Source organism: Bubalus bubalis, chromosome 24 (assembly GCF_019923935.1).
Source record: "Bubalus bubalis isolate 160015118507 breed Murrah chromosome 24, NDDB_SH_1, whole genome shotgun sequence".
Lineage (NCBI taxonomy): Eukaryota > Metazoa > Chordata > Mammalia > Artiodactyla > Bovidae > Bubalus > Bubalus bubalis.
Genome location: NC_059180.1, coordinates 5,621,968 through 5,735,311, shown reverse-complemented (window position 1 = coordinate 5,735,311; position 113,344 = coordinate 5,621,968). Strand labels below are relative to the sequence as shown.

The 113,344-nt window shown below is 41.6% G+C and overlaps 2 protein-coding genes and 1 pseudogene across 3 annotated transcripts; 1 reads left to right on the top strand and 2 right to left on the bottom strand.

The window, feature by feature from the left end:
- Nucleotides 1-14,130: 14,130 nt before the first annotated feature.
- LOC102406240 (cytochrome P450 3A28) lies at nucleotides 14,131-52,687 on the bottom strand. Of its 2 annotated transcripts, none has more exons than XM_006053610.4 (13): nucleotides 52,437-52,687; nucleotides 49,431-49,524; nucleotides 47,541-47,593; nucleotides 45,181-45,280; nucleotides 33,391-33,504; nucleotides 33,040-33,128; nucleotides 31,602-31,750; nucleotides 28,178-28,305; nucleotides 27,073-27,139; nucleotides 21,420-21,580; nucleotides 18,770-18,996; nucleotides 16,417-16,579; nucleotides 14,131-14,656 (listed from the first exon to the last, which is right to left on the bottom strand). In XM_006053610.4, exons 1-13 carry the CDS (start codon nucleotides 52,505-52,507, stop codon nucleotides 14,549-14,551), a joined length of 1,524 nt encoding a protein of 507 aa, XP_006053672.3. In that variant the 5' UTR covers nucleotides 52,508-52,687; the 3' UTR covers nucleotides 14,131-14,548. The 2 variants fall into 2 exon arrangements, with proteins under 2 accessions (XP_006053672.3, XP_044792001.2); XM_044936066.2 differs by lacking the exon at nucleotides 52,437-52,687 and adding an exon at nucleotides 50,932-50,957.
- On the top strand, nucleotides 50,039-50,133 carry LOC112581919 (annotated as a pseudogene).
- Nucleotides 52,688-62,883: 10,196 nt separating the features above from the next.
- On the bottom strand, nucleotides 62,884-112,041 carry LOC102405926 (cytochrome P450 3A24). The gene is made up of 13 exons (XM_006053609.4): nucleotides 111,863-112,041; nucleotides 105,605-105,698; nucleotides 103,341-103,393; nucleotides 95,619-95,718; nucleotides 92,252-92,365; nucleotides 91,916-92,004; nucleotides 88,526-88,674; nucleotides 81,887-82,014; nucleotides 80,728-80,794; nucleotides 73,979-74,139; nucleotides 70,183-70,409; nucleotides 67,509-67,671; nucleotides 62,884-63,827 (listed from the first exon to the last, which is right to left on the bottom strand). Exons 1-13 carry the CDS (start codon nucleotides 111,931-111,933, stop codon nucleotides 63,732-63,734), a joined length of 1,512 nt encoding a protein of 503 aa, XP_006053671.3. The 5' UTR covers nucleotides 111,934-112,041; the 3' UTR covers nucleotides 62,884-63,731.
- Nucleotides 112,042-113,344: the final 1,303 nt, after the last annotated feature.

Sequence of the window (113,344 nt, the reverse complement as noted above, 5' to 3'; positions counted from 1 at the left end):
CCATCAGGATTCTGTTGATGAGAGGGCTCCTGAAGGAGACACAGGACGCGGAGGAGATGGTGATGCCGGCACCAATGGTATCAATTCAGGCCTATTTCTGTCCTGCCCTCAGAGGGGCCTGCAGTGGACAGCAGGTTACACAGATTCTAGACCAAATAACGGTTGCCTTTCTCTCTGAAAAGGCTGCAAGTCCAAAATCAATGGGTGTAAAGAGGAGAAAGCAGCCTGATCATCACGTGGACCCCAGCTCTTTATCCACAAGTGATGTGGCGCATACAGCACACATACAGGACTCCAGAAAGGTGGCATGAAGCTTCTCTGTGGGGCAAAACAGGGTCAGCGCAGATGGCTTCCTGCTTTGTGACAAATAGGGACTTTATAATGGGGCCTGAGGACATGGCGAGGAGGATTATATAGAAGTCGGTCATCTGTCAGCCTTCACTCCATTCCTGATGAGAGAAGCCCAAGGATTGGGGGTCTGAAAACTACATGGCCTTATTGTCATTACTCTTGCCCCATATGTCCTGGGACTTCTTGGACTGGGAAATCATGAATTATGTGAAAAACTAAATCTAAAAGATTCTTAAACTTAACGGAAACACAAGACATTTAAGCTGTGTTTGTGCACTTCTTTCTCTGTTTACCTTTTCTCACTTTCAGTTCATCTGCAGAAGGTAGCACTCACCTTTCACCTACTCTTTCCCTCATTCTGGCCTGAGAGTTTGCAGGGCTGTTGGATGACAGCCTGAGTGTGTGGATATTTCACTGGTAAATTGCAGTACGTCCCAACTATGTCTCCTGCCCTCTTTCATTTACTTGGGAACTTATCACGCAGCATGAAATTTCTACCATCATAGCCCGTCAACTTTTGGTTCAGACTTTCTCCCAGATCAGACCAGATCAGTCGCTCAGTCGTGTCCGACTCTTTGCGACCCCATGAATCGCAGCACGCCAGGCCTCCCTGTCCCTCACCAACTCCGCACCTGTTATAATCCACAGCTGCCACTGTAAATACAATGCCTGAATATATCTATTCTTTTGTCCATTGACTCAAGCACAAGTAGGTGAATATTAGGTACGGATACTGTATTGGGCTGTGGGCTAGAAATCCACATAGTCCCCTCCCTTGGGAGCGGCCTCCCGGTGGAGGGAGTGAGACACATAGCCAAGGTCTGTGTGGGGCATACCTCTGAAATTTCTGGGAAAATGGAGCCCTACAGAGAGGTAGCAAAGGACAGAAATGGAAGCAAGCCTGAGTATCAACAAAGGACAGACCTGGGAAGCTGGAAGATGATCCTCAGGAAAAGTAGGATAGAAAGTCCCAAGAATTCTGATGTGCTTTTGCCGCCTCTTGGTGCCTTCTATGGGCACTGTTACATAGCTTAATGCTAATATTCCCAGTTATAGATGTAGAAACTGAGGCTCAGTGACTGCAAATGCCTTCCCAACAACTAATGATCAAAACAACAGGTTATAAATAAGCTAATATGAGAAATGGCTTCCCTGGTGGCTCAGTGGTAAAGAATCTGCCTGCAATGCAGAAGACCTGGGTTTGATGGCTGGGTTGGGAAGATCCCCTGGAGAGGGGAAGGGCTACTCACTGAATGACTAACACACACAACACTCACTTCAATATTCTTGAGAAAGTGGCAGGTCGTTTGCTCTGCAATGCCAGTATTTAATGTTTGCCATTTTGTGATAAAGGTCAGTTTGGGAAATAGTGAGACCCAAGGCTACAACTGCAAATTGCATGAAATTCTGGCCTCTATCTCCACGGCTACCCCTGCCCAGGGGCTCCCCCATGGGTCTCCAGAACCAAGGACTCCATCTCACCTCAGCAGGAACAAGGACAAGTGCAAGTCATGAGGACCCACCTCTCTATGTTCCTGACTGAGAGGTACACAAACTACATCCCACAGGGACAACTGGGGTGATATCTGATAACTACTGACAACTTAATTCACTCAGCTAACCCACAGCCTTTCTTCTTCTTGAGAATAAAACTCTTGTAGGAAGTATATGCTTTTATCTTCCTACAAAGCATATACTCAGCTATGATGACTTTCTCACTAAGCCTTATACAACCATCACCTGCCCTATTCACCTCAGGGCCAGTCTAGCTGGTTGGAGTCTAACCCAACAGAGGTAGACTAGTCATTTATTTCCTGGGAATAAAATGTAGCCAGAGCCACATCCTAGCAAAGGCAAATGGCCTTGCTCTGCAAGGGGAAATAATAGAAGGCATGATCTTTGTGCTCCTTCATTCCACCGCTGGTAAGACCTAACAGGAAGAGACTCACGTTCTGACTGTGAAGAAAGACATGTGTGCATGAAGAGCACCCTCTCGTGTAATCATTTGTGTACCAATGGCCTTGGCATGTACTTTCAAAGCTCTGTTCTCAATGCTTAGGGAGCAGATGTGACTAAGATCCAGACATTATTCAGAAACAAATAAACAGGCAGTTATAGTACAGCCAAGGTAAACTTACTACACAGGCATGAGAACACAGTATCCTCACCAACTCTAAGTAGATTATCTTCTTTCTCACAAGTCAGCAATCAGTCAAAGTTGAAAATCAAATAACACTCAGGAAAAAAACACACACACTCAGGGAAGACTCGGCGATACAAGAGGCCCCATCAGTCTGCTATTCCCATCCTTCTATTTCGTTAGCCCGGTTGGTTCCTCTTCTGGGAAGTCAGTCCTGACTTCCACTGGCTGAGAGAATCGCCCACAATATGACAGGCAGTGTTGGTCTGGAGTGATTTATGTGTTAGACTCAAATTTCACAGGTTACACTCTGAAGTGTGCAAATAATGAAAGCAAGATCATATACTTGTGTTATATCTCTGCTCCCATATCCTCATTTCTCTCAGGACAGCAAAACTTGATCTTGCCATTGGAGGTAATAGGTGATAGCTAAGTTTTGGTGGCTGGGAGATGGAAATAGACAAACTTTCTGGGTCTCCTTGTTACTGAAAGTGGAGTCCAGCCGCTAGCTGCTCAAAATTCAATAAAGCTGCTGCGGCTGCTTCAGTCATGTCTGACTCTGTGCGACCCCATAGACGGCAGCCCACCAGGCGCCCCCGTCCCTGGGATTCTCCAGGCAAGAACACTGGAGTGGGTTGCCATTTCCTTCTCCAACACATGAAAGTGAAAAGTGAAAAGTGAAAGTGAAATTGGTCAGTCCTGTCGGACTCTTCGAGACCCCGTGGACTGTAGTCTACCAGGCTCCTCCGTCCATGGGATTTTCCAGGCATGAGTACTGGAGTGGGTTGCCACTTCCTTCTCCAGCCCAATAAAGAGGCCAGGCTGATGGAAAGTATGCCTCGCTTTATTTTGGATGCCAGTAACTGGGGGTAGGGGGAAGGCAGATGCCTGTCCAAAGGCTGACTCCTTCCCCTCGCCCCCAACCTCTGGACAATCAGGGCGCAAAAGCTTTACCTGCAGAAACAGCACAGTTGGCTCTGACAGTCATCCTGAATTAGTCATTGGTGGTCTGGTCTGATCAACGTCATCTTGATTTTGTGTGTGTGTGGGGGGGTCTTAGTTGCAGCATGTAGGATTTTGTTGCATCATGTGTGATCTTTCATTGCAGTGCATGACTCTCTAGCTGTGGCTCTCAGGCTCAGTAGTTGTGGTGTTCGGGCTTAGTTGCTCCACAGCATGTAGGTTCTTAGTTCCCTACCAGAGACTGGATCCACATCCCTAACATTGCAAGGCAGATTCTTAACCATTGGACCACCAGGGAAGTCCCATCTTGATTGTTTTAAATATAGTTAATCTTCAGATCCAGGGTCTGTTTGTTTCCATTTCTTTGAGGCCAACTCTCAGAATTGTGGCAGCTTATGTTGTGGCTACATCATAGTCATCTTGTACTTAAATTCTTCCACCTGGTGGGGTTTCAGTATCTACCAGACAGCTCACAAGATATGGCTCAGAATTTTATCTATAGTCCTTGAAAAGGAACTAAAGGTCCTTGACAATGCATAATCAGTTCAGTTCAGTCACTCAGTCATGTCCTACTCTTTGCGACTCCATGGACCGCAGCACGCCAGGCTTTTCTGTCCATCACCAACTCCTGAAGCTTACTCAAACTCATGTCCGTCGTGTCAGTGATTTCATCCAACCATCTCATCCTCTGTCGTCCCCTTCTCCTTCCGCCTTCAATCTTTCCCAGCATCAGGTCTTTTCCAATGACTTGGTTCTTCGCATCAGGTGGCCAAATAATTGGAGCTTCAGCCTCAGCATCAGTCCTTCCAGTGAGTATTCAGGGTTGATTTCCTTTAGGATTGACTGGTTGGATCTCTTTGCTGTCCAAGGGACTCTCAAGAGTCTTCTCCAACACCACAGTTCAAAAGCATCAATTCTTCGGCGCTCAGTTTTCTTTAGTGTCCAACTCTCACATCCATACATGACCACAGGAAAAACCATAGCTTTGACTAGATGCACCTTTGTTGGTAAAGTAATGTCTCTGCTTTTTAATATGCTGTCTTGGTTGGTCATAGCTTTTCTTCCAAGGAGCAAGCATCTTTTAATTTCATGGCTGCAGTCACCATCTGCAGTGATTTTGGAGCTCAAGAAAATAAAGTCTGACACTGTTTCCATTGTTTCCCCTTCTATTTGCCATGAAGTGATGGGACCAGATGCCATGATCTTAGTTTTCTGAATGTTGAGTTTAAAGCCAGCTTTTTTTCACTCTCCTCTTTCACTTTCATCAAGAGGCTCTTTAGTTCTTCTTTTCTTTCTGCCATAAGGGTGGTGTCATCTGCGTATATAGGGTTATTGATATTTCTCCAGGCAATCTTGATTCCAGCTTGTGCTTCATCCAGCCCAGCATTTCTCATGATGTACTCTGCATATAAGTTAAATAAGCAAGGTGACAATATACAGACTTGATGTACTCCTTTTCCAATTTGGAACCAGTCTGTTGTTCTGTGTACCGTTCTAACTGTTGCTTCTTGACCTGCATACAGATTTCTCAGGAGGCAGGTCAGGTTGTCTGGTATTCCCATCTCTTTCAGAATTTTCCACACTTTGTTGTGATCCACACAGTCTAAGGCTTTGGTGTAGTCAATAAAGCAAAAGTAGACATTTTTCTGGAACTCTCTTGCTTTTTCAATGATCCAGTGGATGTTGGCAATTTGATCTCTGGTTCCTCTGCCTTTCCTAAATCCAGCTTGAACATTTGGAATTTCACGGTTCACCTACTGTTGAAGCCTGGCTTGGGGAATTTTGAACGTTGCTTTGCTAGTGTGTGATACGAGGGCTAGTGTGTGCAGCAGTTTGACCATTTTTTGACATTGCCTTTCTTTGGGATTGGAATGAAAAGTGATCTTTTCCAGTCCTGTGGCCACTGCTGAGTTTTCCAAATTTGCTGGCATATTGAGTGCAGCACTTTCACAGCATCATCTTTCAGGATTTGAAATAGCTCAACTGGAATTCCATCACCTCCACTAGCTTTGTTCATAGTGATGCTTCCTAAGGCCCACTTGACTTCACATTCCAGGATGTCTGGCTCTAGGTGAGTGATCACAGCATCAGCCTTGTGTAGTTCAATGAAACTATGAGCCATGCCATGTAGGGCCACCCAAGCTGGACAGGTCATGGAGGAGAGTTCTGACAAAGCATGGTCCACTGGAGAAGGGAATGGCAAACCACTTCAGTATCCTTGCCTTGAGAACCCCATGAACAGTATGAAAAGATAATGCATAATTACCACACTATTATTATTTGGTTTCCTTTCACTGATTTCCTTTGTTTCTGCATTTTCTCAGTTCTCTGATTAAGCTTATTCTTTAGCTAAAGTTTTTCCCCAGAGAAAAGGCAGGCTGAGGACATGGAGGGGCGGCAAGGACTATATGGACCTGCTTTGCTTCAGGTTCTCAACTGAGATTGCAGAGACAGGGGCACACCACCTACCGCTGCCCCCCACCCCTACTCCCCGAGAGACCTATCCTCAGGCAAGGAAAGCTAATAATTCCTGTTCTGAGCACTTGGCCTGCATTAGGATATTCAGTCTACCCCATAACCCTATGAGCTAAGTGTTGTTATGTCCCCTCTTCTACAAATTAGCAAGAAGGGACACATAAAGGTGAAGTGACCACTCAAGTATGCATCCCTAACTACTCAAGCAGTTTGGGATTCAAATTTAGATCATCTAGCTTTAGAGCCCAAGGTGTTAACTTCAACCAGGCTCAGCCTCGCCCAGGAATATAGTGCGTGTGTGTGTGTGTTGCGGGGCAGGGGGAGGAGGTGGGGGGCGGGTAGAGGGTGTGGGACTATCGCTAAAGCCTGGATCTTTTGAGAGGGTAGGCATCCAAACCAGAGACAAGATGGCTGGGTTGAAGTAGGAGAATGCTTTTTCAGACCCACACACATTGCCCCATAGAGAAATCCCCTCCCCCTCCCCAAAGCAGAGGCACTTTTATAGACTTTACAGCAAAGAGGAGGAGGAGGACTTCCTTAGCGTTTGCTCACTCTCTACTCTATCCCAGAATCTCTTTTCTGATAAACTAACCGCTAACATCTCTACCAAGGGCTTCCCTGGTGGCTCAGTGGTAAAGAATCTGCCTGCCAATGCAGGAGATCTTCCCCTGGGGTCAGGAAGATCCTCTGCAGAAGGAAATAGCAACCCACTCCAGTATTCTTGGGTTTCCCTGGTGGCTCAGAGGGTAAAGCGTCTATCTGCAATGCTGGAGACCCAGGTTTGATCCCTGGGTCGGGAAGATCCCCTGGAGAAGGAAATGGCAACCCACTCCAGTATTCTTGCCTGGAAAATCCCATGGACTTAGGAGCCTGGTAGGCTACAGACCATTGGGTCGCAAGGAGTTGGACATGACTGAGTGACTTCACTTTCTTTCTTTCACTTTTCCAGTATTCTTACTTGGGAAATTCTATGGACAGAGGAGCCTGGCAGCATATAGTCCATGGGGTTGCAAAGAATTGGACACATTTTAGCAACTGAACATCATCTCAACCACACCATATAAAGTTCCTTCATGTCTCTCTTAACTGATCCTTGTGAAAACTCTGTGAGATAAACAGTATTGCTGCTGCTGCTGCTGCTAAGTCGCTTCAGTCGTGTCTGACTCTGTGCGACCCCAGAGACGGCAGCCCACCAGGCTTCCCTGTCCCTGGGATTCTCCAGGCAAGAACACTGAAGTAGGTTGCCATTTCCTTCTCCAGTGCATGAAAGTGAAAAGTGAAAGTGAAGCTGCTCTGTCGTGTCCGACTCCTAGCGACCCCATGGACTGCAGCCCACCAGGCTCCTCCATCCATGGGATTTGTCAGGCAAGAGTACTGGAATGGGGTGCCATTGCCTTCTCCTATAAACAGTATTGGGGTTATTTAATTCCCACTTGACAGGCTGGAGAAGAGTCCTGCCCAAGCAGTTAAACTATGAATCCAGAACACAGAGCCAGAACTTGGGATTCCAAATTCTGCCTGTTTGCTTAGATTCAAGGGGCATTCTGAAATAACTCTGCAGGTTGTGTCATCTTCCTGTGGGATAAATATTTCCTTCCACACTTCCCATCACGCTCCCACTCTTGTTCCAAATGCTGCAAAGCCAGTTGTGACCACAAAGATGATATGTACTTCCTTCTACCCATGACTATGTTGGGTATTCATTGAACTTTTGGTGTCAGATATTAGAGGATGTTGCAGATGGTTCAAACATGTCACTATCAGAATCATTTGGGTTTCCAGAAGAGCGGAAAGTGATGAAAAGGAGTGAAAGAGGAATCAGAGAAGAGAGGGAAATATCAGACAATCATATAGAAGGGAATTAATGAAACAGGAAGTGTGAGATGAAGGGAAAAAACAAGTGTCCTGGGGTACATTGCAGAAGAAAGGCAAAGCACTGGCCTCTCCTCATTGCTTCAGTGACTACCTAACAAGTTTTGCTTGACTCTATGCTGGCCTCACCCAGGTGATTCTCTTTTTCTAAAAAATTAATTTATTTATTATAATTGGAGGCTAATTACTTTACAATATTGTGCTTTTTTTTTTTTTTTTTTGCCATACATTGATGTGAACCAGCCACAAGTGTACATGTGTCCCCCTGTCCCGACCCCCCCTCCCACCTCCCTCCTGGTGATTCTCTTCTTAAACCACTGACAGAGCCTGCTAATACATGGATCTTGTAACATTCCTCTGTGGTTCAAATCCTTACAACCACCTTCATCATCCCCAAGATAAAATCTTAGTGCCTCAGGGTAGAATCTCAAGACTCTTCTTCATCTGGCTAAGAGTGCTTCTTCAACTTGTCTTGACCCATCTCGTCATGCATTTGGCCAGAGGGAGAACAGGAGAGAGGGCATTTCAGGCTGTGAGAACGGCTGATCTTATCCATCGTTATCATTGTTGAGTGTGCTTCTCATTTCTTAGTTGCAAAACACAGGGTCTGAATCAAGCCAACTTTTTACTGCTATTAATGATAAAGAAATGATTAAATCCCAGACCCAACTAGGGTCCCTCTTCTTGTAAGGTCAAGGTTTCACCCTGGTCTGGTCAACAGGGGGCTGGCCAGTGTGCAGGGCCTCTGGAAAAAGCCTCTGGGCTTTGCAGGCACCATCGTGACCTATCTGATACTTGTTAGGGTACATCACTGGGATTTGAAAATTTTAGTTGAGGTAAAATTCATATGACACAAAATCAACCATTTTAAAGTGAATAATTCAGCGTCACTTACCACATTCACAAAGTTCTGCTACCAACAGCTCTATCTTGTTCCAAAATATTTCCATTAAACCAAAATAAAATTTGTGCCCATTAAACACTTTCTCCCCACTCTCTCCTCGCCCCAGGCCCTGATAACCACCAATGTAAGTTCTCTCTTCATAGATTTGTCTATTTCTGATGTTTCATATAAATGGATTCAGGTAATATGTGGCCTTTTGTGTCTGGATTCTTTCATTTAGGTTTTCAAGGTTCATTCCTCTTCCGCCATGCATTCAGTACTTCACTCTTTCAATGGCTGAATACTATTCTATTTGTGGATGAAAAAATTAACAGTCCGTCTAAGAAAGAAACAGAACACTTTCTTTGAGCCAATCTGAGGATTATAACCCAAGAGACAATCTTTCAGAAAGCTCTGAGGACTGTTCCGAACATTTGAGGTCAAAGCAAAGTTAGGTAAGTTTTTGAGTGAAAAGGTTGTATATCAAATGACATATTGACAGTTTATGCAACTCAGATCTGCACCCTTAGAAGATTAAAGGGATTGTTGTCTCTAAGGAGTCATCTTGCTGGCACCAGGGAAAAGTGCTCTTGACATGAAGCAGGCATTCTGATGTCTTCTAAGGGGGCTGGTCAATGCATGTGCCCAAGGTACCCTAAAGGGAGAGAGAGGGTGGCCCAAATGTTCAAAAGGAATTTTATGTATCACAATTTTTTCTTTCTTTTTTTTGTTGTCAACCTTTTTTGTTCAACCCTTTTATTCTTTAAAATCGGGATATAGCTGCTTTGTAACATTATGTTTAGCATAGGGAGCTCAGCTTGGTGCTCTGTGGTGACCTAGATGGGTGGGATAGCGGGGGTGGGAGGGAGGCCCAAGAGGAAGGGGATATATGTATACATGTAGCTAGTTCACTTCACTCTACAGCAGAAACTAACACACCATTGTAAAGCAACTACACCCCAATTTTAAAAAAAAGAAAACCTTTTTCTATTTTGCCTTAAAAATAAGTTTGTATCATCCTGTATGGACACACAACAATTTGTTTATCCATTCATCCATTGATTTTGTTCCCACCCTTTTGCTTTGGGGAATAGCACTGCAATGGATATGAAGATACATGTATTTGAGAAACTGTTTTCAGTTCTCTTAGACATCTATCCAAGAGTGCAATTCTTGCGTCATGTGGTAATTCTATGCCAACCTTGCAGAGGAGCTGCAAACCATTTTCCATGATGGTTGTACTACATTACAATCCCACCAGCATTAATGAGCAATCCAATTTGTACACATTCTCACCAACACTTGCTTTTTACCTTTTTTATTTATAACCATCGTAGTGCTTGTGGTACAATAAGATTTCTGAAACTTTGATTTTCTGTAACTAAAATAAAAAATTAAATGGTTAAGAATTTATAAGAATTTGCCAGAGATTGTTGTTGTTCCATTGCTCAGTCATGTCCAACTCTTTGCAACCCCATGGATTGCAGCACGCCAGGCTCCCCTGTCCTTCACCGTTTCCTAGAGTTTGCTCAAAATCATGTCCATTGAGTCGGTGATGCCATCCAACCATCTCATCCTCTGTCATCCCATTTTCCTCCTGCCTTTAATCTTTCCCAACATCAGGGTCTTTTCCAAGGTGTGGCTCTTTGCATAAGGTGGCCAAAGTATTGGAACTTCAGCTTTAGCATCAGTCCTTCCAATGAACATTCAGGGTTGATTTCCTTTAGGATCGAATGGTTTGATTGCCAGAGATAGAGGGAGAGAAAGGAGAGAAAAGAGTGTGGAGGGAACCTGCTTCAGGAGGCCCCTGAGCCTTCTATGTGCTCCAGGGACACCTATGCTCTCTGCTATATAGACAGTTGGCCAGTAGGGATCCACAGAACATGACTGATATGAAGGCCCTGGGTGAGTTATTTAAACCTTCTCAGCCTCAGTTGCCTAAACTATATAATGAGAGTTAACCGCTTTCCTCCTAAAGGAGTGCATACCAGACCAAACAAGTCCCTGATCCATGACCTGAAGTGCTTGGGTCCTGGATCTCCAAGTTGGCCTCCTGGTAGCTTTGACTAAAGAGAACATGTGACTTTACCCATCGGATACCTGACCCTTAGCAGACCCTCTAGAAATGTGCACTCATATGAGTTCATAAACAGTTAACTAGTATCAAGACTTCTAGAGTAAATACAAACTATCGAATGTATCTTTTGTCAGCAAATTACAGTGAAAAATAATTAAAATTATTAGGAGTTTGCTGAGTGTGAACTCATTTTTTCACTCCTTATTGGTTGTGTTTAAATGGCTCATTTTACCACCTGCTGTGCATGGAGATACTGAATCAAAAATGTTTAGGACATTATTTCCTGGATTCTAATTGGGGTTAGGGGTGTCTGTCCTGCTGTGTGAGTTCAGGGCCCTGAGTGGGACCTCCAGCCCCACGTTCCCCAACCCTATAGGTGCCAAAGCCCCCCTGGGTTGAAATCCCTTCTACTCTCCTCCTCCTGGCTTGGGGGAGCAATTGTTTCTAGAAGGGTCCCAAACTTGAGTCCACTGTTGGTAAGGAAAAGATAAAATCCCAAAGGAACAAACAGGAGTAAGAAGAGCACATTCACGATACTGGATGCTTGGGGCTGGTTCACTGGGACGACCCAGAGGGATGGAATGGGGAGGGAGGAGGGAGGAGGGTTCAGGATGGGGAACACATGTATACTTGTGGCGGATTCATTTTGATATTTGGCAAAACTAATACAATTATGTAAAGTTTAAAAATAAAATAAAAAAAAAAACTTAAAAAAAAAAAAAAAAAAAAAAGAAGAGCACATTCCCTTCTTACAGACACAGTGTATTTATAAGATTCAGTCAGGACTTCCAGGCAGTTACCAGATTCCTTTTCCTGGGCTGAGTCACTCATTCCCACCCTGAGTCACTGGGAGTACTGGATGCTGCTCATTACAGGCCACCCAGACTCTGGATGATCTCCCTGGGTCAAACTCAAGCTTATTCACCTGGGAGTTTGTACATCCTGGGAGGTAGGAGGGCCAGTCTATGATGGGGTGCAGAAGGCTGGTTCTGCTCCCAACTGGGATCCACTCGGATTACAAATCTGTCTCAGGTTCCCTGTGGGATTGGGCTCCACAGAAACCACATCTTCAACTCAGCTTTCCCTTCTGCCCCACTCAGGTCCCTGCATCCCTTTACTTGAGATCACTCTCCGTATTTGTGCCAGAACCCTCATATCAGGTTCTGCTTTTAAGGAAGCCAACCTAAGACAGTGACCGAGTCCAGGCTAATGTGCGCACAGTGCCATTCAGCTGAGGGGCACAGAGGTGTTGACGTTCAGCCCAAACTCTGTGGTCTAAGTGATGTGAAGACCACATTTACCCAAAGCCACTTGTCCTCATCTGCCCAAAGCCGCTGATGAGTCTAGACTCAGCCCTGGACAGTGCTGGGATTTTAAACTTAGGAGCTCCAGCTTCAGAGGCACCCATCTCTCAGTTAAGAGTGTGGTGCTGCCTCCTTATAATAAAGTAAGACAAAGAAGACCAAGGTGAGGGATGGGGAGAGCTATATAAGCCAAAAGGTGCCCTTGGGACCACCAGCCTCAACAAATAATCACAAACTTATGGAAGAGTCTATTGAAAGATCTATTTTTATTATTCATCTCAGAGTAAATTGCCAACCTGATAATTCACACCCCCGTATCACCCACAAACAACATCTCCTATGTGACCACAATATGACCTCCAAGTCAGGAGGTTAATGCACATCACTACCAGCTAACCTCAGAGCCCCCAGGCCCCCAACTGCCCAACCATGTCCTTATAGCAGAAGGACCCAGATCCTGAGCTACATTAGGATGTCACCTCTTTGAAGTCTCCTTCATCTGCTACATGTTCAGTCCATTTCTGGTTTTCATGATGTTGCCTCCTTCAAAGATTCCAAACCAGTTACAAACCAGGAGGAGAATGCTCCCCCGCTTGGGTTTGTCTGACTCTTCAGATTTCCTGCCTCCTTGGCAGGATTATCACACAGGTGAAGTGAGTTCTTCTCACTGTGTCCCATCAGGTGAAGCGCCAGCAATTTATCCCGTTCCTGATGCTGCTATCTGATCCCTTGATGAAAGGGGTGTCTGCCAGGTTTCTCCGCTCTGATGCTCCCCTTTCCCTCTATAATTAGTGGGCATTTGGAGCAGCAGTACTTTGAAGCTATGCATTTGCTCATGAAGTTGCAATATATACATATGTACATACATACATACATATACACATGTACATACACAGCCCCCTCAGCTTGGCCCAGTGTCCTTTCAACACGTCCCCCTCAATGTTTACATTTCCCTGCTTTCCAGCCCAAGATGGTCCATCGTCATCACATACGTTTCCAACCCTGGAATCAGCCTTTTCTCTAAGGATCCCTGGTCCATTTCAGTGGAAAATATTTATAATCCAAGGTCTGGGCACAAGGTGTGCTTGTGGCTAAGAAGGTGTCTCTGTTTCTAACACACAGTAGTGAAAAGCAGTAGGTATTATGTGTTTCGTAGCTACACAAACATAAACACATACCTACTTGTCTCTATCTGTATCTATCTGTCATCTATCTGTATGGAAAAGCATGTATTTACCTGATAATTCAGTTTCAATCCCTGACCAACAGGGTTTCTTCTAGTTTCTCCATCTCTGAACCAGTGACTCCTTCTCCAACAGTGAGAATGTTGTCCTCCAACATCTTTTATATTTATTACTTGATCAGTCCTCCTTTATGACCCCAATCCATGATACATTCCTTTCCACTGACAATGCCCCCTCATCCTATGGGCCACCCCCACAAGTGAGCATTTTGGGTTCCTTCACCCGTGCCCAGCTGCCATCCCTGTGGACACCCTCCCCTCCCTACTCGGTCTCTGACTTAGAGCCACTGTCCTCCTTCTCTGGCCCCACCCTGACGTGTGAGGCTGCCCACCTTCTGTGGCCCACCTTTGGGTTTAGGACTGGATTGTCCAGGAAGAGACGGCAGGCAGGGGAAGGAGAGGGGAGGGAAGGGGCAGGACAGGGAAAGGAAGGGCCGTGTGCAGCTTCTGACCCCACTGAAACTGACCAGTGCGTCTAGCCTTTCTCCCCAGTCAACCATCTTTTATTCCATGTTTACTGTGTTAAGATGGTTGTGAGTTGAGGGTGGAATACAAAGAGGTATGGAAAATATGTGCTCCAAAAAAAGGTAGATTTAAACTAAAAGGGTAGATTTAAAAGGTAGATTTCTAAACACTGGGCAAAGTCATAGTCAATTAACTCTTACCTATTTAATATGTTAAGGTGGAGTTTTGAAGATGGCCCCACCCACCAGCAATTGTGATAGTCAAAAAGTATCTGGTCACTGCATTCCCCAGACTGAGTTGTGCACCTCCACCCTAACGTGCACATAGGCATCAGGTGATACTCTTGTAGACAGACGCTTATTGTCTTGCTCAATATGTTTTATTCAGCATATTCAAAATAAAATTTGTGATATAAATATCACTCCAGTCCCCATTTTAATTCTTATTTTCATTAAAGTCTGTTGATAAGATTGTTGAGAGATCTTCATTCTGATCAGTGCTCAGGAGGAGTAGATAGTACTAACTGGGGTGGATGGAGAGTGTCCTATGAGAACCTGTGAAGTTGAGTATCTGGCGTTTACTAATCACCTCCTTTGTATGGCATGTAGTATATAATAATCCAGGTAGGCAGCGAGAAAGCTAAATGATTATGCAGAATCCCTACTCGCCATCAAGTATGTAGGTGAAGCCCATCTTCGTTTATTGGTTTTATCAAAGTAGATCACGTCTCTGGTGTTCTGAGATGCAGCTTCCTTCAAAATCAAAGTGAAAATCCTTAGAGAAAGTCAGGCTCCACTTGTGGTCCCAGGTCTCTGGGCACAACCTTTAGAATAACAGGTTGTTCTGGCTGCGTAAGTCCTTGAGTGTATAATTTCAGGGGGATCTGCAACAGTTAAACAAGCACATGAGACCCGATGAATGAAGCCCTGCTAACAAACAAACAAAGAAAGCAAAGCAGACAAGACACTGCTTTCCAAACGTCGGGCACGACTTAGCGACAACAACAGCAACAAAGCTTTTAGCATGATATATACTGGATTTTTTTAAACTACCAGTTCAATATGTTTAGTAGATACAAGGGCAGATAAGGGGACAGCTAAGCTGTCTGTATTTCCTTAAATGAATTTTAATAGTTTACGTCTTAGAGAGGGTTGGTTTATTTAACATATTTATAAAACATGTGGGAAGAAAGTTGCTCACAGTATTCCCTTATCATGTCCTATCAGAATTTAACTTCCACTTTTATGGAGATATAATTGATTTATAGCAGTGCCTATATTTAAGGTATACAGCATAACGATTTATTTATAGAGGTCATAAAATTATTACCATGGTAAGTTTTATTAACACTCATCATCTCATATAGGAAGAAAAGAAAAAGAAATAAATACTGTTTCCCCTGTGAGAGAAGTCTTAGGGTGCACTCACTTACATCACACAGAAATGGTAACAACAGTCACTGTGCTTTGCATGACAGCCCTGCTGCTGCTGCTGCTGCTGCTGCTAAGTCGCTTCAGTTGTGTCCGACTCTGAGCGACCCCATAGACGGCAGCCCACCAGGCTCCTCCGTCCATGGGATTTTCCAGGCAAGAGCACTGGAGTGGGGTGCCATTTCCTTCTCCAGTGCATGAAAGTGAAAAGTGAAAGTGAAGTCGCTCAGTCGTGTCCGACTCTTCACGACCCCATGGACTGCAGCCCACCAGGCTCCTCCGTCCATGGGATTTTCCAGGCAAGAGCACTGGAGTGGGGTGCCCTTGCCTTCGCCGATGACAGCCCTAGTGCTCATTTATAACTGAAAGTTTGCACCTTTTGACCACCTTCGTTCCATTTTGCCTGCCTATCTTTGATTCTTTATATTTATTCTGAGCTGTGTCAAGAGGGATAGTGATAACATTCATCCCTTATTCATTCCACAAAATACCTATTTGAGCACCTATTCTGTACCAGGCTTGATACAAAGTCAGGTTGGCCTGTGTTCTTTATTGATTTAAATTTTAAGTAAAAATACCGAGTATTTAAAATGTACCAGATTCTTAGGCGTTATGGCAAAATTTTTCCATCAATTTTACTATGCAAGCAGTGGCTGAGACCTGCTGTCAGAAGAGCCTCTCTAAGTTCTGGTGGGGAAGAGCATCACTGAAAAGTCATGATGAAAAGTCACTGCTCTCATGATTGTGCACACACTTCCTTCCAGTGAATTTGAAACCAAATTTAAAATCTTTCTTCCATTCAGTGCATGGTGTGCAGTCCTGCCACACTAACTGCATTGGCTCCAGACAAGCTTTTATAGTGGGGTCTTTATGAAGCTGCTGACTTAGCCCTCCAGGGATGATTGACAAGTAAAGGTTTCAGGTGACTCCAAAGAGATTCTCTGGCTGATAGAATAAGTTAGCCTTTGAATTGATCACATACCTAGATATATAGAGATCCATCAGTTAAAAATGGAGAAGGAAATGGCAACCCACTCCAATGTTCTTGCCTGGAGAATCCCCCATCCCAGGGATGGGGGAGCCTGGTGGGCTGCCGTCTATGGGGTTGCAAAGAGTCGGACACGACTGAAGCGACTTAGCAGCAGCAGCAGCAGCATCAGTTAAAAAACAACTCCCAATAAAACGTTATTAATGCAGAAAGTGAATTGCTGACCTGTGTTTCTTTACAAGGTTTGAAGGAGAAGTTCTGAAGGATTCTGATGAGAGCAAGTTTTATGTTCATGATAGCAAACCTCATGCCAAGGCAGTTTCGGGGTCCAGTTCCAAAAGGCAGGTAGACGTAAGGATTTATGCTGTCCTTGTTCTTCTTACTGAACCTGGATCCACAACAGTACATGAAACAAGTGAATGAAAGAGAAAAACCAGAAGAGCTGCAGGTCTGAGGTTTTAACTTAACTCTTGGACCTGTAGCATAAGGAGATTTCTGTGGGCTGGTGACTGAATACTGCTGTGGTGAGAAAGATAAGTTCCACTCCCTGCACCCTAAGGAAGCTTTCACTCCTGTTGAGTTGAGGTATTGGTTATTTAAAGAAAACGTATCCTTAAACTCTAAATTTACATTCAGGGTGGTGACATGTTCACTCTCTGAAAGGCAGTTAGGAAATGAATCTGATTGAAGGAAACATGGGTTCCCATCTCCAAGCACACTTACGTCACTTGTGTGCTCATGGGGGAAGGAAGCAGGAGAAACACCTCTGAGTATTTAAATTGTTATATTTCAACTGCTTTCCCTCATTTCCCTTCCAATCTCCATGTGTCATTATCTCTCTACCTCTCTCTGCCACACACAAAATGCTTAGGTCAGTAGAATTCTGTTAGCATGGGATGCCAGGCTACTCCAGATAATCACTGATTTCTTTGTCTATCTGTTCCACTAGCCTATAAATTCCTTGATGGTTAGACCTCTGTTTTATAAAATTTGACTCCTCAGTATTTTAATATGTCAAGGAAAAATGCATATTTGGGGAAAGTGATAATAGCATTGTGGTTACATATATTTAAAAGAGTCCTTATTTTGTAAAACATTATGTAAATTTACAGACAATGTGACAAAATAATATGGAGATAGAAGGGCAGCAGTGTCCTGTGAATGGTGCAAACATGGGTTGATGCTTCTTAAGCAGGGAATAGACACATACAGATATACATTGTGCAGCAGAAACGAGCACAACTAGCAATATACCGCAATAAAAATGTATTTCATAGGCTTGTGCCTATAGGATATACTTGTATATGCTTCAAATACACCCACACTTGTGTATATTTGTAAAATTCTCCATAATAGGCCTTTGTAAATATTTGGTTTCCCGCTCCGTGGCCCAGTCCCTGACATACACAGGTAAGCACTAAATCTCTGCTTGACGGCTGAATGAATGAAAGGGAAGTACGGTGAGTGGTCTCCGTTTTTAGTTTCTGGATGCTGCAGGAGGGGGAGCTGCTGAGCTTGAGGGAGAAACAGAGTGTCCCTGGTCCAGAACAGGGGACTTGGTGGACTCTGACTCTTCTATCAACAAGTATTGTGTGTCACTACTATGGGAGAACTTGGACATCGGGGCAAACAAGACAACCCTTGGCCATCAGGGTGAAATGAAATGACAACCCATAGTCAGGGTGAAACGAAAGTCCAGATCCCAGCCAGTGCCCGAAAAGTTCATTCCAAACCTTGATCCCTGCACACTAAATGGGAGAGAATCAACTCTATCCAGAGTTCAAGCTGTGCCCAAACCAGACCTTCGCTCCTAATTCCTGAAAAGGATACTCAACAGCTCTCCAAGGAGGAAGTTTAGACATCTAGAGAGCAGAGGACTTCTCTTTGGAAAGTCACCAAATACTGAGACAGAAGGGAGCTGGCCCAGGTCTGCACCCAAGACAGAACCAGGGCCCCTGGGTGCTCCTCCATCCTCAGTGAGGCTGCTTGAACCACAGGGATGAGACCTCTGGTCTCCAGCCTGTGCTCCCACAATAGTAAGAGGAAACAGCAGCCAGTGTCTAAAAATAAGGAATGTGGGACATGTGTGAATTCAGAGAGCTAGGAGAGAATAGAGAGAAAGGCTTAAAGGAAATAAAAAGCCTATACACCTGAAATAAGACAGTAGTAAGGTAACTTATGGAATATGCATACAAACATATGCACATAGAATATTGTTTATAGTTTATTGTTAAATAAATCAAGCCGTTTAGAACTAAATAATATATAAGAATACCACCCAAAGTTTCAAAAATCTATTTATGCATAGAAAACTGTCCACAAGGACATACATTATTAATGAGGCCTTATCTTACTGTATTAGTAATAAAGACAGCTAATAATTTTCTTTTTTCTAATCTAGTTTGGATAATTCAACTCAAACAATGAACACAGTTACAGAGAAAAGTCTTTTAAACAATAAAAAGATATACAGGTAAACGGTCGCATGGCCACCCATTTGACACCTATAATAAGAGTTGTCAGAACTTGCAAGCACCAAAAAGGATGAGGTAGGTGTCTCTTCTCCAGGGTCTTGTACCTTTCGGGATGGAACTCCTCAGGCTCTGGCCAGAGCTCTGGGTTGTTGTGAAGAACGAAGAGCGGCACCAGCACCATTGTCCCTTTGGGAATGGTCACCCCGTGGATTTCCACATCCTTCTTACAGACCCTCTCGAGTCTCCCAGCAATTGGAAACATTCTCAGAGTTTCATTCACCACCATGTCAAGATACTCCATCTGCACCAGGGCATCATAGGTGGGAGGGGCCTTGGAAGAGAAAAACAGATTTTGATAAATTAAGATTTTGGATCAACCTTCAACTCCATCGATGCAGTCCTATTGAAATGTTAGGTGCTCCAGGGAATAATTTAAATCGATCAAGGACATTTATGGACATTTTAGTATCTATCATGTCCTTTGACCTCTCAGGGGCCCATTGAGATGTAGAATAGTGAGGACTTGGAAGATGTTGGGACAGTGCCCTAACCAGGGCTTGAAATCCTGCACATTATCATGCAGTGTATTTCTTTCTCAGGAGAACAAATGTGAGCAATAGACTAAAACCCTTACTCTTAAGTGAAATAGGCCAAAATCACTGTTTCTTTTTGAAAGTGAGGCATGTAAGGTACATGTAAGTACCAAGGAAAGAGAATGTGTAAAAGAGCAAATCCCCTATTCAACATGAAGGTTCTCAGTTGAAGGCTCCTGACTGCTCATTCTTTTCGTTATACGTATACAGTTTGCAAATACTACATTAAATGAAAACTCTGTAAATAATTTGGAGAGAAACGAATTCCTTTCTAAACCAAATCTGCAAATAAAGAATAAGACTGAGTGCTACCAGCAACACAGTTTCAGTTCTAGAGGAAATTACAAGAGAATCAGAATCCTCAACTCCACCCTCTGTTGCTGGAAGAGTCCTCTATTGTCCCTGCAGGTGTGACCAGAAGGTTTGAAGGTCTAAATAAGCCACTCCAGCCCCAGGGGCCAGCTCTCCTCATACCACAAAGACCTCCAGTTTTTGCAGATATCTGAGACTAGTGAGGGTGGTATGTGGCTGTCACGTGGGGTTATATTTAAGGGGCAACATTGTGGAGGATAGGAGTGGCTCAAGAGCCAACACCCTGGATCACAGCTTGACTTGATCACCACCAGGTACACGACTAGTGTCTGGAAGTATTTCATCTCCCTGTCACTCAGGTATCTCATATGTTACATGGAGACGGATGGAGCTGACCCTCCATAGGGTTGTGTGGCAGAGACACTCACTGCTCACCCAGCATCCCATGTATTCCCCATATTTCCCAGGCCATCTGAAGTTATGGGAAACCAACTTTGCCAATGGGCTGTGAACTGAGGTGGTTATGTCAGTTCAGAGACAAAATATTTGAAAAGTCAGTGAGCAACTCTCAGGTCCCTATTCCCCAGATAACAAGAATGTTTCAGATAAAGCAGTTACAAGAAGGTGGAGCCTCAGCCTGTATCCCCAAGTGACTCTGTGGAGCAGAACTGTGTACTCATTCCTCCACTAACAATCCATGTTGGATGTGTAGATGTGGGTTAAAAGTAAACCTTTGCTATGAAAGCCCCTGAGATTTTTAGGCTAATCTGTTGCTGAGGCGTAACCTAGACTCTCCTGACTAAGACTGAATTTTATGAAGGTTAGATTCATTCATAAATGCAAAGTGTTTAGATAGACATAGATAGTAAGAAGTAAATATTAGCCAATAGTGGTGTTGTTATCATAAGTATTATTATAAAAAGAGGAGACCACAATGCTTTAACTACTCTCTGTCTCTTACTGACTTTTTCATCTTATTGCACCAAAAATAATCCCCAAATAAGATTTACCATAGAAGACACATCATCTGTAATTTAGGTAGGCACTACTATCTATCCTTATCTTGTATCTAACTCTGTGATTCCCTCCCATTCTCATTCAGGTTGCTCAGGTGGCACCTTGAATTAGTGGAAAGGTGGCTAGTGTGATGTGAGCAGCCGGTTTGAAAGTCACCCACAAGATTGGGCTTCTTGATCTTGACACCTACCATCGCCCTGAGCTGCAGACATGTGGAATATGAGACACGTGTAGAACATGTAAGGAGCTGTGTCAGCCCAGCTAGTTAGCCATGGCTAGCCTAGATCAGCCAACACCCAGACCACAGCAAGTCCGGCTATAGTGGTAAAGAATCTGCATGCCATCAGGAGCAGCAGGAGTCACAGGGTCAATTCCTGGGTTGGGAAGATCCCCTGGAGGAGGTCTTGGCAACCCACTCCAGTGTTCTTGCCTGGAGAATCCCATGGAGAGAGGAGCCTGGCAGGCTACAGTCCACAGGATTGCAAAGAGTCAGACATGACTGAAGCAACTTAGCATGCAGCATGCATGCATGCAGACACCAGAGCAATAGATGTTTACTGTTAGACGCCACCAAGATTTTGTGATTTGTTAACATGGCATACGGTAATATGTGATATGCCAACACCAGCATTTTTTTCACAGTACCTACATTCCTGTGTGTGCAAGGCATTATCTATGTTTCCCCTTTGTTTTGTACACTTAGATCCTTCTTAAACAGCACAGGTAAAAGATTTGAGGCTTATGCTTTCGGCAAATATGTTCAAGGAGCAGCAAGAAGGCATTTTTGCTAAGGCTTCACCTTCTTCCTCTCTCTCCAGGTATCATCACTCACCTTATTGGGGAAAGTTGCATCAATTTCCTCCTGCAGCTTCTGCTGGACATCAGGGTGAGTGGTCAATTCATATATAATGAAGGAAAGAGTACTGCTAGTGGTCTCATAGCCACCAAAAATAAAGATAGTACTTTGGGCCACGAGTTCTATGTCAGACAGAGCTAAAAGGAGACAAGAGACATTTTATATTATATGAAACACATCGATATAAAACATCATAGTTTAGATGATGAGAAATCAAATGAAACTGCCAAATCCCTATGGGGAAAATGTAAAAGCAATTAGAGTTAAACTGGGAATGTTTTGTATTCTCAGACTTCCGAGGGAGGGGAAATACGTATACCTATGGCTGGTTCATGTTGTTGTATGGCAGAACCCAACAATATTGTAAAAAAATTATTCTCTAATTAAAAAATAAATAAATACATAAAAAACAAGAAAAAAGCAGAAATTGTTTTAATCCAGTTTTCTCACTGTCCATAATCCCTGCAGATGGTAACTGCAGCCATGAAATTAAAAGACACTTGCTCCTTGGAAGAAAAGCTATGACAAACTTAGACAGCATATTAAAAACAGAGATATCACTTTGTCGACAAAGGTCCAAATAGTCAAAGCTTGGTTTTTTCAGTAGTCATGTGTGGATGTGAGAGTTGGACCATAAAGAAAGTTGAGAGCCAAAGAATTGATGCTTTTGAACTGTGGTGTTGGAGAAGACTCTTGAGAGTCCCTTGGACTGCAAGGAGATCAAATCAGTCAATCCCAAATGAAATCAGTCCTGATTATTCATTGGAAGGACTGATGCTGAAGCCGAAGCTCCAATACTCCGGCCACCTGATGCAAAGAACTGATTCTTTAGAAAAGACCCTGATGCTGGGAAAGATTGAAGGCAGGAGGAGAAGGGGATGACAGAGGATGAGATGGTTGGATGGCATCACTGACTCAATGGACATGAGTTTGAGCAAGCTTAAGGAGTTGGTGATGGACAGGGAAGCCTGGTGTGCTGCAGTCCATGGGGTCACAAAGAGTCAGACATGACTGAGTTACTGCACTGGACTGATACTATTCTTGGCTCCCTGCTCCTGACTATGCTGCCTCCCCAGTAACAGAGTTTGGTAATTTCAAGAGACAGCATTTTTGTCTAACAAACGCAGTGTAATCAGTGTGTCCCTTGGAGAAACCTTAAAGCACTTTAGTTATAAGTAATATGGGGCCATATTCTCTTCCAGAATAATTTAAATTACTCTAGTTAAAGTATAACTTGATTCTTTGATAGATTGTACAAGGGTAAGGCCACATTACGGGAGAAATTAAACTATCTTTTATCTAAATATGTTTGTAGGAACTCCAAAATCACTGCAGATGGTGATTGCAGCCATGAAATTAAAAGATGCTTACTCCTTGGAAGGAAAGTTACGACCAACATAGATAGCATATTCAAAAGCAGAGACATTACTTTGCCAACAAAGGTCCATCTAGTCAAGGCTATGGTTTTACCAGTGGTCATGTATGGATGTGAGAGTTGGACTGTGAAGAAAGCTGAGCGCCGAAGAATTGATGCTTTTGAACTGTGGTGTCAGAGAAGACTCTTGAGAGTTCCTCGGACTGCAAGGAGATCCAACCACTCCATCCTAAAGGACATCAGTCCTAGGTGCTCATTGGAAGGACTAATGTTGAAGCTGAAACTCCAAGGTCACCTCATGCGAAGAGTTGACTCATTGGAAAAGACCCTGATGCTGGGAGGGGTTGGGGGCAGGAGGAGAAGGGGACGACAGAGGATGAGATGGCTGGATGTCATCACCGACTCGATGGACATGAGTCTGAGTGAACTCCGGGAGTTGGTGATGGACAGGGAGGCCTGGCGTGCTGTGTTTCATAGGGTTGCAAAGAGTCGGACACGACTGAGCGACTGAACTGAACTGAACTGAAGAGAACAATAGATGGCTCTTTCTAGTCAAAGTGTGTTCATGGACCAGCAGCATCACCAACATCTGGGAACTTATTAGAATATCAGAGACTCAATTCCAAACTAGAACAATGGAGTCAGAGTCTGGCTTTTCATAAGATGTGGTGATTAGTGTGTAATATTGGCTAAGAAGCATGGATTATACAATTGACAGGCATCAGGCAACAGAAGACCTGAGGCACAAGTCTTCTCAGGGTGATCTCAGATAGGCACAGAAACTACAGAGACAGACTAAAAGCCAGAAGAGCTGTGAGTGAGCCTAGTCTAATCAATGGCATTAAAATACCAGAAGGAAGGATGGGTCTGTGGAAGGACACTGGTCAGTGTGCACCATAGAAAAATGGGGTCCAGGGAGGGGAATTAGCAATGCTGATTCAATCCTGGCCTGAAGGTCATCTTCCTCAGTACATGCCCACTGTTTACTCTCCTTTATGCTCAGCAAAAAAACCCTTGTAATTATAAATAGGTCTCTCTTTTCAATTTCTCCTGAGAGACCAAGCATGGTCAGTCTCTCAGCTCTTTGATGGGACTGAAGTAGGACCTTTGTTACTTAGAGCACTCAAATCAATGTAGTACCTGCCCCAGCCAAGCGAGTCACAACAAAAACAATAGAGAATGAGTGGAAGAGAGATCTACAAGGTTCTGATTGCCCCATGATGATTTCTGTGATTCTATTGTGGGTAAATTCAACTATCAAATTCTTTCCCCCAGTGAGCATAAACCCCATGATACTCCAGAAAGTTTAAAGCTGTACTAATACGTGGCTATTTAAATTCTAATCAAAATTAAATGCTATACTTCAATGGCAATAACCACAGGTTAAGTGCTCAATAGCCACATATGTCAAGTGGTTACTATATTGAACAATGTGGACACAGAATACTCCTTCTTCACAGAAAGATGTATTGGACCATGTACTTACATATCTAGATAGATATTATAGATTGAAGTAGATTTAAACATAGTTTTAGATATATTTATAGTGGCGTGCTGGCATCAGCTCATTCTTGTTTGATCGAGCCTCAGGAGTCCCCCTGGAAATCCTCGAGCATCTACCCCCATAACCAGAGCCTGCCTACTTTACTACTTTGTGCTCTCACCTACACCTCTGACTTTACAGGGGGCTGTCCCCCACCACCTCTTTCAGAGAAGGAGTTAATTTAGAGCTCCAGTTAATAAAAACTCCTGGGCGTGACAGGAGTGTTTCAACCTACAAACTCCTCTGAAGGTTCTCTAGCCTGCCTGACAGGCTTGTCTGGCCACATGTGATTGCTCACAGCCTCCCAACCGTGAGAGGCACGAGATGCTTTAAACCTTCTAAAAACAGTTCTTTAGAGAAGTTAGAAAACTATTAGTATAAGTATAGTGGGCTGATTAGAAATTGTATTGGTGAAGGGTTTTTCATTTGTTGAGCCAATGTTTACTGCTAAGTCTCCACATCCCCTGCCCTTATACACGTTAATGAATATATAGAATAAATAAGTATTAACCTTTGATATTAATCACGTTGGACCTTAGGCTAAGTAAATTCTTTCCTTAATTAAAACCCACTACATCCCCACCCTATAGGAATGTAACTTTATCTGGTACCTTCGGAAGGTGGTGTCTGTTTTAAGAATAATCACCCCTGGAGAAATAAGTGTCCTGGTTGACTGACCGCTGTCACAAGGAGAGGGTCATAAATTGTCAGCAGGCCTCCTGGCCAGAAGATGATGTAACACCCCTAAGACCTCTGTATACATTTGTATGAAGCACCTGACTTTGATAAAAGTCAGGACTGCTGACCCCGTGTGACTTTTGCATAACATCTCAGTGTATAAAAGTAGACCATGGAAAATAAAGAATTGGGATCAGTTTCTCAAAATACTGGTCTCCCCATGTCGCACTCTCTCTCACTCTGGCTGAGTCTCCATCTGGAGCGCGGAACCCGCCAAGCTTACTAATTATGCCTGGGCTTCTAAGATCTGACCGGGGAGGCCTCAGTGTCTCCTATCCTTCGGGAGAACGGAAGGACGCCTGCGGCCTACGTAAGTGGTGCAAGCTTCTTGTCTTGAAGTTTTATTGGTTTCCCGCGTAAACCAAGCTACTCAGCCTCTTTTCTCCACTGAATTTTCCTACTGAGCTATCCTCATTCTATTACTCTTTACATCTTTAATTAATATCTAATTGAAGCTATTGTGTCCTGATCCTCGCCGACACCATCCCCGCTTCAAACTCCCTGGATCAGCCGGGGCTGGACCCCAGCATTGCTCCAGAATAAAATTTTTAAAATTCAAGAATTTTGTGACATGGTCGTCAAATGACTGATAGCTTAAAATTTAACATGTGGGAGTGATCATGGTAAGGGTAGATATGGAACTACTTATGCTCACTCTCTTGTGTAAAAATATTTTATGTTCTTAGCTTTGTCCAGTGGAAAGATCTAGAAGCAAAGAATCCCTAGAGGCAATGAATCCCTACAGGCAATAAGCATTCCTAAGATCCTAGATTGTGACTTATAAATACCACTTTTCAATAAAGGGAACTAGAGCTCCTTTGAAAAAACAGCTGATTCCAGGGCTACTCAGGGGTAGGAGAAGCCTGGATTATCTTACATCAGAAAGTGAGGAAGTTCTTAGAAAAAGATACTTTAAAGGACAGTGGAAACTTGTATGCACTGATGGTACATCCTTACGCATTTGCCAAAACCCATGGAATGTATAATACTAAGAATGAACCCTAAGGTCAGCTATACACTTTGGATGATAATGATGCATTAATGTAGGTTCATTGATTCTAACAAATGCACAACTCTGGTGTGGTCTTTTGATAGTGGGGGGAAGACTGTGTGTAGTTGGGGCAGGATGTATATTGGAAATCTCTATACTTTGCACTCAATTTTCTTATAAAACTAACTATTCTAAAAATAGCCCATTAAAAAAAGATTTAAAGTGAAGAAAGGAGAAAAGAAAAAAGAATGTACGGTCCTACTTGAAAAAGCTCCAGTGGACAAACCAGAAAGAATTTGAGAATCAAAATGAAAAGTGATGTAAGAGAGTACATGAGATCATGCTATATAAATATAGATGAACAAGTAAGCCAACAAGAGAGAATGGAGAGCTTCCCTACAAAAGAACATCAACTCATAAATACAGAAGAATGATGGGATCAGAAAGTCATCGTGTTATAACCATCATGGTAACGATGGTTTCAGTCAGAAACCACCCATGAATGATAAAATAAGTAGGTGACAATTTGAAGAGAAACAGTGTATTTCCAGTCTCACAGGCGTCTCTCACAAGTCATTTATTAATTACAAAAGGGAAAAAATAATCTCTAGAGTAAGCTTGTAAATACAACCTTAGCCAAGAGTTCCAAGTTACGGGCACCAACAGTGGGGCAATGTGGATCTGGAGGAACCTGAGAATTGATATTAGAACAAAGCTCCCCAGAGGTTCAGCTGTAGGTGATCCACTGACAGTGACTCACTTCTGGGCCTGACATCCTTGCCATACTTGCCCTTTCGAGCTCTGAACAAAGTTGTGCCTGGAAACTTCCAGGAAGTACCACAGTCTACTCTTTCTGCACAAGTGTCTTTCTTCCATTTGGCAGAAATTCTCACATGCCTGGAAAACTTCTTGCACATTTTGAGAGCCGCACCCTACCTATACGCCTTCCCATAGTGGCCCCCATGAAGCTCTCCATGGTTACCTTTATGGGTGTCAATTTCTTTGGAATTCTGAGAGTTAATCATTAGCTGAAGTAAATCCACTCGATTCTGGAAACAGAAAGAGAAATCAATTTTAGAAATTACTTGTGAAGATAGAAATAAATCAGGAGTGTATATTTAACTTCTTTCCTGAAAACATGGCCCCTTAAAGAGCAAGAGTCTAACTAATATTGCCTGAGTCCTCAGTGAACAAAACCACCCACCTACAAATCTTAGAGACCATGATGCTTCCCTGAGAGAAACCCAGGCATCACGTCCCACTGGTTTTTTGCCCTCACTCTCTCTGATCTTTGGTTTCTTTGACTTTTGAAACAGCTTCTTAACCAGATAGTTATCTGCTGTCTCTCCTGTCACACCTGTTTGCTCAGGAACAGGTCCATGGCTTCAATCCTTTTTTCCCCTTCAACTTTAACTCTTATTGAATGGACACACAAATCAACTCCCTCACATTGCATAGGTCACCAGCAGATTTTGCAGAAGCATCTACAAACTCTTGACCCTCCCAGGACTCTACACATTCTTTAGTGACATCCTGTAACCAGCCCATCTCTCCTAACCTGGAGACAACCTTGTGCTGGCCTCATGGCATCATGAAGGCCAAACTGGGTTAACCCACTTGTGGCTTCATTGGCCAGAGAAGACGCCTGCTCACTTCAGACCATGACAGGGCTCAACTTTTTAAAAGACTGCAATCTATCAGGCATCTGATGGAGTCTTTCATCTGACAACTTATAAAATATGAGGCTTGGCATTGAAGTAATTCTTTACCAAGCTAATATTTGGTAAAATATCAGTAAAATTATTTTTAATCAGTAACTCTTATCCCTCATATACTAATTAGCATGCTTCTCTGGTTCAGTAAAAGAACCACTGAAGAACTCTCTGGTTCATAATCTTATTTTCTTCCCCATCCTTTTCCTCTTCCATTGCCCCCCCCCCCCCTCAAATTTTAGAACCATCCTATTCTATACTCTATAGTTTTCTACCTATCTTTCAAAAATGCAAAGATGCATAGAAGTCATATGTATACAGCTCAATAAATTATTAAAAAGTGAACACCCACTTGTAACCACCACCAGACTTTACCGTTTGTTTATCTGTGAGGCGACTTTCTTTAATCTTCTTTACAGATTTTGTGAAAAAGTCCACAGTACTTTTTGGAAACAGAGTAATGTTTAATATTTCAAAAACTGGGTTGAGAAATGGAAATAATACTGCAGGGAAAAAGATAAAAGGAAGTTTGGTGAAAATGCAAATTTTACTTTGCATTTAGCAAATATAGTTTACCTTTAGCAGATATAATTTGCTCTACCAATCAAAAGAGTAAAACCACCAGGATACTCAATCATGACCCATTGCCTCTAGACCTTTGCTCAGACTTCCAAGTCAATGACTGATCAAGGCCAAATCCACATCTGGGGCCCATCACTATAGTAGTGAGATCAGTGGTTCCCTCTGCATCTTTGGACTGACCAAAGAATAGGATTACATTCTGGAACCTCATAGCCTTTAATTCTTGGACTAGCATCTCTTTGGATAAAGCAGACCAAAATCTGTTACTTCAATTAATTGTGCAGTTTAAAAAAAAACAGTCATGATCAAAATAATACAGTATGTGTCTTTCTACCACAATGGAATAGAATTAGAAATAATAGCAGAAAGACAATTAAGAGATACACAAATATGTGGAAATTAAATAACACACTCCTAAATAACCAATGGGTTGTAGAAGACATAAAAAGGGCAATCAAAAATTGCTTTTAAATGATTAAAAATGAAGATACACTATATCAAATCTGATGGGATGTAGCAAAAAGCAGTGTTCAGGGAGATATTTGTGGCTGTATGTTTAGATATTAAAAGAACAAAGATCCTAAAACAAGAACCTAAATTTCCACCTTCACACTCTGAAAGGAGGAGCACAAACAAAACTTAAAGTAAGTAGAAGGTGGAAGAAACTGTAATGAGTAGGAGATTAAAAAACAGTGGAGAAAGTCAGTGAAACTAAAAGTTGATGCTTCGAAAGATTTTTTTAGCTAGACTGGCCAAAAAAAAAAAAAAAAAAAAAAAAAGAAAAAGAAAAGAAAATACTCAAATTGCTAGCATCAAAAGTAAAAGAAGGGAGATTACAAATGACATTTTAAAAAGTACAGGGACTATAAAGAAATCTTTGTATACTCAATATCTTATAATAACCTATACTGGAGAAGAACTTGGAAAAGAATATGTGTTTGTGTGTACATAGCTGAATTACTTTGCTGTACACTTGAAACTAATGCAATACTGTAAATCAACTTTACTTCAATAAAAAAGTAATCTATGAACAACAGTATGACAATAAATTAGATCATTTAGATAAAACGGACAGATTCTCAGAAAGACACAAACTGCAGAAAGTGATCCAAAAAGCAACAGACAATCTGATATACCTATTAAAATGGACGAAGTTTGAGTTAGTTATCAAGAAACAGCCCACAGCTTGGCGAAGAAAGGCTCAGGTAGAGGTGGTTTCAATGGTGAATACTACCAAATATTTAAAGGATTAGCCCCATTTTTAAACAAACTCTTTCAAAAAAATAGAAGACATTGGAGCACTTCCAAAGTGTATGGGTTTGATACTAGAACCAGACAAAAACAGCACAAGAAGGTACAGACCAACATACCTTATCCCACGGATGCACAGATCCTCAACAGAATACTGGCAAACTGAATCTAGCAACACATCAAAAGTGATACACACCATGACCAAGTGGGGTTTATCCCAGGAATGCCAAGTTGTACAATAAACCATACCAAAGGAATTAAAAAACAATGCGGTCATCTAACACATGCATAATAAGCATGTGGCAAAACCTAACATTCCCTTGTGATAAAAACACTCAACAAACCGGAACAGAAGGGAATTTCCTCAACTTGATGAAAGTCGTCTATGAAAAACTAAGCTAACACCATACTTAATAGTGAATGGCCCAAATGTTCATCAGCTGATGAATGGGTAAACAAAATGCGGAATGTCCATATAATGAAATACCATTTGGCGTACAAAGGAATGAAGTACTGATATGTGCTACAATTTTAGATTACTCATGATAAATGAAAGAAGTCAGCCACAAAAGACCACATATTATATGATTCCATCATATCTAGCGTCTAAAATAAGCAAATTTGAAGTGACAGAACATAGATTGAGAAAGTGAAAGTCGCTCAGTTGTGTCCGACTCTTTGCAACCCCATGGACTGTCCATGGAATTCTCCAGGCCAGATTACTGGAGTAGGTAGCCGCTCCCTTCTCCAGAGGATCTTCCCAACCCAGGGATTGAACCCAGGTCTCCTGGATTGCAGGCAGATTCTTTACCAGCTGAGCCACCAGGGAAGCCCAAGGGATAGCTTAAAGCTAAGGGGGAGTGGAAGGTGATAGGTACAGGGCTTGAGAGTTGACAAAAATTGGCAGCCGTGATGGTTGTGCATATGTCTCTGAGAGTGCTAAAAACCTTTCTTTTTCAATTGTGCTGTTATAGTTGAGATCCAGCACTGTGTTAATTTGGGCACAGCGTAATGACTAATGAATGACTTAACATACATGTATTTTAAAATTAGCCCCATTAGTTTAGTTAACATTCCTCACCTGATATAGTTACAGTTTTTTTTTTCCCCTTGTGATGAGAACCTTTAGGATCTACTTTCTTAGTAAATCACAAATATAGTAAATCACAGTAGTGTTAAGTGTACTCATATTGTACATTATTCTGCCAGTACTTTTATGTTGTTGCTGAAAAATCACATCTTTTGAATACCTTTATTCAATTTCCCACCAATCCAAGCCACTCCTCTCCTAACAAAAGAAATCTGATCTTGCTTTTATATGAGTTTGGTGTTCTTCTTCTTGTTTTTTAGTTTTGGGTTTTTAAAATTAATTTATTTTTAAAAATTTTGGTTGACTGGGTTTTTGCTGCAGCCTGTGGGCTCAGTTTTCTCTGTGGTATGTGGGATCTTAGTTCCCTGACCAGTGATTGAACTCGTTACCTGAATTGGAAGCAGATTCTTCACCACTGGACTACCAGGGAAGACCCAGGGTGTTTTTTTTTATTTTAATTCTATATAAGTATTCACCTTTCTCTGTTTGATTTATTTCACATAACATAATACCCTCAAGGTCCTTCCACCTTGTTGCAAATGGCAGGATTTTCTTCCTCTCCTGGTTGAATAATATTCAATTCTGTGAATACACACACACACACACACACACACACAGATATAATATTCAATGTGTATACTGAATGTTGTATATAACTTCCATGTCCATTTCATTTGTTGATGGATAGGTAGGATGTAAAAATGAATGAATTATACATTTCACACTGGTGTATTATGTGGTATGTGAATTGCATCTTATTACACCTATTATTTAAAAAAAGATAGATGAAGGAAGGATTGAAAGAAGGAAGGGAGGGAGGGAGGAAAGGAGGGATGAAAGAGGAATAAAGAATAAGAAATAAAGTAGTTCACATACTTATTGAAAGAATGAATGGATCGAAGGGTCTAAATCTTAAGAGGTTCTTGCTATGTTCCACAAAGGGATCGTGTGGGTTGTTGAGGGAATCAATATTCACTCCAAATGCTGTGCCAGTAATCACATCCATGCTGTAGGCTCCAAACATGCTTAGTAGAGAGAGAAAAACATGTTCAGTTAAAATCAACACCTCTTTATCCTTGTCCAACATGTGCAACAAGAAATACACGTAAAATCCGATGCCCAGGCAGACAGGAAAAGAGCCACACTCTCTCAGAACCACCTGCTGGATCATAGAAGAGTCTCTGCTACTATCTCTCACTCCTGAGGTGTATATGACATGTGAGTGATGCAACTGGCCCTACGTTAGGGAGGTGGGGACATTAAGGCAACCTAGACCCCCACCCCCTGAATTCAGGGATCTTGTCATAGAGAAAGACACACACAATCAGACAGGAAGTACAGTAATGTGTTTTGACTATGGACAATAATGAGTGTGTAAGGACTGTGTTTGAGTAAGACAGAGTGTGGAATAATTAACTTTTCCTGGGGAGTCAAGAGAAGGGACATTGACCTGGGTCTTGCTTCACCATAAAACCTGTACTCAGAGCTGATTTCCCTTTAGCACATTACCTAACAGCAGTGCCCTGTTCTGAGTTGCCAGGAACATCATCCCTCCTTGTCTCACACTACTGCTAAGGCTCCTGGAAGACCTGTCTTCCTCAACCCCAGTGTTCTGTGGTTGCCCTGAGGGAAGACTCATTTCTGTGAACTATAAGAACTAAAACTGTTCTGAGTTTAACAAAAATCCTTTCAAATTGACTTAGGGAATCCCATGGCTAAGTGAGCGTATGTCCTCAGCTTCCCTGGGACTGTCTTCCTTTATATCTGTTATTATAGTATAGTTGTTTTTTAAAAGAAATCTCAGTTTAGACAACAAAAACTATGGTTACCCCACCCGTAGTCTGTACAGGGCCTTCTCTCTTTTGAGGATGAAAGAAGAACAAATAGTGATGAATAATTAATATTTAGTATTTTCTGTAGGAAAAGTGTGAAGAGATTTAAGTTGTTTCAAGTTCAATACTGTAAATTTACTGCCCAATGCACTACCTGCCAATATATACCAAGAGCCTTCCTCTGCCACTGTTTCACACCCTCTATACTCAGTACTTTGGCATGATAATGTTCTCCTTTCAAAACTGTTTATTTTAGTCTTCTGGAATATCCATAAAGTCATAGTTAAGATAAGCTCTTTATGGCTCATGTACACAAAAGACACCTTCTCTCCTGGCTGCCCGGGAGCGGCCCGTCAGGTTTGTAACACGACCTACTTCTGTCTATTCACTAGATAGACACAGCAGTTGGAACTTGACCCCATGGTAGGCAGTGAGAAGCTCTCAGTGGAGCTCAGAGGACCAGCAGCTTCATCCCTACTTACTCTTTCATGTTGACAGGACTGCCTTTCTCTGCTTCCTTCCTCAGGTTCCTCACCAACATATCTCCATACTGGCCAATGATGGGGAACATCTGGACATTAAATATATCATCACATGAAGTTAAATGTGGAGACTCAAGTCCTAGAAGGACCTGGCTTTCCTAAGCATGGAGTAGTAACTGACATTTTATAAAAATCTTAAAAATGTCTCTCTAGGATGTAAAGACAAAAGACCAACGTTAAAAAACTCAAACTCAGCAGACTCCTCTTTGAAAAGAGACTATGATCTCGGTTTCTACCTGTCCCTAGCGTCATTCCATAAGTTTCTAATTGAAAGTCCTCTTCTTTTCTTACCTCCTTGAGCTTTCCGCTGGTGAAGGCTGGAGACAGCAACGTCCGTATTCTCTTCCATTGTTCATCCCAAGCCAGAGAGATGGCATATTTCATAATTCCCATTGGACCAAAAATCTAGTCAAAAGCAAAACATATTTATCCTCTATAAGTTTTAGAAGTCTCAACAGTTGTGGAAGATTTCTTAAATAAGGATCAATTATTCAGCTAATATTTAGTGACTGTCTACTTAGTAGCAGACCCTATGCTAAATGCTTAATGAATATTTATCCAAAATATCTAGGTTTCTGTGGGTGTGGAGGAGAGACACCCAGCCACTTGATGTGGTTTCCAAATTTCATATTTCAGTATCCTATTAAGTGAAAATGACCCATGTAGTATAGAAAGGGTTTTCCCAAAGGAATAGGCAGGAATAAGACCTAGTTCATCCTCCCGGTCTGTGAAGAGTACAAGGGAACTAACTAGTGACAGAAAGCTGATAGCTTTGACAAACATATGTTGTCTCAGACCAGTTCTTTCTTTACATGTCTACAGCATGTGGATTCAAAACATTTCTTGATATGAGACTTTTTAAAAATAAAAATAGAGGAGGAGCTAAGATGGTGGAGGAACAGGACGGGCAGACCACTTTCTCCCCCACAAATTCATCAAAAGAACATTTAAACGCTGAGTAAATTCCACAACACAACTTCTGAATGCCGGCAGAGGACATCAGGCACCCAGAAAAGCAACCCGTTGTCTTCGAAAGGAGGTAGGAAAAAATATAAAAGACAAAAAAAGAGACAAAAGAGGGAGGGATGGAGCTCCATTCCGGGAAGGGAGTCTTAAAAAGAGAGAAGTTTCCAAACTCCAGGAAACACTCTCACTGCCGAGTCTGTGCCGAGCCTTGGAAGCACAGAGGGCAACATAACAGGGAGGAAAAATAAACAAACAATTAAAACCCACAGATTACGAGCCCAAACGGGCTCCCCCAGCGGAGGAGCAGCGCAGATACCCGTCACTAGCAAGCGGGGGCTGGGCAGGGAGGCGCAGGCTGCATCGCTTAGATTAAGGATCTGGCCTGAATGCCCCGAGCGCTATCTGAGCGAACTAATTTGGGCTAGCAAACCAGACTGTGGGATAGCTACCACGCGGAAAGCCAGCCCTAACCTAAGACATCGCCAGGCCCGCGCACAGAACAAAGGACTGGACAGAGATAGCCGGCTGCAGACCACCCCCTCCAGTGACAGGCAGCCAGAGCTGGAAGTGGGCAATCGCAGCCCCAGAGAGACTACAAAACTGTAAGCAGGCTTATTTTCTAACTAAGACTTCTTGGTGCTCTGGACGGTCAACATCCGCCTGAGAAGGTGCACCGGTTGTACACCCAGAAAACTGAGCGACGGGGAGGCGATAAGTCGCAGCAGCCCTGCTCGCCAAACACCTCATCACCTGAGCTGCTCGGACCTGGGAAGGGCACAAAACACAGGCTCAACGGAGTCTGCGCCTCTGAGGACTTCCCGAGTGCCTGAACCTGAGCGGCTTAGACCTGGGAGGTGCAAGCAGCCCAGGGCTGGCTGCGGATGGATCCCAGCGGAACAACCTAGAGCCTGAGCAGTGTGGCCAGGAAGGCTACATGCGCGGTGAGCGGGGGCAGGCCCAGTGTGGCTGAGGCACTGCGAGCAAACGCCAGTGTTATTTGTTTGTAGCGTCCCTCCCTACCCACAGCGCGACTGAACAAGTGAGACTAAAAAAAAAAAAAGTGTCCACCACCGCCCCCTTTGTGTCAGGGCGGAAATCAGACACTGAAGAGACCAGCAAACAGAAGAAGCTATAACAGAGAGAACCGCTTTGGAAGCGACAGGCAATAGATTAAAACCCTGTCCTTAGTACCGACTACATACGAAGGGGGCTATAGATCTTGAGAAATAGAAGCCGGACCAAGGAACTAGCAGAAAATGAACTGACCCCACAATACCCACAATAACACCAGAGAAAGTCCTAGCTATATTTTTACTATTTTTACGATCATTCTTTCTTTTTTTTTTTAATTTAAAAAAAATTTTAAGACCTCTATTACTCCTTTAATTTTCACTTTTATAACCTACTATTACTTTGCAAAAAAAAAAAGACCCTATTTTTTTTAAAGCAAACTTCATATATATATATTTTATAATTCTTGTGACCTTTTTTTTTCTTTTTCTCTTTCTTTTTTTTTCTTTTCTTTAACATTGTATTTTTTAAATTCCAAACTCTACTCTAGATTTTTAATTTATGCTTTTTGGTATTTATTATCAATTTTGTACCTATATTTTCTTTATAATTTTTGTGACTTTGTTTTTTTTTCTCTTTCTTTTTCTTCTTCTTTTCTTTAACATTGTATTTTTGAAATTACAAACTATACTCTAGATTTTTAGCTTTTGCTTTTTGGTATTTGTTATCAATTTTGTACCTATATTTTCTTTATAATTTTTGTGACTTTGTTTTTTTTTTTTTCTCTCTCTCTCTCTTTCTTTTCCTTCTTCTTTTCTTTAACAATGTATTTTTGAAATTCCAAACTCTACCCTAGATTTTTAATTTTTGCTTTTAGGTATTTGTTACCAATTTTGTACCTTTAAGAACCCAATCTTCAGTACCCATTTTTTACTTGGGAGCGAGATTACTGGCTTGCCTGCTGTCTCCCCCTTTGGACTCTGCTTTTTCTCCACCAGGTTGCCTGTGTCTCCTCCCTAACCCCTCTCTACTCTACCCAACTCTGTGAATTTCTGTGTGTTCCAGATGGTGGAGAACACTTAGGGAACTGATTACTGGCTGGATCTGTCTCTCTTCTTTTCATTCCCCCCTTTTATCCTCCTGGCCACCTCTGTCTCCTTCCTCCCTCTTCTCTTCTCAGTATAGCTCCATGAACATCTCTGAGCGGTCCAGTTGTGGAGTGCACATAAGGAAGTGATTACTGGCTAGCCCGCTCTCTCCTCTATTGATTCCACCTCATCTCATTCGGGTCACCTCTAACTCCCTCCTCCCTCTTCTCTTCTCCATGTAACGCTGTGAACCTCTCTGGGTGACCCTCATGGTGGAGAAACTTTTCATCTTTAACCTAGATGTTTTATCGATGGTGCTGTATAGAAGGAGAAGTTTTGAGACTACTGTAAAAATAAGACTGGTAACTGGGAGCAGGAGGCTTAAGTCCAAACCCTGACTCCAGGGAACTCCTGACTCCATGGAACATTAATTGACAGGAGCTCATCAAACGCCTCCATACCTACACTGAAACCAAGCACCACACAAGGGCCAACAAGTTCCAGGTCAAGACATACCAAGCAAATTCTCCAGCAACACAGGAACACAGTCTTGAGCTCCAATATACAGGCTGTCCAAAGTTACTACAAAACCATAGACATCTCATAACTCATTACTGGACACTTCATTGCACTCCAGAGAGAAGAAATCCAGCTCCACCCACCAGAACACCGACACAAGTTTCCCTAGCCAAGACAAGCCACCTGTACAAACCCATACACAGCGAGGAAGCTCCACAATAAAAATAACTCCACAAACTGCCAGAATACAGAAAGGACACCCCAAACTCAGCAATATAAACAAGATGAAGAGACAGAGGAATACCCAGCAGGTAAAGGAACAGGATAAATGCCCACCAAACCAAACCAAAGGGGAAGAGATAGAGAATCTACCTGATAAAGAATTCTGAATAATGATAGTGAAATTGATCCAAAATCTTGAAATCAAAATGGAATCACAGATAAATAGCCTGGAGACAAGGATTGAGAAGATGCAAGAAAGGTTTAACAAGGACCTGCTACTGCTAAGTCACTTCAGTCGTGTCTGACTCTGTGCGACCCCATAGACAGCAGCCCACCACGCTCCCCAGTCCCTGGGATTCTCCAGGCAAGAACACTGGAGTGGGTTGCCATTTCCTTCTCCAATGCATGAAAGTGAAAAGTGAAAGTGAAGTCGCTCAGTCCTGTCCGACTCTTAGCGACCCCATGGACTGCAGCCTACCAGGCTCCTCCATCCATGGGATTTTCCAGGCAAGAGTACTGTAGTGGGGTGCCCTAGCCCTAACAAGGACATAGAAGAAATAAAAAAGAGTCAATATATAATGAATAATGCAATAAATGAGATAAAAAATACTCTGGAGGCAACAAATAGTAGAATAACAGAGGCAGAAGATAGGATTAGTGAATTAGAAGACAGAATGGTAGAAATAAATGAATCAGAGAGGAAAAAAGAAAAACGAATTAAAAGAAATGAGGACAATCTCAGAGACCTCCAGGACAATATTAAACACCCCAACATTCGAATCATAGGAGTCCCAGAAGAAGAAGACAAAAAGAAAGACCATGAGAAAATACTGGAGGAGATGATAGTTGAAAACTTCCCTAAAATGGGGAAGGAAATAATCACTCAAGTCCAAGAAACCCAGAGAGTCCCAAACAGGATAAACCCAAGGCAAAACACCCCAAGACACATATTAATCAAATTAACAAAGATCAAACACAAAGAACAAATATTAAAAGCAGCAAGGGAAAAACAACAAATAACACACAAGGGAATTCCCATAAGGATAACAGCTGATCTTTCAATAGAAACTCTTCAAGCCAGGAGGGAATGGCAAGACATACTTAAAATGATGAAAGAAAATAACCTACAGCCCAGATTATTGTACCCAGCAAGGATCTCATTCAAGTATGAAGGAGAAATCAAAAGCTTTACAGACAAGCAAAAGCTGAGAGAATTCAGCACCACCAAACCATCTCTCCAACAAATACTAAAGGATATTCTCTAGACAGGAAACACAAAAAGGGTGTATAAATTCGAACCCAAAACAATAAAGTAAATGACAACGGGATCATACTTATCAATAATTACCTTAAATGTAAATGGGTTGAATGCCCCAACCAAAGACAAAGACTGGCTGAGTGGATACAAAAAGAAGACCCCTATATATGTTGTCTACAAGAGACCCACCTTGAAACAAGGGACACATACAGACTGAGAGTGAAGGGCTGGAAAAAGATATTCCATGCAAATAGAGACCAAAAGAAAGCAGGAGTAACAATACTCATATCAGATAAAATAGACTTTAAAACAAAGGCTGTGAAACGAGACAAAGAAGGTCACTACATAATGATCAAAGGATCAATCCAAGAAGAAGATATAACAATTATAAATATATATGCACCCAACATAGGAGCACTGCAATATGTAAGACAAATGCTAACAAGTATGAAAGGAGAAATTAACAATAACACAATAATAGTGGGAGACTTTAATACCCCACTCACACCTATGGATAGATCAACTAAACAGAAAATTAACAAGGAAACACAAACCTTAAACAATACAATAGACCAGCTAGACCTAACTGATATCTATAGGACATTTCATCCCAAAACAATGAATTTCACCTTTTCCTCAAGTGCACACGGAACCTTCTCCAGGATAGATCACATCCTGGGCCATAAATCTTGCCTTGGTAAATTCAAAAAAATTGAAATCATTCCAAGCATCTTTTCTGACCACAATGCAGTAAGATTAGATGTCAATTACAGGAGAAAAACTATTAAAAATTCCAACATATGGAGGCTGAACAACATGCTGCTGAATAACCAACAAATCACAGAAGAAATCAAGAAAGAAATCAAAATGTGCATAGAAACGAATGAAAATGAAAACACAACAACCCAAAACCTATGGGACACTGTAAAAGCAGTCCTAAGGGGAAAGTTCATAGCAATACAGGCATACCTCAAGAAACAAGAAAAAAGTCAAATAAAGAACCTAACTCTACACCTAAAGCAACTAGAAAAGGAAGAAATTAAGAACCCCAGGGTTAGTAGAAGGAAAGAAATCTTAAAAATTAGGGCAGAAATAAATGCAAAAGAAACAAAAGAGACCATAGCAAAAATCAACAAAGCCAAAAGCTGGTTCTTTGAAAGGATAAATAAAATCGACAAACCATTAGCCAGACTTATCAAGAAACAAAGGGAGAAAAATCAAATCCATAAAATTAGAAATGAAAATGGAGAGATCACAATAGACAACACAGAAATACAAAGGATCATAAGAGACTACTATCAGCAACTATATGCCAATAAAATGGACAACGTGGAAGAAATGGACAAATTCTTAGAAAAGTACAACTTTCCAAAACTCGACCAGGAAGAAATAGAAAATCTTAACAGATCTATCACAAGCATGGAAATTGAAACTGTAATCAGAAATCTTCCAGCAAACAAAAGCCCAGGACCAGATGGCTTCACAGCTGAATTCTACCGAAAATTTAGAGAAGAGCTACCACCTATCCTACTCAAACTCTTCCAGAAAATTACAGAGGAAGGTAAACTTCCAAACTCATTCTATGAGGCCACCATCACCCTAATACCAAAACCTGACAAAGATGCCACAAGAAAAGAAAACTACAGGCCAATATCACTGATGAACATAGATGCAAAAATCCTTAACAAAATTCTAGCAATCAGAATCCAACAACATATTAAAAAGATCATACACCATGACCAAGTGGGCTTTATCCCAGGGATGCAAGGATTCTTCAATATCCGCAAATCAATCAATGTAATACACCACATTAACAAATTGAAAAATAAAAACCATATGATTATCTCAATGGATGCAGAGAAAGCCTTTGACAAAATTCAACATCCATTTATGATCAAAACTCTCCAGAAAGCAGGAATAGAAGGAACATACCTCAACATAATCAAAGCTATATATGACAAACCCACAGCAAACATTATCCTCAATGGTGAAAAATTGAAAGCATTTCCTCTAAAGTCAGGAACAAGACAAGGGTGCCCACTTTCACCATTACTATTCAACATAGTTTTGGAAGTTTTGGCCACAGCAATCAGAGCAGAAAAAGAAATAAAAGGAATCCAAATTGGAAAAGAAGAAGTAAAACTCTCACTGTTTGCAGATGACATGATCCTCTACATAGAAAACCCTAAAGACTCCACCAGAAAATTACTAGAACTAATCAATGAATATAGTAAAGTTGTAGGATATAAAATCAACACACAGAAATCCCTTGCATTCCTATACACTAATAATGAGAAAATAGAAAGAGAACTTAAGGAAACAATTCCATTCACCATTGCAACGAAGAGAATAAAATAATTAGGAATATATCTACCTAAAGAAACTAAAGACCTATATATAGAAAACTATAAAACACTGGTGAAAGAAATCAAAGAGGATACTAATAGATGGAGAAATATACCATGTTCATGGATTGGAAGAATCAATATAGTGAAAATGAGTATACTACCCAAAGCAATTTATAGATTCAATGCAATCCCTATTAAGCTACCAATGGTATTCTTCACAGAGCTAGAACAAATAATTTCACAGTTTGTATGGAAATACAAAAAACCTCGAATAGCCAGAGCTATCTTGAGAAAGAAAAATGGAACTGGAGGAATCAACCTGCCTGACTTCAGGCTCTACTACAAAGCCACAGTCATCAAGACAGTATGGTACTGGCACAAAGACAGAAATATAGATCAATGGAACAAAATAGAAAGCCCAGAGATAAATCCACGCACATATAGACACCTTATCTTTGACAAAGAAGGCAGGAATATACAATGGATTAAAGACAATCTCTTTAACAAGTGGTGCTGGGAAAACTGGTCAACCACTTGCAAAAGAATGAAACTAGAACACTTTCCAACACCATACACAAAAATAAACTCAAAATGGATTAAAGATCTAAACGTAAGACCAGAAACTGTAAAACTCCTAGAGGAGAACATAGGCAAAACACTCTCCGACATACATCACAGCAGGATCCTCTATGACCCACCTCCCAGAATATTGGAAATAAAAGCAAAAATAGACAAATGGGACCTAATTAAACTTAAAAGCTTCTGCACAACAAAGGAAACTATAAGCGAGGTGGAAAGACAGACTTCAGAATGGGAGAAGATAATAGCAAATGAAGCAACTGACAAACAACTAATCTCAAAAATATACAAGCAACTCCTACAGCTCAATTCCAGAAAAATAAATGACCCAATCAAAAAATGGGCCAAAGAACTAAGTAGACATTTCTCCAAAGAAGACATACAGATGGCTAACAAACACATGAAAAGATGCTCAACATCACTCATTATCAGAGAAATGCAAATCAAAACCACAATGAGGTACCATTTCACGCCAGTCAGAATGGCTGAGATCCAAAAGTCTACAAGCAATAAATGCTGGAGAGGGTGTGGAGAAAAGGGAACCCTCTTACACTGTTGGTGGGAATGCAAACTAGTACAGCCACTATAGAGAACAGTGTGGAGATTCCTTTAAAAACTGGGAATAGAACTGCCTTATGATCCAGCAATCCCACTGCTGGGCATACACACCGAGGAAACCAGAATTGAAAGAGACACATGTACCCCAATGTTCATCGCAACACTGTTTATAATAGCCAGGACATGGAAGCAACCTAGATGTCCATCATCAGATGAATGGATAAGAAAGCTGTGGTACATATACACAATGGAGTATTACTCAGCCATTAAAAAGAATGCATTTGAGTCAGTTCTAATGAGGTGGATGAAACTGGAGCCTATTATACAGAGTGAAGTAAGCCAGAAAGAAAAACACCAATACAGTATACTAATGCACATATATGGAATTTAGAAAGATAGTAACAATAACCCTGTATATGAGACAGCAAAAGAGACACAGATGTATAGAACAGTCTTTTGGACTCTGTGGGAGAGGGAGAGGGTGGGATGATTTGGGAGAATGGCATTGAAACATGTATAATATCATATATGAAACGAGTCGCCAGTCCAGGTTCGATGCACGATACTGGATGGTTGGGGCTGGTGCACTGGGATGACCCAGAGGGATGGTAGGGGGAGGGAGGTGGGAGGAGGGTTCAGGATGGGGAACACATGTATACCTGTGGCGGATTCATTTTTATATATGGCAAAACCAATACAATATTGTAAAGTTAAAAAATAAAAAAAAATAGAATACATCAAAAATAAGGAGTCTATTTGCTATTCTGAAGAAATGTTACAATTGTACGAAAATACTTTTTTCTTCTGTTTTCCCCCCAGGAATAGAAGGAAAAGGAAAGATATAATTCTGTTTCTCAGCTTGGGACAAGCTTATCAAGCCAAATTGCTTGAGACATTTTTCTGTATTCCAAATATTCTGTTTTAAAATTGACACTTCCAACACCCATTCATGATAGAAATTCATAAACTAGGTAGAGAAGAAAACTTACACAACATGATAAAGAGCATTCTACACACAAAAAAAATCCTATAGCTAAAAGCACATTAATGATGAAATCTGGAGTGATGTCACCAAGACGGCAGAGGAGACTCCAGTTTCTCTCACCCCACAAATAACAATTAGTGCTAAATAAATGAAAACAGGTCTAAGAGACCTCAGGAGTCCAGAAGCTTCAGCAACATAGCAGTGAAAAAAACTTGAGAATAACCCACAAACTGGTAAAGAAAATTGCTTCATTTTGCCTGCATCATCCTGTCCCCCAGGCCAGACTGCTCAGTGCCAAAAGGAACCTCCCCGGCCTGAAACAGTTCTCCTTACTGGAAAAAGGACAGCAGGGTGAGTTATTAGTTTCCTCAGCCTTTCAGAACACTGCACAAATGACCTGCTTTGGATTCACCCCACCCAGAGACTAGCAAAGCTGAGATATCCAGAGACAACTAGGAGCAAAGAAAGAAGGGTAGGGGTTGTCAATGTCAACCACACAGCAGGAGTGACTGGGCTTCTCTGTATCCTGCTCTGCAAAAAACCCCCAGAACCTTTACTATGAGGAAACCAACTGCCAGCACAGTCACTGAAGACCCCTGACAATTTTGCTGCTGATCGCTCCCCAAGGTTCTACATCAGCAGACTCCAATGGCCTGAGTCCTGTCTCATCCCTCCGCCCCCAACAGAGCTGCTCCAGCCAGTGACGTCCTGAGATCCAGGACCCACACCAACAAGCGAGTAGCTGCTCAGGTGCCTGGAGCCAGTCCTGACTCCTGTCACTGGCCGACAATGCCACACGTGCGTGTAGCTCGTCCCTGCGGCTACATGAGTGCACACTGACTGCCCAGCACTCAAAGCTGCTTCTGTACCCACACTTGACCCAGTCCCAGCCACTGACCCCAGTCCTCGTGCTGGGCATGTGCCTGTAGTCAGCTAACACAGATGAGCATGCCCCCCAGTTCTGGCTACCACTCTGCTTGCCCTGGTCCCTTAACATTGGACTTGGGTGTGCTGCTGAAGAACTCAACCATCCCAGAGCCACCTCAGACTCTCCAGTTATTGGTGTCAAATATCATGTAGTTGGTGGTGTTCTGGACCCAGCTGCCAGAGCCAATCATTTTCCCTTGGAATTGGACCCACCCCCCCACCCCCACACTTGGCACCCAATGCCACTAGACTGATGGCTTCAGCACACTTCAGTGTGTCCCACCAAGAGTAAAGGTCTTCCTTATCAAACTTAGTTGATTAAGCCTAGAAAGAGTAACTGCTTCTCCAAAGACATAGACACCATTGAAAGATAAGGGATCACCAAGAATCAAGGAAACACGATACAACCAAAGGAAGATAACAACTGTCCAGTAAGTCATCCCAAAGAAATGAACATCTACGAATTGCCTGAAAAGGAATTCAAAATAACTGTTCTAAAGAAATTCAGAGCTACAGGAAACACAACATGTGTGCTACGTGTGCTGAGTCGCTTCGGTCATGTCTGACTCTTTGAGACCCTATAGGCTTTAGCCCGCCAGGCTCCTCTGTCCATGGGATTCTCTAGGCAAGAATACTGGAGTGGGTTTCCAGGCTCTCTTCCAGAGAATCTTCCCGAACCAGGGATCGAACCCCTGCCTCTTATGTCTTCTGTATTGGCAGGTAGGTTCTTTATCACTAGCGCCACCTGGGAAGCCCAAAGGATAACAATATACCCAAATTTTCCAAGTACAAAAATGAAATGAGATGTTCACCAAAGAGATATTAAATTTAAAATGTACAAAATTTGAAACTTTAGAATATAATGATAAATGAACTAAAAAATGCAACAGTTACAAGAGCAGACTCAAACAAAGAGAAAAACAGAATAAATAAATAAAGGAATACATTGACCTTACGAAAATAAAATTTTTTGCTCTTCTAAGACCCTGATAAGAGGAAAAGACAAGCCACTCACTGTGGCTATAAATGAATAGTTAAAGAGGGAACCTTGGGATTCTCACATGGCACAGTAGTACAGAATCTGCCTGAGAATGCAGGAGACATAAGAGACGAGGGTTCAATCACTGGGTCAGGAAGAACCCCTGCAGGAGGAAATGACAACTCACTCCAGTACTTTTGCCGGGAAGATTCTATTCCGCGGCCTACAGCCCCTGGGGTCACAAAGAGTCGGACAGAACCGAGCACACACATACACGCGGAGGGAGCTTACGGGGATGGAAGGTTTCTGTACATTTATTGTGGTGGTGGTTACACAAAGCTGCCTCTATGATAAATTTCCATAGAGCAACACACACACAGACACCCTCCCTCACATCAAATGAATTCACATAAAACTGATGAAATCTGCATAAGCACCGCGGATAGTATCAGTGTCAACCTCCTGCTCTGATGTACTCTAACTATGCAAGTACTAACCATCGAGGGAAACAGGATGAAGCGTATAGAGGACAGCACCTTCCTGTATTTTTTCTCTTGACAGCATCTTGTATACTTAAAATTATTACAGAATAAGCATTTAATAAGCAAATAAAATTTAAACTTAAAGAAATGGATGCTTACCCTCCGGTTTGTGAAGACAGAATAACATTCTTTCACTAGTACTGTTTTGATTATATCAGGATCTGTGATAGCCAACATAGGTTGTCGACCTTCATAAAACCTGTGTAAGGAAAGGAGATCTAATTAAATTTACTGATACAGATTCCCCAGCTGGAGCCACACTGTAAGTCCAGACTATCATTCTGATATTATTATAGATAATCCTTACTCCTAGAAATTGTGATTAGAAATAACATTAGAACATTTGTTTGGTCTAAGTGTTATGTACGTGGGTATTTCCTATACTATTCTCATAACTTTTCTAGGTTTAAAATATTTCAGTATCAATGAGGAAGTTAGCTTAGTAAATAAGCCAAGAAAATTGTCTAAGAATGAAAAAACAATTAATTAGGGAGAGCACCCACTAATTTTTGAAGATATATCAAAAGCATGAAAAAGGCACATGAAACTTGTAGACACACTGACCATAAATATGTGACAATTGTCTGCAAACAGAAAGATTTGGAATGCTCCACAAGTGATAATAGAATTGTAAAAGATTTTTCTATTCTCTAAAATTTGCTTACTTTATAGTTTACTTTAAAGGAAATTATTAATTTTTAATTAATTTAAAAAAATAAAAAATTTTCTTCTCATTACTTATATTTATTCTTCTGCATGGGTCCCGTGGGCCTCAGGCTCCATGTAGGTGATATCTATCAGCAGCTCGGCAGGCCCACATTTGACCCACCTACCACACAAAGCTGACTCCTCAGATATGACACGTCTCAATTTGGCCTGATCTCCTGACTGTCAGGATGCCTGTTCATGGGAATGGGCCACTGGCATGAGGTTTACTCTGAGTTATTTACACTATCTTCTGGCATTCCCCTCCCCCCCCCCACTATAATCATTTGCAATGGCTAGAACAAATTGGAAGATTTTCTACAAGTCTCCTATTCCTCCCTTGACTTCACAGATGAATTTCAAATGGTTTTGTGATCACATGTAAAAATCGCTGAGAACCACTGCACTTTTTTCTGCCCATTTCCAAAAACCATTCTAAAACCCAGAGGGTCTAAGTGGGTGTCAAGAGCATTTAGTGCTGAAGCAGTGACAGGAGGGATTGAGGAGGCACTTAATCAGCTCTTCCACTTGACTGACCATATTACTTGGATGATTCCCTTCTTCCCATCATGCTTTTTAAACAACACCTGGGTGGAGAAGGGCTAGTGTTTTGGGTGACCCTTCATGTTCATGATGTCACTCCAGCCTTAGTATTTCTTTGACTACCAGTTACAGTTCAGATTCCTTGGCCCCACCCCAGATCATATTGATTTGGTGTACTGATGAGGGGGGTCAAAGTCTGTATTTATAACAAGCTCTCCCAGGTGGTCCTCATTTAAATCCAAGCATGAGAACAATTTTTCTAAAGAGAGAACTGGGATCTACCATGAAAAAGTGACTCCACCCGGAGCTCACAGGCAGTAAAGGTTGAAGGGGCAGTTGCAGCTGGGCCAGTGGTGATCCAGTGCTATGTATTCTTCTCATTCAATCACATTTCCCTTTGGCGTCATGGCAACTCAGTAGGGCCCTATGGTTTCTGAGGACCCGATCAGAGAAGATGAAGAGGTCCAGAGAGGGAGGGCCTTCTTCAACTTGCTTTTGGCAAAGAAGCACCAACGACACCTCTCCTGCTGCTCTCACCAAGCCTCCAACAGATCCTAAAGTACGTCAGCCCATGTGACACACTCTGGCTTAGATATACCCCACATCTCTTCAAAGTCAGAGAAAAATACTAGATAAAACAATAACTGCAATCCTATTGGAACATCTTGGCTGAAAATTAAAAACAAAACAAAAAATACCCTCCATACTTGTACAGAAAGGAAAAAGATGAGCAGAAATGGTTTCCCATTCTTATTACCTGTAACCTCCAGCTCTTTTCCCAAGAGAACATATTAAATCCAAAATTTAAAAAAAAGATTCTGTCTTTCAATTTAAAGTGAATCCTAAAGAAAAGGGTTATAAAATGCATCTATGGGCATATATTAGAATGTTCTGAATAATGCATATTATGCAATTAAAGGTAACATTAGAAAGGAAAATATAAAAGGGGAGAAGAGTGAGATGCTGGACAGAAAGTGATGCTAGGAGTCTCTGGGCCTCAAAATCTGGAGAAAAGTGATGACCTGTGATTCTCCAGACCTGATTCAGCCTATGGACCTGGTGACATCTGGGATCCCTGGTAGAACAAACCTCCAAAAGCTTTAAAATAAATGAATTTATCCTAAGAGGCTCGGGACTGAGCCTCTCCTCCACACCACAGGGGGTGCCTCATTATAACAAGTTTATTCAATGGAAGCTTCCAGAAAACTCACCCCCACATTTTCCCATACTTTTTAAAACACTGATTGTCAAACTCTGGAATACCCTGCAAAAAGAAACAAAATTTGATTATTAATCTAAATGTACCGAAACCTACCTCTTTGGGGATAAAAATGTTTGAAACATTTAATAAGGCTTACTGCTTTCATGGGTAGTTGGAGGGAAGTTCTTATTCAGAGATGTCTCAGAGGAAATAGAGTGCATATTGGAAACAGAAATCAAAATAACTCTTGCATCTTCTCTAACTACTATAGACACTAATTGCTTAACTTGCGGGTGAATACTAAGTACTTCCTTGTCTTTGGTGAGAAAACTGAAGCTGAGGGGAAGTTAGAGTGGCCTGTATACACTTGCATCTCCTAGTTAAGCATACTTTTCATTTATCTCATGAGCCCTCTCTAGAGTTTTAGCAGAATTACACGTTAAAGACACCAGTAACCTTTTTCATCCAGCACATTTAAATAACTCTAAGGCATGTGTGTTGAGTGAGAAAATAAGTGAGGGAATGAACAAATGACAAGTGGACTTGCCTTCTAGTTTCCGGCTAACACAGAAAAGATGGGGAGAGGTCGCAATTACAAAAATGACACCACCAACTAAACAACGTGCCCTGAATTTTCCCTTCTGCAACTAAAAAAAAAAAGCCACCTTTCTGTCATTAAGTTTCTGCTGTGATGTTTGATGGTTTAACTATGGAAATGAAGGTTTCAGAAACATTGGGCATGGAGGACATCTACTAAGGAGTCATTGGGAAAGATAGAAAATAAATTATTGCTTTTTTAGAAGGAGAAAAGTTCAAGAGTTCTTAGGCAGTAATGAGACAATGAAGGCCTCTGTTTGGAGAATCAGTATCTGAGAAACAAGCCTCTTGTCTGCAGGAAAGTAAATCTGAGGCAGAGAATAGCCTGCAACAGAGCTCTGCCCCTGGACATCTGTACATAGCTCATGGTCTTCAGTTAATATCAAGGCTCAGTTAGAATTCACAATCCATGTACTACCTAGTATATTCCATTGAGCTAAACTAAATTTCAATAATTTTGTCAAGTCATATACTTTCTAGTGATTTTGTATATGTGATTCTGTCTTTTTCTTTAAAAAAAAAAAACTCCATAATATATTTCGTGGTTAAATATCTGAAGTAACTAGAAAACCACCATCTTGTCTCTGTTAAACCTACTCATGGCTCAGATATACCCCAAAAGTGGTTCCTTTGGATACACAGAAGTAAAGCAAAAAGCTCTTGTTACATTCCTCTAACTGCAGAAGACATCAGGGCTAGCAAAATTGGAGGAGAGCCAGGGAGATAACTGCAGGAATTACCAGATAATTCAAGTATGTGCAAATTACCTGCTAATGAATTTTTTTTTTTTTTAAACCATCAGAGCCACCAGAGAAGCCCCACTGAATACACAGGCTGCCTGAAAAACTGAAGTTACCAAATAATTGAGGAGGAAGAAAAAAATGCAACCCAGAGCTTCTGCGACCATTAGGAAAGTTCTGACTCGAGTGCATAAAGCCTAATGAGTCATGCCTGGGCACCTTGTTCAAGCCCTCCTCCTAATACGATGAAGCCTGCATCTTAATGGGAAACCTCACCTGGCAGGATGCAAACTCTTCACGGTCTGCACAAGATGGAACATTGGGTCCTCTGCTGAATCAGCCGAAGAACCTGTCTATCTGACTGAGACAAAATATGAGGATCCTGACAGCTAAACAGAGGGGTGTGTGGTACACTTGGCCGTGTGCTAGGTGGGGCGTGTGATATCACTCCTGGAAAGTATAAAGCCTCAGAGCTTCCTTCTGAGGAGGGACAGTGTTACTATGGAACTCAGCTGAGGTTTGCAGCCATGAGAGTCAAAAGAGGGAATTTAAACAACACATACCTTGTGGTAAGCCATGGTACTTCCAAAATAGGGCACAGGTCTTGGCCCAGGAATCCCCAGCTTCTTAAAAAGTCCATATGAATAAGTCCCATATCTATAAAGGGAAAAAGAAAACCAGATCACAGGAATTGTGGAATAAGTCCTGGAGCTGGTCAGTCACTGAGAACTGGAATCGTCGAAATAGGGAGGTAGCATGTAGGTGATAATAATACCAGCAACTCCAAAAGTGATGTTACTTTCACTCCTCTTATCCTCGCCCACCGCTACTTACAACCCGTAAACGGTAATGGTGATTAGCTAAAAGCAGCTGAAGTCTTCGTGGTTCTAATCCTAGAGTGGATACTTGATAAATTTAGTAACTTGACTTTTAGATGATTTGGAGAGTTTCATTCTAGGTAGGAAGTGGAAATTTATGCATTTCAATAATGAGATTTTGCTTAAATTCATCCACATCACACTTACTGTGAGCCCATTGTGACATCGTTCTTAAAATTTGCATGGAGATTTTTATGCTTCTCTTTCCCCCTATGTCCTGACCACATTTTAGGGTTTAATTCTTCTTAATCTATCTTCACAATCGAGTCTTAGGAATAACAGTGTTCTTATTTCTGTAAAATACAAACTGCCTTGTGCAATGGTTGTCAACAGCGGCTTCCCCGGCAGTGTACCGGCCTGGTTGCCCTAAGGGACCTTGGAGCCAGACTTTTCCAGTGGACATTTCATGACTGACATGCTGGCCCCAGTCTAAGCTCCAGACAGGTATGCATCGTGTCTTTGGATAGCCCCAGGGCACAGTGGCAAGGGTTCACATTGGCCGAGTCATAGTGTCCATACACACCAAGCTGCAGAACAAGAAGCATGTGATTGAGGCCCTCCGCAGGGCCAAATTCAAGTTCACTGGTCACCAGAAGATCCATATCTCCAAGAAGTGGTTTTTTTCCCTAAGTTAACTACAGATGAATCTGAAAATATGGTGGCAGAAAAGCAGTTCATCCGGGGTGGCTGTGAGGTCAAACACATCCCTAATCGTGGCCCTCTGGATAAACGACAGGCCCTGCACTCATCAGAGCCTTTGTGCTGTCCCCTCCTTATTCATACCCATCAATAAATCCTACTGTCTTATTTTTTAAAAAAGGACAAACTTGTCAAGACTTCCATTGGCATCATGGAAATATAAGCAACTTTCAGCTGTACTCAAGTCTCTATTGTCAGGCAATTTGGTGGACATGCCCTACAGACAAGGCTGATTGACTTTACTGTCACTGAATAGGACTGTATAAGTGAAACAATGAATAAAGGATCCATTTCCAGACCATTCTTACTCAAATGATATCTGGCCCTCCAACCTGTGACACTCACCTATAAACTTCAGTGCAAGGCACACTCTTTTTGGGGGGGGGGTTTGTTTTGAGATGCTCAATCACAGATTGGTTTGTTTACCTTCTCTGTGCATCAACTCTCAAAAAGCCATAAAGCCTGGCGCTTTCTATGGCTGGTATACCTGAAACTCATCTTCTCGTGTCCTGTGTGGAATCTCACAACACGGGGTGTGAAATCTTGCAGGTCTTCTCAATCTGGTGTTTCTGAGAACTGGCAGAGTGGAGGACAAGAGGGGTTGAGGGGAAAAGTTGCTGAAAATGGTTTTAATGTTCAAGTTTGCTAGGCCTCCCAGGCTAACTCTGTAGAGGCAAATTAGAAAGGTATGACTGAAAATCGTGCTGTGTATAAATGGCCCAACATTCCCCTCCAAGCACTTTTAGCTAAAAGTGGGCCTTCCAAACTTCAGGTACTTTCCTGCAGTGAAGAAAAGAGGTATTGTGCAACACAGAATAAATAAACAGAAGATATTCCAGAATGTTTAATTTCTTCTATGAAGTTTACCATTTAAGGGCTTACCAGTTCCAAATATTCTGTTCAAATCCACCAGATCTTATATGATAATGTGGTAATAAATGTGATAAAGTAAACCCAAAATTGCCTGAAGGAAACTGCGCTTGAAGATGCAGCAGACGCACCTCGGCCAAGCCCACCTGGATGTTTGGATCTGTCCTCCAGGGCAGGTGGTGGAGGTACGGACACTTACTCTCAAAATGGGGATGACGAGCTATTTCCACCCCAGTTCCTTCCTTTGCCATCACAACAAGAGCGAATCAATTTTCCTTCTGCACTTCCAATGTGTTACATAAACTCTCAAATTTATGCTGATGTTAAAGCTCTCAGAGAGGGGAGGAATAGCTGAAAGAAATGAATATAATTTCAAGGTTTCTGCCAAGTCTCCTCTCCACTAAAGATTTCTCACTTGGGGGTAGGTAGTTCTGCATACTACAGGTTGAGGGAATTGAGTCTTGGCAGGGAGTGCCACAGGAAGGGCATATAAAAAGGGGAAGAGCTGATCTGAAGGGTGATCAATCTCCAGCTCTGGGTGACCAGGTGCCTTGTGTAAATGACATCTGGGGAGGGAAGGAAGGGAGCAGGAACCCCTTGAGTGACACAGGGGCCATTCCTTCAACACTCTTTATGGCAGATACTGAACCAAGAAGGTGAAAATAAGGAGACAAACCCCAAATTACTTTATGTCTCCAGGATCCCCAGAACTAGAGAAGGGGAGAGTACCCCAGTGCACAGGGACTAGTTTCTTTAAATCTTGCCCTGGTGGATTCTGGTTGATTAGTCTGGGTCTATGAAAATTAGTAGTCTATCATCCCTGGGAACAAATAAAATCACTAAACTCTCTGCGAGAATGCTTAGTTGCTCCATTGTGGCTGAGTCTTTGTAGTCATAGAAAAGACTGTAACGGTAACTGCCAGGGCTGGGGCCGAGGGTTGGTTGCTTGCTCCTTCACAGACTGAGTTAAGATCCATAATAACCCCATTGGTGTCTGTAGCACCCATAGCTTAAGCTACTTTTGCTCCATAAACTAATCCTCAAAACACTAAAGGGAAAGTGGGACCTCATTACCATGCAAGTCCAAGGTTGCAGAGGAGATCAGACTTTACAGTTACTCACACATAGAGGAGCACCAGGCTGGTAGCTAGGAGAACCCAGGTTTCCATGGAAAAGCTTGGGATCAGCTCCATGGCCCCTTTCTGCTGTGATTCCCTCCTCTGAGTTTCTTGTCAGCTCTGTGTGCTACTCTTCACTTGCTTCCTTTCACACTCTGTGATGATTCAATGCAGCAATGAAATGTTTATGTGCTGGGAAGTGGGTAGAGCTGGAGCTTCAGCCAGTGAAGGAATACCTGGGCTCCACCTGCAGGCCCCTTTCTGCCTTGATAGTTGAGAAAGCATTATGGACATTACACTTTGACCTCCCTTGTGTTCATATTCTCTGGGAATTCAATAACAACTCAATCTGTGTTATCAGTAATTTCAAAGGTTAGGAAAACTCAAATAAAACCACTGGCAATAAATATCCTCTAAACTCTCCTTATCTCTGTAACTGCCTGAACTTTAATACTTGAAATCATTCAAACAAGCTATGTTTACAAATCTTTACCCAAACACCTTCCTCAAACTTGATACCCTTGTTTCCCTATAAGGCATCGACTCATCCTTCAAATTCCAGCTCAGAAAGAACGTGGTTTTGAGACTCTGCTAACTAACCTCCTTAAACAGGAATAACCACTTCCTCTTCTGGGCAACTGTATCCCCTGCACACAATTCTATTATGGTTCTAATATTCTCCAGAACCACTGTTGATTTCCACATCTATTCCCCTTAACGTATTGAGACCTTGGTTATAGCCTGAGTAAATGTCACCATGTGTTCCTGGTTGGTAGCAGAGTGTTTCCTGCAGAGTGAGAGTCAGAAAAGTTGGTGGACTTGAGTTGGTGTAGGCTGCAGTCCATAGGGTTGCTAAGAGTCGGACATGACTGAGTGACTTCACTTTGACTTTTCACTTTCATGCACTGGAGAAGGAAATGGCAACCCACTCCAGTGTTCTTGCCTGGAGAATCCCAGGGACGGGGGAGCCTGGTGGGCTGCCGTCTATGGGGTCGCACAGAGTCGGACACGACTGAAGCGACTTAGCAGCAGCAGCAGCAGCAGTAAGAACCCTGGGCCTCTGTGTATCTGTTTCCTGTGGCTGTTTGGTGACCACATCATCTCCCAGGATCAGTAACCCAACAAGAGGAGCTGGCTGGCCTTGGCCAGCATCCCTGCACATGCAGGTGGATCCATCAGGATGCTGTTGACAAGAGGGCCCAGGAGGAGAGGCAGGACACGGACCATGTGGTGATGGCTGCACCGATGGCATCGATTCAGGTCTTCAGTGCACAGCAGTTACACAGATTCCTGACCAAAGAATGACCCCTCTCCCTGGAAGGGCCACAAGTCCAAGATCAATGGGTATATGAGGAGAGTGAAGTGGAGAAAGCAGCCAATGACCAAGTGGACCTCCAACCTCCCTATCCACTAGGGATGTGGCATATAGACACATAGGAGTCCATAAAGATGACATGATGGTTTTCTACAGGGCAAAGGGGGTGGTCAGAGTAGTTGCTTACCTTTCATTGATTAGATTGAAAATTATTAATGGGAAGCAAAGAGTTAGATGTCAGTGGCATCTGTGACCCCACCCATTCTAATGGGAGAAACAATTGGACTGGGGATCTGAAATATACACTGGTCCATTGTCTTCACTCTGATGAAATCCTGTATCCCTTTGGCCCGAGAAGCTCTGAATTATATGAAAAATAAAACTTCAAAAGTTCTTAAAATTCAATAGAAACAAAGAACATTTCACCTGTGTTTGTACACTTCCTTCTCCCTTCATCTTTTCTCATTTTCAGTCCTTTTAGAGAAAGTGATATTCAACTCTCACCAATACTTTACATCCTTCTGGCCTGAAAGTCCCCAGGCTGCCCAACGCTGGCCTGAGTGGGTGGATGTCTCACTGGTAAATTGCAGTAAGTCCCAACTATGGCACCTCCCCTTTGGATTTCCATGGGACCTTGTCATGCAGCATGATGTTTCTACCATCAGAGCTTATCAACTTTTGGTTCAGACTTTTTCCCAGAGGCCCATGTTAAAATCCGTAGCTACCACTGGAAATACAATACCTGAATATACCTATTCACCCATTCACTGATGCAAGGCCAAGTGTGTGAATGTCAGATGCAGATGTTGTGCTGGACTCTGGGCCAGAAACCGTTATAGTCCCCTCCCCTGGGGGAAGCCTCCAGGAGGAGGAAGTGAGACACACAAGCAACCTCAGTATGGGGCATACCTTTGGAATCTCTGGGATAATGGAGCCCTACATACAGGTAGCAAAGGAGAGAAATGGATGCAAGCTTAGTGCCAACAAAGGATAGACATGGGAAGCTGGAAGATGATCCCCAGGAAAGGTAGGGTCAAAAGTCCCAGGAATTCTGATACATTACTTCCTTCTTCTGGTGCCTTTTTTGGGTCTGTTAAGTAGGGTCAAGACTTAATCTCTAGTTTACACATGTAGAAACTGAGGCCTGGTGACTGCAAGTGGTTTCCACAAAACTTCCAATCAAAATATGTTGTAAAGAAACTAATGTAGAGAAAGATTAGCAAGTCTACTGCTGCTCTAAAATGCCAATATTCAAGGTTTGCTGTTTCATGATGAGGGTCACTATGTGTAAGAGTGAGACCCCAGGCTGCAACAGAAACTGCTTAAAATTCTGGCTCCTACCTCCATGACTACCCCTGCCCAGGTGCTCCCCAATGGGTCTTGAGAACCAGGGACTCCATCTCATTGCAGCAGAGACAGGACAGGTGCAGGTCATGAGGATCCACCTCTCCATGTCCTCGACTGAGAGGCACACAAAATACACTCAACATGGCACGTTGGGGTGTCATCTGATAAGTACTGACAACTTAATTGACTCAATTAAACTAAAAGCCTTTCCTATTCTTCTGGAAACAAAATCATTGTGGAACCTATATGCCTTCATCTTCCCCAAAACACATTCTCAGTTACGATGACTTTTCTCACTAACCCAAATAGGACCATATGCTGCTCTGTTTACCTCAGGGCCTGGTCTAGCTGGTTGGAGTCTATCCCAGTGGTGACAGGCTAGTTATTGTTGAGGACTGAAGTTTAGGCAGTGTCATGTTCTAATTCCTTGGGCAGCAAGGAGATCAAACCAGCTAATCCTAAAGGAAATCAACCCTGAATATTCATTGGAAGGTCTGATGCTGAAGCTGAAGCTCCAGTACTTTGGCAACCTGATACAAAGAGCCAACTCACTGGAAAAGATCCTGATGCCGGGAAATATTGAAGGCAAAAGGAGAAGGGGGCGGCAGAGGATGAGACGGTTGGATGGCATCATTGACTCAATGGACATGAGTTTGAGCAGACTTTGGAAGACAGGGAGGGATAGGGAAGCCTGGTGTGCTGCGGTCCATGGAGTCACACAGAGTCAGGCCTGACTGAGCGACTGAGCAGCAACAACAATGTTCTAATCAATGCAAATGACGTTGATCTGCAAGGGGGAATAACACAGGGCATATTTGTGCCCCTTCATTCCACAGCAGGGAACACCTAACTTTAAAATTCTCATATACTAAGATTGTTAAGGAAGAGACATGTGCCTGAAGAACATGCCACACTCCATGGTAATCTATTCATAACTATTAATTTAATTGTTGCTAAGAACTGTGGGCTTCCCTGGTAGCTAAGCTGGTAAAGAATCCACCTGAAATGCAGGAGACCCTGGTTCAATCCTGGGTTGGGAAGATCCCCTGAAGAAGGGAATGGCTACCTACTCCAGTTTTCTGGCCTGGATAATTCCAAGGACTATAGAGTCCATGGGATCGCAAAGAGTTGGACACAACTTAGTGACTTTCCCTTTCTTTCACTTTCAAGAACTGTGAAAAACATTAGTTCAAATATCACAAGAAATAGGCTAGTTCCTAGGAAAACATAACTGATCAAAATCAATCCGAGAACAATAGAAAGTTAAATAGTGAAAAAAAATCATAAAATAAAATTACGTGGAAGATCTTCCCACAAGGAAACTTCACATCCAGAGAGTTTTACAGTAACTGTCAAGGAACACATGTGCTTTAACTTGCTTTCCCATAAAAGGGGAGCCTGAGATACAGACTATCTTATGAGAACTTTGATCCAGGGGTGGAGGGTGGAGGAAAATAGGAACAAAGCATGGAAGGAGAGTCTATACAATTCATTAACCAACCTGGCCAACACTTGGTATCAAAGGCAATCAACTTTTTGATCAACAGACCATTTTCTGACAGGCCATATGACTACTACCTAAACAGCAGCCCATCCAAGGGAAGGAAGGGAGAAGAGGGCATCCACTGGTTTCCCTTTCCCTTTGGGTAAATGTTCCTCCCACAGGGAAGTAATTCTCTAAAACTTCTGTAATACAGATGAATTGCTAGGTTGAGAGGCACAGTCAGGCTTCACTGCACAAACTCAGTTGGATTCATGCAAAGATGGGCCTTGTGGTTGTTGCAAGAACAGAGACCAGAGAAGGTACACTACCTGTCTACGCTGTCTAGCAGATTATCCCCAAACATAACCCCTTGAGACAATGAGCATTTACTATGTCACAGCTCCTTGGGTTGGGAGGCCAGGTGTGGCTACCCTGGGAACCTCTGGCTCAAGCTCTCTCATGAGGTTACCGTCCTGCTGTCAGGCTGGGATGTGTCTCATCCAAAGTCTCAACCAGGGAAGGCCCCACTTTCAGGTCCTCCAGGTGGTCTGGCAGGGGTCAGATCCTCAGTTCAAGGACTCAGTTCCTCGCTGACTGTGGCCCAGCAACCCCCTCAGATCTTGGCCACTGGGGTCTCTCCATAGGACAGCTCAAAACACGGCAGCCACTTTCCCCAGAGTGAGGAGTGAGAGGGGGTGCCCAAGATGGAAGTCGAAGTCTTTTTGTAACCTAATCCCAGGAGTGGCATCCCATCCCTTTGGCCATATTCTATTTGTTGGAACCAAGTCACCTGTCCCAGCCTCACCAGTGAGAGGGGGTTAAACAGGTGCATAGCTACTACAAAGGACACTTACCTAGGTGGGGTGCGCCATGCATGCAGACACCTCCAAAGGCATCAGGAGGATGGGAAAGGCGGAGATAAGTGGGATCTGGAGCCTCTGTAGGGATGGGTGGGCTTCCCAGAGGTGACACCGCTTGCAGTACCAGGGACGGAGCAGAATTTGCCTAAGAGGAGAGGAGAGAGGGCACGCAGGCCGTGAGGGTGGCCCATCTTATCATCATTACCATTGCTGAGTGTGTTTGTCATTTCTTGGTTGCAAAGCACAATGTCTAAATCAACCAATTTTTATTACTGCTAATCAGATCACAGGCCAAGTTAGAGATCCTGTAATTCTAGGGCCAAGGTTCCACCCTGGACAGCTCAGTAGGGAGCTGAAGGCTGTGCGGGACATCTGGGATAAGCCACAGGGCTTTCTGGTATTACAGTGACCTGTCTTGAATTTGTTAGGGTACAGTCCTGAGATTAAAAACGTTTACCAAGGTGACCCTGACTCGGCGTAAATCCACCATTCGGTGCCATTTAGCACATTCACGGGGCCGTGCCACCACCTCCTCTGGTTCCAGCACACTCCCGTTCCACCAGAGTGCACTCCTGAGTCCATAAGCCGCTCCTCCCACTCTGTCCTCTCCCAGCCCCAGGCCACCACTCATGTACATTCTGTCTTCATGGATTTGCCTCTTCAAATGCTTCGTATGAATGGAATCATGTAATGCGTGGTCTCTTGTCTCTGAATTCTTTCATGTATGCATTTTTACAGTTACTCTCTCTTGCACCACGTATTAGTATTTCACATCTTTGATGACTGAAGAAACAACTATTGTATGGATACATCACGATCGGTTTATCCATTCATCCACTGGTTTACCTTTTTCTGCCCTTTGGCTATTGTGGAGAGTGGTGTTATGAACATGCAGGTGTATGTATTTGTTTGGGAAATTGTGTTCAGCCTCTTAGGCATCTAGCCAGGACTGCAGTTGTGCAGTTATACAACTAACGAATAGCACAGTCCATAATTCTATGCTTAAATACCTGAGCAGCTGCCAAACTGTTCCACAGAGTTGCTGCACCTTTACATCCCCACTGGCAATAGATGAGGGTTCCACATTTCCTCTACATTGTCACCAACACTTTTGTTTTACCCTTTTTTTTAAACATAAGCATCTTAGTGCTTGTGACATAGTAAAATTTCTGGGATTTTGACTTTTTGTAACAATCTTAGTTAATAATCTGAGAATTTGCCAGAGGCAGAGATGGCAAGTGAAGAGTGTGGTTGGGAACCTGGTCCACCAGGTCCCAGAGGCTTCTCTGAGCTCCGGGACACCTATTCTCTGTACTGTGTACACAGGCATCCACAGCACGTGACTGATGTGCAGGCCGTGGGTGGATTATTTAAACCTGCTCAGTTGCCTGACCTGTAGAATGAGGGTTAATAATTATGTCTTTCGCTTCCTATAGGAGCCCAGATCAGACCAGACCCTGATCTGTGACCTGAGGGGCTTGGGGCCTGAACCTGCAGGTCAGAGTCCTGGTGTCACTTGGGGAAGAGAACATGTGACCTTGCCCATCACACTCCTGATCCTTAGCAAACCCTCTAGAAATGTTCACTCACAAGAGCTCATATGAGTTCAAGTAGTAGCCAAAAAGGACAAGCATTATAAAGTAAGCACAAGTTAGGAACTGTGTTGTTTGTTAGCAAAAGGAGACATGAGTTCAAGTTGTAGTTGAAAAATAAATTTAAAAAAAAGGCTGGGAGTTTGCTGACTTTACCTTTTTTTTCTTTACCTTTTTTCTTTACCTTTTTCATTCTTATTATGTTTAAATGTTTCCTTTCCCCTCTGCTGTGTGAGGAGCCACTGAGTCATAAATGTTCGGGATATTATTTCCTGGATTCTAATTGAGGCTGGGCAGGTCTGTCCAGCTGTACAAGCTCAGGTCCCTGAGCAGGACTCCAGCTGCAGATTCTCCACCCACCACACAGACACCTGTTATCTATCTATATCTATCTGTCATCTCTCTATCAATATCACCTATCTATCTGTACTGCATCATCCAACTAACCAACTATCATCTGTCTACGAAGAAAAGCAAGGATGTACACTGATACATGCAGTTCCAATCTCTGACTCCACAGGGTTTCTGCTGTTTTCCCCTTTCCTGGACCAGGGACTCCCTTCTTTAACAGGAGAAACCTGTTTTCCATTGTCCGTTGCTGCTGTTCAGTAGCTCAGTTGTGTCTGACTCTTTTTGACCACATGGACTGCAGCATACCAGATTTCCATGTCATTTACCATCTTTGGGAGTTTGCTCAAACTCATGTCCATTGAGATGGTGATACCATCCAACCATCTCATCCTCTGTCGTCCCCTTCTCCTCATGCCTTCAATCTTTCCCAGCATCAGGGTCTTTTCCACTGAATGGGCTCTGGGCATCAGGTGGCCAAAGTATTGGGGCTTCAGCTTCAGCATCAGTCCTTTCACTAAATATTCAGGATTGATTTCCTTTAGGATTGACTGGTTTGATCTTCTTGCTGTGCAAGGGACTCTCAAGAGTCTTCTCCGGCACCACAGTGCAAAGCCCTCAATTCTTCGGCACTCAGCCTTTTTTATTCTCCAGCTCTCACATCCATACATGACTACTGGGAAAACCATAGCTTTGACTAGATGAACCTTTGTTGGCAAAGCAATGCCTCTGCTTTTAAAAATGTTGTCTAGGTTTGTTGTAGCTTTTCTTCCAAGGAGAAAATATCTTTTAATTTCATGGCTGCAGTCATCATCTGCAGTGATTCTGGAGCGAAAAAAAATAAATTATTCACTATTCCCATTGTTTCCCTATCTATTTGCCATGAGGTGATGGGACAGATGCCATAATCTTGGCTTTTTGAATGTTGAGTTTTAAGCCAGCTTTTTCACTCTCCTCTTTCACCTTCATCAAGAGGCTTTTTAGTTCCTCTTTGCTTTCTGCCATAAGGGTGGTGTTATTTGCATATCTGAGGTTATTGATATTTCTCCCCACAATCTTAATTTCAGCTTGTGTTTCTTCTAGCCTGGCATTGCACATGATGGAGTCTGCATATAAGTTAAATAAGCAGGGTGACAGTATACAGCCCTGACATACTCCTTTCCCAATTTTGAACCAGCCCATTGTTCCATGTATGGTTCTAACTGTTGCTTCTTGACCTGCATACAGATTTCTCAGGGAGCAGGTAATGTGGTCTGGTATTTCCATCTCTTGAAGAATTTTCCACAGTTCCTTATGATCTACACAGTCAAAGGCTTTAGTGTAGTAAATGAAGCCAAAATAGATGTTTTTCTGGGATTCTTATGCTTTTTCTGTGATCCAACAGATGTTGGCAATTTGATCTCTGGTTCCTCTGCCTTTTCTAAGCCCAGATTTTATATCTGGAAGTACTTGGTTCACATACTGTTGAAGTCTAGCTTGAAGAATTTTGAGCATTATTTGCTAGCGTGTGAAATGAGTGCAATTGTGCATTTGAACATTTTTTGGCATTGCTCTTCTTTGGGGTTGGAATGAAACTGACTTTTTCCAGTCTTGTGGCAACTGCTGAGTTTTCCAAATTTGCTGGCATATTGAGTGCAGCACTTTCACAGAATCATCTTTTAAGATTTGAAATAACTCAGGTGGAATTTCACCACCTCCACTAGCTTTGTTTGTAGTGATGCTTCCTAAGGCCTACTTGCAACTTCACACCTCCGGATGTCTGGTTTAGGTGAGTGATAAAACCATCGTGCTTATTTGGGTCATGAAGATCTTTTTCGTATAGTTCTTCTGTGTATTTTGCCACTTAAAAAGCGTTTCTTTTCTCTCCTTGCTATTTTCTGGAAATCTGCATTAAGATGGTATTGGGTGTATCTTTCTTTTTCTCCCTTGCCTTTTGCTTCTCTTTTTTTCTCAGCTATTTGTAAAGCCTCCTCAGACAACCATTTTGCCTTTTTGCATTTCTATTTCTTGGGGATGGTTTTGATCACTGCCTCCTGTACAGTGTTACAAACCTTGGTCCATAGTTCTTCAGGCACCATATCAGATCTAATCCCTTGAATCTACTTGTCACTTCCATTGTATAATCAAAAGGGATTTGATTTAGGTCATACCTGAATGGCCTAGTGGTTTTCCCTACATTCTTCAATTTAAGTCTGAATTTGGCAATAAGGAACTCATGATCTGAGCCACAATCAGCTTCCAGTCTTGTTTTTGCTGACTGTATAGAGCTTCTCCATCTTTGGCTACAAAGAATATGGTCGATATGATTTTAATATTGACCATCTGGTGATGTCCATGTGTAGAGTCTCCTGTTGTCAGAAGAGGGTGTTTGCTATGAACAGCAGGTTCTCTTGGTAAAACTTTGTTAAACTTTGTCCTGCTTCATTTTGTACTCCAAGGCCAAACTTGCCTGTTACTCCAGATATCTCCTGACCTTCTAATTTTGCATTCCAGTCTGCTATGATGAAAAGGACTGGTGTTTTGGAGTTAGTTCTAGAAGGTCTTATAGGTCTTCATAGAAACATTCAACTTCAGATTCTTTGGCATTAGTAGTTGGGTCAGAGACTTGGATTACTGTGGTACTGAACGGTTTGCCTTGGAAATGAACTGAAATCATTCCACCATTTTTGAGATTTTACCAAAGTACTGCATTTTGGACTCTTCTGTTGACTATGATGGCTATTCCATTTCTTCTAAGGGATTCTTGCCCACAGTATTAGATACAATGATCATCTGAATTAAACTTGCCCATTCCTGTCCATTTTAGTTCACTGATTCCTAAAATGTCGACGTTCACTTTTGCCATCTCCTGTTTGACCACTTTCAATTTACCTTGATTCATGGATCTAACATTCCAGGTTCCTATGCAATATTGTTCTTTACAGCATCGGACTTTACTTCCATCACCAAACACATACACAACTGGGTGTTATTTCCGCTTTGGCTCAGCCTCTTCATTCCTTCTGGAGCTATTTCTCTGCTCTTCTACAGTAGCATTATCCATAGTATATTTATTTACTCGATCAATCCTCCATTATGTAGCTGCTGCCACTCAAACCCCTGTTTACTCACGGTACCCTCCTCATCCTCCTCGGATCTCCACACCCTAGTTAGGCTCTGGCTGCCCTGGCCAGGCCACTCTTCAGGGTGGACACTCCTTTCTCCTAGCCTATGTTCCCACACCCATGCCAGGCTGCTGTTTCTGTGGATACTTCCCCTCTCTATGCAGTCTCCAACTTGGAGCCACTGAGCCCCCCTTCTCTGCCCACACCCTGAATGTAAGGCTGCCCATCTTCTGTGCTCTCCCAATGGCTTTAGGACTGGACTATCTAGGAAAACCCTAGCAAGGAAGGGGTTGTGGATGGGAGGGGCAGAAAAGGGAAAGGAAGGGCTGTGTGCAGCTTCTAATATCAACTGAAACTGACCAGTGACTGTAGCCTTTCTCCCCAATCAACTTACCAATCAACCATCTTTTATTCCACGTTTATTGTATTAAGACAGTTGGGGGTTGAGGGTGGAAAACAAAGACACTTCAAGAAAACCTGTTTCCTGCCTTCCAGAAATATCATGGGAGATGAGATGAAAATTTTTAATCAAAGCTAATAGTATATGTGTCTGTTGTTATATAAAATATGTGCTTAAAAAACATAGATTTAAGCTATGAACATACTCTCTAAGAAATGGACAAAATCACTGTGGATTAATTCTTAGCTATGTAATATATCAAATAGCAGTTTTGAAAAGGCCCCACCCACCAGGGATTGTGATGGCCAAGAGTATTTAGTCACTGGCTCTCCCTGATTCCGTTGTACACGTCCCCCCTAGAGTGCAGGATGTATTAAAAGTATCAAATAATACTTTTGTAAAGACTTGTTTATAGAGCTGCTCAATAGAATATTTGATTTAGAATATATAAAATAAAACCTGTGATATATAAACAAATGTCAGAACTTCAGTCACCACAATAATTCTTGTTTTCATTAATTTGCTAATAAAACTGTTGAGACATTTGCTTTCTTGATCAGTGCTCTGGAGTAGATGTTACTAATTGCAGGTGGGTGGAGATGGTCCTTTGAGAATCAGATAAGCTGAGTGTACGTATCTGGCCCTCATTAGTCACCTCTTCCAGGTTACACAATATATAAAAACACAGGAACTGAGAAAGCTAAACAAATGTGCAGATACCCTAGTCATCCAGCAAGTGCAATAGATGAAGGCCATCTTTATTTCTGAGTTTTACCACAAAGTAAATCAAGCCCCCTGAAATTCTGGGATACAGCTCCTTGAAGAACAAAGCCCAGGTCTTTAGAGAAAGTCAGGCTCCACTTATGGTTCCATCTCTGAGCACAACCTTTAGGACAACAGGTTTTTCCGGTCTTAAAAGTCCTTTACTGCTTATTTTCAAGGGGATCTGCAACAGTTAAGAGAACCAATGAATGAAGCACCGCCAACAAGAGAAGCAAAATAGACAAGATACATTTCAAACAATAATGCCTTACAACAATATACAAGCTATTTTAGCATCGTGTATTTTTGATTTTTTTTTTAAACTACCAATTCAATGTGTTCAACAGCTATAGGGAGGGGCAGGCTGCCAATATTTCCTTGATTCAATTTTAATAGATTATGACTTTCAGAAAATTGGTCTGTTTAACGTGTTATAAGATATATGGGCACAAAATCATTTCTAGTACTCCCTTATTATTCACTTAAATTTTTTTAAATTCCAATTTATTGAGATATAAATGATTTATGGTATAAATATTTAACTTATATATATCATGAAATTACAGCCACAATAAGTTTAGTTAACATCCATCAACTCAAAGAGATAGAAAAATAAAAAATTCTGTTTTTCTCTCATGAGCACTTTTAGGATCTATTCTCTTCTACTACATAAAAATGTCTATAATTTTATGTTAAAATTTATGTCTAAAATTTTATACTTTTAATTATATTAAAAATGTCCACAAACTATAATCATCACGTTTTATGTGATATCCCTGTACTTATTTATCTATAACCAGAAGTTTGTACGTTTGATCACTTGCATCCAGTTTCCCTTCTTTATCTTTGATTCTCTGTACTTACTCTGTAAGTTATGTCAAGACTGGATAGTGAAAGCATTCATTCATCATTCATTGCACAAAAATATCTACTGAGCATTATGCCTATGAAGCATTATGCCTATTTTTAAAAAAACATGCCCTGGTTCCAAGTGCAGGGCAAATGGTGAACTTCTGAAGACCTACAGTGTTTTGTCTGAGATTTTTAGCCCCATTCTCACCCAGTCACTCCTTCTGGGTTGGGGGAACCAACAGAGTGACCTAACCTCAGTTGACTGAAGGACAAGCAAGGAGCTGTGGAGGGAGAAGCCCCAGCCCATGGGGTACTGGGTGGAGCTTGCAGCGGCATCTGCCATTCCCAGGCATGCCTGAGGCCCCCTTTCTCTCAGGGTTGAGTCCCCTGTGTGTGAACACTTACAGGACGCCCACACAGATGCCTGGAAGTAAAACAGAAACATCTTTATCCTCCTCTTCCCTGAGAAAGCTACTCAAAGGGAGCAGCTGCTTATTAAATGTATGACTCCTAGAAATAAGCCTTATTTTAGGGCCATGCTTGAGATGAATCAATGCCAACTGTTCCATGTGTGCCTCAGAGAGTGATTCCAGGTCTTGCTATAACTGCAACAAATTGTTATTTTAAACTTTCAAACGGTAAGCATTTTCCCTGCAGATAGACACACAGACACACATAAAACAAGCAAGAACACAAATGACATTTGATAAATTTTAAAAATTCAAACTGTCCCATATTTGTGTTCAAGAGCTCTAATCAACTGCAAGTCACTCCTTAAACATTTGCCACATGACGCCAAGGCATCACTGAGCATTTATGGAAGGAATAAAATAAGGGGACAGAGTTAATGACCTTCTTAGGTATAAAGGAAACAAAGGAACCAAACTAGCTGGTTCAGGGTCAAAGTATTGTCAGGTGGTGGGACCCACGACGCCAGCCTGTGGTACCTGTAAACACAGCAGAGGGGAGAGTGGGCTCTGGCCTGGATGGGGAGGCTGCATGGAGGGGCTCGGGACTGAACTGGAACTCGAAGGGGGAGAATGGACTGTAGACAGGAAGGACACACAGTCATTCTGAGAATGTAAAGGGAGCCCAGCTGGATGGCAGCAGGATCCCTGGCAGGTGAGGGGCTGTGGGAGCCCTTACCATCCAGCAGAAATGCTTTCACTCAGGGATCACTGTGGCTGCACAGGAGGATCAGTCGGGGTGCTCTGTTGGGGGCCAGCGTGAGGCACTCCGCCCATGGCAAAGGTCATGAGGAAGGAGGCTCGACATACGCAAAGGCGGGATCGAGCCTCCGGAGTCCCCCTGGAAATCCTCGAGCATCTACCCCCATAACCAGAGCCTGCCTACTTTACTACTTTGTGCTCTTACCTACACCTCTGACTTTACGGGGGGCTGTCCCCCACCACCTCTTTCGGAGAAGGAGTTAACTTAGAGCTCCAGTTAATAATAATTCCTGGGCGTGACAGGAGTGTTTCAACTTACAAACTCCTCTGAAGCTTCTCTAGCCTGCCTGACAGGCTTGCCCGGCCACATGTGATTGCTCACAGCCTCCCAACCGTGAGAGGCACGAGATGCTTTAAACCTTCTAAAAACAGGTTCCTTAGAAAAGTTAGAAAAGTATTAGTATAAGTATAATGGGCTGATTAGAAATCATATTGGTGAAGGGTTTTTCATTTGTTGAGCCAATGTTTACTGCTAAGTCTCCACATCCCCTGCCCTTATACACATTAATGAGTATATAGAAGAAATAAGTATTAACCTTTGATATAAATCATGTTAGACCTTAGGCCAAGTAAATTCTTTCCTTAACTAAAACCCACTACACCCTCACCCTATAGGAATGTAACTTTATTTGAGTGATGTCTGTTTTAAGAATAATCACTCCTGGAGAAATAAGTGTTGACTGACCGCTGTCACAAGGAGAGGGTCATAAATTGTCAGCAGGCCCCCCTGGCCAGAAGATGATGTAACACACCTAAGACCTCTGTATACATTTGTGTGAAGCACCTGACTTTAATAAAAGTCAGGACTGCTGTCCCCGCATGACTTTCGTATAACATCTCAGTGTATAAAAACAGACTCTGGAAAATAAAGAATTGGGATCAGTTCCTCGAAATACTGGTCTCCCCATGTCTTTCTCCCTCTCAAACTCTGGTTGAGTCTCCATCTGGAGCGTGGAACCCACCAAGCTTACTAATTTTGCTTGGGCTTCTAAGATCCGGCCGGGGAGGCCTCAGTGTCTCCTCTCCTTCGGGAGAACGGAAGGACGCCTGCGGCCTACGTAAGTGGTGCAAGCTTCTTGTCTTGAAGTTTTATTGGTCTCCCGTGTAAACCAAGCTACTCAGCCTCTTTTCTCCACTGAATTTTCCTACTGAGCTATCCTCATTCTATTACTCTTTACATCTTTAATTAATATCTAATTGAAGCTATTGTATCCTGATCCTCGCCGACACCGTCCCCGCTTCAAACTCCCTGGATCAGCCGGGGCTGGACCCCGGCAGTGCTCTCAATGCCACACTCTGGGGAAATTATTTTGGAGAGTCTGAGATGACCTCAAAATCGGGATATTTCTCCCCAGTAATTTCTTTATACAAATAGTGGCTGAGAATCACTGTCAGAAGAGCTTCTGTAAGTTCCGGTGGAGAAGGGCATCACTGAAAAGTCATCACACGGTCATCACTGCTCTCACAACTTTGTACGACGTTTTCCTTCCTTCTAGTGGATGTGACACCAAATTTTAAAAGTTGCTCAAATTCACTGGACTTTGTGTAGTCATGTCGTGCTAACTGCCTTGACTCTAGATGACTTTACAGTTGGGTCTTTATGAAGCCACAGACTTAGCCCTCCAGGGATGGTTGACAATTAAAGGTCACAGATGGCTTCAAACAGATTCTCTGTCTAGTAAACTAAATTGTTATTTGAATAGATCACAGTCTTATAGACACAGAGAGATACATCTCACTTAAAAAAATTCTCAGTAAAACACTATGTGGAGTGAACTGCTGACCTGTGTTTCTTTACAAGGTTTGAAGGAGAAGTTCTGCAGGACTCTGACGATCGCAAGTTTCATGTTCATGATAGCAAACCTCATGCCAATGCAATTTCGGGGTCCAGCTCCAAAAGGCAGGTAGACGTAAGGATTTATGCTGTCCTTGTTCTTCTTACTGAACCTGGATCCACAACCATAGAGGAAAAAGTGAATGAAACAGAAAAGTCACAGGAATTCCAGGTCTGAGGTTTTAACTTAAACCCTCAACCAGTAGCATAAGGGAGACTCCTGTGGGCAGGTGACTGAATCCTGCTGTGCTGATTTGCTGTGAGAAAGGTAAGCCCCAGGGCCTTCTCATTCCCCAGACCCCACAGGAGCTTTCAGTCCTGGTGAGCAGATGAGATGAAGGCTGTTTAAAGAAAATGCATCTTTAAATATGAAATTTACATTCAGATTGGTGAGATGCTCAGGCTCTGAAAGGCAGTTAGGAAATGAGACTGATTGCAGGAAGAGTGGGTTCCTGCCTCTGTAAACACTGACATTGGTCCTGTGCTCAGAGACGAAGGAAGCAGGAGAAACGTCTCTGAATATTTTAATTGTTAGTTTTCAGTTGTTTTCCCTTCCCCTCCTCTTGTGCATGTGTGTCTCTTCCTCTCACATACAGAGAATATTGAGGTCAGTAGATTTATGTGGGCATATGACTCAACTCTACTCTGGTTCAACCACTGATTTCTGTGTCTATCGTTTCCACAGATCTATAAAGTCCTTGATGGTTAGATCTCTGTTCAATTCAAATTTGACTCCTCAGTATTTGAATATATTAAGAAAGTATGTGGATTTGGGGTAATAATGGCATTGTGATTCTGTGCATTTTAAAGAGTCCCTATTTTGGAGACTATTCTGGAATATTTACAGACAATGTGATTTCAGATGCATGGAGAATTAGTCGAAGGGCAGCATGTGAGTGGTGCAGACCTGGTTGATAGCTGTTGAGCAGGGAATGGACACAAACAGATACATTAAACATGATTCATAGACATTTGCCTATAGAATATACAGTGTATATGTCCAAAACTCTTAATAATGGGCTTTAACGTTTGGATTTCTCACTCCCTGGCCCAGTCCCTGCCACCCACAGGTGAGCACTACCTCTCTGCTTGATGGCTGAGTGAATCAAAGGGAACTACAGTGAGTGGTCTCTGGTTTCAGGTTCCTGAGGTTGCAGGAGGGGGGGCTGCTGAACTTGAGAGAAACACTGAGGTTTCCTGGTCCAGGACGGAGGACTTGGTGGACTCTGACTCTTCTTTCAGCAATGTTACATGTACAAGTTATGCTAGCACTAGGGACGCCAGGGTGAACCAGCACGGTCCCTGCCGTCAGGGAGCTTATAGTCAGGGGCTCATGGAGAAGAAATGGCAACCCACTCCAGTGTTCTTGCCTGGAGAATCCCAGGGACGGGGAAGCCTGGTGGGCTGCCGTCTGTGGGGTCGCACAGAGTCGGACACGACTGAAGCGACTTAGCAGCAGCAGCAGCATAAAGGGCTAGATCCCAGCTAGGGTGCTAAAATCTTCAATCCAAATTTTGCTCACCATAAAATAAATGGGAGAGCATCAGCTCTTTCCAGAGTCCAATCAGTGCCCAAACCAGACCCTGACTCTGAATTCCCAGAAGACAATATTAACCCCTCCAAGGAGAAAGTCTAGACGTCTAGAGACCAGAGGACTTCTCTCCGAAAGGTCACCAAACACTGAGGCAGAAGGGAGCTGCTCAGGTGTGCAGCCACAGACTGAACGAGGGCACCTGTGTCTCCATCCTCACTGAGGCTGCTGGAACCACCTGGGACGAGACCGCTAGCCTCAGCCTACAGTCCCAAAATAATAATGGAGGAAACAGTAGCCAGTGTTTAAAGCAATGGAAATATGGGAATGTTAGTGATGAATTCAAAGAACTAACGAGAACAGACAGACAGACTTTAAGGAATAAAAACCAATACACCTAAAATAATATAGCTGTTAAGTAAATTATAGCAGATGCAAGATATATAAATATATTTAAAAAACACAGAATGTTGTTTATAGTTTACTGTTAAATAAAGAAAGCAATTGAAAATCAGACTATATATAATGCCATTCCAAGTTTTAACAATGGGTATATGCATAGAAAAATGTCCATAGGATTTACATTTCAGTATTAATGAGACCTATCTTAAGTTATTGGGCTTCCATGGTGGCTCAGTGGTAAAAAATCCACTTGCTAATGCACAAGATATGGGTTCAATCCCTGGGTCAGGAATACCTCCTAGAGAAGAAAATGGCAACCCACTCCAGTATTCTTGCCTGGAAAATCCCACGGACAGAGGAGACTGGTGGGACACAGCCCATGAGGTTGCAAAGAGTCGGACACAACTTAGTGTCTAAACGACAGCAAAGCTTAAGGTATTGAGAATGTACAGAGATAAATTTTTTTCTCTAGTTCATGGTTGGTAAAATTTTAAATTTTAATTATTATTTATTTTAATTTTAATTGTTATTTAATCAAATAATATTCTTGGAATAAGAAAAGACATTTAACAATAAAAAGGTGTAAAATAAAGCAATTACGTAGTCACACATTTGTTATCCATAATGAGAGTCGTCAGAATACGCTCTGAGCAACTGGATCAGGAGGGTCCCCTTCCCTGGGCTCTTTTACCTTTCAGGACGGAACTCCTCAGGCTCTGGCCAGAGCTGTGGGTCTCTGTGAAGCACGGAGATTGGCACCGTCACCGTTATCCCTTTGGGAATGGACACCCCATGGATTTCCACATCCTTCTTACAGAACCTCTCAAGTCTAATAGCAATTGGAAACATTCTGAGAGTCTCATTCACCACCATGTCAAGATACTCCATCTGTGCCAGGACATCATAGGTCGGAGGTGCCTGGGAAGAAAGAAATAGATTTTGATAAATTAAGATATCAGATCAACCTTCAACTCCATCTATGTAGACCTATTGAAATGTTAGGAACTCCAGGGAATAATTTAAACTGGTAAAGAACGTTAGCATTTATAGACATTTTACGTGTCATTTGACCTCTCAATGCCCATTGAGATGGGCAGTAGTCATGACAATGGAAGAACACTGGAACAATTCTCTAAATAGTTTGTGAAACACCACAGGTTATCATGGAGTGTATCTTTTCTCTCATGAGAACAAATGTGACCAAGACTAGGACCCTTACTCTTAAGTGAAATAGGCCACAGTCAGTTTCTTTTTGAAAGTGAGACCACACATCTGTACCAAGGAAAGAACATATAAAAGAGCAAATCCCCTATTCAACATGAAGGTTCTTAATTGAAGACTCTTGACTGCTCATTCTCTTCATTATACACATGCAGTCTGGAAACAATATATGAAAACTCTATAAATAATTGGGGAGAAACAAGTTCCTTTCTAAACCAAATCTGCAAATGAGGAGTATGAATGAGAACACAATTTCAGATGCAGGGAGGTTACAAGAGGATCAGAATCCCACTGTCTGCTGCTAGAAGGGTCTCATTATCCCTGCAGGTGTGACCCTAAGGTCTGAAGGTCTAAACAAGCAACTCTAGCCCCACGGTCCAGCTATCCGCACGCCACAAAGAACCCCAGTTTTGGCTGAGATCTGAGACTACTGTGGGTGATACATGGCTGTCACATGGGGTTATAGTTAAGGGGAAACATTGTAGAGGGTAAGAGTGCCTTGGGAGCCAATACCCTGGATCACAGCTTGACTAGATGACCACCACATACACGACTAGTGTCTGGAAGTATTTCATGTCCTGGTAGCTCAGGTATCTCATATGTTACATGGAGACAGATGGAGCTGACCCTCCACAGGGTAGTATGGCAGAGACACTCACTGCTCACCCAGCATCCATGTAGTCCCCATGTTTCCCAGCCCACTTGAAGTTATGGGAAACCAGCTTTGCCAACAGGCTGTGAACTGAGGTGATTATATCAGTTCAGAGACAAATCAGTTGAAAACCCAGTAAGCAACTCTCAAGTTCCTTATTCCACAGATGACAAGAAGGCCTCATGTTTCAGTTAAGGCAGTTATAAGATGGTGGAGGCTCTGAGTCGGTTTTCCTGAGTGACTCTGTGAAGCAGAGCTGCCCACTCCATCCTCCGCTAACAATCCACGTTCAGCATGTACACATGGGTGATGGAAAACTTTGCTATGAAAGCCCCTGAGATTCCAGGCTTGTCTGTTACTGAGGCATAAGCTAGCCTCTCCTGACTAATAAAGAATTTCTTGAAAATTAAACACATTTTTAAATAGAAAGTATTCTCCCAAATCATCCCACCCTCTCCCTCTCCCCCAGAGGGATGGTACGTGGAGGGAGGTGGGAGGAGGGTTCAGGATGGGGAACACGTGTACACCTGTGGCGGATTCATGTTGATGTATGGCAAAACCAATACAATATTGTAAACTAATTAGCCTCCAATTAAAATAAATAAATTTAAATTAAAAAAAGAAAGTATTTAGAATAGACATATAAAGTAAGCACATATCAGCCAATAGTATTAGTATTATTAGTATTTTTATAAAAAGGAGAGAATGCAATGTCTCAGCTAGCCTTGGTCTGTTAGCAGCCTTTCGATCTTCTTGTAATCAAAAGAATCCCAATATGGGGTTTACCAGAGAAGAAAATCATCTCTAATTTATGCAGGCCCTACAAAGTATCTGAAGGACCTAGGATTCTGAAAGGTCATAAGACTTCCAAAACCAGTCAGGTCTCATGCTTGTGTCCTCTGTTTCCTACCGTATATCCTTTCTTGTACAGCAGGCTTCACCTAGTCTAAAGTTTACACAGGGCAGTAGAATGAATTAATGGTCCCAATTCTCTACCATTATTTGTGTCCATTCCCTTCGCCATTAACTCTGCGATGCCCTCCCATTCTGACTCAGGTTGGTCAGGTGGCTCACTTTGAGCCAGTGGAATATTGGCTATGTGTGATGCTAGCAGAGTTTTGAAAGTCACCCATGGGATTAGGCCTCTTGCTCATGACATCTACTGCTGCCCTGAGAAGCAACATGTGGAGATTGAGACACGTGAGGAGCATGTGTGGAGCTGAGTCAGTCTAACTGTTAGGGAAAGCACATTGACTGAAACTGCCCAGCCTGGCCAGGTGCCATAGTAACCATTTGCATGAGTCGTTTTATGACAGAAGGTCCTGGTTAGGAACACAGAACTAATAAGCCACCACCAACCGGAAGAGTTCAGGAAAGGTCAAAAGGAGACACCACATGTCCAACCACCTCCCAGAATCCTTCTCTCTGGCATCCATCTTGGCTGAATAAGGCATGTACCACCAGGAAGGACTCTGAGTCAGAATGATTGGCTAAAGACAACCTGGGGAACTAATCCCATCACCATAAAAGACTGCAAGACTGGCAGAGCTGTTCTCCTGGTTTCCCTCACCCTACTGCTCTCCACCTGGGTGCCCTTTCCCAATAAAATCTCTTGCTTTGTTAGCACATGTGTCTCCTCGGACAATTCATTTCTGAGTGTTAGACAAGAGCCCAGTTTCGGGCCCTGGAAGGGGTCCCCCTTCCTGCAACACAACCACTTAGCCAAGGCCAGCCTTGATCCACCACAGACCACAGCCCAGACCACAGCAAGTCCAGCCAATATCAACAGATAACTATGCAGACCCCATGAACTTGGGCAAACTCTGGGAGATAGTGAGGGACAGGGAAGCCTGGCGTGCTGCAGTCCATGGGGTCACAGAGTCTGACACAATGTAGTGCCTGAACAACAAATGCAGACACCAGAGAAATAAATGGTGGCTCAGAGGTTAAAGCGTCTGCCTGGAAATCAGGAGACCCGGGTTCGATCCCTAGGTCGGGAAGATCCCCTGGAGAAGGAAATGGCACCCCACTCCAGTACTCTTGCCTGGAGAATCCCATGGAGGGAGGAGCCTGGTAGGCTACAGTCCATGGGGTCGCAAAGAGTCGGACATGACTGAGCGACTTCACTTTCACTTTCAGATGCCACTGAAGTTCTGTGAATGTTACTTGGCATTATTCTGATAACTGATACCAGCACTTTTTTCAAAGTACTTATATTGCTGTGAGTAGCACGAAGTACTTATGTTTTCTCCCTTTGCTTTGTATCCTTTAGATCTTTCCTAAATGTGCAGTGCTCAATCACTTAGTCTTCTCTGACTCTTTGCAATCCCATGAACTGTAGCCCACCAGGCTCCTCTGTCCATGGGATTTCCAAGGCAAGAATACTGGAGTGGGTTGCCATTTCTGACTCCAGGGGATCTTCTCAACCCACGTATCAAACCCACACCTCCTGCATTGGAAGAAGGATTGGATTTTTTTTCTCACTGCACCACCTGGGAAAGGAGGTAAATGATTTGATGCTTATGCTTTGGGCAGAAATCTCCTAAGAAGTGGTGAGAAGACAATCATGCTAAGGCTTCACCTTCCCCCTCTATCTCTGGGTATCATCGCTCACCTTATTGGGGAAAGTTGCATCAATCTCCTCCTGCAGCTTCTGCTGGACATCAGGGTGAGTGGCCAAAATATGCAGAAGGAAGGAAAGAGTACTGCTAGTGGTCTCATAGCCAGCAAAAATAAAGATAATACTCTGGGCCATGAGTTCTTGGTCAGAGAGAGCTTAAAAAAAAAAAAAAGTAAAGACATTTTAGGTAAAGCATGGCATTATAAAACCCATAGCTTAAATGATGAGACATTCCAGTGAAACTCCCAAACCCCTAGGGGAAATCATGTAAAAGTAATTCAGAATCAAACTGAGAGTGATTTCCACCCTGTGTCTGCCTCACAGAGCCAAGAAAAAGCCAAGAACTGTCTTGATCCGGTTTTTCCCAAGTCTATACTATTCTTGGCTCTCTGTTCCTGGCAATGCCACCCCCTACCAACACAGCTGGGTAATTTCAAGAGACAGCACTTCTGTCTAACATCTACAGTGTTATCATTGTGTCCTTTAGAGAACTGTAAAAGAACTTTAGCTCCAAGTAAAATGGAGCAGCATTTCCTTCTAGAATATTTTAAATTATTTTAGTTAAGGCACAGCTTGATTTTTTTTTTTGAAGGATACAATAATAAAGCTACACGGTCAGTTTAGTTCAATCACTCAATCATGTCCGACTCTTTGCAACTCCATGGACTGCAACACGCCAGGCCTCCCTGTCCATCACCAACTCCTGGAGCTTGCTCAAACTCATGCCAATTGAGTCGGTGATCCATCCAACCACTCATCCTCTGTTGTCCCCTTTTCCTGCCTTCAATCTTTCCCAGCATCAGGGTCTTTTCTAAAGAGTCAGTTCTTTGCATCAGGTGGCCAATATATTGGAGCTTCAGCTTCAGCATCAGTCCTTCCAATGAATATTCAGGACTGATTTCCTTTAGGAGGGACGGGTTTGATCTCACTGCAGTCCAAGGGACAGTCAAGAGTCTTCTCCAACACCACAGTTCAAAAGCATCAATTCTCTGGTGCTCAGCTTTCTTTACAGTCCAACTCTCACATCCATACATGACTACTGGAAAAACCATAGCATTGACTAGATGGACCTTTGTTGGCAAAGTAATGTCTCTGCTTTTGAATATGCTGTCTAGGTTGGTCATAGCTTTTCTTCCAAGGTGCAAGCGTCTTTTAATTTCATGGCTGCAGTCACCATCTGCAGTGATTCTGCAGCCAAAGAAAATAAAGTCTCTCACTGTTTCCATTGTTTCCCCATCTATTTGCCATGAAGTAATGGGACTGAATGTCGTGATCTTCATTTCTTGAATGTTGAGTTTTAAGCCAGCTTTTTCACTCCTCTTTTACTTTTTTCAAGAGGTTCTTTAGTTTCTCTTCACTTTCTGCCATAAGGGTGGTGTCATCTGCATATCTGAGGTTACTGAGATTCCTACCAGCAATCCTGATTTCAGCTTATGCTTTATCCAGCCCAGCATTTCACATGATGTACTCTGCATAAAAGTTAAATAAGCAGGGTGACAATATACAGCCGTGACATATTCCTTTCCCAATTTGGAACCAGTCCATTGTTCCATGTCCGGTTCTAACTGTTGCTTCTTGACCTGCATACAGATTTCTCAGGAGACAGGTCAGGTGCTCTGGTATTCCCATATTTTTAAGAATTTTCCACAGTTTGTTGTGATCCACACAGTCAAAGGCTTTGGTGCAGTCAATAAAGCAGATGTTTTTCTGGAACTCTCTAGCTTTTTCTATGATCCACCAGATGATGGCAATTTGATTTCTGGTTCCTCTGCCCTTTCTAAATCCAGCTTGAATATCTGGAAGTTCACAGTTCACATACTGTTGAAGCCTCACTTGGAGAATTTTGAGCATTACTTTACTAGTGTGTGAGATGAGTGCAATTGTGCAGTAGTTTGAGCATTCTTTGGCATTTCCTTTCTTCGGGATTGGAATGAAAACTGACCTTTTCCAGTCCTATGGCCACTGCTGAGTTTTCCAAATTTGCTGGCATATTGAGTGCAGCATTTTTATAGTGTAATCTTTGAGGATTTGAAATAGCTCAACTGGAATTCCATCACTTCCACTAGCTTTGTTCATAGTGATGCTTCCTAAGGCCCACTTGATATCACACTCCAGGATGTCTGGTTCCTGGTGAGTGATCTCACCATCATGGTTATCTGGGTCTAGAAAATCTTTTTTGTATAGTTCTTCGGTGTATTCTTGCCACCTCTTCTTAATATCTTTTTTTTTTTCTGTTAGGTCCATGCCATTTCTGCCCTTTATTGTGCCCATCTTTGCATGAAATATTCCCTGGTATCCCTAATTTTCTTGAAGAGATCTCTAGCCTTTCCCATTCTATTGCTTTCCTCTATTTCAGTGTCATATCTTTTTGCTTTTTCATACTGTTAATGGAGTTCTCAAGGCAAGAATACTCAAGTGGTTTGCCATTCCCTTTTCCAGTCAGACTATATGGTCAGTTCAGTTCAGTTCAGTTGTTCAGCTGTGTCTGACTCTGCGATCCCATGAATTGCAGCACGCCAGGCCTCCTTGTCCATCACCAACTCTCGGAGTTCACTCAAACTCATGTCCATCAAGTCAGTGATGCCATCCAGCCATCTCATCCTCTGTCGTCCCCTTTCCCTCTTGCCCCCAATCCCTCCCAGCATCAGAGTCTCTCCCAATGAGTCAACTCTTCGCATGAGGTGGCCAAAGTATTGGAGTTTCAGCTTCCGCATCAGTCCTTCCAAAGAACACCCAGGATTGATTTCCTTTAGGATGGACTGGTTGGATCTCCTTGCAGTCCAAGGGATTCTCAAGAGTCTTCTCCAACACCACAGTTCAAAAGCATCAATTCTTCAGTGCTAAGCTTTCTTCACAGTCCAACTCTTACATCCATACATGACCACTGGAAAAACCATAGCCTTGACTAGATGGACCTTTGTTGGCAAAGTAATGTCTCTGCTTTTGAATATGCTATCTAGGTTGGTCATAACTTTCCTTCCAAGGAGTAAGCATCTTTTAATTTCATGGCTGCAGTCACCATCTGCAGTGATTTTTGAGCCCCCCAAAATAAAGTCTGACACTGTTTCCACTGTTTCCCCATCTATTTCCCATGAAGTGATGGGACCAGATGCCATGATCTTTGTTTTCTGAATGTTGAGCTTTAAGCCAACTTTCTCACTCTCCTCTTTCACTTTCATCAAGAGGCTTTTTAGTTCCTCTTCACTTTCTGCCATAAAGGTGGTGTCATCTGCATATCTGAGGTTATTGATATTTCTCCCGGCAACCTTGATTCCAGCTTGTGCTTCTTCCAGCCCAGCGTTTCTCATGATGTACTCTGCATAGAAGTTAAACAAGCAGGGTGACAATATACAGCCTTGACATACTCCTTTTCCTATTTGGAACCAGTCTGTTGTTCCATGTCCAATTCTAACTGTTGCTTCCTGACCTGCATATAGGTTTCTCAAGAGGCAGGTCAGGTGGTCTGGTATTCCCATCTCTTTCAGGATTTTCCACAGTTTATTGTGATCCACACAGTCAAAGGTTTTGGCATAGTCAATAAAGCAGAAATGGATGTTTTTCTGGAACTCTTTTGCTTTTTCCATGATCCAGCGGATGTTGGCAATTTGATCTCTGGGTTCCTCTGCCTTTTTTGAAACCAGCTTGAATATCTGGAAGATCACGGTTCATGTATTGCTGAAGCCTGGCTTGGAGAATTTTGAGCATTACTTTACTAGCGTGTGAGATGAGTGCAATTGTGCAGTAGTTTGAACATTCTTTGGCATTGCCTTTCTTTGGGATACCATATGGTAGGGGAAATTAAATTCTATTTTATCAAAACTTGTTTACAGGAACACAAGAGTACAATATGGGCCACAGATAAACTCTTGCAACTCAAAGTGTGGTCCATGGACCAGCAGCATGAGCAGGATTTGGAAGCCTAATACAAATTCAGATTCTCAAATCCCATCCTAGAACTATGAATACAACATCTGAACTTTCATGAGATGTGGAGATGTATGTGCACAACGTAGCCTGAGAAGCATGGATTATGCCCTTGAGAGGCATCAGGTAATACAAGACCTGGAGCACAAGCATTCAAGGGGAGGATCGAGATATGTATAGAAGCTACAGAAATCAACAAAAATCTTGAAGAGTTGTGATGATCCTAGGCTAATCATTCGCATTAAAATAGCAAAAGAAAGAATGCATCCATGGAAGGATATAGCCCGATGTGAAAATTAGAAAAATAAGATCCAGAGAGTAGAGTTAGCAATGCTGATTCATCCTAGCCTGAAGGTCATCCTCTGAGTACACATCCCCTCTCTCTGCTCTTCTTTTTATGCTTATCAAACAGCCCTGTGATTATACACTAGTCTCCAATTTTATTTTCTCTGAAGAGACAAAGCATATTCAGGCTCTCAGCTATTTGATGGGTGTAGTAGGACATTTGTTACTTAGAGCACTCAACTCTATGTGGTACGTGCTCCAACCAAGAAATCAATAATAAAAGTAATATAAAATGAGCGTAATAAAGCTCTACAAGATTGTAGGTGATGATATCCCCAAAGCTGATGTCTGTGATGCCATCAAATTCTTTCCCCAGTTAACATAAACTCCATAATACTCAAAGTCTAGAGCTGTGCTAATATGTGACTATTCAAATTTTAATTGATTAAAATTAAATACAATTTAGCATTCAGGTTCCAGGGGCACTGGCCACATGTCATGTCCTCAGGAGATACTTATGTCTAGTGATTACTATATTGAACTGAACAGATACAGATTATTTCCTTCATCACAGAAAGTTGTATTGAATCATGTACTTAAAGAAATGATAGATGATATTAGATAGATAGAATGATAAAAGTAGGTGTCCACACAGTTATAGATATATTTAGAGTGTGCTGAACTGATGCTGGGAGGGATTGGGGGCAGGAGGAGAAGGGGACGACAGCGGATGAGATGGCTGGATGGCATCACTGACTCGATGGACGTGAGTCTGAGTGAACTCCGGGAATTGGTGATGGACAGGGAGGCCTGGTGTGCTGCGATTCATGGGGTTGCAGAGACTCGGACACGACTGAGTGACTGAACCAAACTGAACTGAACTGAAGTAGGTTTATACCTGCTTTCAAGAACCAATTTTATAAAATTCCAGACTTTTGTGAGATGGTTATCAATCCATTGGTGGCTTCAAATTAACTATTTAGGAGTATTCATATAATGGAATTAAAACACACCAGGGTCTTTTTGTGTGTGAGAGAGAGCTGGTTTGCATCAGTTTTTTGGAGTAGATACAGACATCTTTTTTTTTTTTTTTTTTAATTTTTACATTCCTGTGTAAAAATAGTTGATGTTCTGAAAATTGTCCACTGAGAGGATCTGGAAGCAAAAAAAAAAAAAAAAAAAAAAAAAAACCAAACCCTGGTAGCAATGAGCATTCCTAGAACCCAGATTTTGGATTCTAAACACCATTTCTCACTAAACGGAACCTGAATTTCTTAGAGAAATGGCTTATTCTAGGGGAAATAGAAGAGAAAGCTGGAATGCCTTGCATTAGGAAGTGAGGAAGTTCTTGGAAAATGATAAATGAAAAGGATACAGGATACTCTGTATACAACAGTGGTGGACACATATCATTATGCATTTATCAAAAGCCATTGAATGTACAATGCCAAGATTGGACCCAGGTGTGAACTATTGTCTTTGGGTGATAATAATGTATCAGTGTAGGTTCATTGATTATAACAAGTGTATCACTCCAGTATGGACTTCTGATTTGAGGAAGGCTATATGTAGGTGGGGGTGGGGGCAGAATGTATATTGGGAAACTCTTTATTCTTCACTCAGTTTTGCTTTTTAATTTCTGCTAAAAAATAGCCTATTGAAAAAATTTTTCAGGAGAAAAAAGTAATATATATATAGGAGCCCACTTGAAAGGGCTCCAGTGGACAAACCTGAGAGAACTTGAAAATCAAAATGAAGAGTGATATGAGAGAGTAAGTTAGCTGTACATGAGATATACTGATATAAATAAATGAATGACTGGGGGAGAATGGAGAGCTCTCCCTGTGAAAGAACATCAGCTCATAAATACAGAAGAATGATGGGTTTAGAAAGACATCATGTTGTAATCATAACATTGTTAATCATAAATTGTTATTAAACAATGGTTTCAGTCAAAAACCATCCATGAATGGTAAAACCAATGGGTGAAAATTTGAAGAGGAACAGAATGTTTACAGTCTCAAAGGCTTCTCCTTTGAGAAGGTTTCTCAGAAGTTATGTGTTAATAACAAAGGGGGGGAGGAATTACACTTTACGGTAGAATAAGCTGGTGAACACAAGTTTAAAAGTGTTCCAAGTTAAGGTCACCAACACTGGGGCAATGTGCCCCCTGATGAATAAAGGGATGAAGCCTTGATGCAAATATTCAGACAGAGGTTCTGACTTGGTGGTTCTGGAGGAGCCTGAGAACTGATATCGGAACCAAGCTCCCCAAAGGTTCAGCTGTAGCGATCCATTTCATAACTGACTTCTGGGCATGACTTCCTTGTTATACTTGCTCTTCGAGCTCTGAACAAAGTTGTGCCTGCAAACTTCTAGGAAGTACCACAGTCTACTCTTTCTTTCTGCACAAGTGTCTTTCTTTAACTTGGCCTAAATTCCCATCTGCCTGGAAAACTTGCTGCACATTTTCAGAACTGCCCCCTACCTTTGCATCTCCCCACTGTGGCCCCTCTGAAGCTCTCCTTGGTTACCTTTATGATTGTCTGTTTCTTTGGAATTCTGGGAGTTAATCATCAGCTGAAGAAAGTCCACACGTGGCTGTAAGCAGAAAGAAATTTCTATGATAGAAAGTTACTTGTGAAGTCATAGAAAAATCAGGAGTGCGGTATTTAACCTCTTTCCTGAGAAAATGGCCCCTTAAAAATTAGAAGTCTGACTACTCTTGCCGGAGATAGTGAACTAACATTCACCTACAGACCTTGGAGAACATGATGTTTCCCAGAGAGAAACCCAGCCAGCAATCCAACTGCTTTATGGTCCTCACTTTCTCTGACCTTTGGTTTCTCTGTCTTTTGAAACAGCTTTATTTTGCCAAAGAGTTGCCTGTTGTCTCTCCTGTCACACTTGTTTGCTCAGGAAAAGTCCATGATTTTATTCCTTTTTCTCCTTCCAATTTTAAATCTTAATGAATGATCACACAAATTAATCCCCTCACATTTGCAAAGTTCATTGGTAGTGTTTTTGGAAGCATCTTCAATGCCTTGACCCTCTCAAAACCTTCTACAATCTTCAGTGACATTCTGGGTACAAAACCCTTGTCCCCCTGACCTGCAGACATGCTTGTGCTGGCCTCCAGGCCTGATGGAGGCAAACCTGGGTTAGTGAGCTTGCAGCCTCATGGCCCAGAGAAGACCCCTGGCCATGCCAGACTAGGAGAGGGCTCCAATTTAACACAGAATTCACTCCACCAGCTGCCTGATGGGGCTTTCCATTCATTGCACAATCTATAAAATAGGAGTCTTACAATCAAAGTGATTTTTTACCAGTATAACATATGGGGAAATTATGATATTGGTAAAATCATTCTCAAATAGTAATTGTTATCCTTTAACCGTTTATTGAATGGAAGTGGTAAAACTTTTATCTCAACAATATTTATGTTATGACATACTAATATGCATGCCTACTATTAAATTTAAACATCACTCTCTGGCTCATTTTCTTATTTCTTCCCCAACCTCCACCTTCCTCATCCCTCCAAAATGATATATTAATAACTTCCCAGTTCTAAAATCTATATTTCTCTACCTAATTTTTTAAAAAATGCAGAGAAGTACACAAATCATATGCGTACAGGTTAACAAATTTTCAAAACGTGAACAGCCTCATGTAACCACCACTAGATCTTACCTTTTGATTATCTTTGAGGCGACTTTCTTTTATCCTTTTTACAGATTTTGTCAAAAAATTCACAGCACTTTTTGGAAATACGGTGATATTTAATACATCAAGGATTGGGACAAGGAATGGAAAGAGTACTGTAGAGAGAAGATAAAAGAACAGCACAGTGAAAATTCAAAAACTACACAGCAAGTATAATTTGCTCTATCAATCAGGAAAGATACCAGGGTCAGATACCAGAATCACTCCCTCTATGACCTTTGCTCAGACTTCCTAGCCAATGACTGAGAAGGCCAAGTCCACTTACAAGGGTCCATCACTATGGTAGTGAGATCAGTGGTCCCTTCTGACTTTTGGAATGATCAAGGAAACAGAATTACATTCCTGAACTTCATTGTCTTTTATCATTGGATTAGAGTCTCTTTGGATAAACCACACTAAAGTCTGCTACTCTAATTAACCATTTTCTGCAAAAAAAACACATGTATACCTGTGGCGGATGCATTTTGATATTTGGCAAAACTAATACAATTATGTAAAGTTTAAAAATAAAATAAAATTTAAAAAAACAATTCAAGATATAAATAAAACAGTGTATGTCTTTCAACCACAATGGAATTATATTAAGAATCAATAACAAAAATTGGGAAACTCACAAATACACAGAAATTAAACAATACACTCCTAAATAACCAATGAATTGTATACTATATCAAAACTACACCCAGAAATTACTTTGAGATAAATAAAAATGAAGCCATTACTTACCAAAATGAATGGGATGTAGGAAAAACAGTGCTCATGGAAAAGTTTAAGGCTATAAATGTCTACTTTTAAAAAGAACAAAATCTCAAGTCATGAACCTAACTTTCCACCCTAACTCACTGAAAGAAGAGCAAACTAAACCTAAAGCTACAACAAAGAAGAAAATAATAAAGACAAGAGCAGAAACTAATGAAATAGGGAATCAAAACAACACAGAAATTAAATGAAACCAAAAGCTGATTCTTTGAAAAGAACTTTTAAGCTGGATTGACCAAAAAGAGAGGAATAAAGCTCAAATATCTAGCATCACAACAACAGAGGAGAGATTACTATTGACATTAAAATGAGAAAGAGCATAATGGAATACAAGGAACAATGTTCACCAATAAATTAGATAAGTTAGAGGAAGTACACAAATTCCTTAAAAGACATGAAGTACAGAAACTAACTCAAGAAGAAACAGACAATCTGCATTTCTCTATTAAAAATGGTTGAACAGGAAGGTTGATTCCTCTGATTCCATACTTCTTTCTCAACATTGCTTTGGCTATTCGGGGTCTTTTGTGTTTCCATACAAATTGTGAAATTATTTTTTCTAGTTCTGTGAAAAATACTGTTGGTACTTTGATAGGGATTGTGTTGAATCTACAGATTGCTTTGGGTAGTATACTCATTTTCATTATATTGATTCTTCCAATCCAAGAACGTGGTATATTTCTCCCTCTATTTGTGTCATCTCTGATTTCTTTCATCAGTGTTTTATAGTTTACTGTATATCTCTTGTTTCTTTTGATAAATTTATTCCCAAGTATTTTATTATTTTCATTGCAATGGTGAATGGAATTGTTTCCTTAATTTATCTTTCTGATCTTTCATTGTTAGTGTATAGGAATGCAAGGGATTTTTTTTTTCCCAACATGAACATATATGCATTTATTTGTTGATTATAAAAATGAAAACCTGGAATTAAAATCTACACTTACAAATGTTATAACAGAGAACAATTAGCTGTATACAGGAATATTATAAAGCATGACTAATAATATTACTTCAGTAATAACGGTGTGGTCTTCTTGTAGTTTATGGAATAATGGTAGAGCCTAAGGTCCGGTCCTTTTGAAGTTTATTTTTCTTTTTTCTATAATTGTGCTTCTATTTCTTAATCTACTACTGATGCTGAGAGCTTTACCTGACAGCCATTAAAAATTATATGATTTAGTCTTCCACATTACTCTGAAGCCTAAATTGGAAACAAATATTTCCTAAAAATCAATTACATATTTCAGTGCTTATTATACTCGCTCTACATATATGATAAAAGTTGAGGGCTTTATGTTAGAGAGATTAATCTGAAATCATTCTTAGTTAAATTCATCATTCTCTGTACTTGTTAGAACAAGTAAAATGAAATGGTAGGAACATTAAAGGTGGAGCATTGTTGTTATATGTTTGGCAAACTATGAAAATTAACATTTGAAAAGTACTTCACTGTGTTGAGTTTTATTATTGTTTAGCTATAATAAAGGTGGAAATGTGAAAATATTCCAGGTGGCTATATCTTTTTTTTTCTTTTCTAAAAAAAATGTATTTATTTATTTTAATTAGAGGTTAATTACTTTACAATATTGTAGTGGTTTTTGCCATACATTGACATGAATCAGCCACGGGTGTACATGTGTTCCCCATCCTGAACTCCCCTCCCACCTCCCTCCGCATCCCACCCCTCAGGGTCATCCCAGTGGACCAGCTCTGAGCACCGTCTCATGCATTGAACCTGGACTGGCAATCTATTTCACATATGATAATATACATGTTTCAATGCTATTCTCTCAAATCATCCCACCCTCACCTTCTCCCACAAAGTCCAAAAGTCTGTTCTATACATCTGTGTCTCTTTTGCTGTCTCGCATATAGGGTCATCGTCACCATCTTTCTAAATTACATATATATGCATTAATATACTGTATTGGTGTTTTTCTTTCTGACTTACTTCACTCTGTATAATAGGCTCCAGTTTCATCTACCTCATTAGAACTGATTCAAATACATTCTTTTTAATAGCTGAGTAATAGGAATGCAATGTATTAATTTTATATCCTGCAACTTTACTATATTCACTGATTAGCCCTAGTACTTTTCTGATGGTATCTTTAGGGTTTTCTATGTAGAGGATCATGTCATCTGCCAACAGTGAGAGTTGTACTTTTTATTTTCCAGTCTGGATTCCTTTTATCTCTTTTTCTCTGATTGCTGTTGCTAGGACTTCCAAAACTATGTTGAATAGTAGTGGTAAGAGGGGGAACCCTTGTCTTGTTCCTGATTTTAGAGGAAATACTTTCAAAGCAATCTTGAGAAAGAAGAATGGAACTGGAGGAATCAACATTCCTGACTTCAGACTATACTACAAAGCTACAGTCATCAAGACAGTATGGTACTGGCACAAAGACAGAAATATAGATGAACTGAACAAAATAGAAAGTCCAGAGACAAATCTATGCACCTATAAACATATTATTTTGACAAAGGAGACAAAGATATACAATGGAGAAAAGTCAGTCTCTTCAACAAGTGGTGCTGGGAAAACTGGTCAACTACATGTAAAAGAATGAAACTAGAACACTTTCTAACACCATACATAAAAATAAGATGGATTAAGCCTAGATCAGAAACTATAAAACTCTTAGAAGAAAACTCAGGCAGAACACATTGACATAAGTCACATCAAGATCCTCTATGATCCACCTCCCAGAGTAATGGAAATAAAAACTAAAATAAATGAATGAGATCTAATTAAACTTAAAAGCTTTTGCACAATGAAGGAAACTACAAGCAAGGTGAAAAGACAGCCCTTAGAATGGGAGAAAATAATAGCAAACAAAACAACTGACAAAGAATTAATTTCCAAAATATATAAGCAGCTCATGCAGTTCAATACCAGAAAGATAAACACCCAATCAAAAAGTGCACAATAGACCTGAACAGACTTTTATCCAAAGAAGATACACAGATGCTAATAAACACATGAAAAGATGTTCAATTTCACACATTATTAGAGAAATGCAAATCAAAACCACACTCACACTAGTGTATCATCTCATACTAGTCAGAATGGCCATCATCAAAATGTTTACAAACAATAAATGCTGGAGAGGGTGTGGAGAAAAGGGAAACCTCTTGCATGGTTGGTGAGAATGCAAACTGGTACAGCCACTATGGAGAAAAGTGTGGAGATTCCTTAAAAACCTGGGAATAAAAGCCAGAAAACCCACTGCTGGGCATACACTCCAAGGAATCCAGAATTGAAAGAGACACATGTACCCAATGTACCGCTGCACTATTTACAATAGCTAAGACATGGAAGCAACCTAGATGTCCATTGGCAGATGAACACATAAGCAAGTCACGGTACATATATACAATGGAATATTACTCAGTTATAAAAAAGGAATACATTTGAGTCAGTTCTAGTGAGATGGATGAACCTGGAGCCTATTATACAACATGAAATAAGTCAGAAAGAAAAGACAAATACTGTATATTAACGCATATATATTGAATTTAGAAAGATGGTACCAATGATCCTACTGCAGCATAGCAAAGAGACACAGATCTAAAGTGAAGACTTTTGGACTCAGTGGGAAAAGGCGAGGGTGGGATGATTTGAGAGAATAGTATTGAAACATGTACATTACCATATGTAAAATAGATGACCAGTGCGAGTTCAACGCATGAAGCAGGGAACCCAAAGCCAGTACTCGGGGATAATCCAGAGGGACATAGCGGGAGGGAGGTGAGAGGGGGTTCAGGATGGAGGGGACACATGTATACCTGTGGCTGATTTGAGTTGATGTATGGCAAAAACCATCACAATATTGTAAAGGATTTATCTTCCAATTAAAATAAATAAATTAATTGGAAAAATTATTAAAAAGAAACTACTCAAAAAGAAAGAGACAATGTGAATAGATCTATAAGAAATACAAAGTTTGATTTGATAATCAAGAAACAACCCACAATCTGACAATGAAAAGCTTAGGTCCAGATGGCTTTAATGCTGAATATTACTCAAATAATTATAGAATTAATACCAAATTTTCACTAACTCATCCAGCAAATAGAAAATGATAGAACACTTTGAAAGTCATTCTGCAGGGCCAGTATTAACCCAGAGTGAGAAAAAGACTAAGATATAACAGGAAAAGAAAACTATAGACCAATATATCCTATGACCATGGATACACAAATCCTCAACAAAATACTAGCACACTGAGTCTACGAATATATAAAAAGATGTATACATCATATATAAGTGCACTTTATTCCAGGAATGCAAGGTTGTATAATATGCCATTTCAATAGAATAATAAACAATGACTACACGATGATCTGATAGATGCATAAGAACCATGTGACAAAATCCAAAACCCACTTGTGATAAAAGCTCTCGGCAAACAGGAACAGAGGGACTTTCATCAACCTGATAAAAGGAACCTATGAAAAAAACATAGTTAACACTAATATTTAATAGTGAAAAACTGGATGCTTTCCTCTAAAATTAAGACAAGGAAGCCGTTTTCACCACTTCTATCCAAAACTGTACCTGACATTCTAACAAGAAGTAATTAGTCAAGAAAATTAAACAAAATATATCCATATAGGAAATGAAGACTAAAACTCATCAGCTAACATGATCTTGTATACAGGGAATCCTAAGGAAGCCACTAAAAACCTATTAGAAAAAATAAAGAAGTTCACCAGGGTTTCAAGATACAAGATCAAAACACAAAATCAATTGTATTTCTATACATTGCAATAAATAAAATGAAAGTGACATTAAGAAAACAATTCCACTTAATGGTAACACCAAAAAGAATAGAATAAGTAGGAATAAAATAAAAGATATGCAAACTTTACTCTCTGAAAACCACAAAACCTTGTTGAACTAAATGAAAGAAGATGTAAATAAGTGAAAAACATGCCATGTTCATGAATCAGAACATTCACATTGTCAAGATGGCACATCAACAGATATAAGACATTCCCTATCAGAACCTTAGCTGGCCTCTTTGAAGAAACTATCTTAGATTAAATTCATGTGAAATTGCAAGGGGCTCACAGAAGATAAAATATTCCTGAAAAAGATAATAAAGTTATAAGACTCACCTTTCCTGATTTTAAGACTTACCATAAAGCTACATTAATCAAGGCGATGTGGCACTGGCCTAAGGATGAACATACAGATTCATGGAATAGAAATTTTGAGTCCAGAAATAAACCCACATGCCTATGATCAACTGAACACTGAAAATGTTTCCAAGACCATTTAATGGAGACAAAATAGGCTTTTCAACAAGTGGTACTGAGACAATTGGATAGCTATAAGCATATTACACTAGGGGTACTTATTTAAGTAATAACTGAAATTTGTACCTTTTGACTACCATCATCCAATTCTCCTATCTCCCAAACCCTGTCTCTGGAAACCAAAAATCTGACATTGTTTTTCAATGAATTTGGATTCCTTTTTTGGATTCATCGTGTAAGTATTTGCCTTTCTCTGTCTGACGTATCTCACTGAGCATAATGCCCTCCACTGAGATCCAGCCACATTGCTGCAAATGGCAGGATTTCCTTCCTTTTAATGGCTGAATAGTATTCTGGTGTGTGTGTGTGTACACCACATTTTCCAAATCCATTTATCCATCGATGACACTTAGTTGTAAAAACCACTGAACTGTACATTTTAAGTGGGTGAATTGATGGTATGTGAATTATATCTCAATAAACCTGTGAAAAAGAAGGAAGGAAGGGAGAAAGGAAGAATGAGAGGGAAGGAGGGACGGAGGGAGGAATACAGAAAAAGAAATGTAGTAGGACACTTACGTATTGAGAGAAGAAAGGGATCGAGGATACTAAATCTTAAGAGCTTCTTGACATTCTCCACAAAGGGATCTTGTGGGTTGCCGAGCGAATCAATATTCACTCCAAATGATGTGCTAGTAATCACATCCATGCTGTAGGCCCCAAAGACGCTGAGTAGAGAAAGACAGACACAGACAGTTAAAATCAGGACCAGCTGACTATCCATATCCAACACAGTCAACAAGAAAATCATATATAGTCAGATGCCCAGGCAAGACAGGTCAAGAGCCACACTCTCTCAGAACCACCTGCTGGATCATGGAAGACTGTCTGCTACTATCACTCACTCCTGAGGTGTGTATGAGTGTGAATGATGCAACTGCCCCTGTGCTGGGGAGATGGGGACACTAAGGCATGTTAGACCCCCCACCGCCAAACTCAAGGAGCTCAGTCATTGAAGGATAGAACCCATAATCTGACAAAGTACAGTAGTGTGCTTTGGCTATGGGCAATAAAAGGTGTATATGGACTGTGTCTGAGCAGAGCAAAGGGAGTAAATTCACTCTTCCTGGGGAGTCAAGAAAGGGGACATTGATCTGGGTCTCAGCTCACCACAGAACCTGTGCTCAGAGCTGATTCCCCTTTAGCGCAAAAGCAGAGTTGATATACAATATCACATTAGTTTCAGGTGTAGAAGAGCTATTTTAAATACTTCATTTAAAGTTATTATTAAATATTGACTACATTCCTGTTATGTACAATCTATCCTTGTAGCACAATTATGTTATACATTGCAATTTGTACCTTTTAATCCTCTATCCTATCTTGCACACCCCTTCCTACTCCCCACTGATGACTATCAGTTTGTTTTCTACATCTGTGAGTCTGTTTTGGTTTTATATATTGATACTTATTCATTTTATGTTTAGATTCCACATACACATGATAACATGCAATACTTTCATTCTCTGTCTAACTTATTTCACTTAGCATAATACCCTCTAGGTCCATGCATGTTATTGTAAACAGTAGAATTTCATTCTTTTTTATGACTCAGTAATATTTCTTGTGTGTGTGTGTGTGTGCACACATGTGTATGCATGCACACGTGCCACATCTTCTTCATCCATTCATCTGTCGGTAGATACTTAGGTTACTTCCATATCTTAGCTATTGTAAACAATGCTGATGTAAAACACGTACAATTTCAAATTAGTGTATTCATATTCATTGGCTATATACCCAGGGTGGAATTGCTGTATCATATGAAAGTTCTCGGGTTTCCCAGGTCTCTCAGTAGTAAGGAATCTGCCTGCAATGCAGGAGATTTGGGTTTGATTCCTGGATCAGGAAGATCCCCTGGAGAAGGAAATGGCTACCCACTCTAGTACTCTTGCCTGGGAAATCCCATGGACAGAGGAGCCTGGTGGGCTACAGTCCACGGGGTTGTGAAGAGTCGGACACGACCGAGCAACTGAGCACACACAAAACAGTTCTCTTTTTAGTTTTTGGAGAAACCTCCATATGGTTTCCCCTACATCAATTTACATGTCTACTGACCTTATACCAGAGTTCCCTTTTCTCCACATCCTCACCAACATTTGCTATTTGTAAACTTTCTGATGATAGTAATTCTTACAGGTGGTGGGTGATTTTGTGACTTTGATTTGCATTTCTTTGATAATATGCAATGTTGAGCATCTTTTCAACGTATATCTTCCATGGAAGAAATGTCTATTTTTTTCTTTTTTTTTTTTTTGAACAACTGTTATATTTTTATTTATTTATTTATTTTTTACTTTACAATATTGTCAAAACTAATACAATTATGTAAAGTTTAAAAATAAAATAAAATTAAAAAAATAATAATAATAAAAAAATTAAAATTAAATTAAATAAAAAAAAATACAATATTGTCTATTAAGATTTTCTGCTCATTTTTCATTGGGTTGTTTGTTTTTCAGATTTTGAGTTGTATGAGACATTTATATATTTTTGATATTAACCTCTTATCCTATTATTTGCAAATATTTTCTCCCATCCATTCACCAGGTTGTCTTTTCATCTTATTAATAATTTACTTTGTTGTGCAAAAGATTTTTAAGTTTAACTGGGTACCATTTGTTTATTTTTGCTCTTGTTTTCTTTGTCTTAAGAGTCAAATCCAAAAATGTACAGTTATGATTTATGTCAAAGAGCATTCATTCTGCCTATTGTTTCTTCTATGTTTTTATGGTTTCCAGCCTTACAATCAGGTTTTTAATCCATTTTGAGTTTGTTTTTGTATAGGGTGTGAGAAAATGTTCTAATTTCATTCTTTTGCATGTAGCTGTCCAGTTTTCCCAACACACTTATTGAAAAGACTGTCTTTAATCCATTGTTTATTCTTACCTCCTTTATCATAGATTAATTGGTTCTAAGTGTACAGGTTTATTTTGGGGCTCTCAATTTTATTCAGTTGATCTATGTGTCTGTTTTTGTGCCCATACTCTTTAAAATCAGGAACAAGACCAGGATGCCCACTCTCACCCCTTCTATTCAATGTAGTATTGGAAGTCCTAGCCACACTAATCAGACAAGAAAAAGAAATAAAAGGCATCCAAATTGGAAGGGAACATGTAAAACTATCACTATTTGCAGATGAAATAATACTTTACATAGGTAACCCTAAAGTTCTACCAAAAAACTAGAATAAATGAATTCAGTAAAGTGGCAGGTGCATGATTAATATGCAGAAATCTGTTGCTTTTCTATACAATAATAAAGAACTACCAGAAAGAGAAAATGATAAAACAATCCTGTTAAAATCACATCAAAAAGAATAAAATACCTAGAAATAAACTTAATCAGGGAGGTGAAAGGCCTATACTATGAAAATTATAAAACAATGAAGGAAATTGAAGATGACACAAAGAAATGGAAAGATATCACATGTACATGGGAAGAAATAATTACTGTTGCTAAAATGCCCATATTACCCAAAGCAATCTATAGATCTAGCATGATCCCTATCAAAATACCTGTGTTACTTTTCACAGAACTAGAACAAATAATCCTCAAATTTATATGGAACCACATAGGACCATAAATAGCCAAAGCAATCTTGAAAAAAACAATAGAGATGGAGGCATCATGTTCCCTGACTTAAGACCAAACTATGTATTTTTGTTTCCCAGAATATCCAAGGTGACAGTTAAGCAGATAATTTAACCCTGGCTCATGTACACAGAAGATACCTTCTGATACTTTCATGAGCCACCACTCATTCTCTGGTCGCCGGTCGGAGTTGTAAACCATATACTTACTTCTGTTTGGTCACTAGAGTAAGTCAGCAGTAGGAATTTGGCTCCAAGGCAGGAAACACAAGGGCCTCAGTGGAGCTCAGGTACAAACAACTTCACCCCTACTTACTCTTTTATGTCGACGGACGTGCCTTTCTCTGCTTCCTTCCTCAGGTTCCTCACCAACACATCTCCATACTGCCTAATGATAGGGAACATCTAGACACAAAACACAACAGCACTGGAAGTTAAATGTGGAGACTCAAGTTTTAGAAGAACCTGGTTTTCACGGGCATGGAGGCATAAGTGACATTTTATTATGAATCTGACGAGGTCTCTTTTAGGATATGAAGATAAAAACCATTTTAGGAAACTCAAATTTGGCACACCACTCCTTGGACAGGGACTATGGATTTATTTTCTACCTTATTCTTTAAGTTGCTCATGGAAAACCCTCTTCTTTTACCTCCTTGAGCTTCCCACTGGTGAAGGTTGGAGAGAGCAATGTCCGTATTCTCTTCCATTGTTCATCCTCAGCCACAGAAATAGCATTTTTCATAATTCCCAATGGACCAAAAACCTAGAGTTGAAAGCAAAACACATTTTACCCTACTTAAGTTTTGGAAGTCTCAACAGTTGTGGAAAATTTGTTAATAATTTGGGAACAATGTATTCAACAAATCTTTAGCGACTATCTACGTAGTACCAGGCCCTATGCTAGATGCACAATAAACATTTATCCTGAATGTCTAGGTTCCTGAGAAGGTGGTGGACATTTGGCCACTTCCCATGGTTTCCAGCCTTCATATTCCAATCTCCTTTTAAATGCAAATGACCCATGTAGTACAGAAAGGGTTCTTCAGGGGAATAGAAGGGAATAAGGTCTAGTTCATCTTCCTGGGCTATGCAGAGAAGGGATTGGTGACAGCCAGCCAGATAGCCTTGGCAGACTGCATTTTGCCTCAGATTACTTCTGTATTTACATATATTTACAGGCTGACCAACTTGAAGAGGAATGTGCTGATATGGTGGGGATTTTTTAGTACCACCTACACAAAAGATTAGGAATCTACTTGCTATTCCAAAAAAATTACTCAGTGATATGGAAAACATTTCCCCCTATATTTTCCCCCAGGAATAGAAGGGTAAAGAAGATAACTATTTCTCATCTTGGGACAGGCTTATGAAGCCAACCTGTTTTAAAATTTCCTCAATCTTTCAAATTTATATTTTGTTTTAAAATGGATACCTCCAACACTCATTTTTGACAAAGCTCACAAACAAGAAAGACAAATTTCCTTAGCTTGATAAAGAGCATCTACAAAAAACCCTACAGCTAACATCACTTTAAATCATGAAATACTAAGGTGACATCACCAAGATGGCAGAGTAGGAGACTCCAGCCTTTGTTGTCTCACAATTGGACAGCTCACAGTAAATGAAAGTAGGTCTAAAAAGCGTCAGCAATGTAACAGACCACACTTGAAAATAACTTGCAGAGAGAGTAAGGAGAATAGTTAATTTTGTTTGCATCATCCCTTCCCCTAGGCCAGCACTGCTCAGCATCAACAGGAAATTCCCCAGCTTGAGACATTTTCCCTTGCTGGAAAAAAAAAAACAAACTAAAAGAGACGACATGAAGAGTGACCAGTTTCTCCAGCCTTTCAGAACATTGCACAAATGACCTGCTTTGCTTTCACCCCACCCAGAGACGAGCAGAGCCAAGACAACCAGAGACAACTAGGAACAAAGAAGAAGGGCAGGGACTACCAGTGTCAACCACGCAGCAGGAATGACTACGGTTCTCTGTATCCTCCTCTGTAGAAAACCCCAGAAACTTTGCTATAATGAAACCAACTGCCAGCATAGTCATTGAACAACCTCTGAAAATTTTGGTGCTGATCACTCCCCAGGGTTCTACATTAGCAGACTCCAATTTCCTGAGTCCTGTCTTCCCCCTCAACTCCAACAGAGCTGCTCCAGCCAATGACGCCCTGAGACCCAGGACCCACACTGGTTGCCAGCCCCAATCTTTTGGGCTGGGCATGTGCAAAACCCCATCCCAGACCCCTGCAGCTGCTCAGGTGTCTATACTACATCAGTGGAAAGCAGTATATTATCTGCTTTTGTAGCTACACACACACACACACACACATACCTATCTGTCTATATCTGCATCTATCTGTCATCTGTCTATATCATCTGGCCTGCTATCATCTATCTACACAGAAAAGCATGGATTTACATGGATAGTTCAGTCAGTGACTTCACAGGGTTTAGTCTAGTTTCTCAGTCTCTGAACTATGACTTCTTCTCCAACAGTGAGAATGCTGGCTCCCATCATCCTTTCTGTATTACTTTATCAATCCTCCTTTATGGACCCAATCCATGATCCATCCCTTTCCACTCATGATGCCCCCTCACCCTACAGGCTACGCCCACAAGTGAGTATTTTGGGTTCCCTCACCCATGCCCAGCTGCCATCCCTGTGGACACCCTCCCCTCCCTACTCCGTCTCTGACTTGGAGCCACTGTCCTCCTTCTCTGGCCCCACCCTGACGTGTGAGGCTGCCCACCTTCTGTGGCCCACCTTCGGGTTTAGGACTGGATTGTCCAGGAAGAGATGGCAGGCAGGGGAAGGAAAGGGGAGGGAAGGGGCAGGAAAGGGAAGAGATGGCAGGCAGGGGGAGGAGAGGCGAGGGAAGGGACAGGAAAGACAAAGGAAAAGCCATGTGCAGCTTCTGACCCCACTGAAACTGACCAGTGCGTGTAGCCTTTCTCCCAATCAACTGATCAATCAGCCACCTTTAATTCAACATTCACGGTGTTAAGGCAGTTTCATGAGTCCTACCCTACTGCCTCCAACCCCACTAGAGCTGCCCAGTTAGTGCCACTGCTGATGCTATGTGGACCCAGGATCCACACCTGCAGCCAATCTTTTTCAATGCACATGTGCAAAACACGGTTGGAGGGCCCTGCAGATGCTCAGATGCCTAAAGCCAGTCCCTACTACTGTCACTCGACTGCACTGACACCTGCCCACAGCTAACCTCTGCAGCCACACGCCTGCCCACTGCCAGGCTCAAGCCCGAGCACAGCAGCGAAGACCCAGGGGAGCAAAAAATAAAATAAATACATTACTTTTAATGGATAGTCTTTCCATAAATGGTGCTGGAGCAAATCAGACATTTAGATGCAAAAGAAAAAAAAAAGACAACCTCATACATTACATAAAACCTAACATAAAATGGATCATAGACTTAAATGTAAAACATAAAGTGATTTAATGTTTAGGAAAAAATAGGAGACAATCTTCAGGGCCTAGGGCTAGGTCAAGATATTTTGGACTTGACAACAAAGGCAAAATCCATAAAAGAGAAAATTGATAAATCATTCATCAAAATTTAAAGAACAATGTTTGCCAAAGACCTTGATAAGAGGAAAAAGCAAGCTGTACAAGCCATGACTGTAAAAGAATAGTAAGAGGGAGTCTTGTAGGGATGAACAGTTCTATACATTGATTGTCATGGTAACTACACAAATCTACATCTAGGACACATTTTCATAGAGCAAAACACACACAAATGAGTGAACGTGAAACTGATGAAATCAGAATAAGCTCCATGAATACTATGAGTGTCAATTTTCTGCTTTGAAATTGTATTCTAATTAATTGATGTATTGCCATTGGAAAAACCAGGACAAAAGGTACATTACATGCAGTCTCTTTGTATTTTTCTCTTTTGACAACATCCTATGAATTTATAATATATTTCAAAATGCATATCTTAGAAACAAATACATTTTAAATTAAAAAAAAAATGGATGCCTACCCTCCGGTTTGTGAAGACAGAATAACATTCTTTCACTAACACTGTTTTGATCACGTCTGGATCTGTGATAACCAACAGAGGCTGTTTACCTTCAAAAACCCTGTGTGGGGAACAGAGCTGATTAGACTTACGGAGCCATTTTGCAGGTGAAACCACACCTGGAAGTCCAGATGTTCATCCTACCATTACATCATCTATCCTTCTAAGATCATAGTTAAAACTACCATGGAAACATCGTTAATTGTAGGTGGTAGGGACATGGGTATTTCCTATACCATTCTCCATAATATTTATAGGTTTAATATATTTCATTGTCAAAAAGGAAGTTATCTTAGTAAATAGTTGAAGTAAATTATTTGAAAATTAAAAAATAATTAAGGAGAGTCAATCTACTCAGTCATTTTTGAAGATATACCCAAAGTATGAACATGCGTATAATATTAGATAAAAACTGTTGACACATTGATTATGAATATGTAACAAAGTATCTGCAAATGGAGGGAGATTTGGAATGCTCTACCAGTGACAGTGGGATTATGAAAGTTTTTTTGCCCTATTGTCTAAAATTTGCTTACTAGTTTATAATTTTAAGGAAATATTTTAAATAGTGAGATATTCTTGGTAGCGTCAAGTTTAGGATAATTTGAACAAAAGGAAAAAGAGAAAAAAACTTTCAGAGGAGCCTATTTAATTCATTTTCTAAATATTTTCTTTCATTACATGGGTCCTGTGGGCCTCGGGCTCCATGTAGGTGACATCCATCACCAGCTTGGCAGGCCCACGTTTGACCCACCTATCACACAAAGCTGACTCCTCAGATGTGACACGTCACCATTTGACCTCATCTCCTGTCAGGATGCCCGTTCATGGGAATGGGCCACTGGCATGAGGTTTACTCTGAGTTATTTACACTGTCTTCTGACATTTTGGTTTCACGGTCAATCACTTGCAATGGCTAGAATGAATTGGAAGATTTTCTCCATGTTCCCTATTCCTCCTTTAACTCCACAGAAGAATTTCAAATGGTTTTGTGATTACATGTAAAGATTGCAGAGAAACACTGCATTTACTTCTGCCCATTTCCAAAATCTGTTCTAAAACTCAGAGGGTGCCATTCTCCCAAATCATCCCACCCATATGAAACGAATCCCCAGGCCAGGTATGATGCAGGATACAGGATGCTCGGGGCTGGTGCACTGGGATGACCCAGAGGGATGGTACCGGGAGGGAGGTGGGAGGGGGGTTCAGGATGGGGAACACGTGTACACCTATGGTGGATTCATGTTGATGTATGGCAAAACCAATACAATATTGTAAAGTAATTAACCTCCAATTAAAAATAAATAAATTTATATAAAAAGAAACTCAGAGGGTGTAAGTGGGTGTCAAGAGCACTTAGTGCTGGAGCAATGATAGGAGGGATTGAGGAGGCACTTAATGTGCTCTTCCACCTGACTGACCATGTTACTTGGATGATTCCCTTCTTCCCATCACGGTTTTGCAACAATACTTGGGTGGAGAAGAGACAGTGGTTTGGGGTGACCCTTTATATCCGTGATGTCACTCCAGCCTTAATACTTTCTCTCACTACCAGTTCCAATTCAGATTTTTGAACCCACCTCAGTTCATACTGATTTGGTGTACTGATGAGTGGGGTCAAAGTCTGTATTTATAACAAGCTCTCCCAGGTGGTCCTCATTCACATCCAACATGAGAAGCATTTTCTAAAGAGAGAACTGGGACCTACCATGAAAAAGTGACTCCATCCAGAGCTCACAGGTACTAAGCGCTGGAGGGGCAGTTGGAGCTGGGCCAGTAGTGTCCCAGTGCTATGTATTCTTTCCACTCAACCAGGTTGAGTTTTGGGGCCATAACTACTTGGCAAGATCCCATGGTTTCTGAGGACTTGATAAGAGAAGATGAAGAGGTCTGGACAGGTAGAGCCTCTGCCACTTGCTGTTGGCAAAGAAGCACCACAAGACACCTCTCCCTCTGCTTTCACCAAACCTCCAACGGCTCCTAAAGCCCACCTGACACACTTGGGTTAGATATGTATACCCTACATCTCCTCAAAGTCAGAAAAACAGTAGATAAAACAATCATTGAACACAATTCTATCAGAAAACTTTACCTGAAAATTAAAAAAAAACAACAACAAAAACTCCGTACTTGTAGAGAAAGTAAAAAGCTGAGCAGAAACAATTTCCCATTATGTTTACCTATAACTCCCATCTCTTTTCCCAAAGGACATATTAAAGCCAAAATTTAAATAAAGGACTTTGGGTTTTAACTAAAAGAGAATCATGTGATCATATGGGGGAGGGATGTTTAGCCTTTATTTTACAAACCCATAGGAGTACTCATAGAGCTGCCTCATTCTTCTGGAGCAGGAATAAATGTCCTTATACAGATTTACTTATGCATGTGTGCAAGTATATCCCTGAAATAAATTCTCAGCAATGGAATAACTAGGTCAAAAGAGAAGTGCAGGCTTCCTCTTCAGCAGGATGGTGGAGTAGAAGGGCGTGTGCTCATCTCTTTCTGCAAGAGCACCAAATTTGCAATTAGCTGTTGGAAAACCATTGACAGGAGGATACTAGGACACACCAAAAAAAGATACCCACATCCAAAGACAAAGAAGAAGCCACAGCGAGAAGGTAGGAGGGACACAATTACAATAAAATCAAATCCTATACCTGCCCGGTGGGCGGCCCACAGACAGGAGAACAATACCAAAGGAGCTCCCACACTGTTGCCAAGGTTCTGAACTCAACTTCAGGCTTCCCAGCCTGGGGATCTGACAAAGGGGCTGGGAATCCCCAGGGAATCTGGCCTTGAGTGCCAGTGAGATTTGATTATAGGACTTCCAGAGGACCAGGGGATACAGAGACTCCAGTTTTGGAGGGCACAAACAAAATTTTGTGCACACCAAGACCCAGAGAGAAGCAGTGGCCCCACAGGAGACTGAACCAAAACTATCTGCTAGTATTGGAGGACCTCCTGTGGAGAAGTGGGTTGGCAGGGGATCACCACAGGGGGGCACTGGAAGTTGCCCTTTGGCATAAACCCTCTTAGAGGTCACCATTAACCCTACCATAGAGCCTGTAGACCCAGGGCTGGGTCGCCTCAAGCCAAACAACCACCGGAGCAAGGCCTTGCCCACCAGAGAAAGATCCAGTTTTTCCCACTGCCAGTCCCTCCCATCCAGAAGCTTATACAAGCCTCTTGGCCTCAGCCATCAGAGGGAAGACAGAAGCAAGAAGAAGCACAGTCTTCCAACAGCTAAAACACAAACCATATTACAGAAAGTTAATCATGATGTGAAAAGATGCTCAATATCACTCATTATTAGAGAAACGCCAATCAAAACTACAATGAGATATCACCTCACACAGGTCAGAATGGCCCTCATCAAAAAGTCTTCAAACAACAAATGCTGAAGAGGGTGTGGAGAAAGGGGAACACTCTTGCACTGTTGGTCGGAATGTAAATTGATATAGCCACTATGAAAGATGGTATGGAGATTCCTTAAAAAACTAGGAATAAAACATGACCCAGCAATCCTACTCTTAGGCATATACCCTGAGGAAACCAAAATTGAAAAAGACACATGTATCCCGTTGTTCATTGCAGCACTATTTACAATAGCTAGAGCATGGAAGCAACCTAGATGTCCATCGACAGATGACTGGATAAAGAAGTTGTGGTACATATACACAATGGAATATTACTCGGCCATAAAAAGGAATGCCTTTGAGTCAGTTCTAATGAGGTGGTTGAACTAGAATTTATCATACAGAGTGAAGTAAGTCAGAAAGGGAAAGATAAATATCGTACACTAATGCATATACACAGAATCTAGAAAAATGGTACTGAAGAATTTATTCACAGGGCAGCAATGGAGAAACAGACATAGAGAATAGACTTATGGACATGGGGAGAGTAGAGAGGGTAAGATGTATGGAAAGAGTAACATGGAAACTTACATACCATGTGTAAAATAGATGGCCAACGGGAGTTTTCTATATGGCTCAGGAAACTCAAATAGGGGCTCTGTATCAATCTAAAGGGGTGGGATGGGGAGGCAAATAGGAGGGGGTTCAGGAGGGAGGGGATATATATATGCTGCTGCTGCTGCTGCTGCTGCCGCTACTAAGTCGCTTCAGTTGTGTCCGACTCTGTGTGACCCCATAGATGGCAGCCCACCAGGCTCTGCCGTCTCTGGGATTCTCCAGGCAAGAACACTGGAGTGGGTTGCCATTTCCTTCTCCAATGCATGAAAGTGAAAAGTGAAAGTGAAGTTGCTCAGTCATGTCTGACTCTTTGCAACCCCATACTTATGGCTGATTCATGTTGAGGTTTGACAGAAAACAACAAAATTCTGTAAAGCAATTATCCTTCAATAGAAAAAAAATTTTAAAAATTAATTTAACTGGGAGTCCAGGACAGCTATGCTACTGAACTTGCCTAAGGAACCACCACCAAGGATGCTACAAGGGAAGCCAAAATGCTAAATAACCTCTGGAACTGCAGAAGTCCGCCCATATTGCTACTCAGGACAGAGCCAGAGCCTCTGACATCTGCCATGGAGACTGAGAGCGTGCTCCCAGCTGCTGTGTGCGCAGTGGCTGTCTGCGTCTGTGCTGAGCTGCTGGAAGCTGCTGGAGTGACTGACGCCATGATTCCTTGTACTAGTGTTGCCTCAACAGCCAGCCAGTTGTCTCTGCTTGTCTATCTCAATTATTGTTCCCTGAGACTCTACCAGGAACAAATAAAAAGTGATTCTCCCTTTCTTCAAAAAAAAAAAAAAAGAAAGAAAGAAAGATAATCATGATGAAAAAGCAGAAACTTAGGTCCCAGATGAAGGGACAAGATAAAACCCCAGAAAAACAACTAAATGGAGATAGGCAACCTTCCAGAAAAAGAATTCAGAACAGTGATAGTGAAAATGATCCAGGATCTTGGGAAAAGAATGGAGGCAAAGATTGAGAAGATGCAAGAAATACTTACTAAAGACCTGGAAGGATTGAAGAACAAACAAACAGAGGTGAATAACACACTGCTGCTGCTGCTGCTGCTGCATCACGTCAGTCGTGTCCGACTCTGTGCGACCCCATAGACGGAAGCCCACCAGGCTCCTCTGTCCCTGGGATTCTCCAGGTAAGAATACTGGAGTGGGTTGCCATTTCCTTCTCCAATGCATGGAAGTGAAAAGTGAAAGTGAAGTCGCTCAGTCCTGTCCGACTCTTAGCGGCCCCATGGACTGTAGCCTAGCAGGCTCCTCCATCCATGGGATTTTCCAGGCAAGAGTACTGGAGTGGGGTGCCATCGCCTTCTCCAGAATAACACACTTCTGCTAAGTTGCTTCAGTCGTGTCCAACTCTGTGCAACCCCATAGATGGCAGCCCACCAGGCTCTCCTGTCCCTGGGATTCTCCAGGCAAGAACTCTGGAGTGGGTTGCCATTTCCTTTTCCAATGCATGAAAGTCAAAAGTGAAAGGGAAGTTGCTCAGTCGTGTGCGACTCTTAGCGACCCCATGGACTGCAGCCTACCAGGCTCCTCCGTCCATGGGATTTTCCAGGCAAGAGCACTGGAGTGGGGTGCCATTGAAGGAATTAATAGCAGAATGACTGAGGCAGAAGAACAGATAAATGACCTGGAGGCACAATGGTGGAAATCTCTACTGCAGAACGGAACATAGAAAAAAGAATGGAAAGAAATGAAGACAGCCTAAGAGACCTCTGGGACAACATTAAACACATCGACATTCATATTATAGGGGTCCCAGAAAGAGAAGAGAGAAAGAAAGGGCCTGAGCAAATATATGAAGAGAAAACACCTGAAAACTTCCCTAACATGGGAAAGGAAATAGTCAACCAAGTCCAGGAAGCACAGAGAGTCCTGGTCGGGATAAACCCAAGGAGGAACACTCCAAGACACACAGTAATCAAACTGACAAAAATTAAAGACAGAGATAAAACATTAAAAGAACAAGGGGAAAATGACAACTAACACACAAGTGAACTCTCATCAGGCTATGAGTAGATCTCTCAGCAGAAACTCTACAAGCCGAAGGGAATGGCATGATATATTTAAAGTGATGAAAAGGAAGAAATTACAACCAAGAATACTCTACCCAGAAAGACTCTCCTTCAGACTTTATGGAGAAATCAAAAGCTTTCCAGTCAAGCAAAAGTTAAGAGAATTCAGCACCACCAAACCAGCTTTACAACAAATGCTAAATGAAGTTCTCTAGGCAGGAAACACAAGAGAAGAAAAAGACCTACAGAAAATAACCCCAAAACAATTTAAAAAATGGTAATAGAATCATTCATATCAATCATTATCTTAAATGTAATGAATTACCTTAAATGTAAATGGATTAAAGGGACCAACCAAAATACATAGACTGGCCGGGTGGATGAAAACATATGCCTGTATGCACTTCCACTTACCGCATCACTCTGCTTGACACTCCCCCCCAAATTGTATGTAATTGTTTTATATTGTTTATTTAATCATGTTCCCATTATGGCTTGCAATTGTAATTATCTTTTATTTTTGTCTGACTGATTGTGAAAACTGATAAACATCTTTTACTATTGTGATTATGACACTGTTACTCACTTAATAACACTATATCATGACTGGTCAACAGAAAAATAATAGAAGTCTATATCACCAAAACTAGGATCTAATAGAAAAACCTGTAATCACTTTTTAAAATCCAGATGCATATCAGAATTATCTTGAAACTTTTTGAAAAATACAAATGCTCAGGTATTGCTTTTTTTCCTCCAGAGCTCCACATTTCTAATGAACAGTCATGTTTAAAAACAACTGGACTATATGATGATCTTTTACTTTTATCTAGTTTATTTCACTTTTTATATTTCATATTCAGTGCTCCCATTTCATTTAGTTTATGTTCTCCAGTTTCTCCATCTCCTTTTTTCTCTTTGATGTTCTTTCTTGAACCTTTATCAAGTGCAGTAGAAAAGCATTTGTATACTATATATAAATATGTATAATATATATATTTTAGAAAACATGAATTTTTGCCTAACTAAAAAAATTATGACATTTCAATTTTACTTATTTGACTTAGTATGAATAGAATGCTAGATTTCTAATTTAAAAATAGATATGCAACAAGTAACAAAGGTTTATGGTATAGAATAGGGAACTATAGTCAATATCTTATAATAACCTATGATGGGAAATAATTCTGAAAGTAATATATGTGTATTTGTATAACCAAATCACCTGTGCGCACCTGAAACATTGTAAGTCAACTCTACTTCAATAAAATATATATATTTTAAAAAGAGAGAGAAAAATGTGGGAAAGGGTCATAAAATGCATTTATAGGCCCATATTAGAATGTTCTGGAATAATGCATTTATGCAATTAAAGGCAACCTAAGGAGAGAAAAAATGGAAAAGGGGAGAAAGAGTGAGACCCTGACAGAACGTGATGCTAGGAGTCCCTGGGTGTCAAAGTCTGGAGAAAAATGATGACCTGTGACTCTCCAGGCCTGATTCAGACTGTGGACCTGCATACCTGGTGGCTTCTAGGATCTCAGGTCAAATAAGTCTCCAAAGCTTTACAACAAATGACTTCACTCCAAGAAGCTCTGGATACCCCCCTCCATACCAAGAGGGGAGGGAGAGTGGCTAATTATAACAAGTGTATCCAACAAAAGTTTCTGGAATACTCACCCCCAAATTTTCCCATACTTTTTAAAACATTCTTCATCAAACTCACACATACCCTGCAAGGAAAAGCAAAATTATGTTATTAATATACTGTATTGAACCCTACCTCTAATTCACAAAGCTATCATTTTTCACTGGCAGTTGGAGGGAACTTCTTATTCACAAATGTCTTAAAGGAAAGGAGAGAAAATAGAGGAGATATGTGAAACTGACAATTTAAAATCACTCTTGAATTTTCTTTGAATATTGTAGATACTAAAACGCTTACCCCTGTCAATGAATACTTCTTACTCCTTGTCTTTCTGAAGGCTTTTCCTTGTGCATGTGTTGTCTAAAATCCTTTACTCTCTAATCCCCCATGGACATGTGAGAAAACTGAAGCTGAGAGAAGTAAGCATTTCCTACACACCCTTTCATCTCCTAGTTAAGCAGCCTTTTCATTTATCTCATGCGAATTCTAACAGAATAAGGATGTTAAAGCACCAGTGATGTATTTTAATTTCACAGATTTAAATAAGTCTAAGGAGTGTGTGCTGAATGAGAAAGTGAGTGAGTGATTGAATGAATGACAAAGTGGACTCGCCTTCTAGTTTTCCAGCTCAACACAGAAAAAACGGGAAGATGCCACAACTACACAAAGGACAATGCAGTTTACGTGCCTGGCCTGAGTTTTTACTTCTATAACTTAAAAAAAAAAAAGCCTTTTGCTAAGTTTCTATTGTGATATTCAAACTGTGGTGTTGGAGAGGACTGTTGAGAGTCCCTGGGACTGCAAGGAGATCAAACCAGTCAATCCTAAAGGAAATCAACCATGAATATTCATTGGAAGGAACTGATGCTGAAGTTGAAGCTCCAATACTTTGGCCATCTAATGCAACAAGCTGACTCATTGGAAAAGAACCTGATACTGGAGAAGTGGGTGACAGAGGATGAGATGGTTGGATGGCATCACTGACTCAATACATCAGTTTGAGCAAACTCCAGGAGATGGTGAAGGACAGGGAACCCTGGTGTGCTGCAGTCCATGGGGACACAACTGAGCAACTGAACCACAAACAGCAAAGCAAATGAAGTTCTCAGAAATGTGGGTTTTTAGGTGCATCTACTAAGAAGTTCGTCTGGGAAAGGTTGATAGGCAATTACTGCTTCTTCAGATGGAAAAATTTTCAGAAAGTTATTAGGCAGTAATGAGATAATGACAATCTCAGTTGGGAGAATTGGGATCTAAGAAACAATCCTCATGTCTGCTGGAAAGGAAAGGAAATCTGAGTTAGAGAGCAGCCGGCACACAGGGCTCTGCCCATGGACATGGACATAGCTCACGACCTTCAGTTGAGGGACCGGGCCCTGGGGGAATCATCAGAGCATGATGAATATTAAGGTTCAGCCAGAATTCACAATCCATCTGCCATCTGGTACATTCCCTCCAGTTAAATTAAACATTAAATTAAATTTTTAATAATTTTGTCAAATCATATCCTTTCTAGTGTATTTGCATATGTGATTCTGTCTTATTTTTAAAAACTCCACAACTTGTTTGGTCATTAAATATCTGAAGCAAATAGACAACCACCAATGTGTCTCAGTTACACTCATTCCCTGCTCAAACTCACCCGTGAGGTGCCTGCCCTGAAGGCACAGAAGAAAAGCAGAAAGCTTTTGTTCCATCTCTCAAATCCCAAAAGATGTCGTGTATAGCAAGAGGTAGAGCAGAAAATGGAAGAAACAACAACAACAACAACAACAACTGCAGGAATTAGCAGTTCTTGAGAGAATCCAAGTATGTGCAAATTACCTGATACGTTAAAAACTAAAGTGTCCAAACAATTCAGGAGGAAAGGGACAAAAGGGTACACAGAGCTTATGCTACCAACAGGACTCGTCTAACTATACTGTACACTGCTTAATGAGCCACGACCAGGCATCCCTTCATGCTTTTCTCCTGACAATTAGTAGAGCTGTGCCTTGCTGGGAATCTGCACCTGGCAGAGAGAAGATCCTCTTCACAAAGCTTACAAGACGGAACTTCAAGTCCTGTGCTGACTCAGCCAAGAGACCTCGACTGTCTGAGGAGGCAAACATGAGGCTCCTGACAGCTGACAATAGAGGCCTCGGGTAAAGAGGGCATGTGTGGTGGGGTCTACAATGCCATTTCTGGGAAGTAAGAAAACTCTCAACTACCTCCTGAGGAGGAGAATTTTTACTATGGAACTCAGCTGGGATTTGCAACCATAAGAAGCAAAAAAGGGACATCAAGCAACACACACCTTTTGGTAGGACAGAATGCTTCCAAAATAAGGTAGAGGTCTTGGCCCAGGAACTCCCAACTTCTTAAAAAGCCCATAGGAATATGTTCCATATCTATGAATTGAGAGAGAAAATCCAGGTCACAGATTGTGGAATAAATGCTAGAGCTGGCCAGTCACTAACTCGAAACTGGAACCATAAGCCTAGAGAGATAATATGTAGGAGATAAATAATAACAGCAATTCCAAACGCAATAATTACTTTCACTCATCAACTCCTTTCCCTCCTCCATAGTGAGACCACAAATAGCAGCTTAAATTTTGATGGTCCCAATCCTAGTGGATGCTTGATAAATATTTACAATTTGAGAGCTCCCGGGAGGTTTAGGCTATAATTCCTCCAAAAAATTCATTCATATGTATTTAGTAAGTTGACTCTTCCATGATTTAGAGATTCTCATTCTAAGAACACAGGGGAAATTTTTTTTTCTGTCTCAAACATGAGATTTTGGATAGCTGCATCCACCCAATGACAGTTACTAGAGCATAACATGGCATTGTTCTTATACTTATCCTTTTCCTTCCCTTTATGTTGTTGTTGTTTAGTCGCTCAGTCATGTCTGACTCTTTGTGATCCCATGGACTGAAGCACACCAGGCTTCCCTGTCCTTCACCATCTCCTGGAATTTGCTCAAATTCATGTCCATTGAGTCAGTGATGCCATTCAACCATCTCATTCTCTGTCACCCCCTTCTCCTCCTGCCCTCCATCTTTCCCAGCATCAGGGTCTTTTCCAAGGAGCCAGTTCTTTGCATTGGAGCTCCCACCATGATCTGACCTCATTTTAAGATCTGATTCTTCTTAACTCTGTCTTCACAAGCAGGCATTAAAACAAGCACAGCTTTTTATTTTAATTAAAATAATATTAGTTTATTAAGCATAATTTGCTTTATTATTTAATGGCAATTCAGTTCAGTTCAGCCACTTAGTCCTGTCCAACTCTTTGCAACCCCATGGACTGCAGCACACCTTCCTGTCCATCACCAACTCCCGGAGTTTACTCAAACTCATGTGCATTGAGTCGGTGATGCCATCCAACCATCTCATCCTCTGTTGTCCCCTTCTCTCGCCCTCAATCTTTCCCAGCATCAGGGTCTTTTCCAATGAGTCAGTTCTTTGCATCAGGTGGCCAAAGTATTGGAATTTCAGCTTCAGCATCAGTCCTTCCAATGAATATTCAGGACTGATTCCCTTTAGGATTGTCTGGTTGGATCTCCTTGCAGTCCCAGGGACTCTCAAGAGTCTTCTCCAACACCACAGTTCAAAAGCATCAATTCTTCGGTGCTCAGCTTTCTTTATAGTCCAACTCTCACATCCATACATGACCACAGGAAAAACCGTAGCTTTGACTAGATGCACCTTTGTTGGTAAAGTAATGTCTCTGCTTTATATATGCTTTTATAATATGCTGTCTAGGTTGGTCATAGCTTTTCTTCCAAGGAGTAAGCCTCTTTTAATTTCATGTCTGCAGTCACCATCTGCAGGGATTTGGGAGGCCAAAGAGAGAAAGTTTCTCACTGTTTCCATTGTTTCCCCATCTATTTATCATGAAGTGATAGGACCAGATGTCATGATCTTAGTTTTCTGAATGTTGAGTTTTAAGCCAGTTTTTTCACTCTTCTCTTTCACTTTCATCAAGAGGCTCTTTCGTTCTTCTTTGCTTTCTGCCATAAAGGTGGTGTCATAAGGGTGGCAATATATCTTTACAAATTAATTATCTAAACAATTAAAATGAGCCAGTTAGCATAACTGCCCCAAACATGGCAAGTGCAAACTTAATGGTCACTGTAGCGGCACAATGACTTGAATTACATCAGTGGTTGTGCAAACGCTTTCCACCTGGAGATAAAAATGGAGCTATATTTTGCCTACCTACCTGAGTCAGTTATATGATATCTATGAGTATATCTGGGCTTCCCAGGCAGCTAAGTCACAAATAATCTGCCTACCAATGCAGGAGACCTGGGAGATACTTGTTTGATCCCTGGGGTAGGAAGGTCCCTGGAGGAGAAAATGGCAACCCACTCCAGTACTCTTGCCTGGAGAATCCCATGAACAGAGAAGCCTGGTGGGCTACAGTCCATAGGGTTGCCAACAGTCAGACATGACTGAAACAACTTAGCAAGGATGCACAAGCCAAGTGTGAACCAACTGAATTAAGAGTATTTTTTTTTTAATTTAAAACTAATACAGTTATGTAAAGTTTAAAAATAAAATAAAATTAAAAAAATAAAATAAAACTTTTTCACCTGTTAACAAAATATATCCTTTATACTCATTTTTCACTCCATTCTTATCATCTTTCCTATCAGTAAGTGATCAGCTTAATATGCTCAGTGTCTATTTTCTATATGTGTTCTTAGAAAACATATAATCATGCTTCATGTGCAGATGGTTTTATTTACTCTACCATTTTTTTTTTTTTTTTGACTGCACGGAACAGTATGCAGAACGTGCATTATCTTTGTTCCCAGACCAAGGGATCAAACTTGGGCTCTTGGCAGTGAGAGTAAAAAGTCCTAACCTTTGAACCACCAGGGAATTCTCTCTTTAATATTTTTTTATTTTGAGATAATAGTACATTCATAAGAATTTATAAGAAATAGTACTGAAAGATCTCAATTACTCTTAACCCAGTTCCACCCAATGGAGACATCTTTAAAAACTATACAGTAACCCAACACACACACACACACCCAGGTACAGTTTTGCAGTCTATGATTTGTTACCCATGGTCTATGTGGTTAACATATTGGTCTAAAAATATTAAGTGGAAGATTCCAGAAATAATTTATAAGTTTTAAATTGCGCATTGTTCTGAGCAGTATGATGAAATTTTGCTCCATCTGACAAAATGTGAACCATGCCTTTCTTCAGTTCATCCGGCCTGTTAGTCGTTTAGTAGCTGACTTAATCATCAGATCAACTGTCATGGTATCACAGTGCTTGTGTTCAACTCTTATGTTGTAATGGTTGAATTCTTGAAGCACAGTGTTCTTATCTGTAGAATGAAAACTGTGCTCAAGTCTTCCATTGCCATCATAGAAATTGAGCACCTTTCAGCTACACCCATGTCTCTGTCGTCAGGCAATTTGGTTGATTTGGACTACAAAGAAGGATGACTGGCCCTTATGTTCCCTGAAACTGTAGAAATGACCCAATGACTAAAGGATCCATTTCCAGACCATTTCCCCCCTCATGGCATCTGGTCCTCCAACCAGTGATACTCACCTGCTAAGCACAGTGCCCCAGGTGCACTCATTTTCCTGAAGATGCTCAATCACAAAGCAGCTAGATTACTGCCTCTGACTTCAACTACCTTAAAAACCAATGGAGGCTGGTGCTCCCTATAGCAGGCCTGCCTGTAGGTTATCCTTTGGGTGTTATGTGTGCAAGCCCACGACTCAGGGTTCTGGAGTCTGCTCACTCTAGTGTTACTGAGAGATGACAGAGTGAGGGAAAAGAGAGCCTGAGGGAAGAGGCTGCCATCAATGGTTTAAACATGAACTTGCTAGACCTCCAAGGCTAACTCCGCAGAGGCAAATTAGTAAGGTATGGCTGAAAAGCAGGCTGTGTATAAATGGTTCAAAATGCCCTACAGGCACTTTCACCAGTCTTCAGTAACCTTCCTGTGGAGGCAAAAGACATTTTGTATGACCAAAAATGAGTGGCCATAGAATGTTCCAGAATATTGGATTAAGCTCCTGTCTCTCCTTCTTTGGAAGCTAGCCTTTAAGGTAACACAGGTTCAAATTTCTGTATAAATCCAGCAATCTTACAATATGTGATAAGAGAAACCCAAAAAATTTCGTGGAAGGACCTATGTTGGAAGTGCCCATGGACGTACCTTGGCCAAGCCATGTTGGCGATCTCTCTTTTTCCTCCAGAGCAAGTGGTGGAGGTGTGGGCACCAGCTGCCACAACCAAGGGGTGGCCTGTGCAATTCCCACCCCAGTTCCTTTCTCTGTCTTCACAACCAAGGCAAAACTGGTTTCTGCTTCTGAACTTTCAGTGTGCTACATGAACTCAAAAGTGATGCCAAGCCATTGAGTGAACATGTTGGCAACACTGGTCCCACAGAAAGATCTGGTGTAGTGTCTAAACTCACATGGTTCCACCAAGGCAGCAGGTGGACTGAGTGAATTATTTGGTTTCTTTCTAGCTCCCCACTTTTTGGTACATTGATGCTTCTTTGGGTAAAAAGGAAGGGGCTAAAGATAAAGCCAACATTTTTATAGTCTTTACATTGTGTCGGCATAATGGTAGCATTGCCTGCAGCGGCTGATTCCTGGCTGCACCAGCACCTTCTCAGGCTACAGGGATGTTTGCCTGGTGGGGACACTAGCTAGCACCAGCCCCACTGTCAGACGGGCCACACACAGTGTGACTGAATTGTGTCTTGTCCCCAGGCTTCCAGCACACGAGATGCCAACCTTACGGACCTTGTGTGTGATCAGGTCTGAGAAGTATCTCTGCGAGGTCTGCTCTGAAGAATGAGGAATATTCTCCCCTCCATCCCAATCTTTTTCTGGATGCCTCTCACATCGTCAGTGGCTCCTAGCCATGTATACTCATCTGCCCTGAAGACTAAAATAGCTTGCTGGACATGTATATTTAAAAAGATATATCACAGGAATATATTTATACACTAGATTCATATTCCAGGCATTATTCTGGAGCGTGAGTTTATTTACATACCTTTCTAGGTGCTGGACAACAGTCCTCTTTCATCCTTCGGGGAAAAAAACACATGCTGGAAATACTCATATCAATTTTTTAAGTGAAGTGAAAGTTGTTCAGTCGTGTCCAACTCTTTGGGATCCCCAGCTAGACAGTCCATGGAATTCTCCAGGCCAGAGTACTGGACTGTACAGCTCCCTTCTCCAGGGGATCTTCCCAACCCAGGGATTGAACCCCGGTTTCTCACATTGCAGGCAGCTTCTTTACCAACTGAGCTGTCAGGGAAGCCCCAATTTTGGCAGAGTTTAATTTCATTCTATTTAGTACTAGATTCAACTATATAGAATGAAATTAAACTCTACCAATTAACTTTATAATATCAGACAGAAAATATGTTGCTGCAATACTTTGAATTCCTAATATTTCTTTCAAAGAATTAAAATGAGGTTAATATTATTCATGTGCATGTCAAAATGATTTCCTATACTAAAGGAAAGTGAAATTGACATAGGGCTCATATGTGATTTGGAGGGGTATCTCTAAGCACTTGTTGAAAATAACTCCTCTCCCAACTTAATCCATGATACCAGGTAGCCCACCACTTAAAGGAATTCTTCTACTAGATGGTTTTGATTTATCCTCCTGTGTCATACTTAAAAAGGAAAAAGTGCTTAAAATCCAAATTGGACTCTGGGGCTTGTGACAACGTAGGCTTAGCAGATTTTTATCACAGGGAAAATAAATTTGTACACTGATGCTAACCCTTCCAGAGATTAAAAGAAAAGGAGAAAGAAATGAATATAACCTCAAGATTTCTGCCAAGTCTCCCTAGATCTTAAGATTTCTCATTTGGGGCTCCATAGTTCTGCAGAGTACAGGGTGCGGGAATTGAGTCTTAGGAAGGGATGCCCTGAGGAGGGGCGCAGAAAAGGAGGAGGGGTGCAGAAAAGGGGGAGGGATGGGCATGAAAAAAAGGGTGCTTGGTCTCAGGCCTCCAAACAAAGTCGGGGTGTAGCTGGTGCCTTGTGTAAATGACACCTGGAAAGAGGGTCCGGAGCAGGAACTCCTGAGTGACAAAGGGGCCAAACATTCCTCATGATTCTTGCAGCAGGTACAGAATCCAGAAGTCAGAGAGAATGAAACAAAAACCCAGGTTACTGCTTGCCTCCAGGATTCCCAGCCATGGGAATCAGTGAGGACTATGCTGTACATGGGCCAGTTGTTTTTAATTTGCTCTTGATGGACTCTGGTTGGCTACTCTAGGTCCATGCAAACTGGTAGTCAATCAGAGGGTCATTCACAGGAGCAAAGAATGTCACAAACCCTCCTAACTATGCTAACAGCAACTCGGGAGTAAAGTTAACTCCTTCAACAGATGTGGGTAAGATTGATAATAACCCACTTGGTGCCCATACCACGTGATGCTTGAGCAACTTCCCCTCCATTTACTTTGAACTTTAAAAAACTAAGGGAACCCCCTTTCCTGCTTAGCACCCCAAGACCCAGGTTACAAAGGAGATTAGCCTGATGGTTACTCACAGATAGAGGAGCACCAGGCCGGTAGCCAGGAGGACCCAGGTTTCCACGGAAAAGCTTGGGATTAGCTCCATGGCCACTTTCCCTGGCGATTTCTTCCTCTGAGTTTCCTTTCAGCTGTGTGTGCTGCCCTCTGCCTGCCTCTCAGTGTGGAGCTTCTGTTCACATTAGGCGGAGATTCAGTGCGGTTGCGAGATTTATGTGGTGAGAAAGGAGGTGGGGCTGGAGCTGCAGCCAACAGAAGGGCCATCTGGGCTCCACCTACAGGAGCCCTCTCTGCCTTGGTAGTTGGCCGAGCATCACACGCACTTCAGTTTGACCTCCCTTGAGTTCATATTCTGTAGGAAATCAATAAACAATCAGTGTTATCAGTAAGCCCAAAGGTTACAGAAAATAAAATAAAGCCACTGGCTTTAATTCTCCTCTAAACCTCTCTGTCTCTAGGGCTGCCTGTAGTCCAATATATTTGAAACTCTTCAAACAAGATGGTGGTGGTTTAGTTGCTAAGTTGTGTCCAACTCTTTTAGGACCCCATGGACTGCAGCCCACCAGATTCCTCTGTCCATGGCAATTCCCAGGCAAGAATATTGGGGTTGGGTGCCATCTCCTCCTCCATGGGGTCAAACAAGATAGCTGTGCTGATTGTTACTCATATGACATTTTTTCTGCCTGGAAATGCCCCTGTGACCCTTTTAGGTTCTTAATTATCCTTCAAAATGAAGCTCAGACAGAACATCTGGGTTAGACTCTTCCCTAACCAACCTCCTTGAGCAGATATAACCATTTCCTCCTCTGGGGATTTCTGTCCCCTGAAAACAATTCTATCTCCTGCACCATTTTCGGTTTTCATACCTCGTCTCTTCAGTGGATGGAGACCTGGGCACATACTGGGTTCTAGCCAGGGTCATGTCCAGGTACCTAGCAGAGTGCTTTCTGCAGAGTGGGTATCCAGAAATGTAGATGGAATTCAGTTGGTAGAGGTAAGGGCACTGGGCACCTGTGTGCCCTCTCCCTGTGGCTCTTTGGTGACCACGCCATCTTCCTGAATTGTTAACACAACAAGAGGGCCTGGCTGGGTCTTGGTCACTGTCTCTGTACTTTCAGGAGGATCCATCAGGATCCTACTGACAAGAGGGCCCCAGAAGGAGAGGCAGGACATGGAGGAGAGGGTGATGGCTGCCCCAATGGTATCAATTCAGCTGATTCTGGACCCACCTCAAAGGCTCCTGCAAGTCAGATTCTAGATCAAAGAATGGTCACCTCTCTCTGGAAAGGCCACAATACAAGATCAAAGGGTGTAAAGAGAGTAAGAGGAAAAAGTGGTCCAATGGCCAAGAGGACCCCAACATCATTAGCCACCAGCGATGTGGCATGTATAGCAACAGGACTCCAAAAAGATCACATGAGGGCATGTTATCTCTGAGGAGTGTGGGGTGTGGGTGGGTCAGAGCAGAGGGGTTCCCACTTGTGGACACATAGGGAATT

Coding starts and splice junctions, on each gene's coding strand:
- LOC102406240 (XM_006053610.4), bottom strand. CDS start 52,507: ATGGAGCTGATCCCAAGCTTTTCCATGGAAACCTGGGTTCTCCTAGCT. Junction 31,751..33,039: donor AGTCCTGTCAACATGAAAGA/GTAAGTAGGGAT, acceptor CTCTCTACTAAG/CATGTTTGGAGCCTACAGCA. Junction 21,581..27,072: donor AGAAATTGACACCCATAAAG/GTAACCATGGAG, acceptor GTCTCCTTTTAG/CTCTGTCTGACATAGAACTC.
- LOC102405926 (XM_006053609.4), bottom strand. CDS start 111,933: ATGGAGCTAATCCCAAGCTTTTCCGTGGAAACCTGGGTCCTCCTGGCT. Junction 82,015..88,525: donor TCCCTTTCTTCTCTCAATAC/GTAAGTGTCCTA, acceptor TTCTCTCTACAG/TACTCTTTCCATTCCTTGTC. Junction 74,140..80,727: donor AGAAACAGACAATCATAAAG/GTAACCAAGGAG, acceptor TTTTTTTTTAAG/CTCTCTCTGACCAAGAACTC.